Below are 114006 nucleotides of genomic sequence, written 5' to 3'. Positions count from 1 at the left end.
TCATACACCCTGTACCATGGAATCGGTACATCAAAAATGTCTTCCCATCTATTTTGCAATCTGTATGGCACAGTTGTCAACATCCTGGTCCTCAAATGAAACTGGTAAACTTTCCTATTCATGCTATTTTTATTCCTCCGCCAGTTTTGATCCTTTATATTGGGCAGACAGACTAGTTCCCTACCTCCTACCTACCTTCTCCATTTTTGGGGCAATGCTGTAATCAATTATGGTTGTACTCTTGGATTGAGCAGACCTTCCCGTACAATTCTGATAACCACATGAAGGACATAACTCTACCATTACAATTTACAATAAAATTTAAGAACAAAATACCTTTTTCAAACATCTTTCCCATGAATACAGGTATTTTATCAACCAGCACATTTGAGTTCAGACATAATATTTGTTGTAATATTTGTTCTATCTTTTCTGGGGGATGAAATTGAAATTGTAACCAGCTCTGTAATGCTTGTTTGAAAAAGACAGATACTTTGAAAAAAGTATCATTTTCAATTAATCGAAAATGAGACATGGCAATCTGCACAAAGGCCATTGTAAACAATGGATGAGCTTTTCTTATTAATATACTTGAGAACCATTTTGGGTTTAAGTTTTTTTTTTTATTACTTTCTTCTTCTTATTCCTGCTCGTCCTCCCCCTTCTTTCCTCAACCTCCATCCCTCCAGAGGTGACTTCCAGGAAGTTGTCTTCAGTTCTTGTTCTCCTCTAACTGATGTCTGTTGTGTAGCAGGCTGAAGACACAGAGCCCCCTGCTGGTGTGTTTTATAGAAACCTACCAGGCTGAAGACACAGAGCCCCCTGCTGGTGTGTTTTATAGAAACCTACCAGGCTGAAGACACAGAGCCCCCTGCTGGTGTGTTTTATAGAAAGCTACCAGGCTGAAGACACAGAGCCCCCTGCTGGTGTGTTTTATAGAAAGCTAGCAGGCTGAAGACACAGAGCCCCCTGCTGGTGTGTTTTATAGAAAGCTAGCAGGCTGAAGACACAGAGCCCCCTGCTGGTGTGTTTTATAGAAAGCTAGCAGGCTGAAGACACAGAGCCCCCTGCTGGTGTGTTTTATAGAAACCTACCAGGCTGAAGACACAGAGCCCCCTGCTGGTGTGTTTTATAGAAACCTACCAGGCTGAAGACACAGAGCCCCCTGCTGGTGTGTTTTATAGAAAGCTAGCAGGCTGAAGACACAGAGCCCCCTGCTGGTGTGTTTTATAGAAACCTACCAGGCTGAAGACACAGAGCCTCCTGCTGGTGTGTTTTATAGAAAGCTAGCAGGCTGAAGACACAGAGCCCCCTGCTGGTGTGTTTTATAGAAACCTACCAGGCTGAAGACACAGAGCCCCCTGCTGGTGTGTTTTATAGAAAGCTAGCAGGCTGAAGACACAGAGCCCCCTGCTGGTGTGTTTTATAGAAACCTACCAGGCTGAAGACACAGAGCCCCCTGCTGGTGTGTTTTATAGAAACCTACCAGGCTGAAGACACAGAGCCCCCTGCTGGTGTGTTTTATAGAAACCTACCAGGCTGAAGACACAGAGCCCCCTGCTGGTGTGTTTTATAGAAAGCTAGCAGGCTGAAGACACAGAGCTCCCTGCTGGTGTGTTTTAGAGAAACCTACCAGGCTGAAGACACAGAGCCCCCTGCTGGTGTGTTTTATAGAAAGCTACCAGGCTGAAGACACAGAGCCCCCTGCTGGTGTGTTTTATAGAAACCTACCAGGCTGAAGACACAGAGCCCCCTGCTGGTGTGTTTTATAGAAACCTACCAGGCTGAAGACACAGAGCCCCCTGCTGGTGTGTTTTATAGAAACCTACCAGGCTGAAGACACAGAGCCCCCTGCTGGTGTGTTTTATAGAAAGCTAGCAGGCTGAAGACACAGAGCTCCCTGCTGGTGTGTTTTAGAGAAACCTAAATTCAGAGATGTGTTGGCTCTTGTTACTCAAACTTTCACCTGAAACACATTGGTGCCTGTGTGTGTCTGTCTGTGTGTAAAGGGAAAGGGGATACCTAGTCAGTTGTACAACTGAATGCATTCAACTGAAATGTGTCTTCTGCATTTAACCCAGCCCCTCTGAATCAGAGAGGTGCGTGGGTCTGCCTTAATCAACGTCCTCATCATCGGCACACAGGGAGAAGTTGTTGTTGGGGGTACCTGCCTTGCAGAATGGCAGATTTTTACGCCTTGCCAACTCTGGGATTCTAGCAACCTTTTGGTTGTCTGGCCCATTGCTCTTAACCACTAGGCTACATGTCGTGTGTGTGTGTGTGTGTGTGTGTGTGTGTGTGTGTGTGTGTGTGTGTGTGTGTGTGTGTGTGTGTGTGTGTGTGTGTGTGTGTGTGTGTGTGTGTGTGTGTGTGTGTGTGTGTGTGTGTGTGTGTGTGTGTGTAATCCCTGTCTGTGTGTGTACTCTAGGTGTCCTACAGAATCTGGGGTTGGAGCAAGACTGTCTGTCTCAGAGAGAGGCAGAGCGCTACGTGGTGAAGATGGACCAGGAGGCCAGGGCGCGCATTGATGACCTCATACAGGAAGCAAACAGGAACCCCAACACACTCTTCATTCTGGTTCATGACCACGCTCACTGGGACATGAGCAGGTGTGTGCGTTTTTGTGTGTTTTTGTGAGTACCTGTGTATGTGCATGGGGGTGTGTGTGTGTCCTGACATGTGTGTTTCTGACATGATCATAACATATATATCCCGTGGTTCCCAGTGGAGGGTATGCTCCCAGCGGTGGTGACTCCGGCAGTGGGTTGGTGGACAGCCTGCTCAACTCCTGTCAGATCAGAGACGCCAACAACATCCTGATTCTCCACGTCACCTCGTTCCCCTTTGCCCTGCAGACACAACACACACGCATCAGCCCATACAACGAGATATACTGGCCCTCTGCTTCCAATAATGTAAGACACTCTCTCACATACACAAACAGTCACACACAGAGAGAGTCACACACACACGTACACTGTTTTCTTAAACTCTTGTGTGTGTGTGTGTGTGTGTGTGTGTGTGTGTGTGTGTGTGTGTGTGTGTGTGTGTGTGTGTGTGTGTGTGTGTGTGTGTGTGTGTGTGTGTGTGTGTGTGTGTGTGTGTGTGTGTGTGTGTGTGTGTGTGTGTGTGTGTGTGTGTGTGTGTGTGTGTGTGTGTGTGTGTGTGTGTGTGCGTAGGAAGTGGATCTGTACCTTGAGAAGACACAGTACTTTGGTGTGTGTGAGCTGCTGGACTCGACTCGTTCAGGCAGCGGTCTGCCTCTCCTCCGCTACGACAGCTCCATCGAAAGCATGGCCTCTGTCCTGGAGGAGAGGTAACACACGCATACACACACATACACACATACATGCATATACGCACAGAAACACACATATACTCACTCACGCAGTCACACAAACACAAAAAAATACACACAATACATAAGATTTCGTTTGGGCTATCATTTTTTTTTTCATATTAAATGTTTTATTTATTGAACCTTTATTTAACGAGGCAAGTTAGTTAAGAACAAATTCTTATTTACAATGGCAGCCTACCCCCGGCCAAACCCGGATGACGCTGGGACAATTGTGCGCCGCCCTATGGGACTCCCAATCACGGCTGGTTGTGATACAGCCTGGACTCAAACCAGGGTCTGTAGTGACACCTCTAGGACTGAGATGCAGTGCCTTAGACCGCTGTGCCACTCGGGAGCCCAGAAATGACACAAGCATGTAACTAAATTTCTTGATGCCCCTGTCCCAGGTTCCCCAAGCTACACAGTGCAGTGATCCGGACCCAGGTTTTAATACAACACTACTGTGTGGCCATGATGGCCGTGTCGGGTCCGTCTGGCTCAGGGGGGCGGAGCCAACATAAACACACCTCCGTCGAAACGCTGGAGATCGTCCAGAGCCTGCTTAGCGCCGCCCAGCGATGCCCCTCCCACCATGGTCACATGGTGCTGCTACGGCTCCTCTCATTGGCTCTGGCAGGGTGGGCCCACCAACGGCTGGTGTGGATCAGACAGAGACTGGGGCTGGGGGAGCTCTTTGAGATCATCCTGGGAAACCCCAGCCAAACCCTCAGCATAGGACAGAGCTTCACTGAGCGCATCAAGGTAAGGTTAAACAACAGGAGAACTGAAGGCCAGCATTCTGGAGTCGCCTCTTCACTGTTGACGTTGAGACTGGTGTTTTGTGGGTATTATTTAAAGAAGCTGCCAGTTGAGGACTTGTGAGGCGTCTGTTTCTAGACACTAGACACTCTAATGTACTTGTCCTCTTGCTCAGTTGTGCACCGGGTTCTCCCACTCCTCTTTCTATTCTGGTTAGAGCCGGTTTTCACTGTTCTGTGAAGGGAGTAGTACACAGCGTTATACGAGATCTTTCGTTTCTTTGCAATTTCTCGCATGGAATAGCCTACATTCCTCAGAACTAGAATAGACTGATGAGTTTCAGTAGAAAGTTATTTGTTTCTGGCCATTTTGTGCCTGTAATCGAACCCACAAATGCTGATGCTCCAGATACTCAACTAGTCTAAAGAAGGCCAGTTTTATTGCTTCTTTAATCAGGACAAAAGTTTTCAGCTGTGCTAACATAATTGCAAAAGGGTTTTCTAATAATCAATTAGCCTTTTAAAATGATAAACTTGGATTAGCTAACACAACGTGCCATTGGAACACAGGAGTCTGTCACGTCCTGACCTTAGTTCCTTTTTTATGTCTCTATTTTAGTTTGGTCAGGGTGTGAGTTGGGGTGGGCATTCTATGTTCTTGTTCTATGTTTTGTATTTCTGCTTTTGGCCTGGTATGGTTCCCAATCAGAGGCAGCTGTCAATCGTTGTCTCTGATTGAGAACCATACATGTTCCCACTTTGAGTTGTGGGTAGTTGTTTTCTGTCTCTGTCTCTGTACCAGACAGGACTGTTTAGTTTGTGCCGTGTTGTTATTTTTGATCTAGTGTTCAGTGTAATTAAAAGATCATGAACATGTACCACCTTGGTCCTCTCCTTCTTACACCTACGACAGCCGTTACACAGTGATGGTTGTTGATAATGGGCCTCTGTACTCTTATGTAGATACTCCATACAAAATCAGCCGTTTCCAGCTACAATAGTCATTTACAGCATTAACAATGTCTACACTGTATTTCTGATCAATCTGATGTTATTTTAATGGCCAAAAAAACAACAAAATCTTTCAAAAAACAAGAACATTTCTAAGTGACCCCAAACCTTTGAACAGTAGTGTATGTTTAAAGCGTCTCTGAGTAGGAGTGCTGATTTAGGATCAGTTTTGCCTTTTAGATCACATGAACAGGGATAAGGATCTAGCTTAGGGTTGTTACCCCACGTGACAGTTAGCTACAGTAGGTTCCTTAGTGGACAGCATTGTACAACAATCTCAAAGTAGGGCAGGCGACATATACTGTAACCTTATACAATCTATTACTGTCCTAGTACTTGGTAAACGCCTGTGTGTGTGTGTGTGTGTGTGTGTGTGTGTGTGTGTGTGTGTGTGTGTGTGTGTGTGTGTGTGTGTGTGTGTGTGTGTGTGTGTGTGTGTGTGTGTGTGTGTGTGTGTGTGTGTGTGTGTATGTGTGTGTCCAGACATGGCTGAAAATCCAGGAGACAGACTGGGTTCCTCGTACCTACCTGGAGCTAGAGGCCCTGCCCTGCATCCTCATCCTCTCTGGTGCAGACCCCCTGGGAGAGTCCCTACCCAGGTACACACGCACGTAAACACACTCACACACACACATACGCAAACATTGGATTGGTTGATTGATGTATTTTCTCTCTCCTCCGACCAGATCACTGAAGTACTGTGATCTGCGTGTGATAAGCTCCTCCTACCTGCAGCGCACGGCATTGGAGCAGGAGCTAGGATTGGCGGCCTACCTGGTGAGGGTGGAGTCCCAGGGGTCACAACCCCACGGCCACGCCCCCGGCCTGGGCGGTGACCTATCAGAGAGCGACTCAGACAAACTCAACAGCACCGACAATGAGGAGAAGGAGGGGGGAGAGAACAGTGAGAGATGTTCAGTTCAATTAAATACAACTAAATTCTAGGAATTAAATGAGACAATGTCAGGTGTTTCTAACACTTAACAACACATTTGATTGTTTATACATCAACAGTATAACTCACCTGTGTTCTTCTCTATATCAACAGTATAACTCACCTGTGTTCTTCTCTATATCAACAGTATAACTCACCTTTGTTCTTCTCTATATCAACAGTATAACTCACCTGTGTTCTTCTCTATATGTATAACTCACCTGTGTTCTTCTCTATATCAACAGTATAACTCACCTGTGTTCTTCTCTATATCAACAGTATAACTCACCTGTGTTCTTCTCTATATCAACAGTATAACTCACCTGTGTTCTTCTCTATATCAACAGTATAACTCACCTGTGTTCTTCTCTATATCAACAGTATAACTCACCTGTGTTCTTCTCTATATCAACAGTATAACTCACCTGTGTTCTTCTCTATATCAACAGTATAACTCACCTGTGTTCTTCTCTATATCAACAGTATAACTCACCTGTGTTCTTTCTATATCAACAGTATAACTCACCTGTGTTCTTCTCTATATCAACAGTATAACTCACCTGTGTTCTTCTCTATATCAACAGTATAACTCACCTGTGTTCTTCTCTATATCAACAGTATAACTCACCTGTGTTCTTCTCTATATCAACAGTATAACTCACCTGTGTTCTTCTCTATATCAACAGTATAACTCACCTGTGTTCTTCTCTATATCAACAGTATAACTCACCTGTGTTCTTCTCTATATCAACAGTATAACTCACCTGTTCTTCTCTATATGTTCTGTGTTCTCTATATCAACAGTATAACTCACCTGTGTTCTTCTCTATATCAACAGTATAACTCACCTGTGTTCTTCTCTATATCAACAGTATAACTCACCTGTGTTCTTCTCTATATCAACCGTATAACTCACCTGTGTTCTTCTCTATATCAACAGTATAAATCACCTCTGTGTTCTTCTCTAACCCTCTTCCTCTTCTCTTCCCTCTAGCTCTGAAATCTGACCTCCCTGGCCTTGGTCACAGCACTCCCTCTGTCCCTCACCCTCCCTCGGTTCTCCAGCCCTCCCGAACCTTCCCCGACAGCATTGCTGCGGACCCCCTCCATCCCCACACCACCCCCCAAGGCCCTCACCGCCCCCCCAACACCCAGCGCCGGCCCTCCAAGTCCACTTCCTTGGTTTCCTCCTCCCCCCTACCCCCCTCTCTCCTTCAGGGCTGCTCCTGGGCACGGGGGGTGAGCCGCCCCCCTTCCCTGCTGCTGCCCCGGGGACTCTATGATATCATCAAGGCACGCGACGGGAGCGGGCTGCCTCGCTGCACCTCCTTCCTACCACACCGGTCTGTGACCTGGGCCAGCTCCTTCAGGTAGGAAAAGTCACACACACAAACACAGTTGAGTAAGATGATGCTGTATATCAATGTTTCTAATGAAGCTTTCCCTTCCTCTGTGTCAGACCTCTGCTAAGTAAGATGATGACGTGTATAGAACAGTCTCTGTATTACCGCCAGTGGACCATCCCACAGCCTCACCACATGGACAGCAGCAACCGCCCTGCAAAGGGGCGCACAGACAACTTCCATCCCCGCAGACTGCTGCTCAGCGGACCCCCACAGGTATACACAGACATACACACATGCAGACTGCTGCTCAGCGGACCCCCACAGGTATACACAGACTTCCATCCCCGCAGACTGCTGCTCAGCGGACCCCCACAGGTATACACAGACATACACACATGCAGACTGCTGCTCAGCGGATCCCCACAGGTATACACAGACATACACACATACAGACTGCTGCTCAGCGGACCCCCACAGGTATACACAGACATACACACATACAGACTGCTGCTCAGCGGACCCCCACAGGTATACACAGACATACACACATACAGACTGCTGCTCAGCGGACCCCCACAGGTATACACAGACGTACACACATGCAGACTGCTGCTTCGCAGACCCCCACAGGTATACACAGACATACACACATACAGACTGCTGCTCAGTGGAAACACACACACACACACACACACACATACATAGCCTTACACACACACACCAAAACAAACACACACCATACTGACTCCTGTAACCTGTTCAGGTGGGGAAGACAGGGGCGTACCTCCAGTTTCTGGGCATCCTGTCTCGTATGCTGATCCGACTGATGGAGGTGGACATCTATGATGAGGAAGATATCAACTTCAGTGAGTTACCATGACAACACTCCCATAACCACTGTGGCTGTGGGTCTCTGAGTTGTGTTTTACACCTCTGTGCTATTGTATATTAGAGCAGTGAAGGGTGCAGAGTCTTAATAGCCCAGCGGCTCACTGGGAGCACCTTCCATTCAACTGAATGTGATGACAGATAGATACACCTTCCATTCAACTGAATGTGATGACAGATAGATACACCTTCCATTCAACTGAATGTGATGACAGATAGATACACCTTCCATTCAACTGAATGTGATGACAGATAGATACACACCTTCCATTCAACTGAATGTGATGACAGATAGACACACCTTCCATTCAACTGAATGTGATGACAGATAGACACACCTTCCATTCAACTGAATGTGATGACAGATAGATACACCTTCCATTCAACTGAATGTGATGACAGATAGATACACCTTCCATTCAACTGAATGTGATGACAGATAGATACACCTTCCATTCAACTGAATGTGATGACAGATAGATACATCATCTGGGCCGTGCTGACACAAACTATCATAGCCAACGGTCCAAGATTCTAGAAAACAGCTGTGCAGATGCAGAAGCGGTTTGGACTCTGATAACCCTACATGAGGTTGTTTTAAGGTGCTATTAGCTGTTATGAATGTATCGTGAATATATACATATCTGTGTTGTATAGGTGGTCAGCTGGAGCGTGTCCAGTACCAGCCAACCTGTGCCTCCTGGCCAGTCACAGACACACTGAGGGCCATTCCGTTTGACTACACCGTCCACGACCCCAAATATGAAGACATCAGCACTGTCTACTGCCCTGGCTACTACCCCAACACTGATGGTTGGACATTAAGCGGGACATCTCTCTAGGACCATAACATTATCATAGGCAGTCTTACTAGATCATTGTCTTGGACCTCCTGGTCTCTTGTTCTACTATTGTAGAAAAAACAAACTAGATAACCAATGACTGGCTAAACTCTGTAGCTGTGTACAGTATGTGGTTCTGGTTCTCAGATGATCTATGGTTATTCCATGGTTGTTGACTGGTGTTCTCCTGGTCGACTAACCCCCAGCCCCCCCTGTTCTCCCCCCAGGAATCCCCAGACGTCAGAAGGACGTGTATCTGCGGAGGCGTACAGCCAGAATCAAACTGTCTAAATACGCAGCCTACAACACCTACCACCACTGTGAGCAGTGTCACCAGTACACAGGCTTCAACCCCGCATACCAGGTGAGCAGAGAACACACACACAGTCTCAAACACACACACATTGTCTCAAACACACACACACAGTCTCAAACACACGCACACACACAGTCTCAAACACACACACACACACAGTCTCAAACACACAGATATGGTCTCAAACACACACACACACACAGTCTCAAACACAAAGACATGGTCTCAAACACACACACACACACACAGTCTCAAACACACACACACACACACACACAGTCTCAAACACACACATGGTCTCAAAACACACACACACACACAGTCTCAAACACACAGATATGGTCTCAAACACACACACACACACAGTCTCAAACACACAGACATGGTCTCAAACACACACACACAGTCTCAAACACACACACACACACAGTCTCAAACACACAGACATGGTCTCAAAAACACACACACACACACACAGTCTCAATATTATTAACTGTACTAATCAGTGCATAGTTGGTCTTTAATATGTTGTGATGTTGTATCTCTCTGGGACATGATCATGTATTCTATATCTGTAGATACATGATCATGTATTATAAATATATTATCATTTATAAATAAAAACATACAATGTCTTCCAAAGTTTTCAGACTCCTTGACTTTTTCCACATTTTGTAAAATTAATTTCTAAAATGTCCACATTTCAACAAAATTGATTCAATAAATAAAAATCCTCAGCAATCTACAAACAATATTCCATAATGACAAGGCAAAACAGGTGTAGATATTTTTTGCAAATGTGTTACAATTTAAAAACAGAAATACCTTATTTACATAAGTATTCAGACCCTTTGCTATAAGACTCTAAATTGAGCTCAGGTGCATCCTGTTTCCATTGATCATCCTTGAGATGTTTCTGTTTTTATTTTTTATACATTTGCAAAAATGTCTAAACCTGTTTTTGCCTTGTCATTATGGGTTATTTTGTGTAGATTTATTAGGGAAAAACTGATTTTTTAAATCAATTTTAGAGTGAGGCTGTAATGTAAGAAAATGTGGGAAAAGTCAAGAGGTCTGAATACATTCTGAATGCATTGTAGATGTGTAGATGTATATCTATCCTATATGTATAGATGTATATCTATCCTATATGTGTAGATGTATATCTATCCTATATGTGTATATGTGTAGATGTATATCTATCCTATATGTGTATATATATATCTATCCTATATGTGTATATGTGTAGATGTATATCTATTCTATATGTGTAGATGTATATCTATCCTATATGTGTATATGTGTAGATGTATATCTATTCTATATGTGTAGATGTATATCTATTCTATATGTGTATATGTATATCTATCCTATATGTGTAGATGTATATCTATCCTATATGTGTATATGTATGATAATGTATTCTATATGTGTAGATGTATATCTATCCTATATGTGTAGATGTATGATAATGTATTCTATATGTGTAGATGTATGGTAATGTATTCTGTGTGTGTAGATGTATGATAATGTATTCTATATGTGTAGATGTATATCTATCCTATATGTGTAGATGTATGATAATGTATTCTATATGTGTAGATGTATGATAACGTATTCCATATGTGTAGATGTATGATAATGTATTCTATATGTGTAGATGTATGATAACGTATTCTATATGTGTAGATGTATGATAACGTATTCCATATGTGTAGATGTATGATAATGTATTCTATATGTGTAGATGTATGATAATGTATTCTATATGTGTAGATGTATGATAACGTATTCTATATGTGTAGATGTATGATAACGTATTCCATATGTGTAGATGTATGATAATGTATTCTATATGTGTAGATGTATGATAATGTATTCTATATGTGTAGATGTATGATAATGTATTCCATATGTGTAGATGTATGATAATGTATTATATATGTGTAGATGTATGATAACGTATTCCATATGTGTAGATGTATGATAATGTATTCTATGTGTGTAGATGTATATCTATCCTATATGTGTAGATGTATATCTATCGTATATGTGTATATGTATGATAATGTATTCTATATGTGTAGATGTATGATAATGTATTCTATGTGTAGATGTATGAGAATGTATTCTATATGTGTAGATGTATATCTATCCTATATGTGTAGATGTATATCTATCCTATATGTGTATATGTATGATAATGTATTCTATATGTGTAGATGTATGATAATGTATTCTATGTGTAGATGTATGTAAACTAGTTTACATACACTTAGGTTGGAGTCATTAAAACTAGTTTACATACATTTAGGTTGGAGTCATTAAAACTAGTTTACATACACTTAGGTTGGAGTCATTAAAACTAGTTTACATACACTTAGTTTGGAGTCATTAAAACTAGTTTACATACATTTAGGTTGGAGTCATTAAAACTAGTTTACATACATTTAGGTTGGAGTCATTAAAACTAGTTTACATACACTAGGTTGGAGTCATTAAAACTAGTTTACATACACTTAGTTTGGAGTCATTAAAACTAGTTTACATACATTTAGGTTGGAGTCATTAAAACTAGTTTACATACATTTAGGTTGGAGTCATTAAAACTAGTTTACATACACTTAGGTTGGAGTCATTAAAACTAGTTTACATACACTTAGGTTGGAGTCATTAAAACTAGTTTACATACACTTAGGTTGGAGTCATTAAAACTAGTTTACATACATTTAGGTTGGAGTCATTAAAACTAGTTTACATACATTTAGGTTGGAGTCATTAAAACTTAGGTTAGTTTAAAACATACACTTAGGTTGGAGTCATTAAAACTAGTTTACATACACTTAGGTTGGAGTCATTAAAACTAGTTTACATACACTTAGGTTGGAGTCATTAAAACTAGTTTACATACATTTAGGTTGGAGTCATTAAAACTAGTTTACATACATTTAGGTTGGAGTCATTAAAACTAGTTTACATACACTTAGGTTGGAGTCATTAAAACTAGTTTACATACACTTAGGTTGGAGTCATTAAAACTAGTTTACATACACTTAGGTTGGAGTCATTAAAACTAGTTTACATACACTTAGGTTGGAGTCATTAAAACTAGTTTACATACATTTAGGTTGGAGTCATTAAAACTAGTTTACATACATTTAGGTTGGAGTCATTAAAACTACTTTACATACATTTAGGTTGGAGTCATTAAAACTAGTTTACATACACTTAGGTTGGAGTCATTAACACTAGTTTACATACACTTAGGTTGGAGTCATTAAAACTAGTTTACATACACTTAGGTTGGAGTCATTAAAACACGTTTTTCAACCACTCCACACATTTCTTGTTAACAAACTATAGTTTTGGCAAGTTGGTTAGGACATCTACTTTGTGCATGACACAAGTACTTTTTCCAACAATTGTTTATAGACATATTATTTCACTGTATCACAATTCCAGTGGGTCAGAAGTTTACATACGCTAACTTGACTGTGCCTTTAAACAGCTTGGAAAATTCCAGAAAATTATGTCATGGCTTTAGAAGCTTCTGATAGGCTAATTGACATAATTTGAGTCAATTGGAGGTATACCTGTGGATGTATTTCAAGGCCTACCTTCAAACTCAGTGCCTCTTTGCTTGACATCATGGAAAAATCTAAGTAAAACGAGTCCTATATCGACATAACCTGAAAGGCTGCTCAGCAAGGAAGAAGCCACTGCTCCAAAACCGCCATAAAAAAAGTCAGACTACAGTTTGCAACTGCACAAGGGGACAAAGATCCTACTTTTAGGAGAAATGTCCTTTGGTCTGATGAAACAGCTTGGTCACAAATGGATCTTCCAAATGGACAATGACCCAAAACATACTTCCAAAGTTGTGGCAAAATGGCTTAAGGACAACAACGTCAAGGTAACGCCCTGACCTCAATCCCATAGAAAATTTGTGGGCAGAACTGAAAAAGCGTGTGCAAGCCCACAAACCTGACTCAGGTACACCAGCTCTGTCAGGGGGAATGGGCCAAAATTCACCCAATTTATTGTGGGAAACATTTGACCCAAATTAAACAATTCAAAGACAATGCTACCCAATACTATTTGAGTGTATGTAAACTTCTAACCCAGTAGGAATGTGATGAAATAAATAAAAGCCTAAATAATACATTCTCTCTACTATTATTCTGACATTTCACATTCTTAAAATAAAGTGATGATCCTAACTGACCTAAAACAGGGATTTTTACTAGGATTAAATGTCAGGAATTGTGAAAAACCGAGTTTAAATGTATTTGGCTAAGGTGTATGTAAACTTCTGACTTCAACTGTATGTATGATAATGTATTATATATGTGTATTTTATATGTGTAGATGTAGAAAATCTTTATTATATATGTGTATTCTATATGTGTAAACATATGATAGCTTCTTCTATATGTGTGAATGTATGATAATATATTATATCTGTGCATATGTATAATCATGTATTATATATGTGTATTCTATATGTGTATATGTATAATAATGTATTCTATATGTGTATATGTATGATAATGTATTCTATATGTGTAGATGTATGATAATGTATTCTATATGTGTAGATGTATGATAATGTGTTATATATGTTTATTCTACATGTGTTGATGTAAGGTAATGTATTCTATATGTGTAAGGACAGATGCTTGGAGAAGAGAAGCAAGTACAGGGAGTGAACATTTAATTAATAAACATATGTATGATAATGTATTCTATATGTGTATTCTATATGTGTACATGTATGATACTGTATTCTATATGTGTACATGTTCAATCATGAATGTATGTGTAGATGTATGATAATGCATTCTATATGTGTATATGTATAATAATGTATTATATATGTTCATTCTATATGTGTAGATGTATAATAATGTATTCTCTATGTGTAGATGTATAATAATGTATTATATATGTGTAGATGTATGATAATGTATTCTATATGTGTAGATGTATGATAATGTATTCTATATGTGTAGATGTATGATAATGTATTCTATATGTGTAGATGTATAATAATGTATTATATATGTGTAGGTGTATAATAATGTATTATATATGTGTAGATGTATGATAATGTATTCTATATGTGTATATGTATGATAATGTGTTATATATGGTTATTCTACATGTGTAGATGTATAATAATGTATTCTATATGTGTATATGTATGATCATGTATTCTATGTGTAAATGTATGATAATGTATTCTATGTGTAAATGTATGATAATGTGTTATATATGGTTATTCTACATGTGTAGATATATGATCATGTATTTTTTATTTGTGTATTGTATATGTGTAGATGTATGAGTTGACCCTGCATGCCTTCACCTTCTCCCACCTGCTGCTGGGGGAGGATATTCAGCTCTACTTCATCATTCCCAAGTCTAAACACCACCACTTCAGCTTCAGCCAACCAGGAGGCCAACTAGAGAGCATGAGACTGCCCCTCACCTCCGATTGGGTAATCTAACTAAGCCCCTCACCCTTAATACTAACCCTAATACCCATTCTCTACCGTTCTTCCTGAGGTGTGCACTCATTCACTCCCCTTTATGGATGTGAAATAAATGGATTGGTTTAAGAAATAGGGTGCTAACTCATTACAGCAATCGAGTGCCTTTAAATCTGATAGGGGGATTGAGCAGGTACACATGTCAAGGAGAAGAGTAGAGAATCGAACCATAGCAGTACACTACCAACCCCTTCCTCAAACCCACAATCAGTGAAGTGAGGATGCACTGCATAATCTCACCACCAGGGAGCTCCCAAGAGCCTATTTTTCCTCTCTTACTCTTTATTCATTTCTTTCTTTCTTTATTTCCTATAGTACTTCCATATCTGAAACCTCCACTAACATATACAGTCAACATAATACATAGTATAGAAACACTGAAAAGATCAAATCTTTGTGGAACCCACTCAAACTTGTGTATGTTTCTCGTTCCCCTATCAGAACCCAGACTGTATCAAGAGTCCCATCTTCACCCCAACAACAGGTCGTCATGAGCATGGCCTGTTCAACCTGTACCACGCCATGGATGGGGCGGCCCACCTCCACATCCTGGTCATCAAGGAGTATGAGATGGCTGTCTATAAGAAGTACTGGCCCAACCACATTATGCTGGTGCTGCCCACCATCTTCAATGGAGCCGGGCTCGGTACGCTATAACTACCTCCAGCTCCACTCTCTTTCTCACTAACTCACTCATTCTCTTACTCTCTCTCACTCCCCCTCCCTTCATCTATCTCTCACCCTCTCCCCCCACACAAACAAACAAACATACATTATGAGATACAGAGACAATGTCTCCCTTTCTGACCTCTGCCCCCCTCCCCCAGGTGCGGCCCACTTCCTGATCAAGGAGCTGTCCTATAACAACCTGGAGCTGGAACGCAGGCGCAGGGTGGAGGGAGGAGGGCCGCCAGCCGACGTCTGGCCCTTCATCATCCTCTCTGACGACTCCTGCGTCATGTGGAACGCTGTGGACCTGGACTCACGCAGGTATACAGTCACACTCACACACACACACACATACACACGACAAGGAATGATTCTCAGCTACACACACAACAACGCAATTCATTGCTGTCCTTGCATAGCTCTGTAATCCTCTCTTTCTCTCTTCCAGTACCTCAGGCCATGCAGAGAGGAACGTGTCTCTGAAGCAGATGTTGCAGCACATGGAGGCGTGTCCTGACCTCACACAGTTCGGCCTCTGTGGGATCAGGAAGTGGAGCAGTCACTCCCCAGGTCAGGGGTCAGGGGGAGGAGATCGTCACAGGGAGCCTTTCTCCAGAGGACACCTCCACGACTTCCTGCTTCTAAACGTGGACCTGACCCAGGGCATCCAGTTCAACCAGAACAGGTGAGACAGTAGACTATAATTGAATTATATGCTAGAATAGTCCTGTACAACCAAAATGGATTAGAGAGGACAGACACTTGACTCTAGATAAGTCATTTGTTTTGGAAGAAGAGTATGGTGGCAGGTTGAAATGGTTTCTATGTGAACCATCCCTCACTCTTTCTCTCTGCCTCTTCTCTTTCCCTTCGCTCCTCTTCTCCCTCTCTTCCTCTCTTCCCCCTCTCCTCCTCTTCCTCCTCAGATTTACGTGTGATGATGTTGACTTCACCCTGCGAGTCCACAGCGCTGGTCTGCTCATCTGTCGTTTCAACAACTTTAGTGTGATGAAGAAACAGATCTCTGTTGGAGGATACCACACCTTCATCATCAAGAACAAGGTACAGTCTTACACACACACACACACAACCACACACACAAACATACACTCACAACATCATCTTCAAATCAAATGTGGTGTTCCGCAGGGATCGATTCATATCCCTCTGTAATGTGATGTCTCAGTTGTAATGTTGTTGTACCGTTCATGCTAGGACCATTGTAATGTTGATATAATGTGTGGTTTCAGATGACTGACGTCCCCACCTCGGTCCAGCCGTCTCAGTATATCTGTGCCCCGGACAGCAAGCATCCATTCCTGGCCACGCCTGCACAGCTACTGCTGGAGAAATACCTGCAACACTCTAGCCTGTTCCCCCTTAGCACATGCAACTACACACACCCCATACTGTCTGTAGACTGCTACCTCAACCTGGGGCCTGAGGTACACACACACACACACACAAATAAATATGTGATTGTTCCGATGTCAGATCAGTCATTGGGGCATATCTCTTTCCCTCCCTCTCTCCTTCCTTCATTCCCTACATCCACCCCCCCCCCCCCTCTCCAGGTGACGGTGTGTTTTGTGAGTTCCAGACCTCACTCCATCAACATCTGTACTACAGGGCTGCTGTTCAGCGGCCTGTTGCTCTGCTTCTGGGATTCCTTCGTCACGCCAGGATTCCTAAAGAACTTTCACTTCCTCAAAGGTAAACGTCCACAGACCCATGCAGGCAGACTCACACACAGAGAAGTCATCACTTACTCAACAGTATTCTCTCTTCCCTCCTCCAGGGGCGGTTCTGTGTGTGATATGTGCTGACCGCAGCTCTCTGAGACAGACAGTGGTGAGGCTGGAGCTCGAGGACGAGTGGAGGTTCCGGCTGAGTGACGAGTTCCAGACAGCCAACGCTAAAGAGGACCGGCCCCTCTTCTTCCTCACAGGGAAACACATATGAACCCCCCTAACTCCTAAACCCATGAATCTCAACCCGTACCCCTCAGCTTGAACCCTGCTGTAGGTTCAAAACAGAAAGGCAAAAACTGTCTGTACACTTCTAGTGGATCAAGCCAATAACCCATGGAGAGAGTAGCTGCTAGTGAATATAGCTATGAGTCTGCGACTTGTATGGCTCTGTTTACTGTAGCATTGCTGTGGTATTTACTACAATACTACAATACTCCAATCAGCCTTCCTCCTCTCTGGTGTGATTTGTTACAAGTCATCATTCCACAGTGCATGTCACCATTCTTATTGTAGATAATGAAGTGTCGTTTTTTTTAAAGAAGTTTTTTGTGATATACAATGATTCAATATTTTGCATATATTTTGACAGTTTTGTGTCATGTAAAAAGTACTTATCTATCTAAAAGAAGATGTTCTCTGTAGTGATTTCACGCCGGTGTTCTTCAAGAGGTGAGAACTCTTATGTGCGTGTGGCTCTCATTTCTGACGCTCTGTGTTTGTGGTCTCCTGATTATCAATATGTTGAGAAACTTGAATTGATGTTGTCATGTTCTATAGACACAATGTCCTGTGTACTGTTATGTTTTACAATGTATAAATGTACATGTTCTGAAAACAGTCTCAATCTATTTTACAGTATCTGCTGTTGGTTATGCTGTACATCCGTCTGAATGATGTTTTTTACCATCAGGTCCGAGAGAACCACTCGGAGTGCAGGCTTTCATTCCACCCCAGCACTAACACACCTGTTTTAAATAATCAACTAATCACAGGCTGTATGTAGTCTGGACCAGGAATAGTTGATGCGGGGCTGGAACAAAAGCCTATGCACCCATTTGCTGTCCAGGTGCTGGAGTCATAAAACCCTGCTCTAAACATTGACTCACTGCTCTTCACACATCTCTCACAGCAACTCTCATTTCCCACCACTAGTAGGTGGTGTCTCCCTGTTTATTCCCGCCCTTTGTATTATTTTTGCTAAACATAGGAGAAGAGACACTATCTGTGGCCAGCAGAGGGCAGCACACACTATACATTTAAACTGACGGTCAATGGAAGCTATTGCCACTGGGCTCAAGTTGAGGACAGATGAGAACAATTAATCAAGTCCAATTGAAATGTGCCTTACTGACACCTAACAGTGTTACCTTACACCTAAGTTTTCCTCTTAGCGGACCACTAAGATAATCAGTCATTATGTAAGAGTCTTGTGGCCTACTGTAGTTATACAGTATTATACAACGGGTGGGTATAATCCTGAATGCTGATAGGTTAAAACCGCATTCCAGCCAGTGTCTATTCCACAAATTGCCACTGGCTAAATCTATGACTTTAAAATGCCTTTTTACTCTGTTCCATCTGACTGCGCAATCCATTGTCTCATCAACCCAGCCAAGCAATTTATAAACTTTATTTCCAGTACAAAAAGCATCTAGACATTATCTCACATTTCTTTTAGACTAACATTTAGTTTTCAACAGCAGAGATTTGTATAAACCTTGCTGTCTTGTCTCTCCGACATTTGAAACATTGTTTCAATATTGAAATTCGATCTCCAGCTGTCCCATAGCGAAGAACGTTGGGAGTCTGTACTAGCTAGGGCAGGAGGGGGGAGGGGGATATCCAAGGGGGCAGATAAGGACATCTATGGCCATTCAATTGAGCTGTGTGTCCTGGGTTGGAGGGACATGTTGAGCTGACCTACCTGTCTAGCAGCCTTTGATCCAGGTGGTATAGAGCAGCCACGTCACCTGTGATACAACATCGTATTAGACGTCCATCCAAGTCGGAGGACGTTGGGAGATGACATGGAAACCGGCCAATAGGGGCAACAGTTATCACTGTTACCTTCAAGTTGGTTGCAGTTTTAAACATCTGCCTCTGGTGTAAAAAGTTGCATGCTTGAATCCAGCGATAGAAAGTTGTTTTTGAGATTTTTATTGTAAGCCGATCCCAAACCATAACCCTTACCTTAACCATTCTTAGTTCATACCTAACCTTAGTATTACAGAGTTAATGCCTAAAATTAACCCTAACCGATTGACATTTGAGAAACATGGATGTGGCGTGAGACTGTGGGAGCTTGTAGGATATAGGAGGGGGTGTAGAGCAGAGGGTAGAAATTAGGGGACAGAGTCTCACTCATGACGGGCCTGTGTGTCTGTGTGTGTCTGTGTGTCTGTGTGTCTGTGTGTGTGTGTGTGTGTGTGTGTGTGTGTGCCGTCCTGGCCTTTTAAAGGAGCTGGGATAAGATCTGGTGGGTGCTCTAACGTTTAGCTTTGGAACGCGGTTCTCAGAACACACTGGATAAAATTAGTCCCACAATATCTCCAGAAACACTATATAGACAGTCTGACAAGTGAGAACGAACACAGTATTACAGTCTTACACAGAATAGCTGGGATCACTACGTGCTTTAACTGTTTTATTGAACCTTTACTTAACTAACATCTGAACACACTTGTTTGTTAGATCACAGAGTATCTAAAACACACACTTCAGTCGGATCACCCGGTTTTTAACACGGAAACACACCTTTTGGATCGTATATCTGAGTGGGGATCAAGCCGTGTCATGGAATCATGACCCCAGAGGAACATCTGGAAAAATTCTGCAACAATGCCAGTCCCAACTGGTCCTGGGTACGGTGACCTGTCTGTCTGTCCACCTGCTTGTCTGTCTGTCTGCCTGCCTGTCTGTCTGCCTTCTTGTCTGTCTGCCTGCCTGTGTATGTCTGCCTGTCTGTCTGTCTGTCTTCAGTCACTCACTCTCTCTCTGTTTCTCTCATCTCTATCATATCATGGACAGACAGACGGTCCTATAATGACCTAAAACAGTTCTTTACCAACCATACTCTCTCTGAGTATGTCACTATCTGAGATAGAAGACTACTATAACCTGAGTCTAGACAGACTGTTCTGTTGCTGAATATCCGTCTGTAGACAGTCAGTGGCGGCAGTTGAGACTATATAATTCTGAGAAAGCGAGGGAGAGGCAGAGAGTGGGATGAGGTTGGAGAGAGATGGGCTGTTGGAACATCTCAAAATGCGCTGTGCACTCAAAAGGCTTCCTTGGCCACAAATAAGAATATGGGCGTCGATGACGTGGACGATGTCGATGAAGGCAGTACCCCCGCAGCTCTGTGTTTCAGAGGGCTGTGTTAAATGAGAAAGACACATTTCAGTTGAACGCATTCAGTTGTGCAACTGACTAGGGATCCCCTTTCCCTATACTGAAGGTACTGAAAGTGTAACTCTGGGTATGAACCCAAGTCATCTGTGTGCCACAAGATTGTGGTAACAAAGTCTAGGCTTTAGCTGGGGGAGCAAATGCCAGTCTGAGACCCGATTCATACAATTGGCCAACCTGATGCGTACCATGCTGGCTCAGATATCTTCTTTCCAGCATGGTTCCAGCAACTATGGTGGATACGTAACCAGGCCAGCCCAGTTCAGCTTGGTTCAGTTTGGCCCTATAGTGTGAATCAGTCCTCAGGTCTCAGGCAAGGTGACTCATGCCCTATCACATCTGGACAAAAGCAAGACCTATGTAAGAATGCTGTTCATCGACTACAGCTCAGCATTCAACACCATAGAACCCTCCAAGCTCATCATCAAGCTGGAGGCCCTGTCCCAACCCTGCCCTGTGCAATTGGGTCCTAGACTTTCTGATGGGCCGCCCCCAGGTGGTGAAGGTAGGAAACAACATCTTCAATTTACTGACCCTCAACACTGGGGCCCCACAAGGGTGCGTGTTTAGCCCCATCCTGTACTCCCTGTTCACCCACGACTGTGTGGCCATGCACGCTTCCAACTCAAACATCAAGTTTGCAGACGGCAAGTGTGCTTGATTACCAACAACGACGAGACAACCTACAGGGAGGAGTTGAGGGCTCTCGGAGTGAGGTGTCAGGAAAACAACCTGTCCCTCAACATTAACAAAACAAAGGAGATGATCATGAACTTCAGGAAACCGCAGAGGGAGCAGCCTCCTATCCACATCGAAGGGACAGCAGTGGAGAAGGTGGAAAGTTTTTAAGTTCCTCGGCGTACACATCACAGACAAACTGAAATGTTCCACTCACACAAACAGTATGGTGAAGAAGGTGCAACAGCTCCTCCTCAACCTCAGGAGGCTGAAGAAATGTGGCTTGTCACCCAAAACCCTGACAAACTTTTACAGATGCACAATTGAGAGCATCCTGTCAGGCTGTATCACAGCCTGGTATAGCAACTGCACCGCCATCAACCGCAAGGCTCTCCAGAGGGTGGTGCGGTCTACACAATGCATCACTGGGGAAAACGACCTGCCCTCCATGACACCTACGACACCCGATGTCACAAGAAGGCCAAAAAGATTATCAAGGACATCAACCACCCGAGCCACTGCCTGTTCACACCGCTACCATCCAGAAGGTGAGGTCAGTACAGGTGCATCAAAGCTGGGACCGAGAGACTTGAAAAACAGCTTCTATCTCAAGGCCATCAGACTGCTAAACAGCAATCACTAACTCAGAGAGGCTGCTGCCTACACTGAGACCCAATCACAGGCCGCTTTAATAAATGGATCACTAGCCACTTTATAAAAAACCACTCTATATAATGCCACTTTAATAATGTTTACATATCTTAGATTACTCATATCACATGTATGTACTGTATTTTATACCATCTACAGCAACTTGCCTATGCCGCTCGGCCATCACTCATCCATATACCTACATGTACATATTCTCATTCACCCCTTTAGATTTGTGTGTATTAGGTCGTTTTTGGGGAATTGTTAGATTACTTGTTAGATATTACTGAACTGTCGGAACTAGAAGCACAAGCATTTCTCTACACTCGCATTAACATCTGCTAACCATGTGTACTTGAAAAATAATCACTGAATTTTCTAATAGTTCCTAGAAACACTGAACATGAGTATTACTGTCTGTTCCAGGCCGTGTCCCATGAGCAGCTTATGTACCTAGGTGAATGAAATAACTGTTACGAAATCAGGAGTCAAGAGGCTGGGTGTGTGCGTGTGTCTGTGTGTGTGTCTGTGTGTGTGTGTGTGTGTGTGTGTGTGTGTGTGTGTGTGTGTGTGTGTGTGTGTGTGTGTGTGTGTGTGTGTGTGTGTGTGTGTGTGTGTGTGTGTGTGTGTGTGTGTGTGTGTGTGCCCAAAACGTCTGTACAGACAGGGACGCATTTGGCAAGAGGGGCACACACACACACACAGCCCTCCTCTGAGCTATCTATTTACATTGGGCCCCAATTCCTGGAGAAACAACATTCCTACAGTGGCCTCTGCTACTACTTCTGTAACAGCGGTCACATGCTGCAATAGATACTGTTCTCACTCTGCTGCTTTCTATATTTCCGTCTGGCAGCCCAGCCCTCACGACACCCAGGGTGACTCCAGGACGCAATGGGTGGAAAACGTTCTGTAATATCATAATGAGAGGAATTCTGGAGCTGTTCTTGGAATTCTTGAGCAATAACAAATAGCTTGCTGAATTTGGACAGGATGTGCAGAAATCAATGTGTGTGTTAAATCAATGTGTGGTATGCCAAGAGAGAGAGAGTGTGAGAGAGTGTGAGTGTGTGTGTGTGTGTGTGTGTGTGTGTGTGTGTGTGTGTGTGTGTGTGTGTGTGTGTGTGTGTGTGTGTGTGTGTGTGTGTGTGTGTGTGTGTGTGTGTGTGTGTGTGTGTGTGTGTGTGTGTGTGTGTGTGTGTGTGTGTGTGTGTGTGTGTGTGTATATAATTTCACTGCTGAGTGGGGTAGAAGAGACATAGTAAATGTAAATCCGGGACACTTCATTTATTATCATATGTTGCGTTTCATATGGTATCTATTAATTAGTGGTGGTCCATCATCCATTTCATATGTTATATTATGATATATTATGAATTACAATTCATACAATATGTTTACGAATTACAATTTGTTGTTGTTAACGTTAGCTAGGTGGGTAGGTGGCTAACGCTAGCTAGGTGGCTAACATTAGCTAGGTTAGGAGTTAGGTTAAAGGGTTAGGAGTTATTTAAGGTTAGGGGAAGGGTTAGCTAACATGCTAAGTAGTTGCAAAGTAGCTAATTAGTTAAAATACTAAAGTTGTCCATGATGAGGTTTGAACACAAAACCTATGGGTTGCTAGATGTTCGCGCCATTATACCCATCCACCCCGACCAACCACCCTACTTTTGTTTTTGACTTAAAGGCCCTGACACGGAAAATCATGTTTTTCATCAAATTGGATGATATTTGGATGAAACCAGCTCATAGCAGGTTGACCCAAGTATGATAAATGACTGTACCAGGAACATTGACAAGTTGATCATACAGTTACTGGTCCCCTCCCCCGTGCTTCTACATCTACATTGCTTGCTGTTTGAGGTTTTAGGCTGGGTTTCTGAATAGCACTTTGTGACATCTGATGATGTAAAAAGGGCTTTATAAATACATTTGATTGATTGATGTCAATGGTAGGCTCTTATAGTTGTAACTACTTTAAATATATAAAGCCTTAAAATGTCATCACTTGGGCGCATCATAAGGCTTTTTTACAAACCGTAAGATAGCTCAAGCATAACGATACTGGTGAATAACCCTTAATCATTTGTGTTGTGACTTGTAGCTAGCAGACTACTTACCAGCATGCTAAAAAAAGCCAACTGTGTTGTGACTTGTAGCTAGCAGACTACCTACCAGCATGCCAGAAAAAGCCCACTGTGTTGTGACTTGTAGCTAGCAAACTACTTACCAGCATGCCAGAAAAAGCCAACTGTGTTGTGACTTGTAGCTAGCAGACTACCTACCAGCATGCCAGAAAAAGCCCACTGTGTTGTGACTTGTAGCTAGCAGACTACCTACCAGCATGCCAGAAAAAGCCCACTGTGTTGTGTCTTGTAGCTAGCAGACTACCTACCAGCATGCCAGAAAAAGCCCACTGTGTTGTGTCTTGTAGCTAGCAGACTACCTACCAGCATGCCAGAAAAAGCCCACTGTGTTGTGTCTTGTAGCTAGCAGACTACCTACCAGCATGCCAGCAGACTACCTACCAGCATGCCAAAAAGCCCACTGTGTTGTGTCTTGTAGCTAGCAGACTACCTACCAGCATGCCAGAAAAAGCCCACTGTGTTGTGTCTTGTAGCTAGCAGACTACCTACCAGCATGCCAGAAAAAGCCCACTGTGTTGTGTCTTGTAGCTAGCAGACTACCTACCAGCATGCCAGAAAAAGCCCACTGTGTTGTGTCTTGTAGCTAGCAGACTACCTACCAGCATGCCAGAAAAAGCCCACTGTGTTGTGTCTTGTAGCTAGCAGACTACCTACCAGCATGCCAGAAAAAGCCCACTGTGTTGTGTCTTGTAGCTAGCAGACTACCTACCAGCCCATGCCACAGAAAAAGCCAACTGTGTTGTGTCTTGTAGCTAGCAGACTACCTACCAGCATGCCACAAAAAGCCCACTGTGTTGTGTCTTGTAGCTAGCAGACTACCTACCAGCATGCCAGAAAAAGCCCACTGTGTTGTGTCTTGTAGATAGTGTAACGGATGTGAAACGGCTAGCTTAGTTAGCGGTGTGCGCTAAATAGCGTTTCAATCGGTTACGTCACTTGCTCTGCAAGGGCCGCGGCTTTTGTGGAGCGATGGTTCGTGGGTGACTGTTGTCGATGTGTGCAGAGGGTCCCTGGTTCGCGCCCGGGTATGGGCGAGGGGGACGGACGTAAAGTTATTATGTTACACTAGCAGACTACCTACCAGCATGCTAGAAAAAGCCCACTGTGTTGTGACTTGTAGCTAGCAGACTACCTACCAGCATGCCAGAACACTACACTACAGTGTATTCTGTAATCAGCTACAAAACAATATAAATACAGTTGTGTATTGCTGCAGTTTGTCTGGTATCCAGCAGTCCATGATCAGCTCTGTTGACTATGACGAGCATTTTGCAGAGAAAGTGGGGTGAAGCACACTATTTAGGCTCAGAATAACATTGTTTACCTGGTCATCAATGACATGTGGCCCATTGTTTACCTTATTACCTGGGAAACACCACAAGGCTGTTTAAAAGAGCTGTCAGTCAAGGTGAACTCATGGATATACGCTCCCTGTCCCACTGCGCCTGTTCTTTCAGGATTTCTGATAGTAAGAGATGAGAGAAGGTACAATTTCTTCAATTCTGAGCATTTTAATAGAGTAAAGATGTTATGGATGATGTGTTGGTATTTTTACATGGGAAAATGGATGACTGTGCAGGACCTTTAGTAACCTGTCTTATGTAACCATATCAAACGTAACATACTGTATCATACTAATTTGAACGTCTCGGATTATGTTATTTCTAGTCTATGAGACTCTCCATCATCACATCTCTACCATTCTCAAAATATGTGAATTTACCTTGGAAATTCAGAAATGTTTTGAGGTTTAAAGGGGCATTATGGAGATATCGTTCTGTCATTTCCTGGTTGCTAAACTTCTCATAGTTTGCCTAATTTCAGTTTATGTGACAAAACAAGCAATGAAGATCATTGTACCATCTAAACCGCTGTGAAATATATTTTCTGTAACCAAAAATATTGTATTTTCAGCTGTTTGAAGCAGGTGTACAAAACTGAAAGTAAAAGATACAAAAACAAAATGTAAGAACAGGAAGCATAGAAATATTGCCCATAGAACAGATTTATTCGCTTCTTGGACTTGCTTTCAATGAGTGACAGATCCATAACTCATATTTCGGTGTGAATTTGGTTAGGTGTGTCTTCCAAAAATGTACATATTGCAGCTTTAAAAGCAACACTGGTCAGTAAATGTTTTACTTTGTAACCAGCTAGTGGGCTGCTACTGCTATTGACAGTGTACAACTGTAGCCCGCCAGTCGGGTAATTCCTGCATGAAGTATTATCTGACTTTTATCGACACCTCCTACTATAGGCTGTAGAAAAAGCTATCCAAATAGCCATTTTACTAGTTGAAGTTGAATTGTTTATTTATTTTATTTTTACGTATAATGCAGTTGATGCGATGATAACACAAGCATTGAGCAGGATATTCATACGAGCCGTCAAATCATTATACAAAAGTAGTGTGAAATGCGTTCATAAGAAGCAGGCTTTTTTTCTTGAGTTCGACAACAACTCCTTGTTCTGTCACCAATGTGCCCGCATCGCCCTCGTGCGGCAATGTTTGCCAGTCTACCGGTCGCCCCCGCTAGTACAGCAGACCGTAGTTAGCTAACAGGCGGTGTCGCTCCCGCCTGCTGGGATAAACTGCCAGACAGACGGGGGGTGAAGGACACGCTGTCTACTGGTCGTCCCCGCAACTCATTGGTAACTAGCTATGTTTTTATGTAGGGTTTATCTGCAGTTCTGATGCATTACCGTAGTGGAGCGCCCCTGTCTTCCGCCTATGTACTGGAGTCATAGTTTAAAGACTGACAATATAAATATAAAGACTAGTTCCTGAAGATGCAGGAAAGCCCACATACAGGAACAACCCGAATTGCGGTCTGCAGTTGTTCTTCGCACTGAAATGGGTGGTCTGGTCTGTCATTGGTCCTGGTGAGGGTTTATAACGTGATATGTCACCAGCGGAGTGAGGGTAGGGTGTTTTTTCTCTCTTCGGTGACAGGATTATCATCTCAGCGTTTTAACACACCGCTAAACCGCAGATCAAAAGTCGGGAAAGGTTCTGTTCGCTATTACAATGTAGTAGTGAAGTGGAATAAGACAAACAGCTTTACCTATACAACGGAAGGTATTTGTATGACGACAAGACCCCGAAGTGACAATTCATCGTCAATAATGTATGTATGAATATGTTTGTGAATTTTAGGCTATCTATCAATATGATATTCTTAATATTTGTGTGGTCTATAATTTCTTACCAACGGATAGCTGCACCCAGATCATCTCTGCCTGGATTGTGATTAGCCTAGTTTGTTTTTGTCAAGCAATTGTCAGGCATTATGCTAAGGGATGCCTTTTGAGATAACAGTTATATTCATATGATACAATGGAGGCTGAAATAGGCTATGGACATAAACACAACAACAACTCGTTTTCACTTAGTCGTTATTTAGACGTTGTAAACTGGTCCGAATGTGAAAGACATTTGCATGCCAGGTCATGCATGTCCTCTGCTGCAGAACAGTGGCTGGATTATGCATCAGCATAGCTAACAATTATTCCAGTGGCATATACTGAAAATATATCTGAAACGTATTTGGAATACATGCCGTTGATGTGGACCCCCATTGATTTGGCAGCCTTGACTGCCAGCCAGATAGCTTTGTGTGGGATCGCTGTGTCATAACCCACTGCCCATTGATTTGGCAGCCTTGACTGCCAGCCAGATAGCTTTGTGTGGGATCGCTGTGTCATAACCCACTGCCCATTGATTTGGCAGCCTTGACTGCCAGCCAGATAGCTTTGTGTGGGATCGCTGTGTCATAACCCACTGCCCATTGATTTGGCAGCCTTGACTGCCAGCCAGATAGCTTTGTGTGGGATCGCTGTGTCATAACCCACTGCCCATTGATTTGGCAGCCTTGACTGCCAGCCAGATAGCTTTGTGTGGGATCGCTGTGTCATAACCCACTGCCCATTGATTTGGCAGCCTTGACTGCCAGCCAGATAGCTTTGTGTGCAGGATCGCTGTGTCATAACCCACTGCCCATTGATTTGGCAGCCTTGACTGCCAGCCAGATAGCTTTGTGTGGGATCGCTGTGTCATAACCCACTGCCCATTGATTTGGCAGCCTTGACTGCCAGCCAGATAGCTTTGTGTGAGATCGCTGTGTCATAACCCACTGGGCAGTCATCAATTCAACATCTATTCCAAATTGGTTCTACATCATTTCATTTAAATGACGTGGAAACAATGTTGATTCAACCGGTGTGTGTGTACTTCTACTATATCAATAAGAGCCTCAGCCAATGGGAATGTTGTTGTGTGTGTGTGCATGTGTGTGTATATTTATGTGTGTATGCATGCTTCCGTGTGTGTGTGTGTGGTGTCTGTTAGGTGAGATAAGATGATAAACTAGGTACAGTTAATGCAGTTATTGACTAATCCTATGAAAGGAGTGACTGTATTAAAGGTTACCTTTCTCTCCGACCTGGCTGTCAGTGAATGGGCTCGTGCCTCACCTCACCACACCTCACCTCACCTCACTACAGCCTCACCTCTAATCTGAGTGGCCCTAGGATGTAATGGTACTACTGTGACATGTGTCTTACATTGTGGACTAGGATTAAGTTACGCCTGATCTAGGGTTTGCGTCGTTTTATTTGATTAACCCTAACGCTGGGCCTATATTGTGAGTATCTTGTGATTGGTTGTAAACCAGGAAGCAGGTTTATGTCCTTGAGGGGGGAGTGGAGGAAACTTTTCATCAGAATGAGTTCCTTTAACACGTGGCCTTGTGTTTGTATTAGTGGGGATGGCAGAATGTGTCGGGAGTGCGGCAGTGGGGGGCGGGGTAATTATGTAATTGTTCTGAAATGCCACGGCTCTGTAGTGTTGTCACATTGAGGGAGAGAGGTGGGGCATGAGGAAAGAGAACGAGAGAGAGGTGAGGCATGAGGAAAGAGAACGAGAGAGAGGTGAGGCATGAGGAAAGAGAACGAGAGAGAGGTGAGGCATGAGGAGAGAGAGGTGGGGCATGAGGAAAGAGAACGAGAGAGAGGTGAGGCATGAGAAGAGAGAGGTGGGGCATGAGGAGAGAGAGGTGGGGCATGAGAGAGAGAGGTGGGGCATGAGAGAGAAAGGTGGGAAGAGCAGAGGTGAGGCATGAGAGGTGGGGCATGAGAGAGAGAGGTGGGGCATGAGGAGAGAGAGGTGGGGCATGAGGAGAGAGAGGTGGGGCATGAGGAAAGAGAACGAGAGAGAGGTGAGGCATGAGAAGAGAGAGGTGGGGCATGAGGAGAGAGAGGTGGGGCATGAGGAGAGAGAGGTGGGGCATGAGGAGAGAGAGGTGGGGCATGAGGAAAGAGAACGAGAGAGAGGTGAGGCATGAGGAGAGAGAAGAGAGAGAGGTGGGGCATGAGGAAAGAGAACGAGAGAGAGGTGGGGCATGAGGAGAGAGAGGTGGGGCATGAGAAGAGAGAGGTGGGGCATGAGGAGAGAGATGAGGAGAGAGAGGTGGGGTGGGGCATGAGAGAAGAGAGGTGGGGCATGAGGAAAGAGAGGTGGGGCATGAGAGAGAGAGGTGGGGCATGAGGAGAGAGAGGTGGGGCATGAGGAGAGAGAGGTGGGGAGAACGAGAGAGAGGTGGGGCATGAGGAGAGAGAGGTGGGGCATGAGAAGAGAGAGGTGAGGCATGAGGAAAGAGAATGAGAGAGAGGTGAGGCATGAGAAGAGAGAGGTGAGGCATGAGGAAAGAGAATGAGAGAGAGGTGAGGCATGAGAAGAGAGAGGTGGGGCATGAGGAAAGAGAACGAGAGAGAGGTGAGGCATGAGGAGAGAGAGGTGGGGCATGAGGAGAGAGAGGTGGGGCATGAGGAGAGAGAGGTGAGGCATGAGAGAGAGAGAGGATGAGGAAAGGGCATGAGAGAGAGAGAGGTGAGGCATGAGAAGAGAGAGGTGAGGCATGAGGAGAGAGAGAGGTGAGGCATGAGGAAAGAGAGAGGTGAGGCATGAGGAAAGAGAACGAGAGAGAGGTGAGGCATGAGAGAATGAGAGAGAGGTGAGGCATGAGAAGAGAAGAGGTGAGGCAGGAGAAGAGAGAGGTGAGGCATGAGAAGAGAGAGGTGGGGCATGAGGAGAGAGAGGTGGGGCATGAGGAAAGAGAACGAGAGAGAGGTGAGGCATGAGGAAAGAGAAGAGAGAGGTGGGGCATGAGAAAGAGAACGAGAGAGAGGTGGGGCATGAGGAAAGAGACGAGAGAGGTGAGGCATGAGAGAGAGAGAGGTGGGGCATGAGGAGAGAGAGAGAGGGGCAGGTGGGGCATGAGAGAGAGGTGAGGCATGAGAAGAGAGAGGTGAGGCATGAGGAAAGAGAATGAGAGAGAGGGTGAGGCATGAGAAGAGAGAGGTGGGGGAGGAAAGAGAGAGAGAGGTGGGGCATGAGAAAGAGAGAGAGGTGGGGCATGAGGAAAGAGAACGAGAGAGAGGTGGGGCATGAGAGAGAGAGAGGTGGGGCATGAGGAGAGAGAGGTGGGGCATGAGGAAAGAGAACGAGAGAGAGGTGAGGCATGAGAAGAGAGAGGTGAGGCATGAGGAAAGAGAACGAGAGAGAGGTGAGGCATGAGAAGAGAGAGGTGAGGCATGAGGAAAGAGAACGAGAGAGAGGTGAGGCATGAGGAAAGAGAACGAGAGAGAGGTGAGGCATGAGGAAAGAGAACGAGAGAGAGGTGAGGCATGAGGAAAGAGAACGAGAGAGAGGTGAGGCATGAGGAAAGAGAACGAGAGAGAGGTGAGGCATGAGGAAAGAGAACGAGAGAGAGGTGAGGCATGAGGAAAGAGAACGAGAGAGAGGTGGGGCATGAGAAGAGAGAGGGAGAGAGAGAGAGGTGGGGCATGAGGAGAGAGAGGGAGAGAGAGAGGTGGGGCATGACAAGAGAGAGGGAGAGAGAGAGAGGTGGGGCATGAGGAAAGAGAGAGGGAGAGAGAGGTGAGGAGAGAGGAGAGGGGGCATGAGGAGAGAGAGGTGGGGCATGACAAGAGAGAGAGAGAGAGAGAGAGGTGGGGCATGAGGAGAGAGAGGAGAGGAGAGAGAGAGGTGGGGCATGACAAGAGAGAGGGAGAGAGAGAGAGGTGGGGCATGACAAGAGAGAGGGAGAGAGAGAGGTGGGGCATGAGGAGAGAGAGGGAGAGAGAGAGAGGTGGGGCATGACAAGAGAGGGAGAGAGAGAGGTGGGGCATGAGGAGAGAGAGGTGGGGCATGACAAGAGAGAGGGAGAGAGAGAGGTGGGGCATGACAAGAGAGAGGGAGAGAGAGAGAGGTGGGGCATGAGAGAGGGAGAGAGAGAGGTGGGGCATGACAAGAGAGAGGGAGAGAGAGAGAGGAGGGGCATGACAAGAGAGAGGGAGAGAGAGAGAGGTGGGGCATGACAAGAGAGAGAGGAGGTGGGGAGAGAGAGAGGTGGGGCATGACAAGAGAGAGAGAGAGAGAGAGAGGTGGGGCATGACAAGAGAGAGGGAGAGAGAGAGAGGTGGGGCATGAGGAGAGAGAGAGGTGGGGAGAGAGAGAGGGAGAGAGAGAGAGAGGTGGGGCATGACAAGAGAGAGGAGAGAGAGAGAGAGTGGGGCATGACAAGAGAGAGAGAGAGAGAGGTGGGGCATGACAAGGGAGGGAGAGAGAGGTGGGGCATGACAAGAGAGAGGAGAGAGAGAGAGGTGGGGCATGACAAGAGAGAGGGAGAGAGAGAGGTGGGGCATGAGAGAGAGAGAGAGAGAGAGAGAGGTGGGGCATGAGAGAGAGAGGGAGAGAGAGGTGGGGCATGACAAGAGAGAGGGAGGGGCAGAGAGAGGTGGGGCATGAGGGGAGAGAGAGGTGGGGAGAGAGAGAGAGGTGGGGCATGACAAGAGAGAGGGAGAGAGAGGTGGGGCATGAGGACAAGAGAGAGAGAGAGAGAGGTGGGGCATGAGGAGAGAGAGGGAGGAGAGAGAGAGGGGGAGAGAGGGAGAGAGAGAGAGGTGGGGCATGACAAGAGAGAGGGAGAGAGAGAGGTGGGGCATGAGAGAGAGGTGGGGCATGAGGAGAGGAGAGAGAGGTGGGGCATGACAAGAGAGAGGGAGAGAGAGAGTGGGGCATGACAAGGGAGAGAGAGTGGGGAGAGAGAGAGGTGGGGCATGACAAGAGAGAGAGAGAGAGAGGTGGGGCATGACAAGAGAGAGGGAGAGAGAGAGAGGTGGGGCATGAGGAGAGAGAGGTGGGGCATGAGAGGGAGAGAGAGAGAGGTGGGGCATGAGGAGAGAGAGAGGAGAGAGAGGTGGGGCATGACAAGAGAGAGAGGGGAGAGAGAGAGAGGTGGGGCATGACAAGAGAGGGAGAGAGAGAGTGGGGTGGGGATGAGAGAGAGAGAGGTGGGGCATGAGGAGAGAGAGAGAGGGGAGAGAGAGAGGTGGGGCATGACAAGAGAGAGGGAGAGAGAGAGGTGGGGCATGAGGAGAGAGGGAGAGAGAGAGGTGGGGCATGACAAGGAGAGGAGAGAGAGAGTTGGGGAGAGAGAGGTGGGGCATGACAAGAGAGAGAGGGAGAGAGAGAGGTGGGGCATGACAAGAGAGAGGGAGAGAGAGAGAGGTGGGGCATGAGAGAGGGAGAGAGGGAGAGAGAGAGAGGTGGGGCATGAGGAGAGAGAGGGAGAGAGAGAGGTGGGGCATGACAAGAGAGAGGGGAGAGAGAGAGAGGTGGGGCATGAGAGAGAGAGAGAGAGAGAGGCATGAGAGAGAGAGAGAGAGGAGAGAGAGAGAGAGTGGGGCATGAGAGAGAGAGAGGTGGGGCATGAAGAGAGAGGCATGAGAAGAGAGAGGTGGGGCATGAGGAGACAGAGGTGGGGCATGAGAGAGAGAGAGGTGGGGCATGACAAGAGAGAGGGAGAGAGAGAGTTGGGGCATGAGGAGAGAGAGGTGGGGCATGACAAGAGAGAGGGAGAGAGAGAGAGGTGGGGCATGACAAGAGAGAGGGAGAGAGAGAGGGGTCATGAGGAAAGAGAATGAGAGAGAGGTGAGGCATGAGGAGAGAGAGGTGGGGCATGAGAAGAGAGAGGTGGGGCATGACGAGAGAGAACGAGAGAGAGGTGAGGCATGAGAAGAGAGAGGTGGGGCATGAGGAAAGAGAACGAGAGAGAGGTGAGGCATGAGGAGAGAGAGATGGGGCATGAGAAGAGAGAGGTGGGGCATGAGAAGAGAGAGTGAGAGAGAGAGAGGCGGGGCATGAGGAGAGAGAGATGGGGCATGACGAGAGAGAGAGGTGAGGCATGAGAAGAGAGAGGTGGGGCATGAGGAAAGAGAGATGGGGCATGACGAGAGAGAGAGGTGAGGCATGAGAAGAGAGAGGTGGGGCATGAGGAAAGAGAGATGGGGCATGAGAGAGAGAGAGGTGAGGCATGAGAAGAGAGAGGTGGGGCATGAGGAGAGAGAGGTGGGGCATGAGGAAAGAAAGAGGTGGGGCATGAGGAAAGAGAGAGGTGGGGCATGAGGAAAGAGAGAGGTGAGGCATGAGAAGAGAGAGGTGGGGCATGAGAAGAGAGAGGTGGGGCATGAGAAGAGAGAGGTGGGGCATGAGAAGAGAGAGGTGGGGCATGACGAGAGAGAGAGGTGAGGCATGAGAAGAGAGAGGTGGGGCATGAGGAGAGAGAGAGGTGGGGCATGAGGAAAGAGAGGTGGGGCATGAGAAGAGAGAGGTGGGGCATGAGGAGAGAGAGATGGGGCATGACGAGAGAGAGAGGTGAGGCATGAGAAGAGAGAGGTGGGGCATGAGCGAGAGAGAGAGGTGGGGCATGAGGAAAGAGAGGTGGGGCATGAGAAGAGAGAGGTGGGGCATGACGAGAGAGAGATGGGGCATGACGAGAGAGAGAGGTGAGGCATGAGAAGAGAGAGGTGGGGCATGAGGAAAGAGAGGTGGGGCATGAGAAGAGAGAGGTGGGGCATGACGAGAGAGAGAGGTGGGGCATGAGGAGAGAGAGATGGGGCATGAGGAGAGAGAGGTGGGGCATGAGAAGAGAGAGGTGGGGCATGAGGAGAGAGAGAGAGGTGGGGCATGAGGAGAGAGAGGTGGGGCATGACGAGAGAGAGAGGTGGGGCATGAGGAGAGAGAACGAGAGAGAGGTGGGGCATTAGGAAAGAGAACGAGAGAGAGGTGGGGCATTAGGAAAGAGAACGAGAGAGAGGTGGGGCATGAAGAGAGAGAGGGGGAGGGATAGAGGTGGGGCATGCGGAGAGAGAGGGAGAGAGAGGTGGGGCATGACAAGAAAGAGGGAGAGAGAGAGGTGGGGCATGAGGAGAGAGAGGGAGAGAGAGAGGTGGGACATGAGGAGAGAGCTGGAGAGAGAGAGAGGTGGGGCATGAGGAGAGAGAGGGAGAGAGAGAGGTGGGGCATGACAAGAGAGAGGGAGAGAGAGAGAGATGGGGCATGAGGAGAGAGAGGGAGAGAGAGAGGTGGGGCATGACAAGAGAGAGGGGGGAGAGAGAGAGAGGGGGCATGAGGAGAAAGAGGGAGAGAGAGAGGTGGGGCATGACAAGAGAGAGGGAGAGAGAGAGGGGGCATGAGGAGAGAGAGGGAGAGAGAGGGGGCATGAGGAGAAAGAGGGAGAGAGAGAGGTGGGGCATGACAAGAGAGAGGGAGAGAGAGAGAGGGGGCATGAGGAGAAAGAGGGAGAGAGAGAGGTGGGGCATGACAAGAGAGAGGGAGAGAGAGAGGGGGCATGAGGAGAAAGAGGGAGAGAGAGAGGTGGGGCATGAGAGAGAGAGAGAGGAGAGAGAGAGTGGGGCATGAGGAGAGAGAGGGAGAGAGGAGAGAGAGGGGGGCATGAGGAGAGAGAGGGAGAGAGAGAGGTGGGGCATGACAAGAGAGAGAGAGAGAGGTGGGGCATGACAAGAGAGAGGGGAGAGAGAGAGAGGTGGAGCATGAGGAGAGAGAGGGAGAGAGAGAGGTGGGGCATGAAAGAGAGAGGGAGACAGAGAGGTGGGGCATGACAAGAGAGAGGGAGAGAGAGATGGGGCATGAGGAGAGAGAGAGAGGGGGGCATGAGAAGAGAGAGAGAGGGAGAGAGAGGTGGGGCATGAGGAGAGAGAGGGAGAGAGAGAGGAGGGGGGGGCATGACAAGAGAGAGGGAGAGAGAGAGAGGTGGGGCATGAGGAGAGAGAGGGAGAGAGAGAGGGGGGAAGATGAGGAGAGAGAGGTGGGGCATGACAAGAGAGAGGTGGGGAGAGAGAGAGAGAGGTGGGGCTTGAGGAGAGAGAGGGAGAGAGAGAGGTGGGGCATGGGGAGAGAGAGAGGCGGGGCATGAGGAGAGAGAGATGGGGCATGGGAGAGAGAGAGGTGGGGCATGAGGAGAGAGAGATGGGGCATGAGGAGAGAGAGGGAGAGAGAGTGGGGCATGGGGAGAGAGAGTGAGAGAGAGATGTGGGGCATGAAAGAGAGAGAGCATGGGAGAGAGAGAGGTGGGGCATGAGAGAGAGAGAGAGGAGAGAGAGAGGTGGGGCATGACAAGAGAGAGCGAGAGAGAGAGGTGGCATGACAGAGAGAGGGAGAGAGAGAGGGCATGAGGAGAGAGAGGGAGAGAGAGAGGGGGCATGAGGAGAGAGAGGGAGAGAGAGAGGGGCATGAGGAGAGAGAGAGAGAGAGAGGGGTCATGAGGAGAGAGAGGGAGAGAGAGAGGTGGGGTCATGAGGAGAGAGAGGGAGAGAGAGAGGGGGCATGATGAGAGAGAGGGAGAGAGAGAGGGGGGCATGACAAGGGAGGAGAGAGAGGGAGAGAGAGAGGGGGAGAGGAGGAGAGAGGGAGAGGGAGAGAGGGGGCATGAGGAGAGAGAGGGAGAGAGAGAGAGGGGTCATGAGGAGAGAGGGAGAGAGAGATGGGTCATGAGGAGAGAGAGGGAGAGAGAGAGGGGGCATGATGAGAGAGAGGGAGAGAGAGAGGGGGCGTTTGGAGAGAGAGGGGAGAGAGAGAGGGGCATGAGGGAGAGAGAGAGGAGAGAGAGAGGGGGGCATGAGGAGAGAGAGGGAGAGAGAGAGGGGTCATGAGGAGAGAGAGGGAGAGAGAGGAGAGAGAGGAGAGCATGAGGAAGGAGAGGGAGAGAGAGAGGAGAGAGAGAGAGAGAGAGAGAGAGAGAGGGGCATGAGTAGAGAGAGGGAGAGAGAGAGGGGTCATGAGGAGAGAGAGAGAGAGAGAGGGGGCATGATGAGAGAGAGAGAGAGAGGGGTCATGAGAGAGAGGAGAGAGAGAGAGAGAGAGAGCAGAGAGAGAGAGAGAGAGGGGGCATGAGGAGAGAGAGGGAGAGAGAGAGGGGTCATGAGGAGAGAGAAGGAGAGAGAGGGGGCATGAGTAGAGAGAGGGAGAGGGCAGAGGGGAGATGAGAGAGAGGGGAGAGGAGAGAGAGAGAGGGGCATGAGATGAGAGAGAGGGGGCATGAGTAGAGAGAGGGAGAGAGAGAGGGGGCATGAGGAGAGAGAGGGAGAGAGAGAGAGGGGCATGAGAGAGAGAGAGAGAGAGAGAGAGAGAGAGAGAGAGAGAGCATGAGAGAGAGAGAGAGAGAGGGGGCATGAGTAGAGAGAGGGAGAGAGAGAGGGGTCATGAGAGAGAGGGAGAGAGAGGGAGAGAGAGAGGGGGCATGAGTGAGAGAGAGGGAGAGAGAGAGGGGCATGAGTAGAGAGAGGGAGAGAGAGAGGGGGCATGAGGAGAGAGAGGGAGAGAGAGGGGCATGAGTAGAGAGAGAGAGAGAGAGAGCAGTAGAGAGAGAGAGAGAGAGGGGGCATGAGTGAGAGAGAGAGAGGGAGAGAGAGAGGGGTCATGAGTAGAGAGAGAGAGGGAGAGAGAGAGGGGTCATGGGCATGAGAGAGAGGAGAGAGAGAGTCAGAGAGAGAGAGAGAGAGGGGGCATGAGTAGAGAGAGGGAGGAGAGAGAGAGGAGAGGGAGAGAGAGGGGGCATGAGTAGAGAGAGAGAGAGAGAGGGGGCATGAGAGAGAGAGAGAGAGAGAGAGAGGAGGGGGCATGAGTAGAGAGAGAGAGAGAGAGGGGGCATGGTCAGAGAGGGAGAGAGAGAGGGGCATGAGTAGAGAGAGAGAGAGGGAGAGCATGATGAGAGAGAGGGAGAGAGAGAGGGGCATGAGTAGAGAGAGGGAGAGAGAGAGGGGGCGTGAGAGAGAGAGGGAGAGAGAGAGGGGGCATGAGTAGAGAGAGGGAGAGAGAGAGGGGTCATGGGGGAGAGAGAGGGAGAGAGAGGGGGCATGAGTAGAGAGAGGAGAGAGAGAGAGGGTCATGAGGAGAGAGAGGGAGAGAGAGAGGGGGCATGAGTAGAGAGAGGGAGAGAGAGAGGGGTCATGAGGAGAGAGAGGGAGAGAGAGAGAGGGGGCATGATGAGAGAGAGAGGGGAATGAGGAGAGAGAGAGGTGGGGCAAATAAAAGGGTACTTACTCATATTTGATTATTTATTTGATTTAGAATCTGTGCAAATGTTCAATTAAACATGTAACAACATATAAAATATGAATGTATAATATCTAAAAAGGTAAATAGAAAATACTTCAACTATAGTTGCAAACAAAATAAAAATAGGCCAAAATATATATACAGTATATATTTTTAAACCTTTATTTAACCAGGCAAGTCAGTTTAGAACAAATTATTGATTTCAATGACAGACTAGGAACAGTGGGTTAACTGCCTGTTCAGGGGCAGTACGACAGATTTGTACCTTGTCAGCTCGGCGGTTTGAACTTCCAACCTTCCGGTTACTAGTCCAATGCTCTAACCACTAGGCTACGCTGCTGGCATGTGGAGCTTGCCTGTTCTGCATGTTATTTTGGAATTAATACGTGTCACATATCAATTTGGATTTGGTACCTTGGGTCAGGTGTTGGCACCAACTCACGAAACCCCCATTTCTGGACCGTGTAAATTGGGGCCATGTCTTTGCAGATGTAAGTTGTAACGGTGGCTGTTCTCCTTCCATCTTCCTGGTTCTTTACCATATGCTGTGCCGAGGGCAAAAGCCCCCTGCAACGTCTGAGTCGAGGGTTTGTTTTGAGCCCTCAACTGTACTTCTTTGGGTCTCATCCATAGACTCTCTCCGGCCTGTTCCACATGACTCCTGCGTAGGTGGTAATAGAGGTTAGTGGTGTTTGAGCCTGTTGTCGGGACCGGCCTGTTCCACATGACTCCTGCGTAGGTGGTAATAGAGGTTAGTGGTGTTTGAGCCTGTTGTCGGGACCGGCCTGTTCCACATGACTCCTGCGTAGGTGGTAATAGAGGTTAGTGGTGTTTGAGCCTGTTGTCAGGACCGGCCTGCTGGATATGTTGCAGAGGGCGGTTTTCTGGTCCGTGTCAGACTGTTCATACCCAAACCACATCCATGCGACCGAAGTTGCCCCTCTTTTAGGTACGGTCTCCGTGCTCTGTGTCACGTTCACTCTTCCACACGGCACATGTGCAAGAATGCGTCGTTCAATTGCCGGAAAGAGAAAGAGTACGATTTGCTGCACAACAAAATAAACGATAGAGCATAATATGAAACGATAAACGTCTCTCTATCGGCACACGATATATATCGTCATATCGCCCAGCGCTAATATACAGTAGTATCAGGTGTCCAGACATGGAGAAGAGGATCAGGAGGTCTGTCTCTCAGTGGGAGAATATGTCAGTACATTTCAGTAGATAGCCCTCCCTGAACCTGGTAACTGATGGGGGTTAAGAAATAACCATCATGAGTCAGGAGAACTGACATTCTGTCAGCAGCCTAGTAAGCCATCTGTCCTCTAGGCATGCGTGTGTGTGTGTGTGTGTGTGTGTGTGTGTGTGTGTGTGTGTGTGTGTGTGTGTGTGTGTGTGTGTGTGTGTGTGTGTGTGTGTGTGTGTGTGTGTGTGTGTGTGTGTGTGTGTGTGTGTGTGTGTGTGTGTGTGTGTGTGTGTGTGTGTGTGTGTGTGTCTGACTCAGCAGAAACAGGGGGATATCAAGAGGAGAGTGACAGCCAACAAAGCAAGCCTTCTTCTCCCTCTCACTGTTTTTCATTGTTAGGGACAAATCCTATCTTGAAAACTGCTGACGTTCACGTAAATCATGCATAGTCAATGGGAGATTTTACCCAAACATAGTCAATGGGAGATTTTACCCAAACATAGTCAATGGGAGATTTTACCCAAACATAGTCAATGGGAGATTTTACCCAAACATAGTCAATGGGAGATTTTACCCAGATAATGGTAGGTGTGGTTAAGACATACAATACAGGATAGTGCACATTTTGTCTGTCTTTTGGACTGTTAGTAAATAGTTAGGTCTGAATCCTAACTTTGTTCACATTGGCCTTCCAGTGAAATGGATTCCTCTCCCTCCCCTGGGCCCTGTTGGTTCTAGTCAAATCAAATCAAATCCAATTGTATTTGTCACATACACATGGTTAGCAGATGTTAATGCGAGTGTAGCGAAATGCTTGTGCTTCTAGTTCTGACAATGCAGTAATAACCAACAAGTAATCTAACTAACAATTCCAAAACTACTGTCTTATACACAGTGTAAGGGGATAAAGAATATGTACATAAAGATATATGAATGAGTGATGGTACAGAGCAGCATAGGCAAGATACAGTAGATGGTATCGAGTACAGTATATACATATGAGATGAGTATGTAAACAAAGTGGCATAGTTAAAGTGGCTAGTGATACATGTATTACATAAGGATGCAGTAGATGATATAGAGTACAGTATATACAGTGCCTTGCGAAAGTATTCGGCCCCCTTGAACTTTGCGACCTTTTGCCACATTTCAGGCTTCAAACATAAAGATATAAAACTGTATTTTTTTGTGAAGAATCAACAACAAGTGGGACACAATCATGAAGTGGTTGACAACATTTATTGGACATTTATTGGATATTTCAAACTTTTTTAACAAATCAAAAACTGAAAAATTGTCGTGCAAAATTATTCAGCCGCCTTAAGTTAATACTTTGTAGGGCCACCTTTTGCTGCGATTACAGCTGTAAGTCGCTTAGGGTATGTCCCTATCAGTTTTGCACATCGAGAGACTGACATTTTTTCCCATTCCTCCTTGCAAAACAGCTTGAGCTCAGTGAGGTTGGATGGAGAGCATTTGTGAACAGCAGTTTTCAGTTCTTTCCACAGATTCTCGATTGGATTCAGGTCTGGACTTTGACTTGGCCATTCTAACACCTGGATATGTTTATTTTTGAACCATTCCATTATAGATTTTGCTTTATGTTTTGTATCATTGTCTTGTTGGAAGACAAATCCCAGTCTCAGGTCTTTTGCAGACTCCATCAGATTTTCTTCCAGAATGGTCCTGTATTTGGCTCCATCCATCTTCCCATCAATTTTAACCATCTTCCCTGTCCCTGCTGAAGAAAAGCAGGCCCAAACCATGATGCTGCCACCACCATGTTTGACAGTGGGGATGGTGTGTTCAGGGTGATGAGCAGTGTTGCTTTTACGCCAAACATAACGTTTTGCATTATTGCCAAAACGTTCAATTTTGGTTTCATCTGACCAGAGCGCATTCTTCCACATGTTTGGTGTGTCTCCCAGGTGGCTTGTGGCAAACTTTAAACAACACGTTTTATGGATATATTTAAGAAATGGCTTTCTTCTTGCCACTCTTCCATAAAGGCCAGATTTGTGCAATATATGACTGATTGTTGTCCTATGGACAGAGTCTCCCACCTCAGCTGTAGATCTCTGCAGTTCATCCAGAGTGATCATGGTCCTCTTGGCTGCATCTCTGATCAGTCTTCTCCTTGTATGAGCTGAAAGTTTAGAGGGACGGCCAGGTCTTGGTAGATTTGCAGTGGTCTGATACTCCTTCCATTTCAATATTATCGCTTGCACAGTGCTCCTTGGGATGTTTAAAGCTTGGGAAATCTTTTTGTATCCAAATTCGGCTTTAAACTTCTTCACAGCAGTATCTCGGACCTACCTGGTGTGTTCCTTGTTCGTCATGATGCTCTCTGCGCTTTTAACGGACCTCTGAGACTATCACAGTGCAGGTGCATTTATACGGAGACTTGATTACACACAGGTGGATTGTATTTATCATCATTAGTCATTTAGGTCAACATTGGATCATTCAGAGATCCTCACTGAACTTCTGGAGAGAGTTTGCTGCACTGAAAGTAAAGGGGCTGAATAATTTTGCACGCCCATTTTTTCAGTTTTTGATTTGTTAAAAAAGTATGAAATATCCACACTTGTTGTTGGTTCTTCACAAAAAATACAGTTTTATATCTTTATGTTTGATGCCTGAAATGTGGCAAAAGGTCGCAAAGTTCAAGGGGGCCGAATACTTTCGCAAGGCACTGTACGTATGCATATGAGATGAATAATGTAGGGTATGTAACATTATATAAGGTAGCATTGTTTAAAGTGGCTAGTGATATATTTTACATCATTTCCCATCAATTTCCATTATTAAAGTGGCTGTAGTTGAGTCAGTGTCAGTGTGTTGGCAGCAGCCACTCAATGTTAGTGGTGGCTGTTTAACAGTCTGATGGCCTTGAGATAGAAGCTGTTTTTCAGTCTCTCGGTCCCAGCTTTGATGCACCTGTACTGACCTCGCCTTCTGGATGATAGCGGGGTGAACAGGCAGTGGCTCGGGTGGTTGTTGTCCTTGATGATCTTTATGGCCTTCCTGTAACATCGGGTGGTGTAGGTGTCCTGGAGGGCAGGTAGTTTGCCCCCGGTGATGCGTTGTGCAGACCTCACTACCCTCTGGAGAGCCTTACGGTTGTGGGCGGAGCAGTTGCCGTACCAGGCGGTGATACAGCCCGCCAGGATGCTCTCGATTGTGTATCTGTAGAAGTTTGTGAGTGCTTTTGGTGACAAGCCAAATTTCTTCAGCCTCCTGAGGTTGAAGAGGCGCTGCTGCGCCTTCTTCACGATGCTGTCTGTGTGAGTGGACCAATTCAGTTTGTCTGTGATGTGTATGCCGAGGAACTTAAAACTTGCTACCCTCTCCACTACTGTTCCATCGATGTGGATAGGGGGGTGTTCCCTCGGCTGTTTCCTGAAGTCCACAATCATCTCCTTAGTTTTGTTGACGCTGAGTGTGAGGTTATTTTCCTGACACCACACTCCGAGGGCCCTCACCTCCTCCCTGTAGGCCGTCTCGTCGTTGTTGGTAATCAAGCCTACCACTGTTGTGTCATCCGCAAACTTAATGATTGAGTTGGAGGCGTGCGTGGCCACGCAGTCGTGGGTGAACAGGGAGTACAGGAGAGGGCTCAGAACGCACCCTTGTGGGGCCCCAGTGTTGAGGATCAGCGGGGTGGAGATGTTGTTGCCTTCCCTCACCACCTGGGGGCGGCCCGTCAGGAAGTCCAGTACCCAGTTGCACATGGCGGGGTCGAGACCCAGGGTCTCGAGCTTGATGACGAGCTTGGAGGGTACTATGGTGTTGAATGCCGAGCTGTCGTCGATGAACAGCATTCTCACATAGGTATTCCTCTTGTCCAGATGGGTTAGGGCAGTGTGCAGTGTGGTTGAGATTGCATCGTCTGTGGACCTATTTGGGTGGTAAGCAAATTGGAGTGGGTCTAGGGTGTCAGGTAGGGTGGAGGTGATATGGTCCTTGACTAGTCTCTCAAAGCACTTCATGATGACGGAAATGACCCCGCCATGTGCAACTGGGTACTAGACTTCCTGACGGGCCGCCCCCAGGTGGTGAGGGTAGGCAACAACATCTCCACCCCGCTGATCCTCAACACAGGGGCCCCACAAGGGTGCGTTCTGAGCCCTCTACTGTACTCCCTGTTCACCCACGACTGCGTGGCCACGCACGCCTCCAACTCAATCATCAAGTTTGCGGACGACACAACGATAGTCGTTTAGCTCAGTTACCTTAGCTTTCTTGGGAACAGGAACAATGGTGGCCCTCTTGAAGCATGTGGGAACAGCAGACTGGTATAGGGATTGATTGAATATGTCCGCAAACACACCGGCCAGCTGGTCTGCGCATGCTCTGAGGGCGCGGCTGGGGATGCCGTCTGGGCCTGCAGCCTTGCGAGGGTTAACACGTTTAAATGTCTTACTCACCTCGGCTGCAGTGAAGGAGAGTCCGCATGTTTTCGTTGCAGGCCGTGTCAGTGGCACTGTATTGTCCTCAAAGCGGGCAAAAAAGTTATTTAGTCTGCCTGGGAGCAAGACATCCTGGTCCGTGACTGGGCTGGTTTTCTTCTTGTAGTCCGTGATTGACTGTAGACCCTGCCACATGCCTCTTGTGTCTGAGCCGTTAAATTGAGATTCTACTTTGTCTCTGTACTGACGCTTAGCTTGTTTGATAGCCTTGCGGAGGGAATAGCTTCACTGTTTGTATTCGGTCATGTTACCAGTCACCTTGCCCTGATTAAAAGCAGTGGTTCGCGCTTTCAGTTTCACGCGAATGCTGCCATCAATCCACGGTTTCTGGTTAGGGAATGTTTTAATCGTTGCTATGGGAACGACATCTTCAACGCACGTTCTAATGAACTCGCACACCGAATCAGCGTATTCGTCAATGTTGTTATCTGACGCAATACGAAACATATCCCAGTCCACGTGATGGAAGCAGTCTTGGAGTGTGGAGTCAGCTTGGTCGGACCAGCGTTGGACAGACCTCAGCGTGGGAGCCTCTTGTTTTAGTTTCTGTCTGTAGGCAGGGATCAACAAAATGGAGTCGTGGTCAGCTTTTCCGAAAGGAGGGCGGGGCAGGGCCTTATATGCATCGCGGAAGTTAGAGTAACAATGATCCAAGGTTTTTCCACCCCTGGTTGCGCAATCAATATGCTGATCAAATTTAGGGAGTCTTGTTTTCAGATTAGCCTTGTTAAAATCCCCAGCTACAATGAATGCAGCCTCCGGATAAATGGATTCCAGTTTGCAAAGAGTCAAATAAAGTTCGTTCAGAGCCATCGATGTGTCTGCTTGGGGGGTGGATATATACGGCTGTGATTATAATCGAAGAGAATTCTCTTGGTAGATAATGTGGTCGACATTTGATTGTGAGGAATTCTAAATCAGGTGAACAGAAGGTGTTAGTGGTGCTGCCTTCTCTGTGACAGAGAGACTGGCATGCAGATTCATCCCCATTCAGATGCCAGCGCAGCAGAGGGCACTGGGCACCAAGCGTGTTCGTGCATGTGTCTGTGTGTATATATGTGGGTCTGTGTGTGTGTATATGTGTGTGTGTGTGTGTGTGTGTGTGTGTGTGTGTGTGTGTGTGTGTGTGTGTGTGTGTGTGTGTGTGTGTGTGTGTGTGTGTGTGTGTGTGTGTGTGTGTGTGTGTGTGTGTGTGTGTGTGTGTGTGTGTGTGTGTGTGTGTGTGTGTGTGTGTATATATGTGTGTGTGATATACAGAGAGTATTGTGTTTGACTGAGAATGTCCGTGTGTTTATTGCACCGTATTATGCAATTCCAGCCCTATTCCTCTGTTTCTGCTGCACAGGGCAGTGGGGCTTTGGAGGCGATGTGCGGGGTGATGTGATGTGCGGGGATTGAGGACAGGCATTCAGAGGGGAATGTTATTCACAGTTAGAGTCAGAGAGATGTCCCGGCTGATCCATCCAGGCAATAACATCACTCTGGTGTGTCGTAATGTCATCTAGATTCTATTGATATGACCACGCCCTCATCACTCCACAGGATCATCAAGAGTCATCATCAAATTGCCTCGCAAGCGTTTGGGAAATTAAATATTTAGTGTCTTTCTCACTCTCTTTATCTCTCTCTCCCTCCTATCCCTCTCCCCTCATCCCTCCCTTTCCCCCTCGCCTCACCCCATCCCTCTCCCCGCCACCCTCCCCTCATCCCTCTCCCCTCCACCCTCACCCCATCCCTCTCCCCTCCACCCTCCCCTCATCCCTCTCCCCTCCACCCTCTAACCCCCTCAGTCTGAGACCATGAACTACGTGGGCCAGTTGGCAGGCCAGGTGTTTGTGCAGGTGAAGGAGCTGTACCGGGGCCTTAACCCGGCCACCCTGTCGGGCTGCATCGATGTCATCGTGGTGCGTCAGCCTGACGGCACCCTGCAGTGCTCGCCCTTCCACGTTCGCTTCGGCAAGATGGGTGTGCTACGCTCCCGTGAGAAAGTGGTGAGAGGACACAGGGAGGCTGTGTGCGGTGGGGGGGGTCTGGGTTAAGGAGCACTGGGGCAGAGGACATTGGGTAGAAGAGGGTGCTTACAGAAATTACCACACAGAAAGAGAGAGGGAGAAAAGGGGATGAAGGGAGAGAGATTAATCATTCATTTTTCTACAACGTATACCTGTAGCTGTCCTTGACCTGAGCTGACACGGACAAAATGGACAATGAGAGTTGCTGAAAGAAATATTTATTGTAGATAGAAGAGAGAAAAATGAAAATAAAAAAATAGAGAAGGAGGGGTAGATGGGAGAGACAGAGATGATGGTAGATTGGAGGGATGGAGATGGAGATAGGTTAGTACGAATAGAAAGAGAGAGAGGGTAGAACAGAGGACAGAGAGATAGAGATGGAGGGTAGAGCAGAGGAAAGAGAGAGACATGGAGGGTAGAGCAGAGGAAAGAGAGAGACATGGAGGGTAGAGCAGAGGAAAGAGAGATAGAGATGGAGGGTAGAGCAGAGGAAAGAGAGAGGGATGGAGGGTAGAGCAGAGGAAAGAGAGAGGGATGGAGGGTAGAGCAGAGGAAAGAGAGAGGGATGGAGGGTAGAGCAGAGGAAAGAGAGAGACATGGAGGGTAGAGCAGAGGAAAGAGAGATAGAGATGGAGGGTAGAGCAGAGGAAAGAGAGAGGGGTGGAGGGTAGAGCAGAGGAAAGAGAGAGACATGGAGGGTAGAGCAGAGGAAAGAGAGAGGGATGGAGGGTAGAGCAGAGGAAAGAGACAGACATGGAGGGTAGAGCAGAGGAAAGAGAGAGGGATGGAGGGTAGAGCAGAGGAGAAGGGATGGAGAGGGATGGAGGGTAGAGCAGAGGAAAGAGAGAGGGATGGAGGGTAGAGCAGAGGAAAGAGAGAGACATGGAGGGTAGAGCAGAGGAAAGAGAGAGGGATGGAGGGTAGAGCAGAGGGAGAGGGATGGAAGAGCTGAGGAGAGAGATGGAGGGTAGAGCAGAGGAAAGAGAGAGGGATGGAGGGTAGAGCAGAGGAAAGAGAGAGACATGGAGGGTAGAGCAGAGGAAAGAGAGAGAGATGGAGGGTAGAGCAGAGGAAAGAGAGACATGGAGGGTAGAGCAGAGGAAAGAGAGATAGAGATGGAGGGTAGAGCAGAGGAAAGAGAGAGACATGGAGGGTAGAGCAGAGGAAAGAGAGAGGGATGGAGGGTAGAGCAGAGGAAAGAGAGAGGGATGGAGTGAGATTGAAAGGCATAGTGATGGTTGGTGTCATCTGTGTCTCAGGTGGACATAGAGATCAATGGAGAGCCTGTGAGTCTACAAATGAAGCTGGGGGAGAACGGAGAGGCCTTTTTCGTCAAGGAGACAGAGAACACACTGGTATGTACACACACAACTACAAACGCATGCACACACCAACACACACACACACACACTGAACCATGGCCCCCGGAACAAAGAGAGTGAACAGAGAGAGAGAGAACAGAGAGTGAATGAAGAGAGAGAATAGAGAGAGAGAAAATATGGTTTCATGCATGTCAACATCAGAAGTCTCCTCCCTAAGTTTGTTTTACTCACTGCTTTAGCACACTCTGCTAACCTTGATGTCCTTGCTGTGTCTGAATCCTGGCTCAGGAAGGCCACCAAAAATTCTGAGATTTCCATACCCAACTATAACATCTTCCGTCAAGATAGAACTGCCAAAGGGGGAGGAGTTGCAGTCTACTGCAGAGATAGCCTGCAAAGTAATGTCATACTTTCCAGGTCCATACCCAAACACTTCGAACTACTCATTTTGAAAATTACTCTCTCCAGAAATAAGTCTCTCACTGTTGCCGCCTGCTACCGACCCCCCTCAGCACCCAGCTGTGCCCTGGACACCATTTGTGAATGGATCGCCCCCCATCTAGCTTCAGAGTTTGTTCTGTTAGGTGACCTAAACTGGGATATGTTTAACACCCCGGCAGTCCTACAATCTAAGCTAGATGCCCTCAATCTCACACAAATCATCAAGGAACCCACCAGGTACAACCCTAAATCTGTAAACAAGGGCACCCTCATAGACGTCATCCTGACCAACTGGCCCTCCAAATACACCTCCGCTGTCTTCAACCAGGATCTCAGCGATCACTGCCTCATTGCCTGTATCCGCTACAGAGCCGCAGTCAAACGACCACCCCTCATCACTGTCAAACGCTCCCTAAAACACTTCTGTGAGCAGGCCTTTCTAATCGACCTGGCCCGGGTATCCTGGAAGGACATTGACCTCATCCCGTCAGTTGAGGATGCCTGGTCATTCTTTAAAAGTAACTTCCTCACCATTTTATATAAACATGCTCCGTTCAAAAAATGCAGAACCAAGAACAGATATAGCCCTTGGTTCACTCCAGACCTGACTGCCCTCGACCAGCACAAAAACATCCTGTGGCAGACTGCAATTGCATCGAATAGTCCCCGCGATATGCAACTGTTCAGGGAAGTCAGGAACCAATACACGCAGTCAGTCAGGAAAGCTAAGGCCAGCCTCTTCAGGCAGAAGTTTGCATCCTGTAGCTCCAACTCCAAAAAGTTCTGGGACACTGTGAAGTCCATAGAGAACAAGAGCACCTTCTCCCAGCTGCCCACTGCACTGAGGCTAGGTAACACGGTCACCACCGATAAATCCATGATTATCGAAAACTTCAACAAGCATTTCTCAACGGCTGGCCATGCCTTCCGCCTGGCTACTCCAACCTCGGCCAACAGCTCCGCCCCCCTGCAGCTACTCGCCCAAGCCTCTCCAGGTTCTCCTTTACCCAAATCCAGATAGCAGATGTTCTGAAAGAGCTGCAAAACCTGGACCCGTACAAATCAGCTGGGCTTGACAATCTGGACCCTCTATTTCTGAAACTATCCACGGCCATTGTCGCAACCCCTATCAGAGATCCCCAAGGATTGGAAAGCTGCCGCAGTCATCCCCCTCTTCAAAGGGGGAGACACCCTGGACCCAAACTGTTACAGACCTATATCCATCCTGCCCTGCCTATCTAAGGTCTTCGAAAGCCAAGTCATCAAACAGGTCACTGACCATCTCAAATCCCACCGTACCTTCTCCGCTATGCAATCTGGTTTCCGAGCCGGTCACGGGTGCACCTCAGCCACGCTCAAGGTACTAAACGATATCATAACCGCCATCGATGAAAGACAGTACTGTGCAGCCGTCTTCATCGACCTTGCCAATGCTTTCGACTCAGTCAATCACCACATTCTTATCGGCAGACTCAGTGGCCTCGGTTTTTCGGATGACTGCCTTGCCTGGTTGACCAATTACTTTGCAGACAGAGTTCAGTGTGTCAAATCGGAGGGCATGCTGTCCGGTCCTCTGGCAGTCTCTATGGGGGTGCCACAGGGTTCAATCCTCGGGCCGACTATTTTTTCTGTATATATCAATGATGTTGCTCTTGCTGCGGGCGATTCCCTGATCCACCTCTACGCAGACGACACCATTCTATATACTTCCGGCCCGTCCTTGGACACTGTGCTATCTAACCTCCAAACGAGCTTCAATGCCATACAACACTCCTTCCGTGGCCTCCAACTGCTCTTAAACGCTATTAAAACCAAATGCATGCTTTTCAACCGTTCGCTGCCTGCACCCACACGCCTGACCAGCATCACCACCCTGGATGGTTCCAACCTTGAATATGTGGACATCTATAAGTACCTAGGTGTCTGGCTAGACTGTAAACTCTCCTTCCAGACTCATATCAAACATCTCCAATCGAAAATCAAATCAAGAGTCGGCTTTCTATTCCGCAACAAAGCCTCCTTCACTCACGCCGCCAAACTTACCCTAGTAAAACTGACTATCCTACCGATCCTCGACTTCGGCGATGTCATCTACAAAATAGCTTCCAACACTCTACTCAGCAAACTGGATGCAGTTTATCACAGTGCCATCTGTTTTGTCACTAAAGCACGTTATACTACCCACCACTGCGACTTGTATGCTCTCGTCGGCTGGCCCTCGCTACATATTCGTCGCCAGACCCACTGGCTCCAGGTCATCTATAAGTCTATGCTAGGTAAAGCTCCGCCTTATCTCAGTTCACTCACTGGTCACGATGGCAACACCCATCCGTCTCACTGATCATCCCTAAAGCCAACACCTCATTTGGCCGCCTTTCGTTCCAGTTCTCTGCTGCCTGTGACTGGAACAAATTGCAAAAATCGCTGAAGTTGGAGACTTTTATCTCCCTCTATCTGAGCAGCTAACCGATCGCTGCAGCTGTACATAGTCTATAGGTAAATAGCCCACCCATTTTTACCTACCTCATCCCCATACTGTTTTTATTTATTTACTTTTCTGCTCTTTTGCACACCAATATCTCTACCTGTACATGACCATCTGATCATTTATCACTCCAGTGTTAATCTGCTAAATGGTAATTGTTCGCCTACCTCCTCCTCATGCCTTTTGCACACATTGTATATAGACTATCTTTTTTTCCTTTTTTTCTACTGTGTTATTGACTTGTTTATTGTTTACTCCATGTGTAACTCTGTGTTGTCTGTTCACACTGCTATGCTTTATCTTGGCCAGGTCGCAGTTGCAAATGAGAACTTGTTCTCAACTAGCCTACCTGGTTAAATAAAGGTGAAAATAAAACATAAAAAAAATTCTAATGCCAGTAAAGCCCTTTGAATTGAATTGACATTTTATGGAATTTAAGAGAGAGAGAGAGAGAGAGAGAGAGAGAGAGAGAGAGAGAGAGAGAGAGAGAGAGAGAGAGAGAGAGAGAGAGAGAGAGAGAGAGAGAGAGAGAGAGAGAAACCCTTTTTGGGCCCAGGTAGAACCCTTTTTGGTTCCAGGTAGAACTTTTTTTGGTTCCAGGTAGAACCCTCTGTGTAAAGGGTTCTACATGGAACTGAAAAGGGGTCTACCTCGAACCAAAAATGTTTTTTCAAATGGTTCTCCTATGGAGACAGCCAAAGATACCTTTTAAGGATAAATCTAAACTTCTTTCTAAGACTGTAGCCTAGTGAACTGACTGTAGCCTAGTGAACTGACTGTAGCCTAGTGAACTGACTGTAGCCTAGTGAACTAACCGTAGCCTAGTGAACTGACTGTAGCCTAGTGAACTGACTGTAGCCTAGTGAACTGACTGTAGCCTAGTGAACTGACTGTAGCCTAGTGAACTGACTGTAGCCTAGTGAACTGACTGTAGCCTAGTGAACTGACTGTAGCCTAGTGAACTAACTGTAGCCTAGTGAACTGACTGTAGCCTAGTGAACTGACTGTAGCCTAGTGAACTGACTGTAGCCTAGTGAACTGACTGTAGCCTAGTGAACTGACTGTAGCCTAGTGAACTAACTGTAGCCTAGTGAACTGACTGTAGCCTAGTGAACTGACTGTAGCCTAGTGAACTGACTTGTTGCATGTTCAGTAATGTGAGCAGTGTTCCCTGGAAACAAACAATGAGGACACATGCTGTAACCGGATCCTGGACAGGATGGGAAGAGAATGGACTCCATGTCCAGACAAGGCCACACACACACACACACAATCAGGGGTCATGGCCAAAAGGTTTAAGATAGGAACTCAATCCCAGTGATGTGATCTCACACTACTTAGTTTGAAGTGATACACCCGCCATGCATACACCTAAGCCATGCATACTAAATAGTGTGCAAGTGTGAACTTTGAGACACCATCTCAGGCGACAGTAGGCGAGAAAGAATCCTGTAATAGATCTCATAGATTCTATAATCCTATAATCCTACGATAATGACATTTACTAGGATCAGCAAATGTAAACTCAATTCATAACCTTTAGTAAGGGGAAATGCCAAATTGAACAGTTCTGTTTGAAGTAAAGTTTACAGATTGTGTTTTTATAAATTAACTACCTCACTCTTATTGTCACTCTATTAATCATCTAGTATGTGGCTCTCTGAGCTCTCAGATGAACTGCTCCACCGAGCGCTCAGGCCTTAGTAATAACATCACACAGGAGAGGAGAAGAGAAAAGAAGAGAGGAGAGGAGAGGAGAGGAGAGGAGAGGAGAGGAGAGGAGAGAGAGGAGAGGAGAGGAGAGGAGAGGAAAAGATGGGAGAGGAGAGAATGAATAATGGTGAGGTAGAAGGAGAAGAATGATGATAAAGGGATAGAGGGATGATGCTTGGTCTTTTCTCCAGTAAGGGATTAAACCAGAGCTGTTATAATCTGGGGTTTTGTTTAACTGGGCTGTCGTGACTGTCGGACTCCCATTCCTCCCTCCACCCCACTTTCCTGCTACATCCTCTCCTCTCAGCTGTCCTCTTCTCTCCTCCCTGCTACAACCGCCCCTTTCCTCTCATATCTCCTTTCCTTACTCCCCCCTCTCCCCTCCCTCCTCTCCTCTCCCCTCCTCTCCCCTCTCTCCTCTCCCCTCCCCTCCCTCTCTCCCCCTCCCCTCCCCTCCTCTCCCCTTCCCTCCCCTCCCTTCTCTCCCCTCCTCTCCCTCCCCTCCCCTCCCCCTCTCCCCTCCCATCTCCCCCCCTCCCCTCCCTTCCCTACACTCCCTCCCCTCCCCTCCCTCCCTCCCCTCCCCTCCCTCTCTCCTCTCCCTCCCCCCCCTCCCTCCCTCTCCTCCCTCCTCCCTCCCCTCTCTCTCCTCCCCCTCCCCCTCCCTCCCTCCCTCCTCTCCCTCCCCTCTCCTCCCCTCCTCCCTCCCCTCCCTCCCTCCCTCCCCTCTCCCCTCCCTCCCTCCCTCCCCCCTCTCTCCCCTCCCCCTCCCCTCCTCCCTCCCCCCTCCTCTCACCCTCTCCCCTCCCTCCCTCCCTCCCCGAGGGTTTTTCTCCCTCCTCTCCTCCCCTCTCCTTTCCTGAGCTCCCCTCCCTCCCATATCCTCCCTCCAGTGAGTTCTCCAGTTTACAGTGTGTGTTTTGGTTGTACTGTACAGATGTTGTTTCTCCTCTGGGATAAACCCTCCTCTTGACCCCCAAAAATAACAACCCTATTTATGGACAAAAAAATCCCTTTTCTACATTCCACTGCACCATACACACACGCACGCACACCACACACACACTCCCCCCTCACACACCCACACACCTCTCCCTCCTCTCCCACACACCCACTCCCCTCCCCACACCCCCACACACCACTAAACACGTACCTTCCCTCTCCCTGATTCCTCCCCTCTGAGTGGTCCATTTTATTTGGATAAAGAATACAGTGTGTTATAAACCCATGTGGACTGGGCATCATGAATATGCATGACATTATAATAATGATATAGGTTCCAGGATGCTAAGATGAATGACCTGACATCTTGTGTCCAGAGCGCTGGCTGCTAATATGTCTGTCCATACAGCCATTTATTTGGTCTGCTATTAGCTTCTCTGTGGGCATGTGCATTTGACTGCATGTGTATACATGTGTGTGTCAGTGTGTAGTGTAGTTTGATAGTCATTGCCTCAGGTTTTTAAATGATGACCGCATTCGGAAGGTGTTCAGACCCCTTCCCGTTTTCCTCATTTCGTTACACTACAGCCTTATTCTAAAATGGATTAAATACAATTAATTTCTCATCAATCTACACACAATACCCCATAATGATGAAGCAAAAACAAGTTTTGAGAACTTTTTGCAAATTTATAAAAACCCCATAAATATTCAGACCCTTTGCCTCGAAATTCCTCTGCATCCTGTTTCCATTGATCATCATTGAGATGTTTCTCCACCTGTGGTAAATTAAATTGATTGGCCCTAAAGGCACGCCCTCTATATAATGTCCCACTCCCCTCAGAGAAAAACCAATGAGGTTGAAGGAATTGTCCTCCTCTCACCTCAAAAAATGTCCCATTGAAGGGATTTCATGCAGAAACAGGTTCTAAATATCACTATTGAGCTGTTCCTGACTTTTGGTGAAGTGGCTGATCATATCATTTTCCACGTCCAGTGAGTTCTTCAGTTTACAGTGTGTGTTTTGGTTGTACTGTACAGATGTTGTTTCTCCTCTGGGATAAACCCTCCTCTTGACCCTAGTTGCCAAAAATAACAACCCTATTTATGGAGGGTCAGCCAAAAAATCCCTGGAGATAATTAGGGGTAAGTTTTCTACATTCCACTGCACAACCTTTCTGTTATACACACACGCACGCACGCACACGCACACACACACACACACACACACACACACACACACACACACACACACACACACACACACACACACACACACACACACACACACACACACACACACACACACACACACGTGTTCCTAGTGTATTTCCTTAGCAGAGAAATGTTTACCATCTGTGTGTGTTCCTGAACCCCTAGATCCCTCACAGGGATAGACCTCCTATTCAGACAGTATTGGAGGGTGCTGCAGCTGCAGCCTATCTTACTACACATCCAATCAAATCACATTTTATTGGTCTCATACACGTATTTAACAGATGTTATTGTGGGTGTAGTGAAATGCTTGTGCTTCTAGCTCTGACAGTGCAGTAATATATAACAAGTAATATCACAACATATACCCAAATACACGTACATCTAAGTAATGAAAGGATTTAGAATATACACATATGTCAGAGCAGCATTGGACTAAGATACAGTAGAATAGTATAGAGTACAGTATATACACATGAGATGAGTGATGCTATATTTACACACAATTACAGTGACTAAGATACAGTAGAATAGTATAGAGTACAGTATATACACATGAGATGAGTGATGCTATATTTACACACAATTAAAGTGACTAAGATACAGTGGAATAGTATAGAGTACAGTATATACACATGAGATGAGTGATGCTATATTTACACACAATTAAAGTGACTAAGACACTGTAGAATAGTATAGAGTACAGTATATACACATGAGATGAGTGATGCTATATTTACACACAATTAAAGTGACTAAGACACTGTAGAATAGTATAGAGTACAGTATATACACATGAGATGAGTGATGCTATATTTACACACAATTAAAGTGACTAAGATACAGTAGAATAGTATAGAGTACAGTATATACACATGAGATGAGTGATGCTATATTTACACACAATTACAGTGGCTAAGACACTGTAGAATAGTATAGAGTACAGTATATACACATGAGATGAGTGATGCTATATTTACACACAATTAAAGTGACTAAGACACTGTAGAATAGTATAGAGTACAGTATATACACATGAGATGAGTGATGCTATATTTACACACAATTAAAGTGACTAAGACACTGTAGAATAGTATAGAGTACAGTATATACACATGAGATGAGTGATGCTATATTTACACACAATTACAGTGGCTAAGACACTGTAGAATAGTATAGAGTACAGTATATACACATGAGATGAGTAATGCTGGATACGGAACATAATTACAGTGGCTAGTGATCCATTTCTAAAAGTGGCCAGTGATTCCTAGTCTATGTCTATATATACCTCTGATGTGCTAGTGATGGCTCTTTAACAGTCTGATGACCTTGAGATAGAAGCTTTTTCAGTCTCTCGGTCCCAGCTTTGATGCACCTGTACTGACCTCGCATTCTGGATGATATTGGGGTGAACATGCAGTGGCTCGGGTGATTGATGTCCTTGATGATCATTTAGGCCTTCCTGTGGCATTGTGTGCTGTAGGTGTCCAGGAGGGCGGGAAGTTTGCCCCCGGTAATGTGTTGGGCAGACCGCACCACCCTCTGGTGAGCTTTGTGGGTGGAGCAGTTAACGTACCGGGCGGTGATACAGCCCGACAGGATGCTCTCAATTGTACATCTGTAACATTTTGTGAGGGTTTTAGTTGTTAAGCCAAATTTCTTTAGCCTCCTGAGGTTGAAGACAGCGCCTTCTTCACCTGTCTGTGTGGGTGGACCATTCCAGAACATCAGTGATGTGTACACAGACAAACTTGAAGCTTTCCACCTTCTCCACTGCTGATCCCTCTGCTGTTTCCTGAAGTCCACGATCATCTCCTTAGTTTTGTTGATGTTGAGTGAGAGGTTATTTTCCTGGCACCACACTCCCAGAGCCCTCACCTCCTCCCTGTAGCCTGTCTCATCGTTGTTGGTAATCAAGCCAACTACTGTTGTTTCGTCTGAAAACTTGATGATTGAGTTGGAGGCGTGCTTGGCTACGCCGTCATGGGTGAACAGGGAGTACAGGAGGGGGCTGAGCACGCACCCTTGTGGGGCCCCTGTTTGAGGATCAGCGAAGAGGTGTTGTTTCCTACCTTCACCACCTGGGGGTGAATTGTCAGGAAGTCCAGGATCCAGTAGCACATGGCGGGGTTCAGACGCAGGGCCTTGAGCTTGATGATTAGCTTGGAGGGTACTATGTTGTTGAATGCTGAGCTATAGTAAATGAACAGCATTCTTACATAGGTATGCCTCTTGTCCAGATGGGACAGGGCAGGGTGCAGTGTGGTGGTGATTGCATCGTCTGTGGATATATTGGGGCGGTAAGCAAATTGAAGTGGGTCTAGGGTATTCTATATTCCCAGTCTTCTTGCCCTGGTTAAATGCGGTGGTTCGCGCTTTCAGTTTTGCGCGAATATTCCCATCTATGCATGGTTTCTGGTTGGGGTAGGTTTTAATAGTCACAGTGGGTACAACATCTCCTATACACTTCCTGATTAACTCATTCACCGTATCAGTATATGTGTTGATATTATTATCTGAAGCTACTCTGAACATATCCCAGTCCGCGTGATCAAAACAATCTTGAAGCATAGATTCCGATTGGCCAGACCAGCATTGAATAGTCCTCATCACGGGTGCTTCCTGTTTGTGTTTCTGCCTTTAGGGGAGGAGCAAGATGGAATAGTGGTCCGATTTGCTGAATGGAGGGCGGGGGAGGGCCTTATATGCATTCTGGAAAGTAGTATAGCAACATTCGAGAGTTTTAGCAGCGCGAGTACATTTTTGGGAGCCTTTTCCTCAAATTTGTTTGGTAAAATCCCCAGCTACAATAAATGCAGCCTCAGGATATGTGGTTACCAGTTTGTATAAAGTCCAGTGAAGTTCTTTGAGGGCCGTCGTGGTGTCCGCTTGGGGGGAATATAGACCGCTGTGGCTATTATTGATGAAAATTATCTCGGAAGATAGTACGGTCTGCATTTGATTGTGAGATATTCTAGGTCGGGTGAACAGAAGGACTTGAGTTCCTGTATGTTATCACAGTTACAACATAAGTCGTTGATCATAAAACATATACCTCCACCCTTCTGCTTCCCGGAGAGATGTTTGTTCCTGTCGGCGCGATGTACTGAAAACCCAACTGGCTTTACAGAGTCAGACAGTGTATCTCGAGAGAGCCATGTTTCCGTGAAGCAGAGTATGTTACAATCCCTGGTGTCTCTCTGAAAAGCAACTCTCGCCTTGAGCTCATCCATTTTATTATCCAGGGATTGGACATGAGCAAGTACAATACTCAGGAGCGGTGGGTGGTGTACACGCTTCCTAAGTCGGACCAGAAGACCGCCTTGAGTACCTCTCCTCCGCCTGCGTTGTTTTGGGTCAGGCTCTGGAATTAGTTCAATTGTTCTGGGGAGAGCAAACAAAGGATCGGCTGTCATGTTTTGTCATTGATTATCATGCCTTGTCCCTGTTCTTCTCCTTCTATTCGTTTCCCTCTGCTGGTCTTATTAGGTTCTTTCCCTCTTTCTATCCCTCTCTCTCCCCCTCCCTCTCTCACTCTCCCGCTCTCTCTTCTCTCTATCGTTCCGTTCCTGCTCCCAGCTGTTCCTATTCCCCTAATCAATCATTTAGTCTTCCCACACCTGTTCCCGATCCTTTTCCCTGATTAGAGTCCCTATTTCTCTCCTTGTTATTCGTTTCTGCCCTGTCGGTTCCTTGTCTAGAATTCACCGTGCTGTGTTTGTGTATCGCCCTGTCGTGTCGTGTTTCCCTCAGATGCTGCGTGGTGAGCAGGTGTCTGAGTCTGTTTGGTTCAAGTGCCTTCCCGAGGCAACCTGCTGTTCACCTGCTGTTCAAGATCGAGTCTCCAGTTTGTCCTCGTCATTTCGAGTGAAAGTTGTGTTTTTTTGATTGTATTTACTTTACTGGATTAAAGACTCTGTTTTCGCCAAGTCGCTTTTGGGTCCTCTTTCACCTGCATGACATCGGCTCCAGGGAAGTCGTAATCCTGGTCGTAATGCTGGAAGTTCTGGTGAATTACAGTTGCTCTAATATCCAATTGTTCTTCCCGGCTGTATGTAATGAGCTATTAACGTAAATAATTGTACATAAACAAACAAAATACTGCAGAGTTGCTTAAGAGCTAGTCGCGATGCTGCCATCTCCATCGGTGCCATCTTGTATCTGCAGGTCAGGACTATTCAACTGCAGGCCTGGAGGACTCACGTGCTACTGTTTATCAGAATCGGATAGTTCATTGGCTGATTCATGTTACTGATTGGCCAGTCAGTCTACTCACCTGGTGTACCTTGAAGATTAGAAGAGCTGAATATGTTCTACTATCTTATAATATTTGGTCAAAATGTACTTCCAGGGCTGATTACTTAACAAGTCATTCATCTTTCATCATGACCTCACTTCCTGTTTTCTATTTTCTGTCCCCAAAAGGAAGGGATTCCGTCCTACCTGGCAACGTCACCTATTGTGTCCCATGGGGTGGAGCTAATGGAAGCCCAGCTGGGGAAGGGTATGTCTCGCCTCTCTGACCCCGCCTCCCTCTCGGTCCAGACCCTGAGCTCCCAGCAGACCATAGGAGGAGGAGGAGGAGGGATGATGATGAAAAAGAGGAGGAAGAGGAGGAAGAAAGCGCGGGAGAGCGGAGGTGGTAGGCGGGAAGAGAGTGGGGAGCACTCAGAGGATGAGGACATGTTCACCATCGATATGAGCACTGACGAGGAGCAAGAGCACGATAACAACTCCAGCAGGTGATTACAGTACATATAGTCTTTACATCAACACTATTTACACTCCTGTACAACGCACGCGTGTGTGTGAAAAAGAAACAGCAAGATACCTTTTTTTGGTCTCCGGTGAATCCCCCCCCCCCCCCTGCGTGCGTGCGTGCGTGCGTGTGTGTGTGTGGAAACGCTCCAGTAACTCATCTTTCCCACAATGCTCTCTGTCTCTGTGGAGTAATGACCGTGGGCCTCTCAGTCGAACCCTCCTTATTCTCTCTCATTCATCTGATGTGTGTGTTGTTGTTGTTAATATCTCTCTCTTTGTCTTTCTCTCTCTTTTTGTCTCCTCTCTCTCTCTCTTTTTGTCTCCCTCTCTCTCTCTCTCTCTCTTTGTCTCTCTCTATATATATTTGTGTCTCTCTCTGTCTCAGGGCCTCTACTCCAGAGTTTGATGAAGAGCATGGGCCTAAGGCCAGTGTGTTGAGCAGCACCTACACCCAGAACACAACATACACACACCCTGACGCAGACTGGGCACACTCGCAGAGGTAGATGCACATGACCCAACCCACACACATGCATGCACACACACACATGTACCCACAAGATTGAACAGAATAATAAACAGTTTGGTTGTTGTACTCATGCAGGATCTTGTCGGATGCCTTTGTAGAATGAAAGACCTGCGTATGGTTCTCTCTGTATCTGTCTCTCCCCCATCCCCATCTCTCTCTTCCCTATCCCCATCTCTCTCTTCCCCATCCCCATCTCTCTCTTCCCCATCTCCATCTCTCTCTTCCCCATCCCCATGTCTCTCTCCCCCATCCCCATCTCTTTCTCCCCCATCCCCATCTCTCTCTTCCCCATCCCTCTCTTCCCCATCCCCATCTCTCTCTTCCCTATCCCCATCTCTCTCTTTCCCATCCCCATCTCTCTCTTCCCCATTCCCATCTCTCTCTTCCCTATCCCCATCTCTCTCTTCCCTATCCCCATCTCTCTCTCTTCCCCATCCCCATCTCTCCCTCCCCATTCCTATCTCTCTCTCTTCCCCATCCCCATCTCTCTCTCTTCTCCATCCCCATCTCTCCCTCCCCATTCCCATATCTCTCTCTTCCCCATCCCCATCTCTCCCTCCCCATCCCCATCTCTATCTTCCCCATCCCCATCTCTCCCTCCCCATCCCCATCTCTCCCTCCCCATCCCCATCTCTCTCTTCCCCATCCCCATCTCTCTCTTCCCTATCCCCATCTCTCTCTTCCCCATCCCCATCTCTCTCTTCCCCATCCCCATGTCTCTCTCCCCCATCCCCATCTCTTTCTCCCCCATCCCCATCTCTCTCTTCCCCATCCCTCTCTTCCCCATCCCCATCTCTCTCTTCCCTATCCCCATCTCTCTCTCTTCCCCATCCCCATCTCTCTCTCTTCTCCATCCCCATCTCTCTCTCTTCCCCATCCCCATCTCTCTCTCTTCCCCATCCCCATCTCTCTCTTTCCCATCCCCATCTCTCTCTTCCCCATCCCCATCTCTCTCTTCCCTATCCCCATCTCTCTCTTCCCTATCCCCATCTCTCTCTCTCCCCCATCCCCATCTCTTTCTCCCCCATCCCCATCTCTCTCTTCCCCATCCCTCTCTTCCCCATCCCCATCTCTCTCTTCCCTATCCCCATCTCTCTCTCTTCCCCATCCCCATCTCTCTCTCTTCTCCATCCCCATCTCTCTCTCTTCCCCATCCCCATCTCTCTCTCTTCCCCATCCCCATCTCTCTCTTTCCCATCCCCATCTCTCTCTTCCCCATCCCCATCTCTCTCTTCCCTATCCCCATCTCTCTCTTCCCTATCCCCATCTCTCTCTCTTCCCCATCCCCATCTCTCCCTCCCCATTCCCATCTCTCTCTCTTCCCCATCCCCATCTCTCTCTCTTCTCCATCCCCATCTCTCCCTCCCCATTCCCATCTCTCTCTCTTCCCCATCCCCATCTCTCCCTCCCCATCTCTATCTTCCCCATCCCCATCTCTCCCTCCCCATCCCCATCTCTCCCTCCCCATCCCCATCTCTCCCTCCCCATCCCCATCTCTCCCTTCCCCATCCCCATCTCTCTCTTCCCCATCCCCATCTCTCTCTTCCCCACCCCCATCTGCCTCCCTCCCTACCCCCATCTCCCTCCCCATCCCCATCTCTCTCTTCCCTATCCCCATCTCTCTCTTCCCCATCCCCATCTCTCCCTCCCCATTCCCATCTCTCTCTCTTCCCCATCCCCATCTCTCTCTCTTCTCCATCCCCATCTCTCCCTCCCCATTCCCATCTCTCTCTCTTCCCCATCCCCATCTCTCCCTCCCCATCCCCATCTCTCTCTTCTCCAGCCCCATCTCTCTCTTCCCCATTCCCATCTCTCTCTCTTCCCCATCCCCATCTCTCCCTCCCCATCCCCATCTCTCTCTTCCCCATCCCCATCTCTCTCTTCCCCACCCCCATCTGCCTCCCTCCCTACCCCCATCTCCCTCCCCATCCCCATCTCTCTCCCCCATCCCCATCTCCCTCCCCATCCCCATCTCCCTCTCTCCCTACCCCCATCTCCCTCCCCATCTCTCTCTCGCTCCCCATCCCCATCTCCCTCTCCCTCCCTACCCCCATCTGCCTCTCCATCCCCATCTATCTCCCTCTCTCCCCCATCCCCATCTCCCTCCCCATCTCCATCTCTCTCTCCCTCCCTACCGCCATCTCCTTTCCATCGCCATCTCTCTCTCCCTCCCCATCTCTCTCTCCCTCCCCATCCCCATCTCTCCCTCCCCATCCTCACCTCTCTCTCCCCATCTCTCTCTCCCTCCCCATCACTCCCTCCCCATCCTCATCTCTCTCCCCATCTCTCTCTCCCCATCCCCCCTCTCCCTCCCTACCCCCATCTCTCTCTCCCTCCCCATCCCCCTCTCCCTCCCTACCCCCATCTCTCTCTCCCTCCCCATCTCTCTCTCCCCATCTCCATCTCCCTCTCCCTCCCTACCCCATCTCTCACTCCCCATCTCCCTCTCCCTCCCTACCCCATCTCTCTCTCCCTCCCCATCCCCATCCTCATCTCTCCCTCCCCATTCCCATTTCTCCCTCCCTACCCTCATCTCTCTCTCCCTCCCCATTTCTCTCTCCCTCCCCATCTCTATCTCCCTCCTCATCCCCATCTCTCTCCCTCCCTACCCTCATTTCTCTCTCCCTCCCCATCTCTCTCTCCCTCCCCATCCCTCTCTCCCTCCCCATCCCCATCTCTCTCTCCCTCCCCATCCCCATCTCACTCTCCCTCCCCATCCCCATCTCTCTCTCCCTCTCCCTCCATCTCTCTCTCTCTCCCCATCCCCATCTCGATCTCCCTCCCCATCCCCATCTCTCTCCCTCCCCATCCCCATCTCTCTCTCCCTTCCTACCCCCATCCCTATCTCTCTCCCTCCCTACCCCCATCCCTCTCTCCCCCATCTCTCTCCCCATCCCCATCTCCCTCTCCCTCCCTACCCCCATCTCTCTCTCCCTCCCTACCCCATCTCTCTCTCCCTCCCTACCCCATCTCTCTCTCCATCCCCATCTCTCTCTCCCCATCTCCCTCTCCCTCCCTACCCCATCTCTCGCTCCCCATCTCCCTCTCCCTCCCTACCCCATCTCTCTCTCCCTCCCCATCCCCATCCTCATCTCTCCCTCCCCATTCCCATTTCTCCCTCCCTACCCTCATCTCTCTCTCCCTCCCCATTTCTCTCTCCCTCCCCATCTCTATCTCCCTCCTCATCCCCATCTCTCTCTCCCTACCCTCATTTCTCTCTCCCTCCCCATCTCTCTCTCCCTCCCCATCCCTCTCTCCCTCCCCATCCCCATCTCTCTCTCCCTCCCCATCCCCATCTCACTCTCCCTCCCCATCCCCATCTCTCTCTCCCTCTCCCTCCATCTCTCTCCCCATCCCCATCTCCCTCTCCCTCCCTACCCTCATCTCTCTCTCCCTCCCCATTTCTCTCTCCCTCCCTATCTCGATCTCCCTCCCCATCCCCATCTCTCTCCCTCCCCATCCCCATCTCTCTCTCCCTCCCCATCCCATCTCTCTCTCCCTCCCAACCCCCATCTCTCTCTCCCTCCCTACCCCATCTCTCTCTCCCTTCCTACCCCCATCCCTCTCTCCCCCATCCCCATCTCTCTCTCCCTCCCTACCTCCATCTCTCTCTCCCTCCCCATCTCCCTCCCCATCCCCATCTCTCTCTCCCTCCCTATCTCTCTCTCCCTCCCTACCCCCATCTCTCTCTCCCTCCCTACCCCCATCTCTCTCTCCCTCCCCATCTCCCTCCCCATCCCCATCTCTCTCTCCCTCCCCATCTCATCTCTCTCTCCCTCCCCACCCCATCTCTCTCTCCATTCCTACCCCCATCCCTCTCTCCCCCATCCCCATCTCTCTTTCTCTCCCTCCCTACCCCCATCCCTCTCTCCCCCATCTCTCTCCCCATCCCCATCTCCCTCTCCCTCCCTACCCCCATCTCTCTCTCCCTCCCTACCCCCATCTCTCTCTCCCTCCCTACTCCCATCTCTCTCTCCCTCCCCATCTCTCATCTCTCTCTCCCTCCCTACCCCCATCTCTCTCTCTCCCCATCTCCCTCCCCATCCCCATCTCTCTCTCCCTCCCTCCCCATCTCTCTCTCCCTCCCCATCCCCATCTCTCTCTCCCTCCCCACCCCATCTCTCTCTCCCTCCCCATCCCCATCTCTCTCTCCCTCCCCATCCCCATCTCTCTCTCCCTCTCCCTCCATCTCTCTCTCTCTCCCCATCCCCATCTCCCTCTCCCTCCCTACCCTCATCTCTCTCTCCCTCCCCATTTCTCTCTCCCTCCCCATCTCAATCTCCCTCCCCATCCCCATCTCTCTCCCTCCCCATCCCCATCTCTCTCTCCCTTCCTACCCCCATCCCTATCTCTCTCTCTCCCTCCCTACCCCCATCCCTCTCTCCCCCATCTCTCTCCCCATCCCCATCCCCATCTCCCTCTCCCTCCCTACCCCCATCTCTCTCTCCCTCCCTACCCCATCTCTCTCTCCCTCCCCATCCCCATCTCTCTCTCCCTCCCCATCTCTCTCTCCCTCCCTACCCCCATCTCTCTCTCCATCCCATCTCTCTCTCCCTCCCCATCTCTCTCTCCCTCCCCATCTCTCTCATCTCTCTCTCCCTCCCTACCCCCATCTCTCTCTCCATCCCCATCTCTCTCTCCCTCCCCATCTCTCATCTCTCTCTCCCTCCCTACCCCCATCTCTCTCTCCCTCCCCATCTCTCATCTCTCTCTCCTCCCTACCCCCATCTCTCTCTCCCTCCCCATCTCCCTCCCCATCCCCATCTCTCTCTCCCTCCCTATCTCTCTCTCCCTCCCTACCCCCATCTCTCTCTCCCTCCCCATCTCTCTCTCCCTCCCTACCCCCATCTCTCTCTCCCTCCCCATCTCCCTCCCCATCCCCATCTCTCCCTCCCTCCCCATCTCTCTCTCCCTCCCCATCCCCATCTCTCTCCCTCCCCACCCCATCTCTCTCTCCCTCCCCATCCCCATCTCTCTCTCCCTCCCCATCCCCATCTCTCTCTCCCTCTCCCTCCATCTCTCTCTCTCTCCCCATCCCCATCTCCCTCTCCCTCCCTACCCTCATCTCTCTCTCCCTCCCCATTTCTCTCTCCCTCCCCATCTCAATCTCCCTCCCCATCCCCATCTCTCTCCCTCCCCATCCCCATCTCTCTCTCCCTTCCTACCCCCATCCCTATCTCTCTCTCTCCCTCCCTACCCCCATCCCTCTCTCCCCCATCTCTCTCCCCATCCCCATCTCCCTCTCCCTCCCTACCCCCATCTCTCTCTCCCTCCCTACCCCATCTCTCTCTCCCTCCCCATCCCCATCTCTCTCTCCCTCCCCATCTCTCTCTCCCTCCCTACCCCCATCTCTCTCTCCATCCCATCTCTCTCTCCCTCCCCATCTCTCTCTCCCTCCCCATCTCTCTCATCTCTCTCTCCCTCCCTACCCCCATCTCTCTCTCCATCCCCATCTCTCTCTCCCTCCCCATCTCCCTATCTCTCTCTCCCTCCCTACCCCCATCTCTCTCTCCCTCCCCATCTCTCTCTCCCTCCCTACCCCCATCTCTCTCTCCCTCCCCATCTCCCTCTCCCTCCCCATCCCCATCTCTCTCTCCCTCCCCATCTCTCTCTCCCTCCCCATCTCTGTCTCCCTCCCCATCTCTGTCTCCCTCCAGTCCTCTGATAGAACATACTCTGTCTATCCCTCCTAGCGGTGGTCTGTCCATCTCCTGTCCACAGCAGACTTCTCTCTTCCCTTCTCCGATCAGGTAAGTTAAACTATTTTATTTTGTATTATTATTTGTTTAACTCTGCATCGTTGGAAAAGGTTCAGAAGCATTTCACTGTAAAGTCTACTGGTCTACATGTTGTATTCAGCATTTCACTGTAAAGTCTACTGGTCTACATGTTGTATTCAGCATTTCACTGTAAAGTCTACTGGTCTACATGTTGTATTCAGCATTTCACTGTAAAGTCTACTGGTCTACATGTTGTATTCAGCATTTCACTGTAAAGTCTACTGGTCTACATGTTGTATTCAGCATTTCACTGTAAAGTCTACTGGTCTACATGTTGTATTCAGCATTTCACTGTAAAGTCTACTGGTCTACATGTTGTATTCAGCATTTCACTGTAAAGTCTACTGGTCTACATGTTGTATTCAGCATTTCACTGTAAAGTCTACTGGTCTACATGTTGTATTCAGCATTTCACTGTAAAGTCTACTGGTCTACATGTTGTATTCAGCATTTCACTGTAAAGTCTACTGGTCTACATGTTGTATTCAGCATTTCACTGTAAAGTCTACTGGTCTACATGTTGTATTCAGCATTTCACTGTAAAGTCTACTGGTCTACATGTTGTATTCAGCATTTCACTGTAAAGTCTACTGGTCTACATGTTGTATTCAGCATTTCACTGTAAAGTCTACTGGTCTACATGTTGTATTCAGCATTTCACTGTAAAGTCTACTGGTCTACATGTTGTATTCAGCATTTCACTGTAAAGTCTACTGGTCTACATGTTGTATTCAGCATTTCACTGTAAAGTCTACTGGTCTACATGTTGTATTCAGCATTTCACTGTAAAGTCTACTGGTCTACATGTTGTATTCAGCATTTCACTGTAAAGTCTACTGGTCTACATGTTGTATTCAGCATTTCACTGTAAAGTCTACTGGTCTACATGTTGTATTCAGCATTTCACTGTAAAGTCTACTGGTCTACATGTTGTATTCAGCATTTCACTGTAAAGTCTACTGGTCTACATGTTGTATTCAGCATTTCACTGTAAAGTCTACACCTGTTGTATTCAGCATTTCACTGTAAAGTCTACACCTGTTGTATTCAGCATTTCACTGTAAAGTCTACACCTGTTGTATTCAGCATTTCACTGTAAAGTCTACACCTGTTGTATTCAGCATTTCACTGTAAAGTCTACACCTGTTGTATTCAGCATTTCACTGTAAAGTCTACACCTGTTGTATTCAGCATTTCACTGTAAAGTCTACACCAGTTGTATTTGGCGCATGTTGATAAAAATCTAATAAAATTGAATTCAATTTATTTACTACATTATAAAGTATAAAACCATGCGAACCAGCAGAGACTTTGTACTGTATTGTTGATGTCCATGAATCAGTGTAGTACTGGCTCAACCAATCACATCCCTCTATGTGACTTGTTACCAAGCAGCCCAGGCGGCTCCAGCCCCTCCACTCCAAAGAGTGACTCAGAGCTGACCAATCAGAGCAAAGACAACCCTGAGATGATGTGGGCCTGGGGAGAGCTACCACAAGCTGCCAAGGTACAGAGAGAGGGAGGGAGGTGGGGAGGGACAGAGTGGGAGGGGGGGGGTGAATTTGGAGGGACAGAGTGGGGAGGTTGAAGGGAGGGGAGACAGATTCAAAGAGACAGAACAGGAAAGAAAGGACACAAAAAGAGAGGCATTATGTCCACACATTGATCCAGAAATCAGGACTGATGTTTTCAGACTTTAATCTCTTTAATCATCTTCCATGAGAGCAGCTGAGGACACGCTAATACACTAGCACTCACTCTAACCACACATCTCTCTCTCTCTCTCTTCTCCTATCTACACCCTACCTCCCCTCCCTTGCTCTGTCCTGCTCTCTCTCTTCTTTCTCTTCTCTCTCTTTCCCTCTCTCTCTCTCCTCTTCTAGCCCTCCTTCTTCCCTCCGTTCCAGATGCAAGATTCTTTGATGATGTCCCCTGTCACCATCCCTGTGTGTGACAGCACACACTTCAGAACCATCACTGGAGACGGTGGCCCCTCTGATCCGATCCAGTCCCAGAGCCAAAAAGACAGCGCCCCCCCGTCCCTCACCCTGTATGTTCCACAGCCCGAAGACAATATAGCTGGGGCCGGGTCTGGAGCAAGGTCTGGGGCCGGGTCTGGAGCAAGGTCTGGGGCCGGGTCTGGAGCAAGGTCTGGGGCCGGGTCTGGAGCAGGGTCTGGAGGAGGGTCTGGAGCCGGGTCTGGAGCAGGGTCTGGGGCAGGGTCTGGAGCAGGGTCTGGAGCAGGGTCTGGGGCCGGGTCTGGGGCCGGGTCTGGAGCAGGGTCTGGAGCAGGGTCTGGGGCAGGGTCTGAGGCTGGGTCTGGGGCCGGGTCTTGGGCTGGGTCTGGGGCCGGGTGTGGGGCAAGGTCTTGGCCTGGAGGAGACATGGAGGAAGTATGGGCAGCCTGTAGAGAGGTGGAGGGACTGGTGGCCTCCAGGATGCTGTCAGAACTGGATGAGGGGTGCCATAGGGACAACACGGTCAGACACACAGACTCCCCATCTAAGAGGAAAGGTACGCAGCTCACAAGTCTGTTACTGTAATGATCTGGTTTATTTCAGTGTCACATTCAGGGTTAGGGTGTCCTGTATGACTCACTTGGTAGAGCATGCAGCTCAGTTGGTAGAGTGTGGAGCTCAGTTGGTAGAGTGTAGAGCTCAGGTGGTAGAGCTTGGAGCTCAGGTGGTAGAGCTTGAAGCTCAGGTGGTAGAGCATGGAGCTCAGTTCGTAGCGGATGGAGCTCAGTTGGGAGAGCATGGAGCTCAGTTGGTAGAGCTTGGAGCTCAGTTCGTAGAGCATGGAGCTCAGTTCCCAGAGCATGGAACTTGCAACGCCAGGTTTGTGGGTTTGATTCCCCGGGCCACTCATACGTAAAATGTATGCACACATGACTGTAAGTAGCTTTGGATAAAAGCGTCTGCTAAACGGCATATGTTATATGTTATTGTAATCAGTGTTCATGGAGAGGCATGTTTGAGTAGCTGAACCATTACCTGGAAGGAGAGGACAGACAGAATATATATGTCAGTTTAGGTGACAGAATTTTTATTCAAACTGTCACTCATGTCTGTAGATATGAATGTCTCAGCCATTAGTTTCATATCAACTTAATGAATGAAAGTAATGCCTTGTTAATCATTGTATCCATGGTGACGTGTGACGCTGTACCTGCAGACAAGAGGAGCCACCACCTGGGCTCTGATGGAATCTACCTGGATGACATCACTGAGCTGGAGCCAGATGTGGCCGCTCTCTACTTCCCCAAAAGGTAACACATCTGTAACTAACACACACACTTACAGGCACACCTGTCACACACACATACTGTGCATTCGGAAAGTATTCAGACCCCTTCCCTTATTCCACATTTTCTTACCTTACAGCCTTATTCTAAAATATATTTTTTTTAATCCCTCATCAATCTACACACAATTTTCCATAATGACAAAGACAAAATGGGTTTTTAGACATTTTTGCAAATTTATAAAAAAATAAAAACAGAAATATTCAGGCTCTTTGCAATGCTCTTTGAGACAGGAAATTGAGTTCAGGTGCATTCTGTTTTCATTGATCATCCTTGAGATGTTTCTACAACTTGATTGGCGTCCACCTGTGGTAAATTCAATTGATTGGACATGATTTGGAAAGGCACCCACCTGCCTATATAAAGGTCCCACAGTTGATAGTGCATGTCAGAGCAAAAACCAAGGAATTGAAGGAAATGTCCGTAGAGCTCCGAGACAGGATTGTGTCACGGCACAGATCTGTGGAAGGGTACCTAAAAATGTCTGTCCCCAAGAACACAGTGGCCTCCATGATTCTTAAATGGAAGTAGTTTGGAACCACCAAGACTCTTCCTAGAGGTGGCCTCCTGGCCAAACTGAGCAATCGGGGGAGAAGGGCCTTGGTCAGGGAGGTGACCAAGAACCCAATGATCTCTCTGACAGAGTTCCAGAGTCTTCTGTGGAGATGGGTGAACCTTCCAGAAGGACAACCATCTGGGCCAGACGTAAGCCACTCCTCAGTAAAAGGCACATGACAGTCCACTTGGAGTTTGCCAAAAGGCACCTAAAGGACTCTGACCATGAGAAACAAGATTCTCTTGTCTGATGAAACCAAGATTGAACTTTTGGCCTGAATGCCAAACGTCACATCTGGAGGAAACCTGGCACCATCCCTACGGCGAAGCATGGTGGTGGAAGCATCATGCTGTGGGGATGTTTTTCAGCGGCAGGGACTGGGAGACTAGTCAGGATCAAGGGAAAGATGAATGGAGCAAAGTACAGAGAGATCCTTGATGAAAACTTGCTCCAGAGCGCTCAGGACCTCAGACTGGGGGCGAAGGTTCACCTTCCAACAGGACAATGACACTGAGCACACAGCCAAGACAACGCACGAGTGGCTTTTGGACAAGTCTCTGAATGTCCTTGAGTGGCCCAGCCAGAACCCAGACTTGAACCCGATCGAACATCTCTGGAGAGACTGAAAATAACTGTGCTGCGACGCTCCCCATCCAACCTGACAGAGCTTGAGAGGATCTGCAGAAAAGAATGGGAGAAATTCCCCAAATACAGGTGTGCCAAGCTTGTAGCATCGTACCCAAGAAGACTTGAGGCTGTACAGTGCCTTGCGAAAGTATTCGGCCCCCTTGAATTTTGCAAACTTTTGCCACATTTCAGGCTTCAAACATAAAGATATAAAACTGTATTTTTTGTGAAGAATCAACAACAAGTGGGACACAATCATGAAGTGGAATGACATTTATTGGATATTTCAAACTTTTTTAACAAAGCAAAAACTGAAAAATTGGGCGTGCAAAATTATTCAGCCCCTTTACTTTCAGTGCAGAAAACTCTCTCCAGAAGTTCAGTGAGGATCTCTGAATGATCCAATGTTGACCGAAATTACTAATGATGATAAATACAATCCACCTGTGTGTAATCAAGTCTCTGTATAAATGCACCTGCACTGTGATAGTCTCAGAGTTCCGTTAAAAGCGCAGAGAGCATCATGAAGAACAAGGAACACACCAGGCAGGTCCGAGATACTGTTGTGAAGAAGTTTAAAGCCGGATTTGGATACAAAAAGATTTCCCAAGCTTTAAACATCCCAAGGAGCACTGTGCAAGCGATAATATTGAAATGGAAGGAGTATCAGACCACTGCAAATCTACCAAGACCTGGCCATCCCTCTAAACTTTCAGCTCATACAAGGAGAAGACTGATCAGAGATGCAGCCAAGAGGCCCATGATCTGGATGAACTGCAGAGATCTACAGATGAGGTGGGAGACTCTGTCCATAAGACAACAATCAGTCGTATATTGCACAAATCTGGCCTTTATGGAAAAGTGGCAAGAAAGCCATTTCTTAAAGATATCCATAAAAAGTGTCGTTTAAAGTTTGCCACAAGCCACCTGGGAGACACACCAAACATGTGGAAGAAGGTGCTCTGGTCAGATGAAACCAAAATTGAACTTTTTGGCAACAATGCAAAACGTTATGTTTGGCGTAAAAGCAGCACAGCTCATCACCCTGAACACATCATCCCCACTGTTAAACATGGTGGTGGCAGCATCATGGTTTGGGCCTGCTTTTCTTCAGCAGGGACAGGGAAGATGGTTAAAATTGATGGGAAGATGGATGGAGCCAAATACAGGACCATTCTGGAAGAAAACCTGATGGAGTCTGCAAAAGACCTGAGACTGGGATGGAGATTTGTCTTCCAACAAGACAATGATCCAAAACATAAAGCAAAATATACAATGGAATGGTTCAAAAATAAACATATCCAGGTGTTAGAATGGCCAAGTCAAAGTCCAGACCTGAATCCAACAAAGTACTGAGTAAAAGGTCTGAATACCTATGTAAATGTGATATTTCATTTTTTAAATAAATTAGCAAACATTTCTGAAAACCTGTTTTTGCTTCGTCATTATGGGGTATTGTGTGTAGATTGATGATTGAAAAAACGATTTAATCCATTTTAGAATATGGCTGTAACGTAACAAAATGTGGCAAAAGTCAAGGGGTCTGAATACTTTCCGAATGCACTGCACACACCTATTACACACACACACACACACACACATCAGAGGAGGCTGGTGGGAGGAGCTATAGGAGGACGGACTCATTGTAATGGCTGGAATTCAATAAATGGAACGGTAATCAAATACATCAAACATATGAACATATTTTTACTCCATTGATTCCATTCCAGCCATTCGATTGAGTCTTCCTATAGCTCCTCCCACCAGCCTCCAATGACACACATATACACGCACTCAACACACCCACACACACACACCAGTAACAAACACACCTGTTACGCACACACATACACACACACTCACCTATCCTGTCCTACGCACAGAGTTGTCCTACACTCCTGACCCTATGACCCTGTTCCTTAGTGACGGGGGAGGTTCGGTGAGAGGTGGCTTGGAAACGGGAGTGCGGAGTGCCAACCAATCCCCTCAGTCGGTGGGCAGCAGTGGGATGGACAGCGGCGTGGACAGCTACTCTGACCAGCTGGGAGATATGCCCAACATCGCCATCTCCCTGTGTGGAGGTCTAACTGACAACAGAGAGATCACAAGAGGTAGGGGCTGCATCTCAATACTGTACAAATTGTAGCTTCAGCTATTTGCTGCTCAGATCCACTAATTGATGTGAGATCAGATGGAAGGGAACAACTTTCTGGAATAGAAGAGAGGATTAACCCTCTCCTGTCTGTGTCTCTACAGAACAGTTATATTAACCCTCTCCTGTCTGTGTCTCTACAGAACAGTTATATTAACCCTCTCCTGTCTGTGTCTCTACAGAACAGTTATATTAACCCTCTCCTGTCTGTGTCTCTACAGAACAGTTATATTAACCCTCTCCTGTCTGTGTCTCTACAGAACAGTTATATTAACCCTCTCCTGTCTGTGTCTCTACAGAACAGTTATATTAACCCTCTCCTGTCTGTGTCTCTACAGAACAGTTATATTAACCCTCTCCTGTCTGTGTCTCTACAGAACAGTTATATTAACCCTCTCCTGTCTGTGTCTCTACAGAACAGTTATATTAACCCTCTCCTGTCTGTGTCTCTACAGAACAGTTATATTAACCCTCTCCTGTCTGTGTCTCTACAGAACAGTTATATTAACCCTCTCCTGTCTGTGTTTCTACAGAACAGTTATATTAACCCTCTCCTGTCTGTGTCTCTACAGAACAGTTATATTAATCCTCTCCTGTCTGTGTCTCTACAGAACAGTTATATTAACCCTCTCCTGTCTGTGTCTCTACAGAACAGTTATATTAACCCTCTCCTGTCTGTGTCTCTACAGAACAGTTATATTAACCCTCTCCTGTCTGTGTTTCTACAGAACAGTTATATTAACCCTCTCCTGTCTGTGTCTCTACAGAACAGTTATATTAACCCTCTCCTGTCTGTGTCTCTACAGAACAGTTATATTAACCCTCTCCTGTCTGTGTCTCTACAGAACAGTTATATTAACCCTCTCCTGTCTGTGTCTCTACAGAACAGTTATATTAACCCTCTCCTGTCTGTGTCTCTACAGAACAGTTATATTAACCCTCTCCTGTCTGTGTCTCTACAGAACAGTTATATTAACCCTCTCCTGTCTGTGTCTCTATAGAACAGTTATATTAACCCTATCCTGTCTGTGTCTCTACAGAACAGTTATATTAACCCTCTCCTGTCTGTGTCTCTACAGAACAGTTATATTAACCCTCTCCTGTCTGTGTCTCTACAGAACAGTTATATTAACCCTCTCCTGTCTGTGTGTCTCTATAGAACAGTTATATTAACCCTCTCCTGTCTGTGTCTCTACAGAACAGTTATATTAACCCTCTCCTGTCTGTGTCTCTACAGAACAGTTATATTAACCCTATCCTGTCTGTGTCTCTACAGAACAGTTATATTAACCCTCTCCTGTCTGTGTGTCTCTATAGAAAAGTTATATTAACCCTCTCCTGTCTGTGTCTCTACAGAACAGTTATATTAACCCTCTCCTGTCTGTGTGTCTCTATAGAAAAGTTATATTAACCCTCTCCTGTCTGTGTCTCTACAGAACAGTTATATTAACCCTCTCCTGTCTGTGTGTCTCTATAGAACAGTTTGAGGAGAGAGCCATCTCTTACCAGCAGTTCACTGAGAACCCCTCCATCATTGACGATCCCAACCTGGTTGTCAAGATAGGAACCAAGTATGTAAAATACCTCTAACTCTGCATCATAGCAGTGAAGATGGCAGGGATGTGATTTCTGTTGATTAATCAGGACACACTATCTTCCATTCATACTGTATATCTGACCTATTCCATAGACAAAATCATGATTTTATATGTTGTCCTGACCACATCCCTGACAGAAAAGTATGTAATGTACAGAACACCCTTCGTGTGCTGTCAAATATAGTACTTCTGATCAGAAATGTAGAAACTGGAGATTCAACAATGATCATGTGTTGTTGTTTTCTCCTCCAGGTACTATAACTGGACCACTGCAGCCCCTCTGATGCTGGCTATGCAGGTGTATCAGAAGCCCCTGCCAATGGTAAGACCTCCACAACATTAGCAACATTCCATTAGCATAGCATCTGGGCTACATATATATATGCTGATCTCAAATATATATGGTTTTACCTGAGGTTTATCATATGTCACATTAATCGTATGGCAATGTAAAAAAAAGAAAAAAGCAGTCCTGCTAAATCTAGGGCCCAGTTCTGCCCAGTTCTGCCCAGTTCTGCCCAGTTCTGTGTCTGCCCTTGTTTTGTTTTTGTTTGAATTCCTACATCCTCTGTCTCGTTTGAACTTCCTGCGCACTGAAGAGCATTCTCTTTAACCACATCGTCCTCACACTCAAGTCTTTTTCCTCTTTTATGTATAGCATATCTGTCTGTTTGTTTGTCTGTCTGTACATCTGCGTGTTTGGTATAGCATATCTGTCTGTTTGTTTGTCTGTCTGTACATCTGCGTGTTTGGTATAGCATATCTGTCTGTTTGTCTGTCTGTCTGTACATCTGCGTGTTTGGTATAGCATATCTGTCTGTTTGTTTGTCTGTCTGTACTTCTGCGTGTTTGGTATAGCATATCTGTCTGTCTGTTGGGTATAGCATATCTGTCTGTCTGCCTGTTGGGTATAGCATATCTGTCTGTCTGTTTGTCTGTCTGTACATCTGCGTGTTTGGTATAGCATATCTGTCTGTCTGTTGGGTATAGCATATCTGTCTGTCTGCCTGTTGGGTATAGCATATCTGTCTGTCTGCCTGTTGGGTATAGCATATCTGTCTGTCTGTTTGTCTGTCTGTACATCTGCGTGTTTGGTATAGCATATCTGTCTGTCTGTTGGGTATAGCATATCTGTCTGTCTGCCTGTTGGGTATAGCATGTCTGTCTGTCTGTCTGTCTGTCTGTCTGTCTGTCTGTCTGTCTGTCTGTCTGTCTGTCTGTCTGTCTGTCTGTCTGTCTGTCTGTACATCTGCATGTTTGGTATAGCATATCTGTCTGTCTGTTGGGTATAGCATATCTGTCTGTCTGCCTGTTGGGTATAGCGTATCTGTCTGTCTGTCTGTCTGTCTGTCTGTCTGTCTGTCTGTCTGTCTGTCTGTCTGTCTGTCTGTCTGTCTGTCTGTCTGTCTGTCTGTACATCTGCATGTTTGGTATAGCATATCTGTCTGTCTGTCTGTCTGTACATCTGCATGTTGGGTATAGCATGTCTGTCTGTCTGTCTGTCTGTCTGTCTGTCTGTCTGTCTGTCTGTCTGTCTGTCTGTCTGTCTGTCTGTCTGTCTGTCTGTCTGTCTGTTGTTAGCGTATCTGTCTGTCTGTCTGTCTGTCTGTCTGTCTGTCTGTCTGTCTGTCTGTCTGTCTGTCTGTCTGTCTGTCTGTCTGTCTGTCTGTCTGTCTGTCTGTCTGTACATCTGCATGTTGGGTATAGCATATCTGTCTGTCTGCCTGTTGGGTATAGCATATCTGTCTGTCTGTACATCTGCATGTTTGGTATAGCATGTCTGTCTGTCTGCCTGTTGGGTATAGCATATCTGTCTGTCTGTACATCTGCATGTTGGGTATAGCATATCTGTCTGTCTGCCTGTTGGGTATAGCATATCTGTCTGTCTGTTTGTCTGTCTGTACATCTGCGTGTTTGGTATAGCATATCTGTCTGTCTGTTGGGTATAGCATATCTGTCTGTCTGCCTGTTGGGTATAGCATGTCTGTCTGTCTGTCTGTCTGTCTGTCTGTCTGTCTGTCTGTCTGTCTGTCTGTCTGTCTGTCTGTCTGTCTGTCTGTCTGTCTGTACATCTGCATGTTTGGTATAGCATATCTGTCTGTCTGTTGGGTATAGCATATCTGTCTGTCTGCCTGTTGGGTATAGCGTATCTGTCTGTCTGTCTGTCTGTCTGTCTGTCTGTACATCTGCATGTTTGGTATAGCATATCTGTCTGTCTGTCTGTCTGTACATCTGCATGTTGGGTATAGCATATCTGTCTGTCTGTCTGTCTGTCTGTCTGTCTGTCTGTCTGTCTGTCTGTCTGTCTGTCTGTCTGTCTGTCTGTCTGTCTGTCTGTCTGTCTGTCTGTCTGTTGGGTATAGCGTATCTGTCTGTCTGTCTGTCTGTCTGTCTGTCTGTCTGTCTGTCTGTCTGTCTGTCTGTCTGTCTGTCTGTCTGTCTGTCTGTCTGTACATCTGCATGTTGGGTATAGCATATCTGTCTGTCTGCCTGTTGGGTATAGCATATCTGTCTGTCTGTACATCTGCATGTTTGGTATAGCATGTCTGTCTGTCTGCCTGTTGGGTATAGCATATCTGTCTGTCTGTACATCTGCATGTTTGGTATAGCATGTCTGTCTGTCTGTCTGTCTGTCTGTCTGTCTGTCTGTCTGCCTGTTGGGTATAGCGTATCTGTCTGTCTGTCTGTCTGTCTGTCTGTCTGTCTGTCTGTCTGTCTGTCTGTCTGTCTGTCTGTCTGTCTGTCTGTCTGTCTGTCTGTCTGTCTGTCTGTACATCTGCCTGTTGGATATAGCATATCTGTCTGTCTGTCTGTCTGTCTGTCTGTCTGTCTGTCTGTCTGTCTGTCTGTCTGTCTGTCTGTCTGTCTGTCTGTCTGTCTGTCTGTCTGTCTGTACATCTGCATGTTTGGTATAGCATATCTGTCTGTCTGTCTGTCTGTCTGTCTGTCTGTCTGTCTGTCTGTCTGTCTGTCTGTCATCTCATGTTCTAGCATATCTGTCTGTCTGTCTGTCTGTCTGTCTGTCATCTGCATGTCTGTCTGTCTGTCTGTCTGTCTGTCTGTCTGTCTGTCTGTCTGTCTGTCTGTCTGTCTGTCTGTCTGTCATCTCATGTTGGTGTAGCATATCTGTCTGTCTGTCTGTCTGTCTGTTCTGTCTGTCTGTCTGTCTGTCTGTCTGTCTGTCTGTCTGTCTGTCTGTCTGTCTGTCTGTCTGTCTGTTGGGTATAGCGTATCTGTCTGTCTGTCTGTCTGTCTGTCTGTACATCTGCATGTTGGGTATAGCATATCTGTCTGTCTGCCTGTTGGGTATAGCATATCTGTCTGTCTGTACATCTGCATGTTTGGTATAGCATGTCTGTCTGTCTGCCTGTTGGGTATAGCATATCTGTCTGTCTGTACATCTGCATGTTTGGTATAGCATGTCTGTCTGTCTGTCTGTCTGTCTGTCTGGCTGTTGGGTATAGCGTATCTGTCTGTCTGTCTGTCTGTCTGTCTGTCTGTCTGTCTGTCTGTCTGTCTGTCTGTCTGTCTGTCTGTCTGTCTGTACATCTACATGTTGGGTATAGCATATCTGTCTGTCTGCCTGTTGGGTATAGCATATCTGTCTGTCTGTACATCTGCATGTTTGGTATAGCACGTCTGTCTGTCTGTCTGTCTGTCTGCCTGTTGGCTATAGCGTATCTGTCTGTCTGTCTGTCTGTCTGTCTGTCTGTCTGTCTGTCTGTCTGTCTGTCTGTCTGTCTGTCTGTACATCTGCATGTTGGGTATAGCATATCTGTCTGTCTGCCTGTTGGGTATAGCATGTCTGTCTGTCTGTCTGTCTGCCTGTTGGGTATAGTATATCTGTCTGTCTGTACATCTGCATGTTTGGTATAGCATGTATGTCTGTACATCTGCATGTTTGGTATAGCATGTCTGTCTGTCTGCCTGTTGGGTATAGCATGTCTGTCTGTCTGTCTGTCTGCCTGTTGGGTATAGCGTATCTGTCTGTCTGCCTGTTGGGTATAGCGTATCTGTCTGTCTGTCTGTCTGTCTGTCTGTCTGTCTGTCTGTCTGTCTGTCTGTCTGTCTGTCTGTCTGTCTGTCTGTCTGTCTGTCTGTCTGTCTGTCTGTACATCTGCATGTTTGGTATAGCATATCTGTCTGTCTGCCTGTTGGGTATAGCGTATCTGTCTGTCTGCCTGTTGGGTATAGCGTATCTGTCTGTCTGTCTGTCTGTCTGTCTGTCTGTCTGTCTGTCTGTCTGCCTGTTGGGTATAGCGTATCTGTCTGTCTGTCTGTCTGTCTGTCTGTCTGTCTGTCTGTCTGTCTGTCTGTCTGTCTGTCTGTCTGTACATCTGCCTGTTGGATATAGCATATCTGTCTGTCTGTCTGTCTGTCTGTCTGTCTGTCTGTCTGTCTGTCTGTCTGTCTGTCTGTCTGTCTGTACATCTGCATGTTTGGTATAGCATATCTGTCTGTCTGTCTGTCTGTCTGTCTGTCTGTCTGTCTGTCTGTCTGTCTGTCTGTCTGTCTGTCTGTCTGTCTGTCTGTCTGTCTGTCTGTCTGTCTGTCTGTCTGTCTGTACATCTGCATGTTGGGTATAGCATATCTGTCTGTCTGTCTGTCTGTCTGTCTGTCTGTCTGTACATCTGCATGTTGGGTATAGCATATCTGTCTGTCTGTCTGTCTGTCTGTCTGTCTGTCTGTCTGTCTGTCTGTCTGTCTGTCTGTCTGTCTGTCTGTCTGTCTGTCTGTCTGTTGGGTATAGCGTATCTGTCGTATCTGTCTGTCTGTCTGTCTGTCTGTCTGTCTGTCTGTCTGTCTGTACATCTGCATGTTGGGTATAGCATATCTGTCTGTCTGCCTGTTGGGTATAGCATATCTGTCTGTCTGTACATCTGCATGTTTGGTATAGCATGTCTGTCTGTCTGCCTGTTGGGTATAGCATATCTGTCTGTCTGTACATCTGCATGTTTGGTATAGCATGTCTGTCTGTCTGTCTGTCTGTCTGTCTGGCTGTTGGGTATAGCGTATCTGTCTGTCTGTCTGTCTGTCTGTCTGTCTGTCTGTCTGTCTGTCTGTCTGTCTGTCTGTCTGTCTGTCTGTCTGTCTGTCTGTCTGTCTGTACATCTACATGTTGGGTATAGCATATCTGTCTGTCTGCCTGTTGGGTATAGCATATCTGTCTGTCTGTACATCTGCATGTTTGGTATAGCACGTCTGTCTGTCTGTCTGTCTGTCTGTCTGTCTGTCTGCCTGTTGGCTATAGCGTATCTGTCTGTCTGTCTGTCTGTCTGTCTGTCTGTCTGTCTGTCTGTCTGTCTGTCTGTCTGTCTGTCTGTCTGTCTGTCTGTCTGTACATCTGCATGTTGGGTATAGCATATCTGTCTGTCTGCCTGTTGGGTATAGCATGTCTGTCTGTCTGTCTGTCTGCCTGTTGGGTATAGTATATCTGTCTGTCTGTACATCTGCATGTTTGGTATAGCATGTCTGTCTGTACATCTGCATGTTTGGTATAGCATGTCTGTCTGTCTGCCTGTTGGGTATAGCATGTCTGTCTGTCTGTCTGTCTGCCTGTTGGGTATAGCGTATCTGTCTGTCTGCCTGTTGGGTATAGCGTGTCTGTCTGTCTGTCTGTCTGTCTGTCTGTCTGTCTGTCTGTCTGTCTGTCTGTCTGTCTGTCTGTCTGTCTGTCTGTCTGTCTGTCTGTCTGTACATCTGCATGTTTGGTATAGCATATCTGTCTGTCTGCCTGTTGGGTATAGCGTATCTGTCTGTCTGCCTGTTGGGTATAGCGTATCTGTCTGTCTGTCTGTCTGTCTGTCTGTCTGTCTGTCTGTCTGTCTGTCTGTCTGTCTGTCTGTACATCTGCATGTTTGGTATAGCATGTCTGTCTGTACATCTGCATGTTTGGTATAGCATGTCTGTCTGTCTGCCTGTTGGGTATAGCATGTCTGTCTGTCTGTCTGTCTGTCTGTCTGTCTGTCTGCCTGTTGGGTATAGCATATCTGTCTGTCTGTCTGTCTGCCTGTTGGGTATAGCATATCTGTCTGTCTGTCTGTCTGTACATCTGCATGTTTGGTATAGCATATCTGTCTGTCTGCCTGTTGGGTATAGCATATCTGTCTGTCTGTACATCTGCATGTTTGGTATAGCATGTCTGTCTGTACATCTGCATGTTTGGTATAGCATGTCTGTCTGTCTGCCTGTTGGGTATAGCATGTCTGTCTGTCTGTCTGTCTGCCTGTTGGGTATAGCATATCTGTCTGTCTGTCTGTCTGCCTGTTGGGTATAGCATATCTGTCTGTCTGTCTGTCTGCCTGTTGGGTATAGCATATCTGTCTGTCTGTACATCTGCATGTTTGGTATAGCCTGTCTGTCTGTCTGCCTGTTGGGTATAGCATGTCTGTCTGTCTGTCTGTCTGCCTGTTGGGTATAGCATATCTGTCTGTCTGTACATCTGCATGTTTGGTATAGCATGTCTGTCTGTCTGTTGGGTATAGCATGTCTGTCTGTCTGTCTGTCTGTCTGTCTGTCTGTCTGTCTGTCTGTCTGTCTGTCTGTCTGTCTGTCTGTCTGTCTGTCTGTCTGTCTGTCTGTCTGTCTGTCTGTCTGTCTGTCTGTACGTCTCATTGTGTGTTTATTTTCTCTCTCCCTCCCTCCCTCCCTCTCTCCCTCCCTCCCTCCCTCCCTCCCTCCCTCCCTCCCTCCCTCCCTCCCTCCCTCCCTCCCTCCCTCCTCTCCCTCCCTCCCTCCCTCCCTCTCTCCCTCTCTCCCTCCCTCCCTCCCTCTCTCTCCCTCCCTCCCTCCCTCCCTCCCTCCCTCCCTCCCTCCCTCCCTCCCTCCCTCCCTCCCTCCCTCCCTCCCTCCCTCTCTCTCTCTCTCTCTCCCTCCCTCCCTCCCTCCCTCCCTCTCTCCCTCCCCTCCCTCTCCCTCCCTCCCTCCCTCCCTCCCTCTCTCCCTCCCTCCCTCCCTCCCTCCCTCAGATCTCCATTATCCAGACATATGACACTAGCTTCACATTTTTGCATTTGGGTTTTTTGTATCTCTGTGTTTTTGCATCTCAGTAGTTTGTTGAGTTGTAGTTTTGGTCAGGAACTGTGTGCGTTTGTTCCAGGCCTCAGTGGAGAACATCATGAAGGAGAAGATGCCCAAGAAAGGAGGCCGCTGGTGGTTCTCGTGGCGCAGCAGGAACAGCGACTCCAAATCGGTACACACCTCAGCTCAAATACACACACCTCTAATACACACACATCTAATACACACACCTCTAATACACACACCTCTAATACACACACCTCTAATACACACACCTCTAATACACACACCTCAGCTCAAATACACACACCTCTAATACACACACCTCTAATATACACACCTCTAATACACACACCTCTAATACACACACCTCAAATACACACACCTCTAATACACACACCTCTAATACATACACCTCTAATACACACACCTCTAATACACACACCTCTAATACACACACCTCTAATACACACACCTCTAACACACACGCACCTCTAATACACACACCTCTGTAACACACACACCTCTGTAACACACACCTCTAATACACACATCTCTAATACACACACCTCTAATACACACACCTCTAATACACACACCTCTGTAACACACACCTCTAATACACACACCTCTGTAACACACACCTCTAATACACACACCTCTAATACACACACCTCTAATACACACACCTCTAATACACACACCTCTAATACACACCTCTAATACACACACCTCTAATACACACACCTCTGTAACACACACGCACCTCTAATACACACACCTCTGAAACACACACACCTCTGTAACACACACCTCTAATACACACACCTCTAACACACACACCTCTAACACACACACCTCTGTAACACACACACCTCTGTAACACACACACCTCCGTAACACACACACCTATGTAACACACACACCTCTAATACACACACCTCTGTAACACACACACCTCTAACACACACACCTCTAACACACACATCTCTAACACACACACCTATGTAACACACACACCTCTGTAACACACACACCTCCGTAACACACACACCTCTGTAACACACACACCTCTAACACACACACTTCTGTAACACACACACACCTCTAATACACACACCTCTAACACACCCACACCTCTAATACACACACCTATGTAACACACACACCTCTAATACACACACCTCTGTAACACACACACACCTCTATAACATACACACCTCTGTAACACACAACTCTGTAACACACACACCTCTGTAACACACGCCTCTGTAACACACACACCTCTAACACACACACCTCTAACACACACACCTCTGTAACACACACACCTCTGTAACACACACACCTCTGTAACACACACACACCTCTGTAACACACACACACCTCTAACACACACACCTCTAACACACACACCTCTAACACACAACTCTGTAACACACACCTGTAACACACACACCTGTAACACACACACCTCTGTAACACACATACCTCTCTAACACACACACCTCTCTAACACACACACCTCTGTAACACACACACCTCTGTAACACACACACCTCTGTAACACACACACACCTCTGTAACACACACACCTCTGTAACACACACCTCTAACACACACACCTCTGTAACACACACACCTCTAACACACACCTCTGTAACACACACCTCTGTAACACACTCACCTGTAACACACACACCTGTAACACACACACATGTAACACACACACCTCTGTAACACACACATCTCTGTAACACACACACCTCTGTAACACACACACCTCTCTAACACACACACCTCTCTAACACACACACCTCTGTAACACACACACCTCTGTAACACACACACCTCTGTAACACACACACCTCTGTAACACACACACCTCTCTAACACACACACCTCTGTAACACACACACCTCTGTAACACGCACACCTCTAACACACACCTCTGTAACACACACCTCTGTAACACGCACACCTCTAACACACACCTCTGTAACACACACCTCTGTAACACACACCTCTGTAACACACACAACTCTAACACACACCTCTGTAACACACACACCTCTGTAACACACACACCTCTGTTACACACACCTCTGTAACACACACCTCTAACACACACACCTCTGTAACACACACCTGTAACACACACACCTCTAACACACACCTGTAACACACCTCTGTAACACACCTCTGTAACACACACCTCTCTGTAACACACACACCTCTGTAACACACACACCTCTGTAACACACACCTCTAACACACACCTCTGTAACACACCTCCTGAACAAACTTCTATAACATAACTATAACTAGGAAACTTCTGCAGAAGTTACAGCATTGGAGGCCTAGTTGACTGGCGTATTATATTTGTTAGAATGTCCTGGTTGTTGTATGAGTGTGTGACTGGTTGTTTTACCCCAGGACTCCGTGTCTGAGACAGGAGTTGGAGATGAGGGTGACACCTCTCTCAGCATGGCTTCAGTCAACGGGTAACTACACTTCTCTAACACCAGAAAAGCTTATCATGTGCAATATAATTTAATCATTTTGAATACATGTTTATATACTGTAGTTTACAGATCCTCATATACGTTATACAGAAAGGGTCGGTTTCATGAACCAATTCTCCTTTGAGTTTGTTTTTTTTGTGCAGGACTAGGTTTAAAATTTGTCAGAGAAACCACCCCTAAAAATGTGTACTACATGTTTATATAGTGTTAATATTCTGGTTATAAAGTAAAACATGTATTTATAACTGAACTGTTGTCATGACAGAATGAAGGAGGAGTCTTCCTCCAGCGATGAGGACCACAGATTGTCCAATCAGGGCTCAGAATCCTGCAAAGCCGAGCCCCTTCTCACACCCGGTAGTGTGTGCTACAGGAAGACCCTCAGACTGACCCCAGAACAGCTGGTGAGGAACAATACTTCTGACCTCTTTATCTGGCGACGTTGTGTTCAGTGTGTCTGGCTAATGTATTCTTCAGGCCAGTCTGCAGTTGAACCACTCAGTAGCAGGGTTAGAGTTAGTCTATATGGGTAATGTAGTCTTTGTGTCCTCAGGCCAGTCTGCAGTTGAACCACTCGGTAGCAGGGTTAGAGTTAGTCTATATGGGTAATGTAGTCTTTGTGTCCTCAGGCCAGTCTGCAGTTGAACCACTCAGTAGCAGGGTTTGCGTTAGAGGGTGTATGGGTAATGTAGTCTTTGTGTCCTCAGGCCAGTCTGCAGTTGAACCACTCAGTAGCAGGGTTAGCGTTAGAGGGTGTATGGGTAATGTAGTCTTTGTGTCCTCAGGCCAGTCTGCAGTTGAACCACTCAGTAGCAGGGTTAGCGTTAGAGGGTGTATGGGTAATGTAGTCTTTGTGTCCTCAGGCCAGTCTGCAGTTGAACCACTCAGTAGCAGGGTTAGCGTTAGAGGGTGTATGGGTAATGTAGTCTTTGTGTCCTCAGGCCAGTCTGCAGTTGAACCACTCAGTAGCAGGGTTAGCGTTAGAGGGTGTATGGGTAATGTAGTCTTTGTGTCCTCAGGCCAGTCTGCAGTTGAACCACTCAGTAGCAGGGTTTGCGTTAGAGGGTGTATGGGTAATGTAGTCTTTGTGTCCTCAGGCCAGTCTGCAGTTGAACCACTCAGTAGCAGGGTTAGCGTTAGAGGGTGTATGGGTAATGTAGTCGTTGTGTCCTCAGGCCAGTCTGCAGTTGAACCACTCAGTAGCAGGGTTTGCGTTAGAGGGTGTATGGGTAATGTAGTCTTTGTGTCCTCAGGCCAGTCTGCAGTTGAACCACTCAGTAGCAGGGTTAGCGTTAGAGGGTGTATGGGTAATGTAGTCTTTGTGTCCTCAGGCCAGTCTGCAGTTGAACCACTCAGTAGCAGGGTTAGCGTTAGAGGGTGTATGGGTAATGTAGTCTTTGTGTCCTCAGGCCAGTCTGCAGTTGAACCACTCAGTAGCAGGGTTTGCGTTAGAGGGTGTATGGGTAATGTAGTCTTTGTGTCCTCAGGCCAGTCTGCAGTTGAAGGTGGGTCCTAATGAGGTGGTGTTCAGTGTGACCACTCAGTACCAGGGCACCTGTCGCTGCCAGGGCACCATCTACCTCTGGAGCTGGGACGACAAGATCATCATCTCAGACATTGACGGCACTATCACCAGGTGTGTGTGTGTGTGTGTGTGTGTGTGTGTGTGTGTGTGTGTGTGTGTGTGTGTGTGTGTGTGTGTGTGTGTGTGTGTGTGTGTGTGTGTGTGTGTGTGTGTGTGTGTGTGTGTGTGTGTGTGTGTGTGTGTGTGTGTGTGTGTGCATGAGTTTTATTGGCAATTGTGTGTGATCATGTGAAATCTCTGTTAATGGTAGTTTAATGAGGTGTGTGTGCGTGCGTGTGCGCATGTCCTCTCTTTCAGGTCGGACACCCTGGGCCACATTCTTCCCACGCTGGGTAAAGACTGGACGCATCAGGGCATTGCCCGCCTCTACCACCGAGTCAGCCAGTGAGTTACCACAGGAGTAATTCAATAACTATAGATGAGCATTACAGTAATGAAACCTAGGTCACATTTAGAATAGGGCTCAACGTAAGATCAATGAATCATATCAACTTTATTCATGGTGTTTCAATCTACAAGGTTTAGTACGTTTCACCCTCATGAAGGCAGCCCTGTCCCTGACACTCATTAGTTAAATTGCTGTCCCCTCCATCGCTCTTAGGAAACACTGAGACAGTAGAATAATTCAATCTCATTCTCTTGCTCTACTTATCCTTCTATCTTTCAATTCAATTCCAGGGGCTTTATTGGCGTGGGAAACATATTGTTTACATTGCCAAAGCAAGTGAGGTTGATAAAAAAAAAAAAAGTGAAATAAACAATAAAAATAAACAGTAAACATTACACAAACGTTCCAAAAGAATAAAAACATTACAAATGTGGTATTATGTCTATATACAGTGTTGTAACGATGTGCAAATACAAGGGGAAAATAAATAAACATATGGGTGGTGTGTGTTCTTCACTGGTTGACCTTTTCTTGTGGCAACAGGTCACAGATCTTGCTGCTGTGATGTCACACTGGTATTTCACCCAGTAGATATGGGAGTTTATCAAAATATGATTGGTTTCTCTCTATCCCTCTCTCCCTCTCTCTCTCTCTCTCTCTTTCAGGAATGGTTATAAGTTTATGTACTGCTCAGCGAGGGCCATAGGTATGGCTGATATGACGAGGGGGTATCTACACTGGGTCAACGAGAGAGGAACCATGCTGCCTATTGGACCTGTCCTACTCAGCCCCAGCAGTCTGTTCTCAGCTCTGCACAGGTGAGGAACACATACACTCACACACCATCGTTTATCACCATCATCATCGTAAAAATAAACACAGCAGAAGCAAAGAGTCAATCGCAAAAGTGAACAATCATATGTAACGATGTACAGCCGCTGATGTAATAGAACTTGCTATCCCTGTATTGTATAACGATGATTCCGTCCGTCCTGTCGGGTCCTTCTTGTCCTTCCTGTAGGGAGGTGATAGAGAAGAAGCCTGAGAGGTTTAAGATCCAGTGTCTGACCGACGTGAAGCAGCTGTTCTACCCCAACACTGAGCCTTTCTACGCAGCCTTCGGCAACAGAGCCACGGTGAGAGCCCTGCTCCCTCCATCACTGCATACATTACCTTATGGAAACATCTGCCTTCATCTGACTGGAACCATGCACACTAATTAACCGATCTGTAACCGATCTGTAACCGATATTTAACCGATATGTAACTGATCTGTAACCGATCTGTAACCGATATTTAACCGATATGTAACTGATCTGTAACCGATCTGTAACCGATATTTAACCGATATGTAACCGATCTGCAACCGATCTGTAATCGAGCTGTAACCGATCTGTAACCGATCTGTAATCGATCTGTAACCGATCAGTAATCGATCTGTAACCGATCCGCAATCGATCTGTAACCGATCTGTAATCGATCTGTAACCGATATGTAACAGAGCTGTAATCGATCTGTAACCGATCTGTAACCGATCTGTAATCGAGCTGTAACCGATCTGTAACCGATATGTAATCGATCTGTAACCGATCTGTAATCGATCTGTAACCGATATGTAATCGATCTGTAACCGATATGTAACCGATCTGTAATCGATCTGTAACCGATCTGTAACCGATCTGTAACCGATCTGTAAATGTGACAGATTCAGCCAAAAGGCTATTTGCAACCTGAATATTCTGTTTGCTACTGTTGCAGTTGTTGTTGTATGCGTGTTTTTGGATAGTATGTCGGTGGTTGTTAAAGTTGTTGTTGTTTAGGATGTGTATTCCTATAAGGAGGTGGGCGTTCCCCTAAACAGGATCTTCACAGTCAACCCCAAGGGAGAGCTGATACAGGAACACGCTAAAACCAACATCTCATCGTAAGTCAGACATCTCTCTCTTTCTCTTCATCCCTCTATCTTTCTTCATCTGTCTTTGTCTGTCTCTGTTTCTCTCTCCCTCAGCAGCTCTCTCTTCCTGTCTCTGTCTGTGTGTCTGTCTCTGTTTCTCTCTCCCTCAGTAGCTCTCTCTTCCTGTCTCTGTCTTTGTGTCTGTCTCTGTTTCTCTCTCCCTCAGTAGCTCTCTCTTCCTGTCTCTGTCTTTGTGTCTGTCTCTGTTTCTCTCTCCCTCAGTAGCTCTCTCTTCCTGTCTCTGTCTTTGTGTCTGTCTCTGTTCCTCTCTCCCTCAGTAGTTCTCTCTTCCTGTCTCTGTCTTTGTGTCTGTCTCTGTTCCTCTCTCCCTCAGTAGCTCTCTCTTCCTCTCTCTGTCTTTGTGTCTGTCTCTGTTTCTCTCTCCCTCAGTAGTTCTCTCTTCCTGTCTCTGTCTTTGTGTCTGTCTCTGTTCCTCTCTCCCTCAGTAGCTCTCTCTTCCTCTCTCTGTCTTTGTGTCTGTCTCTGTTTCTCTCTCCCTCAGTAGTTCTCTCTTCCTCTCTCTGTCTTTGTGTCTGTCTATGAACAATGAAGTGAATTATGTTTCTGTTTGTGTCCCTACCAGGTATGGTGGTCTGTGTGAGGTGGTGGACCACGTCTTTCCCCTGTTGATCAGAGGCCACGTTTCTGACGTCTCCTGCCCTGACACCTTCAGCCAGTTCACCTACTGGAGAGAACAGCTGCCCCAGGTCCACATCCCTGACCAGGTCCACGTCCCTGACCAGGTCCACATCCCTGACCAGGTCCACAGCCCCGACCACCCACCGGTCCACAGCCCCAAGTCCACATCCCTGACAAGGTCCACGTCCCTGACCAGGTCCACCTCCCTGACCGGTCCACAGCCCCGACCACCCACCGGTCCACAGCCCCAAGTCCACAGCCCCGACCAGCCCCAAGTCCACAGTGCCGACCAGCCCCTGGACAACAGCTGAGGAGACCCCACACCACATCAGACCACCCCAGGAGTGAGCTGTGTGCAATCACGGAAGGGAAGGGAGAGACACGCTCAAAATCATAATGATGCAGGCATGCAAATGCAAGAAGCATGTATCTGCTCTAATGCCACACACACACACACAGCTATGCAGAGGCAGACCTTGCACTAGTGAACATGTACTTCCTACAACAACAGGCATGTTAGCACTGAGTGGTATTTATATGTAGTCATCATTTATATTTATGTTTTACTCTTCAGTGTTGTTTTCTCTGCATTATCTAGCCTAGTTATACAGGGCCTACTGTTCATCAGGTGAAATAGGTACATTATCTAGCCTAGTTATACAGGGCCTACTGTTCATCAGGTGAAATAGGTACATTATCTAGCCTAGTTATACACGGCCTACTGTTCATCAGGTGAAATAGGTACATTATCTAGCCTAGTTATACAGGGCCTACTGTTCATCAGGTGAAATAGGTACATTATCTAGCCTAGTTATACAGGGCCTACTGTTCATCAGGTGAAATAGGTACATTATCTAGCCTAGTTATACAGGGCCTACTGTTCATCAGGTGAAATAGGTACATTATCTAGCCTAGTTATACAGGGCCTACTGTTCATCAGGTGAAATAGGTACATTATCTAGCCTAGTTATACAGGGCCTACTGTTCATCAGGTGAAATAGGTACATTATCTAGCCTAGTTATACAGGGCCTACTGTTCATCAGGTGAAATAGGTACATTATCTAGCCTAGTTATACAGGGCCTACTGTTCATCAGGTGAAATAGGTACATTACCTAGCCTAGTTATACAGGGCCTACTGTTCATCAGGTGAAATAGGTACATTATCTAGCCTAGTCATACAGAGCCTACTGTTCATCAGGTGAAATAGGTACATTATCTAGCCTAGTTATACAGGGCCTACTGTTCATCAGGTGAAATAGGTACATTATCTAGCCTAGTTATACACGGCCTACTGTTCATCAGGTGAAATAGGTACATTATCTAGCCTAGTCATACAGAGCCTACTGTTCATCAGGTGAAATAGGTACATTATCTAGCTAGTCATACACGGCCTACTGTTCATCAGGTGAAATAGGTACATTACCTAGCCAAGTCATACAGAGCCTACTGTTCATCAGGTGAAATAGGTACATTATCTAGCCTAGTCATACAGAGCCTACTGTTCATCAGGTACATTATCTAGCTAGTCATACACGGCCTACTGTTCATCAGGTGAAATAGGTACATTACCTAGCCAAGTCATACAGAGCCTACTGTTCATCAGGTGAAATAGGTACATTATCTAGCCTAGTCATACAGAGCCTACTGTTCATCAGGTGAAATAGGTACATTATCTAGCTAGTCATACAGAGCCTACTGTTCATCAGGTGAAATACAGTGCCTTGTAAAAGTATTCACCCCCCTTGGCTTTTTTCCTATTTTGTTGCATTACAACCTGCAATTTAAATGGATTTTTATTTGGATTTCATCAAAATAGTCCAAATTGGTGAAGTGAAATGAAAAAAACGACATGTTTAAGAAAAGTGTGCTATGAAGCCCCTAAATAAGATCTGGTGCAACCAATTACCTTCAGAAGTCCCATAATTAGTTAAATAAAGTCCACCTGTGTGCAATCTAAGTGTCACATGATCTCAGTATATATACACCTGTTCTGAAAGGCCCCAGAGTCTGCAACACCACTAATCAAGGGACACCACCAACCAAGCGGCACCATGATGACCAAGGAGCTCTCCAAACAGGTCAGGGATGAAGTTGTGGAGAAGAAGTACAGATTAGGGTTGGGTTATAAAAAAATATCCAACATTTTGAACATCCCACAGAGCACCATTAAATTCATTATGAAAGAATGGAAAGGATATGGCACCACAACAAATCTGCCAAGAGAGGACTGCCCACCAAAACTCATGTACCAGGCAAAGAGGGCCGCCCACCAAAACTCACGGGCCAGGCAAGGAGGGCATTAATCAGAGAGGTAACAAAGAGACCAAACATAACCCTGAAGGAGCTGCAAAAGCTCCATAGTGGATATTGGAGTATATGTCCATAGAACCACTTTAAGCCATGCACTCCACAGAGCTGGGCTTCACGGATGAGTGGCCAGAAAAAAAGCCATTGCTTAAAAACAAAAATAAGCAAACATGTTTGCTGTTCACCAAAAGGCATGTGGGAGACTCCCCAAACATATGAAAGAAGATACTCTGGTCAGATGAGACTAAAATTGAGCTCTTTGGCCATCAAGGAAAACACTATGTCTGGGGCAAACCCAACACCTCTCATCACCCCGATAACACCATCCCCACAGTAAAGCATGGTAGTGGCAGCATCATGCTGTGTGGATGTTTTTCCATCGGCAGGGACTGGGTAACTGGTCAGAATTGAAGGAATGATGGATAGCACTAAATACAGGGAAATTCTTGAGGGAAACCTGTTTCAGTCTTCCAGAGATTTGAGACCGGTTCACCTTCCAGCAGGACAATGAGTGAATAGTTATGCACGCTCAAGTTTTCAGTTTTCTTGTCTTATTTCTTGTTTGTTTCACAATGAAAAATATTTATCATCTTCAAGTGGTAGGCATGTTGTGTAAATCAAATGATACAAACCCCCCAAAAATCTATTTTCATTCCAGGTTGTATGGCAACAAAATAGGATTAATTGCCAAGGGGGTGATTACTTTCACGAGCCACTGTAGGTACTACTTTTAGGCAAAATAAGCACTGATTCAGTTGCCTGACGACTCAAACTGAATTATTCTTCTGCCCTATGTTCTCTACATACTTCAGTCTGAGACTGCCATCGTTGAAATAACTTGTGGTGACGTCAAAATGAGGGGTGTTGTACAAAACAAAGTAATCAGCAATTGGATCATCTCTAACCAGAGTATCAAAGTATCAAATAACACATTTTTAAAACACCGCTTTACCCACGTGTGTTCTTGCTCTGGCCCAACCCATCGGTTTCTGGGACCAATCAGAATGGTTCAAATGTGATTGAGTTCTAGAAATTGTCAGGAAGGTACTCAGATCCCGACTCATTGCAGAGAAGAAACTAACGGCGTGGCGTAGCGTTTAGCCAGAGCAAGGAGTTTGGGTAACCAGACAACTGATAAAAGTACAGCCTACTGGGAAAAATCACTGTGAAGTACGGTCTACCTGAAAAAAATCACTGTGAAGTACAGACAACCTGGAGAAATCACTGAAGTACAGTCTACCTGGAAAAATTATTGTGAAGTAGAGCCTAACATTGAAACAGCTGAGTTTCACCCAGATAACGTTGTCTGATTAATGGCATTACTTTTGATTGAATCTCCTACATTTTCAGATCTAATGTTCACATACATTTTAAGCGCTAATGTTCACATACATTTTAGGAGCTAATGTAATAAATGCTCAGCAATACAATATTATCATTAACTTGCAATGAAAATATTATAGGGCATGAAGATAATTCAGTTCACCTGTGAGCTCCAAACTTGTCCTTATAATTGATATATATACCACGGCTAAGGGCTGTTCTTATGCACTACGCAACGCGGAGAGCTCCGATACAGCCCTTACCTTTGGTTTATTGGCCATATACCACAAACCCCGAGGTGCCTTATTGCTGTTATAAACTGGTTAGCAACGTAATTAGAGCAGTAAAAATAAAATGTTTTGTCATACACGTGGAATAAGGTCTGATATACCATGGCTGTCAGCCAATCAGCATTCAGGGCTCAAACCACCCAGTTTATAAGAAGTTTTAAATCATGTTTCCTTTTGGGTTCCATGTAGAACCCTTTCCACAGAGGGTTGTACCTGAAACCAAACATGGTTCTATCTGGAACCAAAAGGGGTTCTTCAAAGGGTTCTCCTATTGGGACAGCCGAAGAACCATTTTTGGTTCTAGATAGCACCTTTTTTCTAAGAGTGTAGTAGCATTCCATATTAGGGTTTTATTCTTCAGTTTCTTGTCTTGTTCTATGTAAGGTAAATATGTTACTGAACAACTGAACTAAACCTGGTAACTATTGTAGCTCTTCAGTTTATTAACAAGGCACAGAGGGGGGTTTCCTCTCTCATTGATGTCTCTCACCCATAGTCATCAATAGTCCTTTAATGCTAATTTAACACTTCAGAATAGACATCTAAAACTGTCATTACTCTGATAATAAGCAACGCAAGAAAACTCAGGTTGTTTCACTCTGTTTCTATGGACAATGACACATAACATATCATATTCTCACTGCGTGCACTGTGCAGGGAGATTGTCTTGGCTACCATTATGGTCACTGAATAGCCTACTAGTCCTGTCGCATCAGTCAGGTGTGTGACGGAGCTCTTTTTGGGGGGAGTATTATGTTGCAGACAATAGAAAACATATTCTTTCATTTGCTTTGGTTGTCCATCATCTTCAACTCGAACTGCGAGATGAGAGAAACCTACTAATTTATGAACTATTTCATGAATATCATTTTTAAGAAGCAGCTTGTGAACACGCTTGTATTTGGCCTTTGATTTTATGTAGTGTTTATGTGATTGTTCATATTCAGAGTATTGGTGGTTATTCTCACTTTTGTATATAGTGCAATGTTTTTTAGTGATCTAATTCAGAAACATTGATCTTGTCAGTCATTTGCTGGCTTCTGGACTACAGTAGTTTGATCTAAAATGGCTAACAACATTTTGCATTGACTTCAGTGTCCACTGAAGCAAATCCATTGAGGAGTTCTACAACAGTAAAAATGCAATATTCTACTAAATTCTAGAATCTATTACTAAGATACAATAACTTTATAGTGGTCCTTCTGTAGCTCAGTTGGTAGAGCATGGCGCTTGTAACGCCAGGGTAGTGGGTTCGATCCCCGGGACTACCCATACGTAGAATGTATGCACACATGACTGTAAGTCGCTTTGGATAAAAGCGTCTGCTAAATGGCATATATTATTATATTATTAGATTACAACACTGATGTTCCTTGTAATTTCAGCCATTAGAATTCCCAATATCCTTGAATATTCTAAACCTCCTCAAAGGGTTAAAAGCAAAAAGCACCATCAGTCAGTCCATCTTATCTCTGGTGTTATCAGAGCAGGTGGCAGCATGTTTCTAGGAGTGGCAGCCATGTAATGTATATCTAATGTGTATATGGTGCAATTTCCAATGTTATCCTGTATGTAGTATGGATGAGTTCAACAACTAAAATGCAAGACGTCCTGTACGACCTGAATGAATACTAACACTGTGGTATTTCTCTCTTTTTCGTTTGATCATATTGATGACCAATACAAACTTGATCACATCACTGTGAAGGAGAGAAGGTTCTCACTGTCCCTATGGACCATATTGATTTAAATAAGTTTGAATTTCTTGGCAAGATGTCTTTCATGGGCTGGTTGAAACATCCATTGCCATTCCTCTAGTCATGGGTTTCTCGGATGAATTTAAATAGAGGTATTTCAGAATATTGAGACAGAGACGAACGTGAGCTGTTGGACTCGCCATCAACCTAAGAGGTGTGTTGGTATTTGGAGGAGCCGTAAACAGATGGATGAAAGCATGGATAGATGGATGGATGAAAGCACGGATAGATGGATGGATGAAAGCACGGATAGATGGATGGATGAAAGCATGGATAGATGGATGGATGAAAGCATGGATAGATGGATGGATGAAAGCATGGATAGATGGATGGATGAAAGCATGGATAGATGGATGGATGAAAGCATGGATAGATGGGTGGATGAAAGCATGGATAGATGGATGGATGGATGGATGAAAGCATGGATAGATGGATGGATGAAAGCATGGATAGATGGATGGATGAAAGCATAGATGGATGGATGAAAGCATGGATAGATGGATGGATGGATGAAAGCATGGATAGATGGATGGATGGATGAAAGCATGGATGGATGAAAGCATGGATAGATGGAAGGATGGATGAAAGCATGGATAGATGGAAGGATGGATAGATGGATGGATGAAAGCATGGATAGATGGATGGTTGGATGGATGGATGAAAGCACGGATAGATGGATGGATGAAAGCACAGATGGATGGATGAAAGCATGGATAGATGGATGGATGAAAGCATAGATGGATGGATGAAAGCATGGATAGATGGATGGATGAAAGCACGGATAGATGGATGGATGAAAGCACAGATAGATGGATGGATGAAAGCATGGATAGATGGATGGATGAAAGCACGGATAGATGGATGGATGAAAGCATGGATGGATGGATGAAAGCATGGATAGATGGATGGATGGATGAAAGCACGGATAGATGGATGGATGAAAGCACGGATAGATGGATGAATGAAAGCATGGATAGATGGATGGATGAAAGCATGGATAGATTGAAGGATGAAAGCATGGATAGATGGATGGATGAAAGCATGGATAGATGGATGGATGAAAGCATGGATAGATGGATGGATGAAAGCACAGATAGATGGATAGATGGATGGATGAAAGCATGGATGTATGGATGGATGAAAGCACGGATAGATGGATGGATGAAAGCATGGATAGATGGATGGATGAAAGCATGGATAGATGGATGGATGAAAGCATGGATGGATGGATGAAAGCATGGATAGATGGATGAAAGCACGGATAGATGGATGAAAGCACGGATAGATGGATGGATGAAAGCACGGATAGATGGATGGATGAAAGCACGGATAGATGGATGGATGAAAGCACGGATAGATGGATGGATGAAAGCATGGATAGATGGATGGATGAAAGCATGGATAGATGGATGGATGAAAGCATGGATAGACGGATGGATGAAAGCACGGATAGACGGATGGATGAAAGCATGGATAGACGGATGGATGAAAGCATGGATAGACGGATGGATGAAAGCATGGATAGATGGATGGATGAAAGCATGGATAGATGGATGAAAGCATGGATAGATGGATGGATGGATGGATGAAAGCATGGATGGATGGATGAAAGCATGGATGGATGAAAGCACGGATAGATGGATGGATGAAAGCATGGATAGATGGATGGATGAAAGCATGGATAGATGGATGGATGAAAGCATGGATAGATGGATGGATGAAAGCATGGATGGATGGATGGATGAAAGCACGGATAGATGGATGGATGAAAGCACGGATAGATGGATGGATGAAAGCATGGATAGATTGATGGATGAAAGCATGGATAGATGGATGGATGAAAGCATGGATGGATGAAAGCACGGATAGATGGATGGATGAAAGCATGGATAGATGGATGGATGAAAGCATGGATAGATGGATGGATGAAAGCATGGATAGATGGATGGATGGATGGATGAAAGCATGGATAGATGGATGGATGAAAGCACGGATAGATGGATGGATGAAAGCATGGATAGATTGATGGATGAAAGCACGGATAGATGGATGGATGAAAGCATGGGTAGATGGATGGATGAAAGCACGGATAGATGGATGGATGAAAGCATGGATAGATGGATGGATGAAAGCATGGATAGATGGATGGATGAAAGCATGGATAGATGGATGGATGAAAGCACAGATAGATGGATAGATGGATGGATGAAAGCATGGATGTATGGATGGATAGATGGATGAAAGCACGGATAGATGGATGGATGAAAGCATGGATAGATGGATGGATGAAAGCATGGATAGATGGATGGATGAAAGCACGGATAGATGGATGAGTGAAAGGAGGCATGTGAGGTCACTGTTGTGTTGTGTTCACTTGTCTTGTCCTGTGTTTCTTTGGTTCCTCTTGTCTCCTTAATGTATTGTCACACAATTTGTTCCAAGTATGTTGAATTACTACTCTGTGTATTCTGGTTAAGCAGACTGACTGTTCTTTCTGTGAAAGATCCATATGAACAAAGTGATTTTGTTTTATGTCTTAGTTGTCTGTCCTCTTTGGTTTTGTTTCTAAGATGTACAGAATCCATTACTCTTGCACTGTGTCATGTTGTATAGCTAAACAATCTGGTTTCAAAAATAACTATATTGAAAATAATTATTTCAATAAATGCTAAGATGATTGTTGATGGATGTGCATGTGTCTCATCTCTCCTCCCTGAAGTGAACATGTCATGATGTGAAACCAGATTAGTATTTCCTTAGTTTCAGAGTTGGGTACCATGGTATCAGAACTAACCCCCATAATGCCCATGTATACCATGGTATCAGAACTAACCCCCATAATGCCCATGTATACCATGGTATCAGAACTAACCCCCATACTGCCCATGTATACCATGGTATCAGAACTAACCCCCATAATGCCCATGTTTACCATGGTAACAGAACTAACCCCCATACTGCCCATGTATACCATGGTATCAGAACCAGCGTAGCCTAGTGGTTAGAGCGTTGGACTAGTAACCGGAAGGTTGCGAGTTCAAACCCCCGAGCTGACAAGGTACAAATCTGTCGTTCTGCCCCTGAACAGGCAGTTAACCCACTGTTCCCAGGCCGTCATTGAAAATAAGAATATGTTCTTAACTGACTTGCCTGGTTAAATAAAGGTAAGATAAAAAATAAAATAAAAAATGTACCATGGTATCAGAACTAACACCCATTACTGCCCATGTATACCATGGAATCAGAACTAACACCTATTACTGCCCATGTTTACCAAGGTATCAGAACTAACACCTATTACTGCCCATGTTTACCAAGGTATCAGAACTAACACCTATTACTGCCCATGTATACCATGGTATCAGAACTAACACCTATTACTGCCCATGTTTACCATGGCATCAGAACTAACCCCAATACTGCCCATGTTATCAGAACTAACCCCCATACTGCCCATGTATACCATGGTATTCCTCCATGGCTTTGTGCAGGCTTGGTATCTACTGCCATCTAATGTAGGATATACTTATAACACATAAACTCAGCAAAAAAAGAAAACGTCCCTTTTTCAGGACCCTGATAATCCTAATAACTTCACAGATATTCATTGTAAAGGGTTTAAACATTGTTTCCCATGCAAGTTCAATGAACCATAAACAATTAATGAACATGCACCTGTGGAACGATCGATAAGACACTATCAGCTTAGAGAAGGTAGGCAATTAAGGTCACAGTTATGAAAACTTAGGACACTATAAAGAGGGCTTTCTACGGACTCTGAAAAAGACCAAAAGAAAGATGCCCAGTGTCCCTGCTCATCTGCGTGAACACCTGCCTTAGGCATCCTGCAAGGAGGCATGAGGACTGCAGATGTGGCCAGGGCAATAAATTACAATGTCCGTACTGTGAGACGGCTAAAACAGCGCTACAGGGAGACAGGACGGACAGCTGATTGTCCTCACAGTGGCAGGCCACGTGTAACAACACCTGCACAGGATCAGTACATCCGAACATCACACATGCGGGACAGGCACAGGTTGGCAACAACAACTGCCTGAGTTACACCAGGAACGCACAATCCCTCCATCAATGCTCAGACTATCTGCCATAGGCTGGGAGAGGCTGGACTGGGGGCTTGTAGGCCTGTTGTAAAGGCAGGTCCTCACCAGACATCACCGGCAACAATGTTGCCTATGGGCACAAACCCACCGCCGCTGGATCAGACAGGACTGGCAAAAAGTGCTCTTCACTGATGAGTCGCACTTTGTCTCACCAGGGGTGATGGTCGAATTTCGTGTTTATCGTCAAAGGAATGAGCGTTACACCGAGGCCTGTACTCGGATCTCAATCCCATTGAGCACGTCCGGGACCTGTTGGATCGGAGGATGAGGGCTAGGGCCATTCCCCCCAGAAATGTCCGGGAACTTGCAGGTGTCTTGGTGGAAGAGTGGGGTAACATCTCACAGCAAGAACTGGCAAATCTGGTGCATCATCTCACAGCAAGAACTGGCAAATCTGATGCAACATCTCACAGCAAGAACTGGCAAATCTGATGCAACATCTCACAGCAAGAACTGGCAAATCTGATGCCGTCCATGAGGAGTTGCACTGCAGTACTTAGTGCAGCTGGTGGCCACGCCAGATACTGACTGTTACTTTTGATTTTGATCCCCCCCCTTTGTTCAGGGACACATTATTCCATTTCTGTTAGTCACATGTCTGTGGAGCTTGTTCAGTTTATGTCTCAGTTGTTGAATCTTATGTTCATACAAATATTTATACATGTTAAGTTTGCTGAAAATAAACACAGTTGACAGTGAGAGGACGTTTCTTTTTTTCTGAGTTTATAAAGCTCATCTAAAGAAATTAGCTCACTGGCAGTTGACACTTACTTACATGTGACTTCTGCTATTAGAATACAACGCTCGCATTGAAAAGACGGGGATTTTGCATCAGTCTGGACGCAATCAGGCTACCGAAAGCGCATAGTGGGCGACGTCATTAGCACTACTCCCACAAATCATCTTGATTTGAACGCCTGTTATGGCCATTTTTACACGCGTTCATTACACCTGTTCAGTGTGCATTTAAAGGTGATTAGAACGTTTTGAATATTGTACTTTCAGACGCATGAAATTGTTCCACTGCACACGTTCTGAACGCCTGTATAGTAACGGGTACATTTCATGGGTCTGAAAGTACCACATTGTAGCCCCTCCCACGTTAATTTCCGTGAGTTTGACTTTGTTCGACTTCTTTTGACTTCTGGCCAGTGTTGCCAATTTAGCAACCTAGTCGCTATATTTAGCGAGTAATCAGACCCCTCTAGCAACACATGTTCAAAAAAAATCGACTAGCGACAAATCTAGTGACTTTTTCTGATGTTATTGGAGACTGACGTGAAAGCACGTATCGTTCTAAGTATTCCGTATTCTTCTCAACGAGCAGCGGGTGCTGCCGTGGGCCTCACCCCTGTCCCAAAGCACTCACAGGCGGCCCAGTCCAAACAGCCTCAGTCAATTACCTAGTCCACTGTGTGTGTGCCTCTCTGTGACATAAACTAAACATCTAGCTGGCTTGCTCATCATGTCTCAGTCTAAACTGTACACTCAAAAATACAAAAAGGAGTGGGAATCAAACCCTGAATTCAAAGTCTGGTTGAAGCTGTTTATTGAGATGATACACGGACATACTGCCTGTATTGTAAGGCTGATTTCTACACCAAACTTAGAGATGTAAATAAACACATGACAACTCAAAAACATACTCAAAAGGCAAAGCCTTATAACAGTTACACCCAAAACAAGCTCCATCTATAGTTTAAAAAATGTACTCTGCAAAAAAGGCAAAGCCACCATGGCATTAGCTATCGCTGAACACTGTTCTATGCTGGCATTTGATCACATTGGAGAAGCAGGTAGAGCTGCTTTCTCAGACTCCACTGCTGCTACCCACTTCATAATGCACAGAAATTATTAATGGTGTTCTAACACTATACTTTCTGAAAAAGTTGGTCTCAGATGTGGGTGACCAGCGTTTCAGTTTGATGAGACAACGGATGTAAGTGTTTCTACGTACCTGGGGGTTGTGATAAGGTACTTTAGTGACGCCAAGCAGACAATTGTATCAACATTTCTGAGGCTTGTTGAGTTGGAGGGAGGAGATGCTAAATCTATAGCCCGTGCTGTTGTGGCTTTCCTCGAGAAGTGTTTTCTTAAAAAAGAGAAACTCCTGGGGATAGGGACAGACAGTGCCTCAGTTATGACGGGGATTAACAATGGGGTCCATAAAGTGCTGAAGGAGGACTTTGGCCTCAAATATCTGGTTATTATTCGCTGTGTGTGCCACTCTTCAGTTTGCTGTAAGTCATGCTTCCAATGACGCCATCCCCGTAGTGTGGAGTACTTGGTACGAGAGACTTATAACTAGTTTTCAGTGTCTCCAAAGCACAGGGAGGCCTACAAGGCCATATATGAGACCATCAACTGTGGGGAGAAACCTTTACAGATAACCGAGGTGTGTGCCACACGTGCAGCATTTTGGACCCGTGGGAGGAACTTAGGCTGCATTTCACAGTCACCAAGTCCAGTGAACACTGCTACATGGCTGAGGTTTTATACTCCTGGTACAGTGATCCTCAAAACATGTTGTATCTGACTTTTTTAAAGTCAGTGCTGGGTGAGGTACAGTTGGCCATCAAGGCTTTTGAGGGAGAGCTCCTCTTAAGCTACTTGACAGCTTGGTTAGCCTGATCAAGTCTGTGAGCAGCAGGGTGCTGAATCTAATGGCAAATGTTGATGTACTCAAAGGGCCAATAGATGGATACCTCAGTCCCAAACCGTACCTTGGTTACCTTTTTGAGTCAAAGGCAGCTGAGCTCCACCTTGCGCCTGAGGATGAAAACAATGTCCGAAAGCGGTGTGTAGCCTTCACCATCTCCCTCACTAATGAGTTGAGGGTGAGACTGCCGGACAACATCGAAGCATTGCAATACATGTCAGTTTTCAACGTGGAGGAAACTACAGCACAATAAGAGCCCTGGAGAAATAGAAAAAATAGCCAATCTACTCGGCAGAGATAGACAAGATGGTCCAGCAATGGCGTGCCATCCATCTTAGTAAATGGAATGAGACAAAAAACACACTGCGCTTCTGGAGTGAGATTTGGAAGTTCAGGGATGCAGCTGATATCAATCAACCTGTTTCAAGAACTTGCCATGGCTGCTGTGTCTGTGTTGAAACTCGAGGAGGCAGGTGAAGTGGAGGGCCAAATGTACCCCTGCTCCAGGGATTCGGAGAAATATGTTTCCATAGCTGCCGTCTCCTCTTGTGACAGAGGATACACGTGACTCCTGGGAAGTGCTGCGTCAACCAGGAGATTTATCGCACAATCCCCCATCGAAGGGGTGGTAATTGAGTCGTCTTCTTCTTACAGAAGGCGAGAGCCAAATCGGCATATTCAGAGGGGATGCGCATGGTGGAGACCTGATCTGGACTTTCCACCGTAGTCGCACCGGCGGAAACCTCTAAACACCTACCCGAGCACTCTCGTGACCACCCCGTGAGAGCCTTCCATTGCCACGAAATAGTGGGGTCATGACAGGCAAACCAGTACCATGGGAAATGCAGGAGAATTGGCACCATGCCCAGTGGAGCAGTGGCCTCCCTAATTAGCCCCGATCCCAATGGTCGACTATGTAGGGCGTGAACTGGGAAGGGCATATCCACTGGAACAATAGGGATCCCTAAACTATGGGCAAATGATCTGTCAATAAAGTTCCCATCTGCACCTGAATCCACGAGTGCCTTATGCTGGGAATGCGGGGAAAACTCAGGAATACACAAACTACACAAACATGTGTGCAACAGAGTGCTCTGGGTGAGCCTGGTGCCGACTCACCTGGGGTGACACGAGTGCCCTCTGTCTGCTGCTTCGACTCCCAGACGAACCTCTCCAGCACCGATCGGCAGTGTGCCCTCTACGGCCACAGATGGTGCATGGCCGGGCCACTCCTCCGGTCGCCCTATGTGCAGCACCTCCCAGCTCCATGGGCGTAGGAGCTGTGGTGCTGGGGGATGGAATCTACAGACCCCGATCTGGACGACCGCAGGTAGCCAGTAGGTTATCCAACCGGATATACAGGTCCACCAGCTGGTCAAAGGTGAGAGTGGTGTCCCAGCAGGCCAACTCCCGACGGACGTCCTCGCTCAAACTACAATGGTAGTGATCGATCAAGGCCCTGTCATTCCATCCACGCTGGCGGCCAGGGTCCGAAAGACGAGAGAGAACTCCTGTGCTCTCCTCGTCCCCTGCCTAAGTTGGACGAGCCATTCACCCGCCGCTCTACCCTCAGGCGGGTGGTCGAAAACTGCCCGGTGAAATCTTTGAATTGGTCCAACACCTCTTCTCCTTCCTCCCATACAGCATTGGCACACTCCAGGGCTTTCTCTGAGAGACAGGAGACGAGGACGGACACGCTCTCCGGGTGGACGGCTGCTAGGTAGAGCTCCAGCTGGAGTAAGAACCCCTGACATCCCGCAGCCGTCCCATCATACTCCTTCGGAAGATCGAGCTGAATCCCACTGGGACCGGGTGAAGGAGGGGTGAAGTAGTGGTGTCCTTGGTGGTGATGGTGGAGGCACTGGGGGAACTCCTCTTTTCTCCCAGCAGTCCAGATCCTGCAGGACGCGATCCATGGCAATGCCAAGATGTTGTAATTTGGCCACATGCTGCTGGGACGAGCTCCTCGACCCCTAATCCGGGGTTGTCTGCTCCGGCTGACTCCATATGGTTGGGTGCGTGATTCTGTCAGAAGGTGAGTGTAGCTGGTGCATGAAGTCAATGCGCAGGAGAGCAAAATGAGTGAGCAACGTACTTTACTCAAAAAATAAAGGCACAAGGTAAACAAATACACTTGACCAATAACCAACGGTCAATATTACGCACGGGTGAACACAGCACCCGTCGAAAAACCAGCCATCATGAACCGAACTGAACATAGAAATAATCATGCACAACAAACATGGGGGAAACAGAGGGTTAAACACATGAACATGTCATTGGATAATGAAAACCAGGTGTGTATAAAATAAAGACAAAACCAATGGAAAATGAGAGATGGATCAACGATGGCTAGAAGACCGGTGACGTCGACCACCGAACGCCGCCCAAACAAGGACAGGGACCGACCTTGGCGGAAGTCGTGACATTTATTTCGGATTCAAGGTACACTTAACCAGCATGGCTACCACAGCATTCTGCAGCGATTCCCCATCCCATTTGCTTTGGGCTTAGTGGGACTATCATTTGTTTTTCAACGGGACATTGACCCAATATGCCTCCAGGCTTTGTAAGGGCTATTTGACCAAGAAGGAGATTGATGGAGTGCTGTATCAGATGACCTGGCCTCGACATTCACCCAAACTCAAACCAATTGAGATGTTTTGGATGAATGGACCGCGGAGTGAAGGAAAAGCAGCCAACAAGTGCTCAGCATATGTGGGAACTCCTTCAAGACTGTTGGAAAAGCATTCCAGTTGAAGCTGGTTGAGAGAATCTCAAATATAAAATATATGTTGATTTGTTTAACACTATTTTGGTTACTACATGATTCCATAAAGAATATCCCTTGAATGAGTAGGTGTGTCCAAACTGTATGACTGGTACTGTATTTCCCTAATACAGTGGTCTGAAACTCATAGTTAATGTGTAATTCCTATTGGAATTTTCTGCATTTTTATTCACCTGCAACCTGCATTCAGAATGACTGCCAGGGTTGAGAAGATAGTAGACTACCGTCAACATCTAAACTGGAACAACCATTTCAGTAACAGGTGCAATAAGTCCCAGTAACAGATTGGAATAGTTGAGAAACATTTATATTTAAGTAGCTTAACATGAATCAATCAATCAATCAATCAATCAATGTGCATGCACAAACATAGATATTGACACAAACAATTCTAAAAATAAACCTGCAATAGAGCATGGTGGGAAATATAATAATGATGGGCATGGTTTTGGTTCAACTCTGGTTTTTATCACCAACATTGAGGTTATTTTACAACACAGTGTTAATTTAACTTTTATGGTGTTAATTTAACTATTGAATCAACACTAGAAATCTTACACTGAAAAATCAACACTAGTTTACACTGGTCAATTTGCTGTGTGTGCTATAAAAGGGACACATCTGGAGGCTTCCATACAATTCAGGAACCTGTTAGTATTCTGAAGAACCATTGATGCCATGTCAAGGACCCCACCCATAACTCAGGTTCTTTATTGGGAAAGAGTTCTCCAAGTAAAATTAGTTAGCTAGTTAGCTATCAGTTCATTTGAGTTCCACAGTGGCTAGTGCAAGCATACCATTACTCCTTGACGTCCAAGGACCTTTCATTTTACTTTCAGAGGTAGACTGGCTCTGTCAGCCAAAACAGCCAAATACTATGTCTAAATGTGAATTGATTACATGCGGTTATAGAAACCTAAAGCCTTTTACTTTCATATCACATCAAAAATAATTTCACAAATGCAAAATATACACTTATGGTACACATTTTTAACTGAGTTGCAGCCGACAGTATTTTTCAGTGACAACACGTTTCTGGCGGCCATCTTCTGTTACACACAGGTGTTCGGAGCATGCTCTATAACTGATTAGCACAGGTGTTCGGAGCATGCTCTATAGCTGATTAGCACAGGTGTTCGGAGCATGCTCTATAACTGATTAGTACAGGTGTTCGGAGCATGCTCTATAGCTGATTAGCACAGGTGTTCGGAGCATGCTCTATAGCTGATTAGCACAGGTGTTCGGAGCATGCTCTATAACTGATTAGCACAGGTGTTCGGAGCATGCTCTATAACTGATTAGCACAGGTGTTCGGAGCATGCTCTATAGCTGATTAGCACAGGTGTTCGGAGCATGCTCTATAGCTTATTAGCACAGGTGTTCGGAGCATGCTCTATAGCTGATTAGCACAGGTGTTCGGAGCATGCTCTATAACTGATTAGCACAGGTGTTCGGAGCATGCTCTATAGCTGATTAGCACAGGTGTTCGGAGCATGCCCTATAGCTGATTAGCACAGGTGTTCAGAGCATGCCCTATAGCTGATTAGCACAGGTGTTCGGAGCATGCTCTATAGCTGATTAGCACAGGTGGTTCCTCTGTCTTCCGTCTTCTGTAAACACTCGTAACATGGAGATATGGCTGTGTGGGAAGACTAACCCTAACCTGATATGAAAGATAAGGTCCTTATACTTCCAAAACTGAACCGCAAGCGATGCAAGTTAATGTTTATACAGAGCGTGGGGTCTCTTAACTTACGGGCAGGTGGGACGGTAGCATCCCACCTGGCCAACATCCGGTGAAATTGCAGAGCGTGAATTTCAAAAATCAAAAGTAGTAATATTAAACATTCACAGAAATACAAGTGTTATACACCATTCTTTAGCTTAGAATCTTGGTAATCGAACCACGTGGTCCCATTTACAATAGGCTTTATGGCGAAAGCATAGCATTTGATTGTCTGAGGACAGCGCCTCACATACTTCCTGCATTAACATAAATTCATAACCGGCACAGGTTTTACAAAACTCAAAAATAGCAAAAAAATAAATCACTTACCTTTGAAGATCTTCAGCTTTTTGCAATCCAATGGGTCCCAGTTACACAGTGAATGGTCCTTTTGTTCGATAAAGTCCTTCTTTATATCCTAAAAATGTCAGTTTATTTGCCGCGTTTGATTCAGAAATCCACCTGTTCTAACTCGCCCAACATGCCTACAAACAAATCTAAAAAGTTACCTCTAAACATCGTCCAAACAATTCAAACAACATTTCTAATCCAACCTCAGGTACCCTAATATGTAAATAATCAATTAAATTTAAGACAGAATAAACGGTGTCCAACACAGGAGAAAAAGAACCAGGAGCGTGTACTCATTCACGCGCACCAAAATAATAGAGTCCTTCTGAGTGACACAGAATACGACTACTTCTTCATTTTTCAGAAAACAAGCATGAAACAATTTCTAAAGACTGTTGACATCTAGTGGAAGCCATAGGATCTGCAATCTAATTAGACTTTCCCCATAGAAAAGCATAGAAAAGTCCAATGACCTCAACAACAAAACAAATCCTGGATCGAGGTTTCACCTGCCGAATCAGTTCTGTTATACCCACAGACATTATTTTTATTTTATTTAGGAACTTCAGAGTGTTTTCTATTCAATGGTACCAGTTATATGCAAATCCTAGATTCTGGCCCTGAGTAACAGGCAGTTAACTTTGGGCACGTTTGTCATCTAAACTTCAAAATACTGCCCCCTACCCCAGAGAGGTTTAACAAACTTCCCTGTACAGAAGACACCTTCTTCCAATGACTCTTGTGTGTAATGTAATGGAACTGAGACTCGTGATCAAGGGCTACACCAAACAGTACCTAACCTGTATAATAGATACCAAAATGTTTTGGTTAAATCACATTATCCACTTTTACATTCTGTAGCTACCTTACAGGGCACTCCAAGAACTCTGGATCATGATCCCCACCAACACTGACCTTCTTCACATCGATTTTCAATATACTCCATCCGTCTACAAACATTTGCAACATTGCCAAATCCTTTGCAGTTTTTGCATTGTAGTGGTTTGTGGATGAAAAACGGCTAGCTGGAGCTCGTTTGAGCGGTCGGCTGTGAATGCCCTCACCCGCTAGCACTTAATGCTGATTGTTAAGATTCTGACTCGCTACAGGCTGTAATTATATAATTATATCCAGAGTTTTATTGGCTCTTGGTCACCAACACACATTAGCGTGCACACACACAAACTAGGTGTGATCTTCATGATACAATTAGGAATGGACTTCTAAAGGAAATATACCCACATGTTAACACTGGTAATGCAGCTGTACAATTGGACTGTGTTTTTGTTGATTTCAGGTGGGGTTGCTGCAGCACTCTCAGCGCCCCTACTTCCCGTGACTATGCACTTCCACCATGATCCCTAAAATTCAACAACAACATTCGTTGTTTGTCTCCAGTGGATGCCCAGTTAACAATTATAGGGAGAGAGAATGTTTTTGTAATGTTCGACCTGATGTTTCAGTGTCCAGTTTTCTGTTAGTTAGGGGAACATTCTATCTACATTATGTTAGCAAAACATCCTGAGAACATATTTTAACATATTTACCCAGAACGTGGTTACCATGTTCTTACCATATCCAATATTAATGTTCTAGACACGTTTCATTGGACGTTGCAGGAACATTCATGTGTCCTGTTTTCTGAGGATTAGGAGAATATTCCACGAATGTCACACCAAACATACACAACACGGTTGCCATGTTCTCAAAATAAAGATATAAATGTTCTAGACATGTTCCATGGGACGGTGCAAAAACATTCCTGTGTCCAAGGACATTTAAAACATAAGACGTTCCCCTGGAGGTTTTTGTCTAGTTCCCAGCTTGTTTTCAAGATGTTGCCTGATGGTCCCAAAGTAACGTTCTCCCAAAGAAAAACGATTTGATTTCTAATTTAAGGAGGAACATTGAAACAGAGTAATATGCCCAACTAACATGAGACAACTACACAGAACACCGTAAAATTGCTAAAATAAGTCAATCAAATCAATGATGAAAGAATAGTCAGATTCCTTTAAGTGACACAGACATGGTGGCATAGCAGGAAGATTGGAATGCTGTGAACCAAGAGGTTGTGAGTTCAAATCCCAAATGAAGATATAATAAAGACTGTGTAAATTAACATTCACAATATAATTATGTGTGTTGAATATGTACATTGAAAAAATTGTATGTTAAAAGCACTGTTTTTTGTGTGTGGAGGTGTCCCTAACCTTGTCAACACACAAAGAGCTCTGAATGGATCATCAGGACCTTGATGGGCTCGGCAACAGTAACAAGGGCTGTAAAGAAACACGTTTTTTCACGTTTCCTTGGGACCAGGTGCCCCGTTCGAAGTCTGCTCAAAACAAAAGTGATGTATGTTAAGGATGTGGAGTAATGAGTAGGATTATGTGTTGCACATGCGAAAGTGATCGCTTTTATGGTTTCTGAACAATGCACCATGCTGCCTTGTTGACATGACTGAGCGGTGCAGATTACTGTTCATTTGAGAAGGGCCCTGAAGGAGACCATACAGAGTTACTGCCCTGAGGGAGACAGAGTTACTGCCCTGAGGGAGAACCAGACAGAGTTACTGCCCTGAAGGAGCCCATACAGAGTTACTGCCCTGAAGGAGACCAGACAGAGTTACTACCCTGAGGGAGGAGAGACAGAGTTACTGCCCTGAGGGAGGACAAAGAGTTACTGCCTTGAGGGAGACCATACAGAGTTACAGCCCTGAAGGAGACCAGACAGAGTTACAGCCCTGAGAGAGATAGACATTTAATGCCCTGAGGGAGACAGAGTTACTGCCCTGAAGGAGACCAGACAGAGTTACTGCCCTGAAGGAGACAGACAGAGTTACTACCCTGAAGGAGACCATACAGAGTTACTGCCCTGAAGGAGACCATACAGAGTTACTGCCCTGAAGGAGACCATACAGAGTTACTACCCTGAAGGAGACCAGACAGAGTTACTGCCCTGAAGGAGGCCATACAGAGTTACTGCCCTGAAGGAGACCAGACAGAGTTACTGCCCTGAAGGAGACCATACAGAGTTACTGCCCTGAAGGAGACCAGAGAGAGTTACTGCCCTGAAGGAGACCATACAGAGTTACTGCCCTGAAGGAGACCAGACAGAGTTACTGCCCTGAGGGAGACCATAAAGAGTTACTGCCCTGAAGAAGACCAGACAGAGTTACTGCCCTAAAGGAGACCATACAGATTTACTGCCCTGAAGGAGACCAGACAGAGTTACTGCCCTGAGGGAGACCATACAGAGTTACTGCCCTGAGGGAGACTTTACAGAGTTACTGCCCTGAGGAAGACGATACAGAGTTACTGCCCGAGGGAGGAGAGACAGAGTTACTGCCCTGAAGGAGACCATACAGAGTTACTGCCCTGAGGGAGACAGAGTTACTGCCCTGAGGGAGAACCAGACAGAGTTACTGCCCTGAAGGAGCCCATACAGAGTTACTGCCCTGAAGGAGACCAGACAGAGTTACTACCCTGAGGGAGGAGAGACAGAGTTACTGCCCTGAGGGAGGACAAAGAGTTACTGCCTTGAGGGAGACCATACAGAGTTACAGCCCTGAAGGAGACCAGACAGAGTTACAGCCCTGAGAGAGATAGACATTTAATGCCCTGAGGGAGACAGAGTTACTGCCCTGAAGGAGACCAGACAGAGTTACTGCCCTGAAGGAGACAGACAGAGTTACTACCCTGAAGGAGACCATACAGAGTTACTGCCCTGAAGGAGACCATACAGAGTTACTGCCCTGAAGGAGACCATACAGAGTTACTACCCTGAAGGAGACCAGACAGAGTTACTGCCCTGAAGGAGGCCATACAGAGTTACTGCCCTGAAGGAGACCAGACAGAGTTACTGCCCTGAAGGAGACCATACAGAGTTACTGCCCTGAAGGAGACCAGAGAGAGTTACTGCCCTGAAGGAGACCATACAGAGTTACTGCCCTGAAGGAGACCAGACAGAGTTACTGCCCTGAGGGAGACCATAAAGAGTTACTGCCCTGAAGAAGACCAGACAGAGTTACTGCCCTAAAGGAGACCATACAGATTTACTGCCCTGAAGGAGACCAGACAGAGTTACTGCCCTGAGGGAGACCATACAGAGTTACTGCCCTGAGGGAGACTTTACAGAGTTACTGCCCTGAGGAAGACGATACAGAGTTACTGCCCGAGGGAGGAGAGACAGAGTTACTGCCCTGAAGGAGACCATACAGAGTTACTACCCTGAAGGAGACCATACAGAGTTACTGCCCTGAAGGAGGCCATACAGAGTTACTGCCCTGAAGGAGACCAGACAGAGTTACTGCCCTGAAGGAGACCATACAGAGTTACTGCCCTGAAGGAGATCAGACAGAGTTACTGCCCTGAGGGAGACCATACAGAGTTACTGCCCTGAGGGAGACCATACATAGTTACTGCCCTGAGGGAGACCATACAGAGTTACTGCCCTGAGGGAGACCATACAGAGTTACTGCCCTGAGGGAGACCATACAGAGTTACTGCCCTGAAGGAGATCAGACAGAGTTACTGCCCGAGGGAGGAGAGACAGAGTTACTGCCCTGAAGGAGACCATACAGAGTTACTACCCTGAGGGAGACCAGACAGAGTTACTGCCCTGAAGGAGACCATACAGAGTTACTACCCTGACGGAGACCATACAGAGTTACTAACCCTGAGGGAGACCATACAGAGTTACTTCCCTGAGGGAGACCATAAAGAGTTACTACCCTGTGGGAGACCATACAGAGTTACTGCCCTGTGGGAGACCATACAGAGTTACTGCCCTGAGGGAGACCATACAGAGTTACTGCCCTGAGGGAGACCTTACAGAGTTACTGCCCTGAGGGAGACCATACAGAGTTTCTGCCCGAGGGAGAAGAGACAGAGTTACTGCCCTGAAGGAGATCAGACAGAGTTACTGCCCTGAGGGAGACCATACAGAGTTACTGCCCTGAGGGAGACCATACATAGTTACTGCCCTGAGGGAGACCATACAGAGTTACTACCCTGAGGGAGACCAGACAGAGTTACTGCCCTGAAGGAGACCATACAGAGTTACTGCCCTGAAGGAGACCATACAGAGTTACTGCCCTGAAGGAGACCATACAGAGTTACTGCCCTGAAGGAGACCATACAGAGTTACTGCCCTGAAGGAGACCATACAGAGTTACTGTCCTGAAGGAGACCATACAGAGTTACTGCCCTGAAGGAGACCATACAGAGTTACTGCCCTGAAGGAGACCATACAGAGTTACTACCCTGACGGAGACCATACAGAGTTACTGCCCTGAGGGAGACCATAAAGAGTTACTACCCTGTGGGAGACCATACAGAGTTACTGCCCTGTGGGAGACCATACAGAGTTACTGCCCTGAAGGAGACCATACAGAGTTACTGTCCTGAAGGAGACCATACAGAGTTACTGTCCTGAAGGAGACCATACAGAGTTACTGCCCTGAAGGAGACCATACAGAGTTACTGCCCTGAAGGAGACCATACAGAGTTACTGCCCTGAAGGAGACCATACAGAGTTACTACCCTGACGGAGACCATACAGAGTTACTGCCCTGAGGGAGACCATAAAGAGTTACTACCCTGTGGGAGACCATACAGAGTTACTGCCCTGTGGGAGACCATACAGAGTTACTGCCCTGAGGGAGACCATACAGAGTTACTGCCCTGAGGGAGACCTTACAGAGTTACTGCCCTGAGGGAGACCATACAGAGTTTCTGCCCGAGGGAGAAGAGACAGAGTTACTGCCCTGAAGGAGATCAGACAGAGTTACTGCCCTGAGGGAGACCATACAGAGTTACTGCCCTGAGGGAGACCATACATAGTTACTGCCCTGAGGGAGACCATACAGAGTTACTGCCCTGAAGGAGACCAGACAGAGTTACTGCCCTGAAGGAGGCCATACAGAGTTACTGCCCTGAAGGAGACCAGACAGAGTTACTGCCCTGAAGGAGACCATACAGAGTTACTGCCCTGAAGGAGACCAGAGAGAGTTACTGCCCTGAAGGAGACCATACAGAGTTACTGCCGTGAAGGAGACCAGACAGAGTTACTGCCCTGAGGGAGACCATACAGAGTTACTGCCCTGTGGGAGACCATACAGAGTTACTGCCCTGAGGGAGACCCTACAGAGTTACTGCCCTGAGGGAGACCATACAGAGTTACTGCCCGAGTGAGAAGAGACCGAGTTACTGCCCTGAAGGAGATCAGACAGAGTTACTGCCCTGAGGGAGACCATACAGAGTTACTGCCCTGAGGGAGACCATACATAGTTACTGCCCTGAGGGAGACCATACAGAGTTACTGCCCTGAGGGAGACCATACAGAGTTACTGTCCTGAGGGAGGAGAGACAGAGTTACTGCCCTGTGGGAGACCAGACAGAGTTACTGCCCTGAAGGAGACCAGACAGAGTTACAGCCCTGAAGGAGACCAGACAGAGTTACAGCCCTGAAGGAGACCATACAGAGTTACTGCCGTGAAGGAGACCAGACAGAGTTACAGCCCTGAAGGAGACCATACAGAGTTACTGCCCTGAAGGAGACCATAGAGTTACTGCCCTGAAGGAGACCATACAGAGTTACTGCCCTGAAGGAGACCATACAGAGTTACTGCCCTGAAGGAGACCAGACAGAGTTACTGCCCTGAAGGAGAGCATACAGAGTTACTGCCCTGAAGGAGACCATACTGAGTTGCTGCCCTGAAGGAGACCATACAGAGTTACTACCCTGAAGGAGACCAGACAGAGTTACAGCCCTGAAGGAGACCATACAGAGTTACTGCCCTGAGGGAGACCATACAGAGTTACTGTCCTGAGGGAGGAGAGACAGAGTTACTGCCCTGTGGGAGACCAGACAGAGTTACTGCCCTGAAGGAGACCAGACAGAGTTACAGCCCTGAAGGAGACCAGACAGAGTTATAGCCCTGAAGGAGACCATACAGAGTTACTACCGTGAAGGAGACCAGACAGAGTTACAGCCCTGAAGGAGACCATACAGAGTTACTGCCCTGAAGGAGACCATAGAGAGTTACTGCCCTGAAGGAGACCATACAGAGTTACTGCCCTGAAGGAGACCATACAGAGTTACTGCCCTGAAGGAGACCAGACAGAGTTACAGCCCTGAGGGAGATCATACAGAGTTACTGCCCGAGGGAGGAGAGACAGAGTTACTGCCCTGAAGGAGACCATACAGAGTTACTACCCTGAGGGAGACCAGACAGAGTTACTGCCCTGAAGGAGACCATACAGAGTTACTACCCTGAGGGAGACCATACAGAGTTACTGCCCTGAGGGAGACCATAAAGAGTTACTGCCCTGAGGGAGACCATACAGAGTTACTGCCCTGAGGGAGACCATACAGAGTTACTGCCCTGAGGGAGACCATAAAGAGTTACTGCCCTGAGGGAGACCATACAGAGTTACTGCCCTGAGGGAGACCATAAAGAGTTACTGCCCTGAGGGAGACCATACAGAGTTACTACCCTGTGGGAGACCATACAGAGTTACTGCCCTGTGGGAGACCATACAGAGTTACTGCCCTGAGGGAGACCATACAGAGTTACTGCCCTGAGGGAGACCCTACAGAGTTACTGCCCTGAGGGAGACCATACAGAGTTACTGCCCGAGTGAGAAGAGACAGAGTTACTGCCCTGAAGGAGATCAGACAGAGTTACTGCCCTGAGGGAGACCATACAGAGTTACTGCCCTGAGGGAGACCATACATAGTTACTGCCCTGAGGGAGACCATACAGAGTTACTGCCCTGAGGGAGACCATACAGAGTTACTGTCCTGAGGGAGGAGAGACAGAGTTACTGCCCTGTGGGAGACCAGACAGAGTTACTGCCCTGAAGGAGACGAGACAGAGTTACAGCCCTGAAGGAGACCAGACAGAGTTACAGCCCTGAAGGAGACCATACAGAGTTACTGCCCGAGTGAGAAGAGACAGAGTTACTGCCCTGAAGGAGATCAGACAGAGTTACTGCCCTGAGGGAGACCATACAGAGTTACTGCCCTGAGGGAGACCATACATAGTTACTGCCCTGAGGGAGACCATACAGAGTTACTGCCCTGAGGGAGACCATACAGAGTTACTGTCCTGAGGGAGACCAGACAGAGTTACTGCCCTGAAGGAGACCAGACAGAGTTACAGCCCTGAAGGAGACCAGACAGAGTTACAGCCCTGAAGGAGACCATACAGAGTTACTGCCGTGAAGGAGACCAGACAGAGTTACAGCCCTGAAGGAGACCATACAGAGTTACTGCCCTGAAGGAGACCATAGAGAGTTACTGCCCTGAAGGAGACCATACAGAGTTTACTGCCCTGAAGGAGACCATACAGAGTTACTGCCCTGAAGGAGACCAGACAGAGTTACAGCCCTGAAGGAGACCAGACAGAGTTACTGCCCTGAAGGAGACCATACAGAGTTACTGCCCTGAAGGAGACCATACAGAGTTACTGCCCTGAAGGAGACCAGACAGAGTTACTGCCCTGAAGGAGACCAGACAGAGTTACTGCCCTGAAGGAGACCAGACAGAGTTACTACCCTGAAGGAGACCAGACAGAGTTACTGCCCTGAAGGAGACCAGACAGAGTTACTGCCCTGAAGGAGACCAGACAGAGTTACTGCCCTGAAGGAGACCATACAGAGTTACAGCCCTGACAGAGACAGACAGTTAATGCCCTGAGGGAGACAGAGTTACTGCCCCGAGGGAGGAGAGACAGAGTTACTGCCCTGAGGGAGACAGACAGAGTTACTGCCCTGAAGTGTGTTCTAGGGCAACGGTGTCTAGATGGAATTTGTATTTGTGGTCCTGACAACTGGACCTTTTTTGGAACACCATTATTTTGGTCTTACTGAGATTTACTGTCAGAATCTGTGCAGAATATCTAGGTGCTGCTGTTGGCCCTCCTTGGTTGGTGACAGAAGCACCAGATCATCAGCAAACAGTAGACATTTGACTTCAGATTCTAGTAGGGTGAGGCCGGGTGCTGCAGACCTTTCTAGTGCCCTCGCCAATTTGTTGATATATGTTGCGGCTTAAGCTGCATCCCTGTCTCACCCCACACCCCTGTGGGAGGAAATGTATGTGTTTTTTGCCTATTTTAACCGCACACTTGCTGTTTGTGTTCATCGATTTTATAATGTCGTATGTTTTTCCCCTAACACCACTTTCCATCAATTTGTATAGCAGACCCTCGTGCCAAATTGAGTTGAAGGCTTTTTTGAAATCAACAAAGCATGAGAAGACATTGCCTTTGCTTTGCTTTGCTTGTTTGTAAATTATGGTGTGCAGGTTGAATACATGGTCTGTCGTATGGTAATTTGGTAAAAAGCCAATTTGATATTTGCTCAGTACATTGCTTTCACTGTGGAAAACTCAGTCTGCTGTTAATGATAATGCAGAGGATTTTCCCAAGGCTGCTGTTGACGCATATCAAACGGTAGTTATTGGGGTCAAATTTGTCTCCACTTTTGTGGATTGGGGTGATCAGTCCTTGGTTCCAAATATTGGGGAAGATGCCGGAGCTAAGGATGATGTTAAAGAGTTTTAGTATAGCCAGTTTGAATTTGTTGTCTGTATATTTGATCATTTCATTAAGGATACCACCAACACCACAGGCCTTTTGGGGTTTTTATTTTGTCCTGTAGCTCATTCAAGGTAATTGGAGAATCCAGTGGGTTCTGGTCGTCTTTAATAGTTGATTCTAAGATTTCCTTCCTTCTGTAGCTCAGTTGG

At 46.6% G+C, this 114006-nt stretch overlaps 2 protein-coding genes across 15 annotated transcripts in view; both read left to right on the top strand.

Annotated features, from left to right (window-relative positions):
- The window catches only part of LOC124001811 (protein GREB1-like), a 59850-nt gene extending 41614 nt beyond the window's left edge, over positions 1-18236 (top strand). For 4 of the 5 annotated variants that reach the window (XM_046308899.1, XM_046308900.1, XM_046308902.1 and 1 more), the window contains 19 exons: positions 2429-2609; positions 2726-2915; positions 3180-3316; positions 3748-4102; positions 5593-5708; positions 5796-6013; positions 7038-7413; positions 7503-7764; positions 8153-8255; positions 8935-9090; positions 9347-9483; positions 14775-14936; positions 15429-15633; positions 15815-15977; positions 16105-16341; positions 16583-16718; positions 16907-17101; positions 17231-17369; positions 17455-18236. In XM_046308899.1, coding sequence (XP_046164855.1) covers positions 2429-2609; positions 2726-2915; positions 3180-3316; positions 3748-4102; positions 5593-5708; positions 5796-6013; positions 7038-7413; positions 7503-7764; positions 8153-8255; positions 8935-9090; positions 9347-9483; positions 14775-14936; positions 15429-15633; positions 15815-15977; positions 16105-16341; positions 16583-16718; positions 16907-17101; positions 17231-17369; positions 17455-17618 — 3632 coding nt within the window. In that variant the 3' untranslated portion in view covers positions 17619-18236. The remainder of the gene's footprint in view (positions 1-2428; positions 2610-2725; positions 2916-3179; positions 3317-3747; positions 4103-5592; positions 5709-5795; positions 6014-7037; positions 7414-7502; positions 7765-8152; positions 8256-8934; positions 9091-9346; positions 9484-14774; positions 14937-15428; positions 15634-15814; positions 15978-16104; positions 16342-16582; positions 16719-16906; positions 17102-17230; positions 17370-17454) is intronic. The other variant, XM_046308901.1, reaches the window with a different exon arrangement.
- Positions 18237-25635: 7399 nt separating this feature from the next.
- On the top strand, positions 25636-88874 carry LOC124001784 (phosphatidate phosphatase LPIN1-like). Of its 10 annotated transcripts, none has more exons than XR_006832855.1 (22): positions 26954-27419; positions 45160-45360; positions 46641-46736; positions 57928-58244; positions 58649-58765; positions 64450-64542; positions 65965-66079; positions 66456-67086; positions 67747-67840; positions 70983-71170; positions 72689-72782; positions 73062-73131; positions 79909-80001; positions 82266-82333; positions 82620-82758; positions 83842-83990; positions 84237-84323; positions 84993-85145; positions 85349-85463; positions 86148-86251; positions 86865-87557; positions 88432-88874. XR_006832855.1 is itself a non-coding variant. In XM_046308848.1 (21 exons), exons 2-21 carry the CDS (start codon positions 45169-45171, stop codon positions 87229-87231), a joined length of 3282 nt encoding a protein of 1093 aa, XP_046164804.1. In that variant the 5' UTR covers positions 25636-25776; positions 45160-45168; the 3' UTR covers positions 87232-88874. The 10 variants fall into 10 exon arrangements, 7 of the variants coding, with proteins under 7 accessions (XP_046164804.1, XP_046164805.1, XP_046164810.1 ...); XR_006832854.1 differs by having other exon boundaries at positions 86865-88431; positions 88526-88874; XR_006832853.1 differs by having other exon boundaries at positions 86865-88431; positions 88474-88874.
- Positions 88875-114006: the final 25132 nt, after the last annotated feature.

Source organism: Oncorhynchus gorbuscha, linkage group LG17 (assembly GCF_021184085.1).
Source record: "Oncorhynchus gorbuscha isolate QuinsamMale2020 ecotype Even-year linkage group LG17, OgorEven_v1.0, whole genome shotgun sequence".
In the NCBI taxonomy this organism is placed as follows: Eukaryota; Metazoa; Chordata; class Actinopteri; order Salmoniformes; family Salmonidae; genus Oncorhynchus; species Oncorhynchus gorbuscha.
This window is presented reverse-complemented; position numbering and strand designations above follow the sequence as displayed.

Excerpts from the sequence above, each read along its gene's own strand:
- LOC124001784 (XM_046308848.1), top strand. The coding sequence starts at position 45,169 with ATGAACTACGTGGGCCAGTTGGCAGGCCAGGTGTTTGTGCAGGTGAAG. Across the intron at positions 46,737-57,927 it reads AGGAGACAGAGAACACACTG|GAAGGGATTCCGTCCTACCT; the intron begins GTATGTACACAC and ends TGTCCCCAAAAG. Across the intron at positions 82,334-82,619 it reads AGCATGGCTTCAGTCAACGG|AATGAAGGAGGAGTCTTCCT; the intron begins GTAACTACACTT and ends TTGTCATGACAG.